General features: G+C 33.4%; 8 protein-coding genes and 2 long non-coding RNA genes across 15 annotated transcripts; 8 read left to right on the top strand and 2 right to left on the bottom strand.

Annotated features, from left to right (window-relative positions):
- The first annotated feature begins 3,502 nt into the window (after positions 1-3,502).
- Positions 3,503-12,788, top strand: LOC132061626 (uncharacterized). The gene is made up of 10 exons (XM_059454399.1): positions 3,503-3,871; positions 6,705-6,802; positions 6,884-6,929; positions 7,108-7,190; positions 7,313-7,377; positions 9,529-9,590; positions 10,893-10,952; positions 11,152-11,184; positions 12,385-12,450; positions 12,527-12,788. The coding sequence occupies exons 1-10, from the start codon at positions 3,503-3,505 to the stop codon at positions 12,572-12,574; spliced, it is 930 nt and encodes a 309-aa protein (XP_059310382.1). The 3' UTR covers positions 12,575-12,788.
- Positions 7,384-8,132, top strand: LOC132060325 (uncharacterized). The gene is made up of 2 exons (XR_009415918.1): positions 7,384-7,591; positions 7,718-8,132. It is a non-coding gene; the product is annotated as an uncharacterized LOC132060325 (long non-coding RNA).
- A 2,910-nt stretch (positions 12,789-15,698) lies between the features above and the next one.
- Positions 15,699-26,495, top strand: LOC132060324 (magnesium-chelatase subunit ChlD, chloroplastic). Its single transcript, XM_059453318.1, has 15 exons — positions 15,699-16,059; positions 18,726-18,904; positions 19,450-19,534; positions 19,615-19,931; positions 20,204-20,327; positions 20,680-20,772; positions 21,212-21,307; positions 22,428-22,589; positions 22,754-22,951; positions 23,114-23,269; positions 23,973-24,080; positions 24,971-25,105; positions 25,204-25,362; positions 26,087-26,207; positions 26,290-26,495. The coding sequence occupies exons 1-15, from the start codon at positions 15,790-15,792 to the stop codon at positions 26,373-26,375; spliced, it is 2,289 nt and encodes a 762-aa protein (XP_059309301.1). The 5' UTR covers positions 15,699-15,789; the 3' UTR covers positions 26,376-26,495.
- Positions 26,496-34,723: 8,228 nt separating this feature from the next.
- LOC132060323 (serine/threonine-protein kinase Aurora-3) lies at positions 34,724-39,952 on the bottom strand. 2 transcript variants are annotated; one of them, XM_059453316.1, is made up of 6 exons: positions 39,737-39,951; positions 38,884-39,126; positions 37,532-37,627; positions 35,394-35,608; positions 35,247-35,319; positions 34,724-35,052 (listed from the first exon to the last, which is right to left on the bottom strand). In XM_059453316.1, exons 1-6 carry the CDS (start codon positions 39,884-39,886, stop codon positions 34,972-34,974), a joined length of 858 nt encoding a protein of 285 aa, XP_059309299.1. In that variant the 5' UTR covers positions 39,887-39,951; the 3' UTR covers positions 34,724-34,971. The 2 variants fall into 2 exon arrangements, with proteins under 2 accessions (XP_059309299.1, XP_059309300.1); XM_059453317.1 differs by lacking the exon at positions 35,247-35,319 and having other exon boundaries at positions 34,724-35,040; positions 39,737-39,952.
- Positions 39,953-44,463: 4,511 nt separating this feature from the next.
- On the top strand, positions 44,464-50,306 carry LOC132060322 (beta-xylosidase/alpha-L-arabinofuranosidase 1-like). Its single transcript, XM_059453315.1, has 7 exons — positions 44,464-44,965; positions 45,847-46,158; positions 46,306-46,475; positions 46,570-46,670; positions 47,352-47,693; positions 48,418-48,831; positions 49,545-50,306. Exons 1-7 carry the CDS (start codon positions 44,486-44,488, stop codon positions 50,159-50,161), a joined length of 2,436 nt encoding a protein of 811 aa, XP_059309298.1. The 5' UTR covers positions 44,464-44,485; the 3' UTR covers positions 50,162-50,306.
- Positions 50,307-54,204: 3,898 nt separating this feature from the next.
- Positions 54,205-60,336, top strand: LOC132060321 (B3 domain-containing protein At1g49475-like). 4 transcript variants are annotated; one of them, XM_059453314.1, is made up of 3 exons: positions 54,205-54,282; positions 56,916-57,168; positions 59,686-60,336. In XM_059453314.1, the coding sequence occupies exons 2-3, from the start codon at positions 56,929-56,931 to the stop codon at positions 60,169-60,171; spliced, it is 726 nt and encodes a 241-aa protein (XP_059309297.1). In that variant the 5' UTR covers positions 54,205-54,282; positions 56,916-56,928; the 3' UTR covers positions 60,172-60,336. The 4 variants fall into 4 exon arrangements, with proteins under 4 accessions (XP_059309297.1, XP_059309296.1, XP_059309293.1 ...); XM_059453313.1 differs by having other exon boundaries at positions 56,881-57,168; XM_059453310.1 differs by having other exon boundaries at positions 54,211-54,412.
- A 4,346-nt stretch (positions 60,337-64,682) lies between these two features.
- LOC132060320 (remorin 4.2-like) lies at positions 64,683-68,009 on the top strand. Of its 2 annotated transcripts, none has more exons than XM_059453309.1 (2): positions 64,683-65,744; positions 66,430-66,511. In XM_059453309.1, exons 1-2 carry the CDS (start codon positions 64,977-64,979, stop codon positions 66,436-66,438), a joined length of 777 nt encoding a protein of 258 aa, XP_059309292.1. In that variant the 5' UTR covers positions 64,683-64,976; the 3' UTR covers positions 66,439-66,511. The 2 variants fall into 2 exon arrangements, with proteins under 2 accessions (XP_059309292.1, XP_059309291.1); XM_059453308.1 differs by lacking the exon at positions 66,430-66,511 and adding an exon at positions 67,530-68,009 and having other exon boundaries at positions 64,690-65,744.
- A 2,661-nt stretch (positions 68,010-70,670) lies between these two features.
- LOC132061625 (zeatin O-xylosyltransferase-like) lies at positions 70,671-72,188 on the top strand. Its single transcript, XM_059454398.1, has one exon. It carries the CDS (start codon positions 70,671-70,673, stop codon positions 72,186-72,188), a length of 1,518 nt encoding a protein of 505 aa, XP_059310381.1.
- Positions 72,189-85,937: 13,749 nt separating this feature from the next.
- On the top strand, positions 85,938-91,381 carry LOC132061004 (polygalacturonase-like). The gene is made up of 9 exons (XM_059453888.1): positions 85,938-86,401; positions 87,101-87,232; positions 87,722-87,886; positions 88,037-88,057; positions 88,559-88,766; positions 89,636-89,717; positions 89,862-89,970; positions 90,082-90,198; positions 90,869-91,381. Exons 1-9 carry the CDS (start codon positions 86,054-86,056, stop codon positions 91,088-91,090), a joined length of 1,404 nt encoding a protein of 467 aa, XP_059309871.1. The 5' UTR covers positions 85,938-86,053; the 3' UTR covers positions 91,091-91,381.
- Positions 91,382-94,815: 3,434 nt separating this feature from the next.
- On the bottom strand, positions 94,816-97,376 carry LOC132061002 (uncharacterized). The gene is made up of 3 exons (XR_009416081.1): positions 96,345-97,376; positions 96,032-96,206; positions 94,816-95,935 (listed from the first exon to the last, which is right to left on the bottom strand). It is a non-coding gene; the product is annotated as an uncharacterized LOC132061002 (long non-coding RNA).
- Between the last annotated feature and the right edge of the window lie 7,857 nt (positions 97,377-105,233).

The raw sequence follows: 105,233 nt of genomic DNA, 5'->3' as shown, positions 1-105,233 counted from the left end.
ATATTGACATACATGGTTTGTGTTTCCAAAGTAGTATTTTGATACCCTGGATATTGTACGCATTTTCTGTACTTCTTACTTTAGTTATACCCTTCATCGTGTTTCATGCTTACATACTCGCAGACATATTCCGTACCGACCCCTTTCTTCGTGGGCGCGTTTCATGCCCGCAGTACGGATACACGTTTTGGTGATCCGCCTTAGATACCTTCACCGTTGGAGCGCTCCTTTGTTCCGAGCCCATATTTTGGTACAGACTCTTTGTTGTATATATGTATGTCTATTCAGGGGTACGGCGGGGCCCTGTCCCGTCATATGATTCTGTTGTTACTCTTAGAGGTCTGTAGACATATATGTGGGTTGTGAGTAGTTCTGTTCAGTTGTGTTTGTATGATTTGTGCTTTGGGCGGTCCCACCCGCCATGGCAGCCTTATCGGCTTGCGTTTGTATATATATATATTTTGAGATGTTGTGATTTATGATAGCCTTGCCGGCTTCTGTGCGACATATGTGTTTGTATGCGACAGTTCGAGACGATGTCTGGTCTTTGTATATGCATAAGTTATCTATATGCCGATTCGAGTTATGGGTGCGTACGAGTGTCCAGTTCGGGCACTAGTCATGGCCTACGGGGTTGGGTCGTGACATAACCATCGCCAGATTACCCAGTCAAGTCGTCGCAACGATTAAGAAGGTCACCACCTTATCAACTTAACTCTTTATGAAAGCACTCACCGGGTCCCAATGACAAATCATCATATAAGTAATGTACCCCATCCGTCGAATAGCCGCTTAAATACTAAATAAGTAACCCAAAGGCTTGTCGGGATGAGTACATGGAATATATGTATCAGATTATTAGGATAGTGCCTTTTAGAAGGAAGAGCTATATCATTGAAAATTAAGCTAACCCCCATAAGTAGCAATGATAAAAATACATCTGAATGAAAGGTGAAATTGGAGTTTTGTAAGTCAAGATGTAGTAATGACCAGCAAAAAGAATAAAGTGAAAAATGTATTTAACGCGATAAATTAGGTATGGTTATGTCGATAAGAGTCAAAATGACACAAAGACCATGACTCTATGAGTAACTGTCCCAAAAAAATTAAGAAATCGCAAAAGTCAAAGGCTTTTTCTAATTGTGTACCCTAGTAACATAATTTTTTGTTAACGTCGTCGTTTATTGAGTAACCAATACTCATTAGTCCTATAACCAATACTCATTAGTCCTTTGTTTGCAAAGTACAATCAATCTACAAGCATGAAAGTTACAATTTATGTCTGTTGTCTTAATATTATCCTTTCTTTGGACTTGTGTCTTTCTATTAGTGTAAGAAATTTTTGCAGTGCACACGTCATTTTTTGTTATTATAACAAATAACCAAAACTCTTCCGATTCTAAATCTGGAATCAAGTGGGGTATGAAGACGGAGTGAGATATTTTCTAACATTAGACGGAGAAGAAAAGCATAAGCTGATGAAGTATGAATAGATAAAGACAATAAATATGATAGTAAACGTATTACTGGAACACTTGCCACGTGGTGATGATGTGAATGTACGTATATTAAAAGCTCATGTGCTAAACGATAACACAAAATGCTAAAAAGGAATACAATAAAGAAAAAAGAAAACAACGGAGTTGAATTCTATTTGGTTAAAGAAAGAGTTGAAGTTAGAATTGATTCAGCGAGTTAGAAAGAAAAAAAGAGTACAGGGAGAGGTTGGTGTAAAGATTTAAAAGCAAAAAAGAGCGCAGGGTAGAGGTTGATGTAAGGATTTGAAAGCAAAAAGAGTGCAACGCTTATTTTAAGAACGAAATAGGCATGACTATTTGGATTTTTGTTCACCAAGTTTCGTCCTTGTACTACATGAAATGAAGAATAAAACAACAATAGTTAGTCCCGTAATCTAGACAACATTTTTTCCAAGGCCGTGCCAATAAAGTTAGTGGCCTACAATCAAATTTTAATCCGAGCCCTTAGATACACACACATAAAAAAATTAGTGTTGTTATTATTTTCATACTTATTGCCTTTTACTTCACATAATAGCACTAATATTTGTAATAGTGAGCGTTAATTTAAGTTAATAAGATGTTAGCACGTGTTTTAAATACATTACCTTGGATGTTGTTGTAAAACTTTATTTAATAATATGGAAATTTTAGTAGTTTATTTTAAAGTTCTAAAATATTTCTCTTAAAAAGTAAATAGTTTTTCTTTATTGATTTTATTATATAAATTTTATACACTTCTTTTTACAATTTCAATATTGTCTAAGAGAAAATAAAATCATAATAAAAGTTTGCTATATTAGACAAAACAAAAAAGTGTAAGGGAGGACAAAATGCTTAATTTCCATAGTTAGGGACCAAATTTGACAATTCTCAATTAGACCAGAATTACCTTTAGCCCTCCTAACTCTTAACAAAAGAAATAAAATATCCGAGTCTTTTTTTTCCCATGCACAAAACAATGGCTGCTTCTTCATCGCCTTCAAATCTCTTTGCAATTTTTCCAAATTCCCAAATTACCCCTCTATTTCCAATTTTATCTTTTTGTTTCGACAACAATTACAGAAAAAATGCATTTAGATTATCATTAACTTGTTCCTCAGCAAAGCAACAAACTGGACCAGTGAAAAACGTACATTTCCAAATACTAAAAAGAAAAAGAAGAATGTTTCTAATTTCAAAGGCGAAATAGAAGTTGGAAGAAAAAAGGAGTACAGTGGCTCTTTTTTGTTAAAAAAAGAAAAAAAAAAAAAACCCGAAAGGGCCAATTGGGTCTTTATAAAACGTGACATATGCCATCTAAATAATTGATTATATCATTTATTTTTGGAAAATGGACAAATATTGCCCTGGAAGACCGAAAATAATTCAAATACACCCCTATATCATCAAAAATAATTTAAACATATTCCTCATTATACTTTCGGTCTAAATATACCCTTCCGGTATATATCGAAAAGAAAAGCCGAATCACCCAATTGGGTTTTCTCGTCGAGAAAAGAAAGCAAGATCCAGGAAAATAAGAAAGGGGAAGGGTATATTTGGATCAAAAGGAAGGGGTATATTTGGATGCAAAATATAACAGAAGCACATATTTGGACCGAAAGTATAATGATCTAGGGAAAAAAAGAAAGGGGATGTGTATATTTGGATCGAAAGTATAACAGGAGGGTATATTTGGACGGAAGATATAACAGAAGGATATATTTAGACCGTAAGTATAATAATCTGGGGAAAATATGAAAGGAGAGGGGTATATTTGGATCGAAAGTATAATGGGAGGGATATATTTGAGCTGAAAATATAACAGAAATGATATATTTGAACCGAAAGTATAACGACGGGTATATTTAAACTATTTTCAATAGAATGGGGTTGTATTTGGCACTTTCACAGTTTATTTTTTATGCTGCCCTTTATCCCTAGACTAGAAATGCACTCTACATACTTTTGGTATCCCATTCTCACCTATCTTAAGAACAAAAATGGCTTCTTCTTCATCTCCTTCAAATATCTCTGCAATTTTCCCAAATTCCTCACCCTTCAATTCCCAAATTACCCCTCTATTTTCAATTCCAATTTCTTACAGAAAAAATACACTCAGATTATCATTATCTTGTTTCGCTGCAAAACAACAAACTGGACCAGTGAAAAAACGTACATCACCAAATACTAAAAAGAAAAAGAAACCTTCGAATTTTGAAGGTGAAATAGAAGTTGAAGTTGAAGAAAAAGGGATACAACAGTCATCTGAAAGTTACCATCCTTTACCGTTACCTAAACCACCAGCTGGATTTGTTTTAGATGAGCAGGGTAGAGTTCTTATGGCTTCCAATAAACGTATTGCTACAATTGTAAGTTCTTTTTTACTGCTAATACTTTTTTCGGTCATCTAGTTTACAATATATGTACACACTGTATAAAATATACTCCCTCTGTTTCAATTTGTTTGAACCTATTTCTTTTTTAGTCCGTGCCAAAATGAATGACCTCTTTCCTAATTTGGAAACAAATTCGCTTTACGAATAATTTACAGCCACACAAATTTTCAAGGCTTATTTTGAACCACAAGTTTCAAAAGTTTTCCCTCTTTCTTAAATGTCGTGCCCAGTCAAATGGGTTCATATAAATTGAAACGGAGGGAACGGAGGGAGTACTAAATATACATATGCTATACATATCCATACACTATCTATAGAGAAGAAGTGTACATTTAAGTAAGTTTCCCTTTGTTTATGTGTATGCTAAGCTGCTAAAAAATTTAATTAACATTATAGAGTCAAACCTCTCTATAACAGCATCGTTGGGTCCAAAAATTTTCAGCCTATAAGAGCATTGACATTTAAATAATATTTTGCTGTTATAAGTAAAAAAGATGCATAAAATCTAATTTTCATTTTTTATTGCCAAATTCTAAGCTTAATCACACCTTGTATAACGAAGGAAAATCGTTTAATGATCAAAATAGATATATTCATATAATAATTTTTTTATTGTAATAGTGTATTAAATGATCAAATATTTGGTCAAAATATCTACACTTATTATTGGTAGTCATAGATATTCTATTTTTATAAAAATGGTTAATTGTTATATTACTAAAAAAAAAAGATAGCTGTTATATGGGGGATAATTTTACAAAGAGCGTACTATTATAAAGTTGGTTGTTGTTGTTATAGGTGAAATGCTGGTATAGAGAAGTAAAATATTACATAAAAAATCGGTTCCGGAAAAAGTTGGTTGTCATAGAGAGGTGCTGTTATATGCGGGTGCCGTTATAGAGAGGTGTTGTTATATGCGGGCACCGCTATAGAGAGGTCTGACTGTATAATAGTATAAAATATGTGGAGTTTAAGTTTTATGCACGACAGTTAGGTCGCTTAGAAGCAAATTTCAGGTAAATATATTTTTTGACTGCTAATATTGTTTTTTATGTGTATGCTAAGCTGCTAAACTGTTGAGCTGGAAAAGGTAGATGAGGTGCTAATCTGATATTGATATTATAGTATATGTGGATTGGTGATTTCAAGTTTTATGGGCTGAGAGTCGGGTCAATTAAAAGTAAATTTCAGGTAAACGTGTGCACTATCATGGGTTGGTAACTACTATTTAGGGGTGTGGTGGGATGGATGAGATTGCTCCACCCTTAACTCGAGGTCTCAGGTTCAAGCCCTAAGAATGCAGTCTGTTAGGGAGCTAATGGGCTTTATTCAAAGGCAATCTGGATTAGTCAAGCCAATAGGTGGCGGATATCAGATGATTATACCAAAAAAAAATTGGTTGGTAACTAGGAAAAGAGAAAGGATATCCTGTTGGAGCAGTTTGAAAACGTTGATGTAAAAATTATTTACATTGTTGAGTATATATAACTAAATATATAATTGGGATGCGGAAGTACTTGACACTGTATCTGATAGAGACAAAATCTGCAGAAATGGTGCTATATGTTTATGTTGTGTGATGAAAAGGTAAAACAACCTGCTAGCAGTATGAACAGTCTGTGCTTTTATGCTTTTAAGTGATGGGAAGAATTAAAGTACAAATTTTAGGACTTAAAAACCTGCAATCAAGTAGTGAGTGACTTTGAAGATTATTTGTATCACTTACACTGCCTTACTGCCTTGGAGAATGAACCAAAACCTTGAAGTTTCCACGCTAATTGAGTGACAAGTAATTGGCCTTATTTGGGAAATGATCTGCTACAGTTGTCAATCTGATAAAACTATTCACTAATCATGAATAGAAGAGATTCGTTAAATAATCAGTTACTAGTTTGTTAACCGATGCAATACTGGGCCTTTCTGATAAACATAAACCTCCTCAAAAGTTAGTTTAACCGCAAAACATTTCATATATGGATTATCTATATAACTGCAAAACATCTCATAGATGGATTATCTATTATTGAATGATTTAAAATGGTGTCGAGAAGACAAAAAATATAAACTAGGTTACAAGAAGGCAATTCCCCTGTAAATGCCAGCATCGAGAATTTGGGATTTTTTTTTTAGTTCTATTTCCCACATCTTTTACTTATAAATTTTGGGATCCTGGAATTAGCATTCTGGCCTTTTCAAGAAGTAATTATTACACACAATATAGAGAAAAAAAAGGAACACATTTCTATGTCAGTCTGAGGAATGCAAGAGTTCATTGAGAAAAAAGACCTGATGACAGGGAGCAAAAAGATAGTTCTATAATTCTTTCTTTTTTGTCTTACTTCCTTCCATTTTTTCTTCTGAAGTAAGAAAAGAAATGGTTTAAGAAAAGAAATGGTTTGGACAGGCCATTTTCAATCTAACAAAGGTTTAGTGGAGTGCTCTAGCTAGGACAGTATTACATTTAAAACAACTCATCTCTTCTGAGGTCCAGGTTCAGTTGCTGACAGAATGTAGTAGCTTCTTACAAAAGGAGGAGAAAATGCATGTGTACCAGTACTTGGTTTTTAATTTCCCGGAAGTTGAAAGAGTTTTTGTGGACACATAACAACGCCTATTATCTCCTAATTCACTATATGCAACCACCTAAGATGACTTTTTATAGGTGCAAATAATCTTCTTAAATTTGACTTCTAGGAGCAACTTCCTTAGTCACCTCACAATTAGTGCATGTGCTAGTGTATTTTCTTCTGCAGTAATCTTTCTCTTTATCTCCGACAATTTAGTTATCTAACGGGCTTAGCAACAGGTTGATTCTACCAACAATTTCCCACTGGAATGTGTAATCAGGAGGGTTTTTAGAAGTACACGAGGAGAAGAATGTCTATTACTCTGTCCTGTTGATATGTAAGTGAGGTTTGTAGTTATCATTTGATATCTTTTCCTTTTTTCTGGCGGTACATTAAAGAGAAATTTTTGTCTCTGCAGGCCTGTTCAGATCTTAAAGAGCACAAATGTTGAGGGGTGGGCTGCTGTATGTCTGAACTAAACTTGAATTTCTGTTGTGTTTTTGGTGACATGCTAGAGAGAATCTTGATTGTCTATCTCATTTCACTTTCTTGACAAATGATCAGTATTTAAATGGATTTAATATATACTAATCTTGCACCTAACCTGCTTCCTTCCATTTGATTTTATATGCTGTTTTGTAGGTAAGTGATGAAGAAGTTGAAGCTATCCTACCCACTGCAGCCTATGCTTTAGCTAAGATACACATGCATCTGGTGTACAGCGGGTACAATCTCTAGAACTTCTTCTCAAGTCTGGTTGTTCTTTTATTTCAATTATCTTCCTGGCATGTATCAAATTCTGATTATACTTTTATGTGTTCTGATGTCATCTAGCTATTTTTATCAGATTCTGTTACACAGCACGAGGAGGATGTTGCTACACAGAGGATGACATATTTGAATTTAAAACAGGCAATGTTCTTGTCTTCATAAAGCTGCGTGTTACTGCACTCAATATTGTTACTATCTCCGGTCCAATTTAAATTTGTTTTAAACTTTAAAATTTGGTCCACAGTGTCGTTTTAGGAAACCAAGAAGGCATTAATTTTTCCCCAAATCTTCAGCTACTCTACAACAACAACATACCCAATGTAATCCCACGAATGGGGTCTGGGAAAGGTAGAGTGTACGCAGTCGCAGAAGGTGGAGAGGCTGTTTCCGATAGACCCTCAGCTCAAAGAAAAGCATATTAAAACAGATCGAAATAGGAAATAGGCAAAAAACTATAAAAGCAAGACAAAGCATTCGGTAGAAAAAAAAGTCAGTAAGATAATCAAAGTAGGAGAAACAACAGATAGTACATGTAATCAAAGGACATGAAACTATAAGAGAAAGACTACGACTACTACTATGGAAGGACAACTGAGACAACGCTCTAATACCTACTAGCCTTCTAAGCTGCAATTGTGCCATGTCATGTCTAATCACCTCTCCGCGATACTTCTTCGGCCTACCTCTACCTCTCCTGAAACCATACACCGCCAACCTCTCACACTTCCGTACTGTGGCGTCCGTGCATCTTCTCTTGACATGCCCGAACCATCTCAGTCTCGCTTCCCGCATCTTGTCCTCCACTGAGGCCACTCCCACCTTGTCCCTGATATCTTCATTTCTAATCCTATCACTCCTAGTCTGCCCACACATCCATCGCAGCATCCTCATTTCCACGACTCTCATCTTTTATGACATGAGAGTTCTTGACAGGCCAACACTCCGCCCGATACAACATAGTTGGTCACCACTCTGTAGAACTAATAAATGATTTTAAAGGCCTTAGGATAGATAAAGAGTAATTTGATGGGTACTTGGTCAAGTCATCCTATAGTTAATGCTATTAAATGGTTTTCTTAATGGGTGTGTCAAAACTGTAAACAATATTGAAATGGACCGGAGGTAGTATTGCTGAAGCTGTTCCGACCTTTTCTCTATGTTAAATATTAGAATAAAATGTATTTATATTCATGCCAGATACTTTTTTATTTTGGCTAAATCAATCCAAAATTCATAGTTGTGCGTTAGTTGTTAAACTTCGGATTGAAGATGAAGCACGGCTTAACAACTCAATGACATAACATAGATGTCGTTGTTAGTTGCTGGTGCATCTTCAACGTGCACTCATGACGATTATTATTCTTAGTTGTTGGCTTTGCACTATAATCTAGTGATTTAGATGCTAATGTTAACCTTCAGCCGTGTGATGCTCCTACAAGATAAAATCTGATAAAGGGAACAAAAAGAGTGTTGCTGCTCATGGACAATTCACATGTTACTGTAGCTTAAAGAACAGTTAATACAGTGATTATTAAAATTCGGATCTGATTCATTAGCTATGTTTCCTAGTTGGTTTAGAACTTAGGCCATTATATTCTCTTTGTTTGTTATCGTTTTGTAACAATGCTTTGTAGTCTAACTTAGACGAGGATTTATATTTTTGTTTTTATACAAGATGAGATGTTTGCAATGACTTCTTGTCACTTATGAAGTTTTGCCATTGGCTTTTAAGATCCAGTGGAGGACTTTTGGTTCTATGTTGGATCAACAATACTCTATAGGTGTTTCTTGAAATAGTTCATTATATGCTGTATAGGTGGCCCAATAATGTATTTCAGGATGTGATGCAGAACCAACCAAATGTGCGGAACTATGAATTTTTACAGCTAAAGTTTACGTCTTCAGAATTCAAAGGACCATAGTTCAAGGCTTGAGTTCTTTGTGGCCTTTTCCCCCCTACCAATTTGTGGGGTTTACCAGTTCTTTTTGGGGGTGGCAGATTGTGCGGAAGGCAGTAGGGATTTAAACTTGACTTTGATCCTTAAAAAGAAGAGTCTATGCTAAGTGCGCTAATATCTTGTCCATGTGAATTTTTGTTTTTTGTCATTGTTGAATTGTGGACTTTCACCTGATCAATTCTTTTGTATTCTTATCTGGATCTGTCATGATGGTGTATGGTTCATTTATGTTAGAAGGAAGCTTGTTTATTTATGACCTAATGTATCTTTTGTAGTTCAAATCTTTGTTCTGGATAATATCCAATTGTTACTAAAGGTTGTCGCACTTTTACAGATGATGGTGAGGATGTAGATGGCTTGCCCAGTGAAGGCATAGAAATTACATGCTTCCACATGGTAAATTATCAATTGTCCATTGTATTAAATGTTCATTATTAAGCTGGGATAATAATTGAACAAAACGTGTTCTCTTGGTCTAAATTATGCACTTCAACTTGTGTCTAGACAACTACTGCTCCTTTTTATTCCCATTTTAATCCCTTTGCTATATGTTATCTTCAATTTTGTTCTCTATTAACTGATTGCATAAGAACCTTCAAAATTTTTGAAGTTTCTCTTTTGTTCAAATTGATAATGGGAACTTTAAACCATGTTAAGGGCGTTAAAGATTAAAATACGTTTTTTGTTTTTTATTTTCTGGTGTTTTCAGAAAAACTGATACAACTGACTAATTTTTGAGAAACTGAGCCTTAATGAACATAGAAAAAGCAGAACAGTATAACCACACATGCCCCTACAACCTGTGCTACCTCACTCTACTTGTAGCTTAAGGAAGAAAGGGGCTGGCCAGATAGGGTTGGGGGTGGTACCGAGAGGGTGGGGCAGTTGAGTCGAGAGGGTGGGGCAGTTGAGTCAAGAGGGAAGGCAGAAAGGGACTTGGGGGCGACAGTCAATGGTGTATAGAGGGAAGGCAGGTTGTGCAATAGAGAGATTGGGGGTGGTCGATTGATAATGTCGCAGGGGTGAGAGGGATGGTTGGTTAGAGAGGGGAGAAAGAGGGTGGGGGCAAGAGGGAGAGGAGGCAAGGTGTAGAGCTCCATTTTGTCTTCTTTTATTCTTTTGATAGCAATGGTGTTTAGGTCAACATGCATGCACATTGATTATCCCAACTAGTACTTGCTACCTTCCACCAGTATAAGACCCGAGTAACTTTGTGCACTGAGGCTTAATTTAGATGGAAAGAAACCACATAACTTTTTTTGTCTCTACTAGGATTTGAACCCCCGGTGTCTCATGATTTTCACCCTAAAGTAGAGAATGCATATAACAGAGGGACCAAAGAAGCATTTACCTCTGTTTTTTTTTTCTTCTCTTTCAATAAGAAGATACATTGAAATGGATAAAGGCAGTATCTGTCTCTCCGTACTCTTTCCAAGATTGATCTTTAGGCCTGACACAACCATAAGATATCTCTGTTGTTAATATTTATTTTGCATTAAATTTTTGATTTTTTTGTTTGCATTTTGTAAATTCCCATGTTCTAGCTTTTCCCCTCCAAGTCAGTTCTGATTCTTAATGTCAATGTTCATGATTTTTAATGAATTCCTCAGCAGCTCAAAAGTTATCTTTTGTCCCTCATTTTAAGTTCATTGCCAAAATGTCATGTCATGTATATTGATATTGATTTTCTCTTCGCAGGATGGTTCCCACTATATGATTTATACACCTTCGGACCCACTTCTCTTTGTCGCAGTGAAGGTAGAGAGTCATCTCTCAGTTGTATATAGAGGCTATTCATCTCTCATTCAAAAAGCAAATTCATCTTTTATTATGTCCAATATGCTTTGCTGGTTTCATCTTTTGTTATTTCCTCTTGTTTTAATTTGATAACTTGCATATTATTTCACATTGTTTTTGAAATTTTATAAAAAAACCTTTGCGTTACTTAATATTGCAGGACAAAGATGGTCAATTGCAGATTGCTGATGATGTAAGCATTCCCCTCATGGCCTGTTTATATCTTTTCAATAGCAATTTGTTGCTACAATACAAATATGAGTTATTTTATGTTCACACTTATTTTGAGCTTCATCACACACTGATAAAGAGCCCCCTTAGCTCCAACAAAAAGTTCTATCAACAAGCAGTTGCGAATTGAAGGAGAAACTTTGTTAAAACAATAGAAATGTAGGGAAGACGTTGGTGGCATTGTGACTGGGGTGTCAGTTAGAGAGGTTCTTACAATGTCTATTCAATCGAGCAGCATTCTGTTTTCTTAACTTCTTAAGGAGAGGAAGAGAGAAGCTAAGACGGTGTGTGTGTGTTTTGGGGGGGGTGGGGGGGAAGGTTACCAACAGTGAGTTTCTATTTAACAATTGTACAAAGAAGAGGTAGTGAAGACCACCACTCACGGAGTAGAATTTAACCCAATAGAGAGAGGAAAGGTGAAAGAATGGTTGTAAAGGACAATAGCCAAAAAGGAACAGTGGGAAGAAGAGGTAGTGAAGACCACCACTCGCGGAGTAGAATTTAACCCAATAGAGAGAGGAAAGGTGAAAGAATGGTTGTAAAGGACAATATCCAAAAAGGAACAGTGGGAAATAGTTGAAAGTGTTCTGCAGAAGCACCGGAACAATGTGAATTCCAAACCGTCTCCTTGTGTAGCAATCAAGTCCGAAGAAGGGTGAAACAGAAAACATCAAAGGTTACAGACTTATTTAGTCTCGTAAGAAATATATATAAGATTATTATTGCTAATGTGCTCTTAATAGATTAAGAAGGTACTATACAAGCTGTCTCAACCTCTCAGAATACATTTGTTGAAGGTAGAGAAATCTTAGATAAGACACATGCTTTACTGAAAGAAAGGTGCCATGAAGCAAAGTGTTCAATAGCAGATATATGAGATCAACAGTCTCGGTTTTATCTCACCTGAGCGATATGGAATATAGTTGGGTACTTGGCTGAACAGCATGGTGGTAAAAGTGGCAGATCAAACTCCTGCTTATGATATATATATATATATATATATATATATATAAGTGTATATAAAAATATCCTTGTTTCTTGGGGCAACTTATTTCTGTCCCCTAATCGCTGCCACTGTTTCTTGATCGAACACTTTTCTCTTAGCTTGAACTTTTTCCAGTTAGCATGTATGTTACAATGTCTATATACTTTCCTGCAACAGGAACTCTTGGAAGACCCGGCCATCATCAGCGCCATAGACGAGGAGACCGAATTTAATGCTTTAGTGGTATGTACATTATACTTTAGTTAACTTATGAAATTTATCAACTATTGAATGTTCTAATTGATGTCTCATTTCGCAGGAAGAAGAGGCTGCTCTTCTTGAATCTTTGTTGGGGGAAAGAGATTAATTATATGACTTGCTTTAGGTTTTGACATTTTTGGAAATTCTTTTTGTATTGTATTTTCATTTGTGTATAGTTAATGCCTAGATCATTAATATGTTAAACAGCCTATTTTTGCCCCTTGATATACCCAATGGCAGATGTAGCTTATTATCAACGGGTTCAACCGGACCCAATATTTCTACATGGAGCATGGATATATAGTCTTCTGTTCTTTTTTTGTTTCATGTGAGAGACAAAATGTACGTAAAAAACAATGATATTACTTGCACTTTCATGTGAAAGATCATAGATACTGATAAGAGCGGATACATTAATGTTTAAATGTATAGTTGACAATTATGGACAAGTTAGAGGTGCTAATTATGTATTATTCATGTTCCTGTTACTTAGGGGTCATTTGATTGATGATTTGGAATAATTAATCCTAATATATATTCTTGAATAAGCTAATTCAACAGCTGATCAATTGCTAATTGGCGATGCTATATGATAGTCGCATTAAGTTGTGCCTAAATTTCTATATAATTTTATATATTATTTTATTGGGATAGAATGCGTTATAATACCACCTGTGTTAGCAATACGGTGATCAAACTATTTAAAGACAATGTCCTTTTAATGTAAATAATTCATATATTACGACAGTGTCCTTTTAAAGTAAATAATTCATATATTATGATTTCTTTCATTACTAATCACCTTATAACAATTCTTTCATTATTAATTATCATATAAATAATTCACTCATTTGTCCAACTTTTAGTCACCAATGCTTTGTAATTAACTTCCTTTTTGGTAACAAAATCTTTTATTTACCCCAAAAAAATAATAATTCCATCATTATAATCTCCACAAGTGAAACCAAAGGAACCCTTGCAACTTGAAAACGTGGCACATTTATGGCCACTCTTGACCTCCTTACAATTACCGGGTCCCATATTCGTATTGGGCCGTATAGCCTGCTTCACGCTTCGACCCGACCCGGTCCAATCCGCTTACCGGAGAGCAAACAAAAGCCACAACTTGACGAGAGAAAAAAATAGTCAAAAATATATACTCTCGGTAAAAAAAAAAAAAAAAAAAAAAAAAGGAAGTGGGGGGACCTTTTTATATTGCGAAGAGGGTCAAATATATTCCTTTTTACTTTCATTATTAATTTTCCTCATAAAAAATAATTAAATATATTGTAATTGCATAGTGTTGTTTATACTTTGGATGGAAATTTCCAATTCAATCAAAATTATCCGTTTCATTAAAAATACCTTTTCCCCATATTATAACCCGCCCCGACCCAAAAAATAATTTGACCCCACTCAATTCTTTTTTGGGTTGGGGCTAATTATAATATGGGGCATGAGTATTTTTAATTAAATGAGTAATTTTTGGGTGAATTGAGAATTTTCATCCACTTAAGGGTATAAGTGAATACTTTGACTAACTTAGAGGGGTATATTTGATTACTTTAGCTAATGGAGGACAAAATTAGCCAATAAACTAAAATAAAAGGGGTATATTTGACTGTTTTCCCTTTTTTATATTTTTTTAATCCTTAACGAAATGATATCTATCCATACAAATTTTCTATGTTCCTCTATTTTTTAAATTTTGTGTCCAGTTAAATAACCTGTTTAATGAGATAGAGGGAGTATATAAAAAAAGAAAAAAAGAAAAAAGAAAATCAAAGAATATAGGAAAAAAGATAACAGAAACTCAAAAGTAGAGAACACTATCACTCACTTTTCTTCTTCATTTCTTGAAAACTTCAAATGCTATAAAAAATGGGATTTTCTTCTTCTACTTCAACTCTAACATACACAACTTTGAGCCCGTTTGGATTGACTTATAAAAATTGAAGACCATGTTCGTTTTCGGCTTTTTTGAGTGTTTTAACCACTTTAAATTTCTCATTTTGTCTAAAATAAAAAAAAAAATAATTGACCCATTTAACTTAGTAGATCTGAAAATAAAATATAGAAAAAAAATAGAAAATCCAACAAAAAAAAATAAGAAGTACAGAACACTACCCCAACTTTTTTTTTTTAAATTTAAAGAAAATTCTTCAAAGCTAAAAAAATTTTTGCTTCTTATGTTCAATCCAAACGGGCTATTTATCTATTTCACAATCCTCAACATTCTTTACATATTTGAAACCATGTCCAATTCTATCTTCAACTTGTTTCACAAGGAGAAATAAACTAAGAATTGGCCTTAGAATAAATGCAACTGCTACTATTGGTTCACCTAATATATCAAACTCTTCACTATTAGAAACCACATAACAACTTTTTCACCAGAAAAGGGTCAAATATACCCTTTTACTATTATAAATAATTTAAATATACTCCTCGTTATATTTTCGATCTAAAACTCTAAATATACTTCTTCCGTTATACTTTCAGTCCGAATATACTCTTCTCATTATACTTTGATACAAATTTGTTTTTATTTTTAACGAGGAGGACACATGATGAAATATGTTAAGAGGGTAGTACCAAATGATTCACCCAATTTTAAATACCCGATTCTTTTAGAATTCCACCCATTTAACCCGAACCCACCCATTTTCATTTTCTTTTCATCATCTTTTAGCTGGCCCCAGAGGAAATTAGTTAAAAGGGCCTTTACAAAAATAATAAATCTATATGACCCTCTGTATACATGGGCATTTATGACATAACACATAGATGATCTGTTATATTTTGTAGGACAATTTATACTTCGCTAGGGGTGATTTTTAATTTTTACCCTCTGTCTTTACAGTTTGGGCCTTAAGGCAGAATTTTCATAGACAGATTTGCATAAAGGCAAAATTTGCAAAGGTAGATGACAAAAATTCAAGACCACCAATTTGAGGGGCAAAACTTAAAGACCACCAATTTGAAGGGCAAAAATTAAAGACCACCCCAAATGAGGGACAATCCGCGGAAAAAAAAAGTATTTTGTAGAGGGTTATTTAACCAATTCACCGGCCCCATATGTTCTTATTATTGGACTTCTTAACCCGCAATGGCTCGACCCGACCCGACCCTATCCAATCCGCTTACGTGTCAACAGCTAGAAAAATTAGACTGAAAAATAAAATAATAGAAAAAGAATAGAAAATCCAACAAGATAGAAAAATAGATAACAGAAACTCAAAAGTACAGAACAAACACTATCACTCAACTCTTCTTCTTCTTCAAAATTCAGTTAAAGAAAATTCTTCAAAGCTATAAAAAATGGGATTTTCTTCTTCAACTTCAACTCTAACATACACATCTTTATCTAGTTCACAATCTTCAACATTCTTTACATATTTAAAACCATGTCCAATTCTTTCTTCAACTTGTTTCACAAGGAGAAATAAACTAAGATTTGGCCTTAGAATAAATGCAACAGCTACTATTGATTCACCTAATGGAGCTGTTGCAGTAGAAGTTCAAGAAAAGAAACAAAAGAATGTTTCTTTTGGTAGACAGTATTTTCCTTTGGCTGCTGTTGTTGGACAGGTATACTTACATTTCCTCTAATCTTTAACTGTTTGATACTTAATTGTATTACTCCCCCCATCCCAAAATAAGTGTCGCTTTAGCTCCCCTTTCTACAAACAGTAGGTGATTTGCCTTCTGGGTCGGGCTTGCCTAGTGCTCGTTATCTCTCCTGTGTGGTTTGCGGGCCAGGAGCGGGGTTTACGCTGTACGGACTCATAAAAAAAAGTGTTGCTTTAGCTCATTTCACGCCCATTAAGAAATCAATAAATACAATATGTAGTTTATTAAATTACCCCTATTTATTATTCCCTCCGTCTCAATTTAGGAAAATAGTAGAACTTTTGAAACTCGTGGTCTAAAAAAGCCAGTAGTATATTTAAAAGCATAAAAGTAAATCATTTTATTAAGGGTAAATGGGGAAGTTTTAAGTTAAATTATTTCTAAATATAGAAACGTATCATTTTTTTTTGGACAAACTAAAAAGAAAAGTGTGTCACATAAAGTGGGACAGAGGGAGTAGATATTTGTTGAGAATTGAGGACTATTGAGAAGAAGTAGTTCTTTAATATAAGGGTGTAGTTGGAAACAATTACTATTTTTTTTTTTTTGTTGAATTCCTAAAGCGACTGTTATTTTTTGCTAAAACGACACTTATTTTGGGACAAAGGGAGTAATAGTTTGCTGTGACTTAGGCATGTTAATAGAATAAATTTAGTGCAAGATGATATGAAATGAGCGTAAATGAAGAAGTAGGGATTCATATAGCTGATCCACCTTGTTTGGGACTGAGGTGTAGCAGTAGTACTATTTGTTGTTGTAGACTTGTAGTGTATTAGCTACGGGTTCAACCGAATACTTGAAAACTACTAAAGTTTCACCAAATATTGAGTTCTGAGCCATAATATTAAAAGTACAATTAGTGAACTGTTAGGTTGAACTATCAAGTTTAAATCTTGGGTTCACTTTTGGTGTTATCTGTGTAAATAGTAAGCAAATGTGTTATTCCATATGCTTCTAATGCTTTTTAGTGACTGCTAGTACTAATTGTTTATCTAAATCTTCCATCACAACTAACTGGTGCAAATGTTGCTTAATGAACGTCAAAGATTAACATCTAGGTTCCCTCGACGTATTAATAGAATAAGCTTAATGCAAGATGTAGTTATTGGCTACAGGCTTTAACAGAATAGGTGAAAAACTACTAAAATTTCAACAAATATTGAATTCTGTACCGACAATCTTAGAAGTACAATGGGTTCAGCTAAGAATCTTAAGGTTGAACCTGTCAAGTATAAGTTTTGGATTCGCCTTTGGTGTTATCCGTGTAAATACTAATCGAATGCGCTATTCCATAAGCTTCTAATGCTTTGTAGTGACTTTGAGTAATTGTTTATCTACATCTCCCATCAAACTTGCTAGTGCAAAACCTACTTCAAGAACCATAAATCTTAATGTTGTAGAGAAATTTACCAGTGTGGGGCTTGTTTTGAAGCCACATAAATACCAATTTGCCACAATGGATCTCTCTAAAGGATCAATCCTTGTTTGTAAGTTGTAACCTTCCTAAAGTTATTGATTTAACGCTTAAAGCTCTTGTAACTTCAGTCAAAGTGATTTTTGCCTCAGTGAATTTTGTGACCGAGTTGGTTCATTATTTGAGTTTGTCTAAATTTATGAAATGACGCATGGTGAATTTTTGGGAATTGAACATTCAAGTAGTAGGTAGGAAGGTATGGAGGTCGAAGATTAGGATAGAAGAGTAGTAGGTAGCCGAGTAGTGTCATAATCTTGGTTGTATTTTTTATACTGGAGTAGCAGGTAGCCGAGTAGTGTCTTAATCTCAGTAGCTTAGTACTATATCTTTAGTATTCACGTAGTATCGTACGTATTCTCCATTTCTTACTACTACTGTTGCTTTATTTGCTTTGTGTGTCTGCCTTTTGCTGTTATTATTTTCCTTTCATTACCGTTTGGATTGCTTCCTTTGAGCCGAGGGTCTATCGGAAACAGCCTCTCTACCCCACAAAGGTAGAGATAAGGTCTGCGCACATCTTACCCTCCCTAGACCCCACTTGTGGGATTACACTGGGTATGTTGTTGTTGTTGAACATTCAAGTGACACTGGAGTAACTTTTGTTTTCATTAGTGCGGTAAGAGATTTGTGTATCAATATGAGGAGTAATGTGAATCTAGAGAAACTCTGAATTTGTTAAAGGAAAAACTATATAGTATTGGGAAGGAAATGTGTCTAGAGAGGAATCAATATAGAGGATTCATGTAGCCGGCTCAACTAGTTTGGGATTGAGGCATAGTTGATTGACTGATTAATGAGTTTCTTGGTACTGGCAAGGGTGAGATATGGCAGGGTTTGTCAGTTTTGTTCGAAATGGCAAAATGTAGGGGGAGAATGATGTTTGCTTATGCAGAAGTGGGGAGGAAGCAGTTGAATGGAACAGTTCTGATGCTAAGAACTGATTTTGATCACGGCTCTCAACCAAAATTCGCTTTTGTTCAGTCAACTTTTATGCTGTCCCTACATGTTATAGTCTATGGAAGGCGTACACTTTTAATGCTTTGCACTATGCAATATTTGTTGACTTTGTATTCAATGCTCTTTTTGATGTTTAAATGCATAATAGTTAGTTTTTCATCAACATGTCTATTTTGGGACCAACATTGTGCAGGATGCTATTAAAACGGCTCTTTTACTTGGGGCCATTGACCGTGAGATCGGAGGAATTGCAATATCTGGGAAGCGTGGAACAGCGAAAACTGTGATGGCACGTGGGTTGCATGCTATTCTGCCACCAATTGAAGTAGTTGTTGGATCAATGGCCAATGCTGATCCTAACTGTCCCGAAGAGTAAGCTTACTGAATTTTAATTAATTATGTATTGTAGATAGCTTTTGAAATGGAATGACATAGAACTCTTGAAATGACATTGGAAGTAAAAGAGATACTAAGAGAACTTCAAGACATGGCTCTTGAAAGTTAGTTTATTTCAAATTTATGTTCAACTAGTTCGCTCTGAAGTTTTATCGCATATTCTATTAGCTTATATACCAAGCTGCTTTGCTTTCTCAAAAGTTGTTGTTGAAGGAATGTTCTTACATGAAGAGGTGGTGAGTTTATGTGTTTTGGAGCAGGATTGCATTTGCCGTTCTGGCTTGCATCTATACTCAACTTTAACATTGGAATCAAATTTCTTTTTGTTTGATATCATATAAGTTGAAACCTACTGTTTAATAGTAGCTAGTTCTTGCACCCTAGCTCATTTAACGTTTCTCTACAAATCACAATTCCTATGGGAAAACTTCAGATGTCAGATTATTTCTAGCTTTTTTGGCTTAGAATTGTCTTTGGTTTTATTTACTTGGCGAACAGTAAACATAGTTGATAGCCTTCAGGTGGGAAGACGGGCTTGCTAAAAGGGTAGAATATGACTCTGACGGAAATATCAAGACCCAAATAGTTAAATCTCCATTTGTTCAGGTAATTGTGCACTAGATACTTTTCCAAGGTAGAGATGGTTCTTTTCTCGTTTACATTTTCCTACATACATGTGTATGTAGATTCCGCTTGGTGTCACAGAAGATAGATTGATTGGATCTGTTGATGTTGAGGAGTCCGTGAAATCTGGAACCACCGTCTTTCAACCAGGCCTCCTTGCAGAAGCTCATCGAGGAGTTCTATATGTTGATGAGATCAATCTACTAGATGAAGGTATAAGTAACCTACTTCTTAATGTATTGACTGAGGGAGTCAATACTGTAGAAAGAGAAGGAATCAGCTTTCGCCATCCATGCAAACCACTACTAATTGCTACATATAATCCCGAAGAAGGTGCAGTTCGTGAACATCTGCTGGACCGTATAGCCATTAATTTAAGGTACAAAATAGCCTTTCAAATAACTATGCAAAAACCTTTTCAGGATACTTCTATGTTTGGTGAATAATCCAATGGCTACTGGCTAGGTATAAATATACCTGAACCTGATCTTTTTAGCTTTTACCATTTTGTTTCAATCTCAATGAACTCTTAATTCTGGGTTCCTGCATTTGCTAAGGTGCATATGATCCTTATGCTTCATGTCCTATTTTAACCTGCCGTTAGAGGTACAGTTGTCTTCTTCAATTAATAATCATAGAATTGTACTGCAGTGCAGATCTCCCAATGAGCTTTGAAGATCGTGTTGCAGCTGTTGACATAGCAACGCGTTTTCAGGAGTGTAGCAACGAAGTTTTTAAAATGGTGGATGAAGAAACAGACAGTGGAAAAACACAGGTATTGTGTGCTGAATAGAAAACATATACTCTAGGTCATTGATCATTAAGTGGCTTCAGAAGATTATCATGATATGCTCACTTCGTAGAAACCAAGTAAAAGATAGATGTCTGTTGAATGAATACTGGTATTTAATTATTTATGCTTTATTGAGGGAATTGTTTCATTACACTGTCCAGCCTTTTGGGGTAGAGCAGTTTATGTATGCATAAATTCCTATAAGCGTTTAGAAAACTTCTATTACCTGTCATTTTTCTTAATTCATGAATTAATATTACTGCTCACATGATTTTGTTACTTTAACTTGCTCTGTTTCTATTAGTCAACCAATGATCTGATAGCTCTTCTGCAGATAATTTTGGCAAGGGAGTATCTAAAGGATGTCACAATCAGTAGAGATCAACTAAAATACCTGGTCATGGAAGCCATCCGTGGTGGCTGTCAGGTATTTAATATTGAAATCCTCCTCAATTGCTGTTGAAGTGATCTACGCTGAAGCTTAAGTCTTGGGAATAGCTTTCATTAGATCAAAGTAATCCATCCTACACAGAAAGACTCCTATTATTGACATCCTAAGTTGAGAGGGTTCTTCAAAGTCCTTGCAGAATAGAGCATAAAATGTAATATTAAAGAAAAACCATAGTATGCAACGAATTTGAGTTTTCCATGTAGAAGTCTTTCAAGTGCAACCTGATCTTGATCCACACTATCTCAAGATCGACTAAAGATGCCACCTTATATTTGACAAAAAACTTTATTGACTTGAAGTTAGAAAAGAAGATGATAGGGCTATTTCATTCAATATTGCTGCTGATGGAATGCTTTCTTTACGTTGATCTAACGTAAAGGCATACTTTTCTATTATCATTTTATTTAAATAACAGGGGCACCGAGCTGAGCTATATGCTGCTCGTGTAGCCAAATGCTTAGCTGCCATCGATGGACGTGAAAGAGTATCTGTTGATGACCTGAAAAAAGCTGTACGTATTTGCTGGTTTGGTGTTTCATTAACTGAATTCTCAAACTGTTACATAATTAAATAACCGTTCTTTATTTTATTCATTGAATGCTGTATTATGGTACAGTATTGCTTCGGTCAATTCTTTGTTGTCTGAATTGTGATATCGTATATCTGGCTTCGCACACCAATCCTTGGCAGAAAATTCACACAGACATGCTTGTTCCATTCTCTGCCTCTCTCTTGGTGTTTCTTGTTCTTAAATCGATGCTATTTGGAGAGCATAACATAATGTTTATCATCAACTTGAGGCATTATTATTAATTAATTTTCTTTTTTTGAAATTAAGAAAAGAGTAGCAGTTGACCTTGTTGATTTCTCCATTCCTTCTGGATATCTTGGTTTCGTTATTTTGATTTTGAGGGCTTCAGTTGATGATATTACTATCTGTTGGATAAATCATCCATATCCTTATTATCAAGGGCTGAGCCCTTATTGTTGCTGAACTATTTAGTCGATGGGGCTCATAGCATTGATTCTGGTAGAGATACAAGATTCTTTTGGAAAAAGAAGTTCCTTGCTGCATTTAAATTTCTGCATATAAAATTATGAGGAGGTTAGAAAGATGATTTTCCTTGAACTCGCTATGACCTTTTTGTATTTTTAAAAGGGTTCTAAGTATAAAGCTCTGTGCTACATTGTCTTCATCAACAGTGCATGATTTGATACAGTGTGTTTTCAGTATTTGGAAAGGAGTTGGATTGTTGTAATAATATTTTTTGTTACTTGATTTATTTCATAACCTTGTGTCATCTGGGACCACCGGTGTTAAATACCAGATTGGATGAGACCCTCTCCCTTATATTAATTGGTTGTGGAATTAAGGTAGCTGAAGGCACAACATAGTGGAATCAAATTTCTAACATGTTTCTTGGATGATGTCTGATATTGGTAATAAGCATCCCATCTCATTTCAATATGTATACTAATAATCCTTACCCTTAGGCAGCTTTGCTTCCACATCATGCATCTCAGTAAGGTTGCATCTGTTAGTCTGTTTTTGCGCTTTGCTCATCAATCCAGAAGTCTTTTTCCTTGGCAAGCGATTCGGCATATATATGCTAATAAATCCAGTGATGCAGGTAGAGTTAGTCATCCTCCCACGTTCGATTATAATGGAAAACCCACCAGACCAGCAAAACCAGCAGCCACCTCCTCCCCCTCCGCCTCCCCAAAATCAAGATTCTTCAGAAGATCAGAATGAAGAAGAAGAAAAAGAAGAAGAAGAAGAAGAAAGTCAAGAGGTTTGTTGACAAGGAATTTTTTTCTCTTGGCTCTCTCTCTCTTTTGGAGGGTTGGGGTTGGGTGGTTCATTCTTGCTCCTTTCTGCCCCAACCAACAAGATGCTGGGAGGGGGAGGTAAGGAAATGATTGATCTCTTTGACCAGACTTTTTAATTTGTTAACAGGATGAGAAAGATGAAGAAAATGAGCAGCAACCGCAAGTGCCTGACGAGTTTATTTTCGATGCGGAAGGTGGTTTAGTGGACGAAAAACTTCTCTTCTTTGCACAACAAGCACAAAGGCGCAAAGGAAAAGCTGGACGAGCAAAGAATGTCATCTTCTCTGAAGATAGAGGTCGATATATAAAGCCAATGCTTCCAAAGGTTACTGGTTCTTTCCTTTGATTATTCCATTAGTCTCGTTTGGTTATTGATTTCCCTTGCAGAATTGATCAAATCAATGGTTACCGTAAACACCAAACAATTTATCATATATCAAACTAGTGTTTGATTGTCTTTTCTAACAAGGATGTTTGACCTAGACAGGGTCCAGTGAAGAGATTGGCAGTTGATGCAACTCTAAGAGCAGCTGCGCCATATCAGAAGTTACGAAGAGCAAAGGACCTCCAAAAAACTCGGAAGGTTTATGTAGAGAAAACTGACATGAGAGCCAAAAGAATGGCACGCAAAGCAGGAGCTCTGGTAAAGTTAATTTTTTAAAATTTTTTTTTTTTTACCTCCTTGAAGTTTACATCTGTTCTTTTGAAGCTATGTTCTTGTTAAGGTATTTATATGTCAACATTCTTTATAATTATTTTTTGATAAAGAACGAATAAAATAAACATTCTTTATAATTCTTATTATTTCTTAATGCACAAAACTAGGTCTTTCATCTGATAGGCTGATACCATGAAAAAGAAGCAAGAGATTGGCATAATGAAACATATAGTAAATTCGCACTTGATATTGTTCATTGAAACTTGCAGATCTTGGAAACTTCAATCACAATATGGATAGAAGCTTCTATTCAAACTAGCTTCTTAAATCTGGCCTATGCTATCGTAATTGATATCTTAAGTTTATTATTTGATTTAAACTTGTGGTAAATGAGCAAATGATATACGTTGAGAATCATGGTTATGAATTTGATATTGTTCACTCAAACTAGCAGATCTTGAAATTGATCAGAGTATGGATAGAAGCTTCAATTCTAACTAGACTACTTAAAGCTAGCCTTTGTTACCTTAGCTGTTATATAAATTTGAATATTTGATAGCAATTTGGTTAATTAGAAAATGGTATATCGAGAACCACGGTTATGATATTTGAGATTTCTACTGAAGGACATAACACAAGTAGACAAGTATTGACTTAATCCCGCTCTCTATGAATTTGTGCCTTTCAGGTGATATTCGTAGTTGACGCTAGTGGGAGTATGGCATTGAATAGAATGCAGAATGCCAAAGGAGCAGCACTTAAACTACTTGCAGAGAGTTATACAAGCAGAGATCAGGTCAACTTTCAGTCATAGAAGCATTTGTTTGCTGTTGTCACTGAATGTGATATTTGGCCCAAATTTGCTACTATATTCCTTTCTAAAATTAAGTCTTTCTCAGTCCTTCGGCAGCCTTGGGTCCTAATATATGTTAAATTGTTAACTTATATTGAGGTGAGAGTGGGTCCTAATATATAAAATTTAATTATTAAGAAAAAAAGGAACCACAAGATAGAAAAACTAACAATACATTGAGATAGAGAGAGAGAGGATCTTAGTTGGAACAGGTTAGAATTATCATGTAGGTGTTTATTATAAAAACATGAACCATTCTGGATGAACCATGAATCAGTTGGAATTGCTTAACATAGAATTCATGTTTTGTTTTTGAATTATCCTGTAGGAATTTGTAGATAAAATTTTAGAAGATCATTAAGCATTTCTTTCTACTTCATAACAGGTCTGAGCCCTGAATAGTTTAGTCAGTAATAAGTCCTTGGTGTTATATTTCACTTGCAAATCAAGAGAGGAAAAGAATGTTCTGAAGATGGAAAATAGTTAGTGAGTGATCTGAAACAGCCAGTTTTAAAAGACTAAAGTAGTAAAGTAAATCTCATGCTCTTTCCATTCAGTGATTTTTTCAGATATGCACTTGCTGCATATACCTGGAGCAGTTGCTTTAGTTTTCTAATAAAAGTTCCTTAAGTCAACTACTTATCAGATATTCTCCTTTTCAGATTCTTTATGATTAGAGTTCATTGATTTCATCCTTTTCTCAATCTCTTTCTTTTCCTATTGGTTAATTTCTACTGATGGTATCTAACTATGAGCTTGTCTCCTCGGCACGGATTATCTGGGGAGACCATATGAAATTTCTTAACTTTTTTCAATGATAAACTTTGAAACAGGTCTGTATCATTCCCTTCCGAGGAGATGCTGCTGAAGTTTTGTTGCCACCTTCTAGGTCAATATCGATGGCAAGAAATCGTCTTGAAAAACTTCCCTGTGGCGGGGGTTCTCCCCTTGCTCATGGGCTTACAACAGTATGTGAATTGGATCAATTTCTAGTGCTGCGGATGATATTGGACTTTTTCTTCAATTTTTTTTCTGTTATGTGATTGTTTGAGCCAACTTTTTTCAGGCAGTTAGAGTTGGGATGAATGCAGAAAAGAGTGGTGATGTTGGACGTATCATGATTGTTGCAATTACGGATGGTAGAGCTAATATATCTCTTAAAAGATCCAATGATCCTGAAGCTGATACTTCTGATGTACCCAGGCCTTCTGCTCAAGAGCTGAAGGTAAATAACCAAATTGACTTTCTTTAAATTCAGTGGTACCCTACTTGAAATAAAATTGCTCATTTTGACTTGAAATTAGAAACACCTACTTCAAGTTACCCTGTACCTCAGAGTTGCCACACAAGATAAATGGCTTTTCATGGTTCTAAAGGCGTCAGGACTTGCCTCATGTTTACGTCAAGGTGACGTGCTGCAGAAACAGATTGCCTTGGCTATGGTGTCTTTTTACATACTTGAATTTTCATGTTAATGAACTAAGAACCATTTCCTCCAAATTTATATTAAATGGACATAAAGTATCATCTTTACCTGTGTAAAAAGGAGCATCTTCAGAAAACTCACCTTAGCATAATCACTGCATATAGCGGAACAGAGGCGGATCTGGAATTTAAGCTTTGATCAGTTCAACGTTTATGATTCATATCACTGAACTCATTGTGCTTTTAGAATTACGGGTTTAGAATATAATATTTGTTAAATTTTAGTGATTTTTCACATATATATGAAATGCTTCGTAATATCAAATGGCCAGTGGGGATTCATATAACCGACCCCATCCAACTTGTTTGGTTCTGAGACGCAGTTGTGATATTGATGCTTTGTAATGTTGGGTTCAGTTAAACCCATTGAACTTATGTTCCATCCGCCTTTCTTTAAGAGGAACATGTCGTCATGCTTTCTTGAGCATCAATATTTTTTAAGATCTATCGCAATGCTTTTGTAGGATGAAATTCTCGAGGTGGCTGGTAAAATATACAAAGCAGGAATGTCTCTCCTCGTTATAGATACAGAAAATAAGTTTGTTTCTACAGGTTTTGCCAAAGAAATCGCAAGAGTAGCTCAAGGTTTGTCGTTACTCATTTTGTTTCATATACTTCTTCCAAGTGCTACTATATCTGATAAATTTCTGAATTGTTGTTTCCCCAGGGAAGTACTATTATTTGCCAAATGCTTCAGATGCTGTGATATCTGCAGCAACAAAGGATGCTTTATCAACATTAAAAGAATCTTGACTTGAATCTTGATTAAAATTAATTGTAAATGTTGTTTTTGAGAATAGAGTATTGAGAGGAATATATGAGCATGCTTGAAAATTCTCATATTTTGTTGTACTAATTGATTTTTTTTTTTTTTTTTCAAATGTGCAAATCATGATAAAGAAGATTTTTTTTTTTTTTTTTTTTTTTTTTTTTGGCATCAATTTTGGTTTCTAAGGAACAACTTGTCCGCAATTTAAGTTTTTGGGAATAACTCGTCACTTTGGGTGTCTAACTGACAAATTGTGCCAGCTTTAAGGGGTTGTCTAGGTATATGATCAAAGTTAAACCCCACTTTGGAAATAATCTAATGAACAACTAGACCACTTTCATGTGTTGTAGCCGGTCACTTACCCTATATTTAAAATTACAAATTTCACATGTTTTATAAGATTAAAATTTCACATGTTAAGGAAGTTTACCTGTATAAATTACTTAAATTCAATCATTAAACTACTACGCAGGAGAAATCACCACTAAAAACACACCTTAATTAATTATATGAACTAGAGTTTATAAGTAGGACTAGAAACTCTAAGCACCTCTCAGGAGTTGAAATATTCAATCATCCAAACTAAGGATAATTGCAAAATAAGTGGAAGTATTCATAGGGATCCTAGAAAGTAATTCATTTGGGACTTGCTTGGTGGTATTATAATATTAAATGGTTTTTTTTTATCAAAACTGGAATGTTTGTGTTTAGGTAGATTTAGAATTTTAGAAAGAAAACGTTTGAAGTGCTAACAAACAATAGCATCATTTTGTGCATCCAATTTTTCAGAAGGCAGCCTCAAATCAACATTGTTTTGAGGTTGCATTTCGGAGAAGAAAATAAAAGAAAAAAAGTGGGGAAAACCCTTCTAGTTTAATTAGTAGCGAAGCTAAGAATTTCGTTAAGGATACTATTGGTTTAATATATATAGAAAGGTGTAATTTTCCGATGAAGGATGTTCAACTGATCATCCTTCACTCGATGTGATTGTGTCACTGGGTGCGACCCAATTCACCTTACTACAAAAAAAGATCAATGTCGAAACTTATTCTCAATCTCTATTCGAATCAGCATATGAAATCTTGCGTACGACATTGATCAAGGGTCTCGAAAAGACGAATGAAGGGTCATGATCAATTCTCCTTGTGTCTTTCCTTATTTACATGAGTTTAAATAACAACTTGAGACTAACATCTTGGTGTACATTCTTTTATTAATATGATATATCTTGAGGCTCATACTTAACTTATACCTTGCCTATAAGATAGTAAATGCAATAAATGAGTAATTGAAAAACAGTCTTAAAAGTACTTTATACAAATCTGTTTAGGTTGAAACGAAAATGATAAACTTAGACATGATGTAATAAGTCGCTTGAGAAATAAGAACGATTTATTGGAAGAGCAATTTTCTCTTAATAAACGAAATTTCAAGAAAGACAAGTTAATTTATAACAATCATTTAAACTATCTACTGCTTAATAAGGCCTTCAGCAATTTTTGCCATTAAGACAAGATCAAACTGTCTCCTACTCCTTCCTAACATATCAGGCGTTGTCTTGCTACCAAGTGCATTCTGACAATCGCTCACAAATTTGGGACACTTGAAAAGTGCATTTTCCAAGGAAGTATAATCTTTCTTAGCTAATGATTGTATGGAATCTTGGAGCTCGGTTACCAAGAATCCATAGCCGACATCACAAATAGCGTACAAGTCTTGGGTTTCTTTGTCTTTTGCTTTTGCTTTAGAATCCTCTATGAAGACACGATTGTTGTTAGCAAAGTGTAATGCTTGGTTGATAGCAACTAGCGTTACATCAGTAGGGATATATGGATGATTATGTAAATTTTGTCTAAAAACGGTTAAGCAAAATGTGGGATCTTGTACTTGTCTACATATACCTTTTATTAATGCCTCGTCCTCAGCGACGGTACACAAAGAGGTTTGGAAATTGTAAATGTTTGCAACAAGTACTAAAAGAAGGACGTATGAAGGAAAAAAAGAAGTCATTTTAATTTCTCCAATAATTGTTGTTCTGATTTTTGAAGTGAATGCAAGTGGATATATATAGGAATGACATTCAAGCAAAATAGGAATAAACACAATTTTGTTATACCTTATTATCTACCCAAGTATCTCTAGCATGTGTAGAAATAATGTTAAGTTGTTTCCTTCTTTAGTTGTAAATTTTAGTAATGGTTCTTCCAAGATTAGTCAAGTAAAAAGGAATGCAATCTACATATATCATAATATTTATGACAAGTAATTAATATGTAATAAATACTTTAGGGGTCGTTTGGTTTGAAGACAAGTTATGATGAGATTAGTTATATATGGATTATTTATGTTGAGTTTAGTTATTCTGATATTATTTCTTATTGATTGCTTGATTTGTTGTATTAAAAGTAACATGCATTACATAATTTTAAAAAAAAAATAGTTTGTTTACAAAAATACCCTCCACCTTAATTAGTAAAAAAAGGGTTTGAGAGACCTCAGGGCTATTTTTGTCCTTTTTATTATTTTATCTTAGGATAACTAGTCCTGGGATCGTTATTCCACCCTTTGCAAGGTATAACTTATCTCAATACTATTTTTAATCATGGGACAACTTATCCTAGGGATTAGTAACCAAACAAGAAATATGGTGGTACTAATTTTTTTTATCGCGGGACTATTTTTTCTTATCCATCATACCAAATGGCCCCTTAATATTTTAGGCAATGATCAATGCATGACGTGTTAGATTCTCTTATCACCAAACTTTAATTACACTATTACCTTATGTATAGTGAAACAAAATTTATAAATGCATAACAACTAACATCAAGGAGGAAGAGCAAGTAGTGCTTGAGATACCATTGGAGGAACCATTATCCCCTATGAACCAACCAGAGGAGAATCCCTTCAACAACAACCAAGAACGGCGGGTTCCAAACATCCTCGAGCATGTATTGCAGAATGTACTCAAGGCCTCTGGTTGCAGCATTACACTGACATGACTGTTACTCACCTACCTACAACTGAATCACTTGAGCCTTTTTGTATTTATTCAGGGTGTTCAAAAGTTAATATATGTACATAAACACAGAAAATTTACTCTAAATATACACTGTCATTTCCGCCCCTAACTCTAACCATTGTCCAATACTTTTAAATACTGACAAACCTATTGGAAAACCTTCTAATAGATTCAGATTTAAGATCATGTGTTAAGTCATCCGAATTTTAAAAATATTGTTAACCAACACTGGGCAAACAATTGCAATTACCATGCTGCCCTTAGAACCTTCACAGAACACATCACCCATTGGAATTGGGATATTTTTAAAACATCTTCTACAAGAAAAAAAAAACCTCACTGCTAGGATTGCTGGTCTGACACAAAAAGTAGCATATGCAAGCTATGCTTTAACAACTTACATCCTGAACTAAACAAGATCATAGTCACCCCAATCCCAAGATCAAAAACCCTACTAGCATAACCCACTTCAAACCTATCAATCTATGCAACAGCGGGGTACAAAACTATTACTAAGATCCATAATAGGATTTGACCCCACCTTGACAAAATCATCAACCCAAACCAATGCACCTTCATTCCTAAAAGAAGATCAGCAGATAATGTTATTATAGTACTCTTCCAAAGACATCACCCTGCCAAAGGCTAGGGCAAAATTACTCTTAAAAATTGATTTGGAATTTTTTTTTTTGACATACTTGAGTGGTCCTTCATCCATAGCTCCTTAAAAATCTGAACTTTCCCCCAAGCCTCATTCTTAATCAGGAGCTGCATCACTACTACCAGAACTACTATTATTATTATTAGTGGCACCCTTACTGAATACTTTGAACCAACTAGATGCATAAGACAGTGAGACTCTCTCTCCTCATACATCTTTATCATTTGCATGCAAGTTCTCTCTAAAACTATAGAGCCTGAGGTTGATATCTACAACTGGCAATCCATCCAAATCAACCAACAAGAACCATTTTTCTCCCACCTAATATTTGCTGATGACCTTGTCCTATTTGCCTAGGCAAGCATTAAAAGTTCTATATCTATCATTAACACCTTCAACAGCTTAGCAGTACATCCTGGTAAAAAAATTAACTTCAATAAGTCCAAAATCATCTTCTCTAAAAATGTCCCTTCTGATACCATTAATAGTATCACCAGCTTACTTAAACGTTGGGCCTCTAACCAATTTTGGGAAATACCTTGAATTCCCCATAATCAAAAAGCACTCCAAAACTTCTATTTACTAATACATCATAGATAGAATGAACAATAGATTAAAATGATGGAAAGCTAGAATCTTTTCTTTAGCTGGAAGACACACTTTAGCCCAAACTGTCCTTAATGCCATTCCAGTTCACTCTATGCAGCTAAATCTCCTCCCAGCACCAACTAGAAACCAAATAGATAGAATCCAAAGAAATTCCATATGAGGAACAACTGCTGGAAAAAAAAAAAAAAATCCACCCAATCAACAAGGACCAGATCACCCTTTCAAAAAATAAGGGGGTATGGGTTGTACCAGTGCTGCTGGTAAAAACCACTTCCTCCTAACTAGTCTTATTTAGAGAGCCCACAATAACAGAGAAAGCCTCTGAGCCAAACTACTTATGTCCAAATACCAAAAATAGAAGAAATAATTCAGGATAAACTGCTAATCCAGCTGATTCCTATATCTAAAAAAAACACTGCAAAAGCTATGAAAACTTACAGAAAAGGGATAGCCTGGAACATTGGCACTAGGGAACACATCGACTTCTGGCATGATAAGTGGCTTAGCAGCAACAAAATCATTAATGAACAAATTCAGGAGCCTCTTGATAACAAACTTCCAAACTATAAATTAAGTGAGATCATCAAAGACTGCAACTGAGATTTCTCAAACCTCCATTTTGATCTCCCTGCTACTATAATCAACCAAATAAAAAACACTTACATCCCCTTGAATTCTCATAGTGAAGACTCTCCTACTGACTTCAGAGGAACAAGGGATATTCCACACTAAAGAAACTTATACCATCTACCAGGAATAACGATCTACTACTACCTACCCCTCAGAATTTGATCATTGTTAGATATGGAAGCAGCTATGTCTCAATAAAATAAGATTCTTCCTCTACCAACTAGTTAATCAAATGTTGTCTACTGCAGAATACCTTACAAAGATAAAAATCTTAAACTCCAACCAATGTCCTCATTGCCATTCAACAGACAACCTGGAACACATTATTTATTATACTAAAAGTGGGAAGCTCCTAACTTCAAAGTTAGATTATCATTTTGCCCGCTTATAAATTAAAATGTAATAAAACATATAATTAATTAAATCTTAAATAGAAATATTAAACTGCTTAATGCCTAATAAAATATCACACATTAATGAAACAAATAGTCCCAATACGTTCCATCCTCTTAAGTCTTACCGTACGTTTCATCCATTTTCTTATGCTTTCACCATTTCTTTATCTTCTTTCATTCTCCTATTCAATTTCCTCTCCTCCTTTAAATCCTCTGTTACATTAAATTTCATTTATACTTCTTTCCTATTCTTTAGGTTACAATTTCATGCATTCATCACTTATCATATCTATAATATTCTAATAATAATATGCTAAAAGTGGAAAACCCCATAGTTAAAAATTGGTTTACAAAATTACCATTTAAAAGTTATGTTACCATTTTGCCATTCGATTAGACACTACTTTTTTGATACTATAAAGTAACTTTACCTTTCAATTACTAATAATGTTCCATTAAATGAAATAAGATAAACAAATCAATCCTTGGACGGATGCATTTCTCAGTTACTACAACACTAGAAAATTGGTTCGCGCTTTGCGTGATTTATTGAATTTATGAAATATTTTTTTTAATATTGAATAATTTAACTTTAAAAATCTTTTTTAGTCTCAAATTCAAATGGATTAGAGTTTATGTTCTAAAGCATTTTATTATTCTCACTTTGTTTTATTTTTTTCTCTAATATATTAACAATACAAGGTTTTAATCTTCTAGAATTACTCAAATTCTATATAATAATATAAACTATACAGGTGGACATAGTTTAAACATATTTTTCATTGTTCATTTTATTTTGCGGATTTTAATCTCCTAATGTCGATATATGTATAAATTTTAAACATAGATTTTCTTTGTTCATATCTAATATATTAGTATTCAACTTTCTAACTTCTCTTCACTACCTTTCAAGAGTTACATTTTAATTCTTTGTCCTTTTTAAAATTCTTTGAAAAGGAAAATGCATCAACAACAGCGTCTACTACAGAAATAATAAAAGGGAAGAAACACAAACGAAATCTCTTTGATTAATTTTTACCTTATCTTTTCCCTTTTTCTTTTCTCTTTTTCTTTCTTTCTTGCATCCTCGCTCATTCAATTTAGGAAAGACTATTTACCTTTTCTTCTTCTTCTTCTTCTTTCACTGGAACATCATATTCTTTATAGCCAACAACTCCACTCTAAAGCTACTCTTTTCCATCCTCAAAATCATCAAAACTATACTAAAATTTCATAAATAAATAAAAACTTGCTTTTTCTTTTAAAACATTTTCCGATAAATTAACATACGATATCGTTGAAAAAGGAAAGAGAATTCAAAATAGAATGGAATTTTCAAGCTTCAATTTCATTAAGAATTCTTTTGACGATTGAGAAATTTATCATTTATTAATTTCTTTTTACCGAAATGATGTAAGCAATAAAAGCATATTTACTCATCTATAGCAATACGGAATAGAGAAATGAGAAGTACAAATTATTATTTTTTTTTAAAAAAATTGCTATAAAAAATTTTAGTACCTGAAAAATCAAAACTTGCTTCGATAAAGTTCATATCCATTAGAGATCAAAATAGGAAGAAGAAGTGAGTTACACAAATCGATATCACAATAATCCACAAAAAATAATAGTATCATAAAATCACCAAAAAAATAAAATAGGGATACACGTGCAACACACGTGTCCAGATACTAGTTTTTCTAAAATGTCCAAAGGGAGCCCAAACTTGATATCAGCTAGACATGATTAACGCTCTGGCCACAAGATCTGCACTTCAAGATGAAATACACGGTCTATTAAATGGTCTAGAACTTGCTTTTACCAAAAATCTAACACCACTCATTGTGGAATTAGAATCGCATGTATTAATTGATCTCCTCTCTACTATACCTCCACCACATCCACCTTATAGAAATATTTTGAATGACTGAGTGACACATGAACTGGCTGCATTTGGAAGAATTGGAAAAACAACAATCACAAAAGAAATAATATTTTGGAATGTTCCTCCTGCATTTACTTTCTCAATTTTAAACAATGACTATTTAGAGGTTGCATCGTTAAGATCTACCTCCGCTTTATAAGGACTCTTTAAGTTTCTATAAGTTATGCAAGTTTTTCGATTCAGCCAAAAGAAAAAAAAACATAGCTTACTTTCACAATTCACACATGCAATAGAATCAAGACAACAACTATGTATAATGATCTGTGATAAAACTCCACGAAGTCTAATGAATATCAACTGAAATCATTTGAGCTTTCTCCCAAAATATACTTCTATCTTAGGTATATAATCAAACATATAGAGAATTAATATTGTAATCGTTGCAATTTAGTTTCCATCAGCTCAAACATTTTGACATTTGGTCTGGTCTTTAATTTTTGTCATTCAAAATTAAACTTATGTCTAGCGAGGCATAATTTCTTTAAGGGAGTGGGGAATACTTGTGGATGTTATGATGCGAAAATATAAACTTATGCCCCGCAAAAAAATTATTTGTCTTGAGGGACAAAAATTAAAGCCCAGCACAAAATAGGTACAAAAGTGCAAATGACCCTTTATTTGATCTTGCTTTTTCGTTTTTGGGTAGTTTGGATTTGTATTAATGGCTGAAAATATATACAACCTCTTAGACTTGTCAAAAAATTCATTTAGACACGTTATGACCTATTGTCCAACAAACAAATATCTAATGCAAATTAGGCAATCATCTTTAAAACAGTTCAAACCTTCACCGATTTTTCAAGACTATCCCTCTCTAAACCGTTAATTCTGTTAAAATCAATGTCAATTCAGATTTTAACATGTTCGTGTGATCAAGATGTGTGAGTCTCAGGTCATGGCCTGAGTTTAAGTGTCTATGACTTTTTTTTTACTAAGTTTAGGAGATCTACGTGTTCAGCCTATATTAATTTATTGTTTTCATGTTTTGATGCTTCTAAATTCTAATTGATAGGCTATCAATTTGATGTACCCATTTACTTTAGTTTCGAAGTTAATAGAAAATCCAAAAGAAAGTCATATGTAAATGATATACAACTATTTCTAGGAAACTATATCAATGTCCACCAACATAGCTTCACACTCCATCTGATACAAACTATTGAAATCAAGATGATTACATTTACATATCATATGTGATGGCAAAAAGAGTTGAAACACCAGCAGGTGAAAAAACAAACATCATGTTATCGGTTACTTTCACAGTTTCACGATACAGGGCGCTTTAACTAAACGATGCAAGTTGGGGAAGTGACTCAGATTATGTGACATTCTTAATTATCCAAGGGTGCTCCATGATCTTTTGAAGAGAAAGCCTTTTTGAAGAGTCCTTCACAAGAAGCTGCAAAGAGAAAGGAAACAATCAGAAAGAAGGTGTGCAACCAGAAATTTTGCAAGTGTTTTAAAACGTAATTTTTGACCTATATACACCAGTATTATTTTCTATATGCACTGTATGTGTTTAACTAACCACCCTTCAGTTTATGTAGTTTCTTCTTACAGAACTAAAGCATAGACAAGTACTAATCAATTTACCTGGCTAATGAGATTCTTAGCTTCAGCAGATACATCAGGTGTTGAAGGGAAGCTGAGGTCTACCTTCATAATTCTATAATACTCAAGTTAGTTTATCTTGATTTTCCAGTAACAGTTAAAAGATGACAGAAGCAGAGGAATAGTTACCTTTTGAATGTGTCGGTCTGTCTCTCGGCCTCAAATGGAGGCACACTGTATAAAAACTCGTAGCAGAGGATCCCTAGAGTCCAATTGTCAACTGCATAATCATGAGCTTTGTTCTCCACCATTTCTGGTGCTAGATAGTCCAGAGTTCCGCACATTGTATGTCTCTTGCTTCTTGATTGGACAGACCACCCAAAGTCTGCAATCTTCAAGCGGCCCTGCATTTCATGTGATAATCTACTTAATGTTTTACTCTTTTGCCATGCAGTGTGTCAATAATTCCTGGATTGGTTTTAGCTGCAGTTGTTGGATAATCGAATCCAGTTCTAATAGGGACGCCCATAAAACTACTTTTCAACATGTTGGCAAGGCCATCCTAAGTGCTACATTATATACATAATCTTATTAGGACCGTCCTAAGTGCTCCATTTTATATGGTTTTATTAGAATACACCTACAGATATACTCCCGGTTTATTATCCTAGATGACTTCTCATAGGAAAAAGAACATTTGAATCAGCTATATCATATTAGAGCTCAATGACCATGCTATGAAATAATGGTCGAAGACATGCAAATGATGCAATGATGTCACATCAAATTTAAAACTACTTAAATATATTAGCTATCTTTTGAAGATGGTGAATTTTACCATCTAGACAATTTTTTCTTGAACAGGATAATTTATGTTAAACAAGTGAGATAGATGGCGCACACTCTGGTGATCATCAAAATGACGAATCACACGTAGAACCTAAGGTCACACATTCACAACTTTAGCCGAAAATCAATAAAGAATCAGAGGCTCGCTATTTTACTTGAGACTAGTTATACAGTGATTGAAGTGCAAGAGAAAGAATTCCATATAACGGTAGCCAGAAAAAGAAGATTCTTTCTTTTGGCATGAGGTCCTACAAAGCGGCATTGCCTGCCTTGTCAATTAGCGGAAAATGCAATCACAGAAAGCTAGGAAATGACATTCGAAACGAGACTGTACGGAGGAAGAGGTTCTGACATGTCCTATAGGCTGTTCGATCATCAAGAAAGAACGAAAGACGCCTAGGCAACTATAGTGTGAAAACTTTTCACCAAACTAAAAGTGTCAAAGCTCCAAGAAGCTCTACTGCTTTTACCTTTTCTGTAAAAGACAGAAGCTGACTGAATTTTACTCAAAAGCTATCGACGAAGGATAATACCTATATCTGGATAGGTGGTCAATGGTCTCTCAAGGTTCGATTGTCAGGACTAAAGAGAAAGAGGAAACCTAGGTTCCAAAGCATAGTTAACCCTCAAGTTTGATCTATAGAGATATGGACCTTCCCCACCACATTGGTTCCTTAATTTAATGGCCATGATTTGATAACTTGGTTGTATAAAGTGAACAGGAAAGTGATATGGTAAGGACATAACCAGTTCAAATCCTGCGTGATTCACATGTAAGCTGAACAGGATAAGTCACATTGTCTCAAACCTAACTCTGTCTCATTTGAAATAAATGCTTCAAAAACACTTATCTTGTATCAATTCAAACCAAAAATTCATGTAATTTGAAAGCTTAATGCAGTACATGTTAATGCAAGAAGATGATGCCGGCTTTACAGTTTTACATGCCGATCTTGAGCTCTAGAGAGCATAATGAATGGTAGACTAAGCGTAATTGTATGTGCATCTCTAGCAAAGTGTTTAGGCTCTTAACCATAGGAAAACGACAGGGAGTCTAATTATTTTGTTAACTGCAGTTGCAAGAAAGAATTCAACAAAATGAAAGTAAAATATTTACATGTCAATTTGCAGCTTTAAAATTCAAACTTCAATGACTAAAGGCATTTTGAGCTGTTAAAAAAGACCTTAGGCCGTCAACAGGAGGGAACAGTGAGAACTTCCTTGTGTTCACTGTTATCTCTAAACAAAAGTAGGAAATTAAAGTCGATTTCTATTTTGCTCCTCAGAAACTAATTTGTATTTTACTGTTGCCAAATGAAATGGTGGGATTGTTCACAAACTGTTTTCTCCAGTAAAAACACAAATATAACTTTCAAATTAGCCATATATATAGTGCTTTCTTTTTCTTCTTCCAGGAAATGGTGCTAACAAAACTTGGCACACGCGGCAAAGAAAGACCGTTAGTATCAAAATATTACCTCATGATCAAGTAACAGATTTTCCGGCTTTATGTCCCTGTGAATGACATGCTTCTCATGACAATACGCCAGTGCTTGTGTGAGACTTGCAATATACTACACAAGAACCAACCAAAGTATCAAAAGTCAAAGAACAAAACCTAAAGCGGCAGGAAAGAAGTTGAACACTAACAATAATGTTTTCTACACGTAATTATGCGTCGATTATTATATAAATGATTTTCAGATGAATTCTGGAGTCACAAAAACAAGAATACAAAAAAAAAAGAAAAAAAAAAAAAGAATCACTGTTCAACATTAACCACAGAAGAAATAACATAAGCAAGGCACTATCAATATGAAAATAGAATTGAAATGGTGTCACTGGAATGGATCACACAAATAACATCTTTCTAGCTGCCTAAAGGAAGTATTCAAAGATAAGATAACGCTGCACAATAGAAACTGATTAAAATTCAACTCAAAATTGTGCCATCTTTCAAGGAAACTACTTGAGGATCATACCTTGCATTACATGGCATAAAGTAGATAACTTAAGCACTGAATCTCTATCCTTTTTTTTTGGGTCCGGGGGGAGAGGGAATCAGTTCTTATTGAAGCAATTTATAGATCACAACTAAATAACAAAACTACGCCTCAATCCCAAACCGGTTGAGTCGGCAATGAGAATCTTATAATCCATTTCGCTCCATTTGGACCCGTCTCATTCCAATATTCAATAATCTAGAATTCTCTAACACTAAAATTTACGAATATATGCTTACGACAAATTACATAAAGTACAGAACAAATCATGAGACTATCCGAAAGCTCACAACTAAACAACAAAATTACGCCTCAATCCTATACTAGTTGAGTCGGGAATGTAAATCCTCAGTATCCATTTGGATCCATCTCATTCCAATATTCAGTAATCTGGAGTTCTCTAAAACTAGAATTTACGAATATATGCTTATAACAAATTACATACAGTACAGAAATAAAACATAAAGTCTGCAATTAAAATATGTGCTTTTGTTTCAAATTCTTTTCATCTTATATGCGGAGAGCAAGCAATAGGATATGAAGCAATTTATAGCTCACAACTAAACAACTAAACCACGCCTCAAACGCAAGCTAGTTGAGTCGGCAATGAGAATCTCACAATCCATTTCGCTCCATTTAGACCTGTCTCGTTCCAATTTTCACTAATCTATAATTCTCTACCACTAGAATTTACGAATATATCCTTATAAAAAACTACATAAAATACAGGAGCAAATCATAAGACTATAAACGAAATATCTACTTTTGTTTCAAATTCTTTTCAACTTTATATATGAGGAGAGCAAGCAATAGGATATATGACATACTATGGCGGCTTGTTCCTCGGGCAGGCGACCAGTCTTTCTAAGCTCCCTGTACAGCTCACCGCGATGAGCATACTCCAGAATCAAGTAAATCCGCTCCTCATCATGGAACCAACCGTACAGCCTCAGTACATTCGGATGGCGAAGACTCGTTTGAATCTCCATTTCCCTCCTCAGTTGGTGATGCAGCCTGTATTTCTCTATTTGCTCCTTGAATATCACCTTCAACGCCACTATAAATCCACTCTGCTCCACCAATAGTCCAAAAAAAAAAAAAACAAATAATTTAATTAGAGGCTAATCCAGGATTTCAACTTTATGAGTTCTGAGGATGATTTACTTCAATTGATAATAACTAGGTTCTAAAGACGTGGTGGGTATGATGGAAAATGTTTTCTTATTTTCCCTTGTTTGGTTGCATTAAATATCTTGGAAATGTTTTCCTCAAAACAGGAGAAAATGTTTTCTTAAAATTGTAAGGGAAAACATTTTCCGGATCAATAAAAACACACCAATGCAACGCCAACTTACCCCACCCCCTACCCCCACCCACCCCCCAACCCAACCACCCCACTCCATCCTCAACTCCCACCTACCCATACCCCCTGCCTACCCCGCCTACCTCCAACACCAGAAGTTGCACTCCGAATTCAAAAAAGACATAGTGTTTTACTTTGAATATATGCAAATGATCTTAAAATGACATTTTTCAACTTGTGTACCAAACACAAGAAAATCACTTAATTTCCGAAATATTTTCCTGGAAAACATTGTCCATCATACCAAACACACCCTAAATATCTAATGTGCATATGCGTAAACGAGAATACCGAAAATATACTGATTTTTGAATTACCTTAACTTCACGGGCGAGATATACACGGCCAAATTTGCCTTTTCCGAGTGGTTTTCCGATCTCGAAATCGTTAAGTGACCATTGTTTTTTAGGGTTTTTTGGTGGTTGTTTTGGAGGTTTTAATGGGTGAATTTGAGTTTTTGAAGCCATTTCTACAAATTGATTTGGAGAAAATTTGGGGATTTGTAATTCAATTTGGGTTTTTTGGAGGGAATTTGGGGATTTTGAAATTTGTAACCGTTGATGGAATCGGGTCTGAAGTTTGATCCGTTTCTATTTTGGGCTGGGCTGAGTTATATGCCTACTCAATCCATTTTCTTTTCTTTTTTTGGAATCTTTATGCAAATAGCCGGATTCATTGTTTACTTTTTTTTTAGCTGACATATATAGATTATATACTCCCTCCGTTCATTTTTACTTGTCCTGTATACTAAAAATGGTTTTCCAATTTTACCTATCCAGTTTGAAAAATCAAGAGATAATTTATTATTTCATCCCTATTTTACCCTTGGTATTAATTTTTAGGTTGACAAGTTCAAGGAATTCTTGACGGATTTAGGTTACTTAGCAGTAATAAGGGGTGATATAGTGAAATTGTCATTATATTTTTGTCTCCTTAACAGATTTGTCAAGTCAATACATGACAAGTAAAAATGGATGGAGGAAGTATTAATTATTACGGTCATTTCTGCAAAGTGATTTGGAGAGAAAACAAGGGATCTGTAATTCAATTTTTATTTTTTGGAGGGAATTTAGGGATTTTGAAATTTGTAACCGTTGATGCGTTGGTGAAAGCGGATCGGATCAGAACCACTTTTTACTTCGGGTTGGGCTGAGTTATATGCTTACTCCATGTAAAAGTTTTGAGGATGCTCTTATTTGAATATCGCTATTTAATTTGTACTGAATTTTTCAGAACAACTTTAAATAAGCGGTGTCTAAAATCAAGCCTTTCAACATTTTTTTATGTGAACCTCATACAGAGATACCTGAAATTCAATGTGTGCATGAACTTCAGACATTTGAAACTTTAGATACCGTATATTTGAATTCGAAGCGTATAGACTTGCAAAATTTTAAACACTGCTAGTATGACTTAAATGGTGGTCTAGAAATCGATTATTATTTGTGCACTTCAGCCCCATGTAAAAAATTTGGGAACCATTTTAAATTTCTACACATCTATCCTCTTCGGAATAACTTCAGAGAACAGTATTTGAAGTCTGAAGTTAGACTTTTTAATCATTTTTGCATGAACTTCAAACAAAAATGTCTAAAATCCACTCATAGATACATAAACTATTTTGGGGAAATCTCAGTAATTTACAATCCAACATACAAAATTACATTTGCGTAGCCATATTTTTAAATTACACCCGCATAGCCACTTTTTCATGGTATACAACATTATACAACAATATACAACTTTATACACCTACTGTAGACAATGTATCAACCTTGTATAAAAGTGTATAAGAGGTGTTAATACACACTTTTACACTAGTATACAAACTTATACAAGAGGTGTTTATATGGGTTTATACATAATGTATAAGAGGTGTTTATACACACTTCTACCGTATAAAAATGTATAATAGTGTATAAGAGGTGTTTATAAACACTTTACCGAAACCCTAGATCTGGCGATGGCAACGGTGCAACCACCGGCGACGGCGACGGTGCAGCCACCGGTGACGGCGACAACAAGATTCCTTTATCAATAAGCAGAAAGTGCACAGTCACCGGCGACGGCGAAGGCAACGTGTTCAAACCAGCAACGGCTATGGCAACATGTTCAAACCGGCGACGGCGTACCCAATTACCTCGTCGCTTCCTTCTTCTCCATCGCTGCCCCGTCGTCTCCATCGTTGTCGCCGATGGCTAGCTCGGGTAAAAAAATAAACATGGGCTAATTTGGGTAAATATTTTTCTCAAATTATCATACAGTGTTATTTTTTCTAAACTCTAGTCATATGAAACTTCAGACACCACATGTCTGAAGTTATTTCGATGTGTGGATAGCCTTGCGAACTTTTACGCATTACAAATATGGCTTAGATGAAGGTCCAAAAATAGGATATTTATGCACTTTGATCTCACTCAATCCATTTTTCTTTTCTTTTTCCCAAAATCATTTTTTTTTCTTTTCAAAAAGTAGTAACTGAACTAACTTTTGAGTTGGAAAAGTAAACATTTTTTCTTTGGTGGAATTTGCTTGAATAATGAATTGATTGATCCTCTAAATTTCGTGACAAGCACTTTATGTGGATATGATAAATTTCTTGATATTATGCTTACTAACTAATGACAATAGTTTCAATATTTGTGAGCATTAACTGATTACACACAGGGACAAGGAAAGCAAGCATCAGATTGATTTTGCTTCATGCTCATGTCTCTCTTATTTAGTTCGTTCGGAAAACTATAATTATTAAAACGCGTGCAATTAAAAAGAATATGAAGAAAGTGATTCACATTGATTGGAGGAAAATAAAATTATTACTCCCTGCAGTTCATAAGGAGTGTCCACTTAGCCATTTGCATACCCTTAAGAAAATATTAACTCCTAAGTAAAAATAGGTAATTTAACTAAACTACTGCTGATTAAATAGGTATTGAGATTTAGTCACTTAGTACTTAATAAGAGCAAATCTGAAAAAATATGATTATTTCTTTCTTGATTAGGTAAGTGAAAACTCTTTTTCAACCAAAAAATAAAGGTTAAGTGGATACTCTTTTTGAACCGGAAGAGTAACTTGGGCATGATGGACATGTTGAAGAAAAATGTAATAGCCCCGTGGAGAGTGGATGTTACAAGTGAAGATTTATGACATTTGTCTTCTACTTTAGATCATGTTGATTTTTACCTATTTTCAAGATTTTTAATATTGCTGCTCATAACTTAGCTAAAATTTCTATTTATTGGTTTACGAAGCCCCTTGAGAACCATCTTCCCAAACTTGATTATAAATAATGCGGCTCGCTCTTCTATTAATCCTTTCGTTGAAAAAAAAAAAAAACAGCTTTAAAATTCTGGAAAAGATTTGTTGCAAGAAATTAAAAATGAATTTTTTAAAAATATTTGCTCTTAGTGTCTTTGAAATATTTTTAAATTCAAAAACAATGTTGCACCCAACCTATTTTATGTGCTAGGAACACGAAGTTAATACATGTTAATTCGATTTAGAATTATATTAATGATAGAAGATTAAATATTAAAGTAGTGTTTGAAAAGTTGTTTTGAACTTTTGAAAGAGACAAACTGACGTTCACACTTGAAAACGTTTAATAAATTTACATTGTTAAAATTCATACAAAGATGAAATGGTGTCAAATATTTTAAACCAAAAAATGGAGTAAATATTTATTCAGCATCGTGTATTTATACCAGACCAACAAAAGCATAACATGTGTTTGTATATCCATTATTTTATTTAATCAAGATTAATTATTATATTTTTATAGAACTTAATTAATCTCTTAATCATGATAAATTAATATAATTTGATTTGAACATTCAATGCGCTTTAAATTTTTACCTGAAAGAAATGGAGGCAATGGGAGTAAGTAGTAACATTTGAAGTGAGATAAAATAGGAAGTTGAACTCTTCGAGAAAAGAAAGTGTCACATAGAAGATTATCTACACAAATTTAAAATGCATGAAATTTTTTAACAGAACCAGATTTGGAAGTGTTAATTTTGATATAGTTTTGTTTGAAAATGAGTAAAAAGAAATTTAAAAAAAGGGTACAGGAAATTGGACTTTTCCACTTTTGACAACTTTTCCACCTTTGACAACTATACGCTGCTCAATAATTGCAATATGACAATAAAGCATATATTAAGAAGTTTGAGAAAAATAGATCCTGCAATTCAAATCAATATTACATACTTAGAAGAGCCATAATTTAATAGATATTGTCTATCAAATCAATTAAATTATACCCCTAGCATGCTTGTATAATTTAATAGATCTTGCATATCAAATTAAGCATGTTAGGCGTATAACTTTCTGTTTTGATTCAGATTGAATTGTACACAACGAATAATTAAATTGAAAAAATCGAACCAAAAATCAAAATTGAACAATGTACGATCGCCGAAAAACCAAATGCACACTTCTATGCAACAGGTATGTTCCTCAACTTCTTAATATATTCTTTATTATTATATTGCAGTTGTTGAACAATATATGTATATCAGGTTAATTTAACCGGGTAATATCGTATATTCTTCTTTTACCTTTTAATTATTATATTAGGTTTGCTTTGAAGATTTACTTATAATCGAGAAATGAATCTGATGATATAAAAAATCTATACGTCGATAATGTACAAAACTTAGACTCTAATTTAGTTAACTCGACCACATAACATGTTCATTCAAGATCACAACTTCAAAGCACATACTGAGTTTCATTAATTAAACCTAGTATAATAAAATAAAGCAAACGTGGCAAAAATGTTAGACTTATAATAATAACCGTTGTTTTTAATTAGACTTTAGCACTGCATCCCAGCTAGCATTAACCCAAAAAAATTGAAAAATATGCAGCATTTCCGTGTGAGCGATTTTCCAAACTAAACGTTATCTTGATTTTGAAAAAAGAATAATGTTATCTTCATATAACAATCGTTATCTTATATATAACAGAGTTCAAAATTTGAAATGTACATTATCATTTGTCTTATTTATCATCTATATAAACTACTTCATAAATCACAATCTTTTCAAACCAATTAAGAAAAATGGCAAAGTTTATTAGCTTTCTTCTTTTCTCCACCATTTTATGTTCATTTCTCATTTCAAGCATGTATGCTAGAAATATTCCTTACAATTCGTCCATCACGTACCTCAATGATCTAACGTACAATCAAACTCGACGTGTCTGTGACAAGTCGAGGTTTGCCAAGCTTGGGTTGGACATGAACGATTTCACGTACTGTGACAAGTCACTCCCATACGCAGTTCGGGTTAAGGATCTGATCGATAGGATGACATTGTCAGAAAAAGCTCGACAAATTGGAGATACTGCTTATGGAGTGGCTAGAATTGGCCTTCCTAAATATGAGTGGTGGTCAGAGGCATTACATGGAATTTCTAACGTTGGACAATCAAATAGTTTAGCCTCATTTTTTGACCATATTGTCCCTGGGGCTACAAGTTTTCCAACTGTTATTACTACTGCTGCCTCTTTCGATGAGTCATTGTGGAAAGCAATAGGACAAGTAAGTGATAATATTGAATTAAATCAACTTTTCCTTTTGTATGTTTTTGGAAAGATCTGGAAATAGACAAAGTAGGAACTCTTTTTAAAATAAAAAAAATGAAGCTTTGTAGTATGTGTTGATGATCGCAACGGAGTCAAGATTTTTATTAATGGGAGTCAAAATATGCTTTACACTTTTTAGGGGATGCAATTATTATTATATATGTATACACATACATTTTTGTTGTTGTTGATATGCCTATACAATTTAATGTCCGAGCAAAACGGGTGTTAATTAACTCTTTGGACAAGGGTAGCTACGTTATTGGACGGAGCTATAGCTGGATAAGGGTTGTCGGTTTAACATCTTTTTTGGATATTTATATTGTGTGTTTAGGTCAAATATTACTTTATAAACACAGATATTAAATTTTGGACACCTTTAGCGAAATTTTTGACTTTACCACTTTGATGATAATGATGCTAACTTGATCTAGTGTGTTAAATAGTAGTACTTCTTGTTTTTAATTAGTTTGTTACTCTTTAATCTACTTGTGTTCTACTATATTTGTTTTAATTAGTAAAATCTGATTTAGTGACTGTTAAGTTCTGATTTTGAACGGATTAGATTCTGAAAATCCTTGTTATTTCGATATATATCAAATGAGATAAAATGTTTGGACTTTTATTTTCAAAAAATATACTCCCTCCAATCCTTCTTAGTTGTCACTCTAGCCCCAAAAAATAGGAGAAAGAAAAACTTGATCCAAAATATTTGTCACTTTAGAGAATCAAAAAGGTATTAATTAAATTTTTCTCAATCCTACAATTTAGTCATATATCCATTATTGCTATTATATCTTGATGTACATATAACAAATACTTTAATTTAATTTGTAGGCTGTTTCAACAGAAGCAAGGGCCATGTTTAACCTAGGACATGCTGGTCTAACATTTTGGAGTCCAAATATTAATGTAGTAAGAGATCCTAGATGGGGTAGAGCTTTAGAAACACCTGGTGAAGATCCATTTGTTGTTGGAAAATATGCCTCTAATTATGTTAGAGGCTTACAAGATGTCGAGGGTACGGAAACCAAGTATGCCACAGACTTGAACTCAAGACCTCTAAAAGTCGCAGCGTGCTGCAAGCACTACGCGGCTTATGACGTTGACAACTGGCTTGGCGTTGACCGCTACCATTTTGATGCACGGGTAATTAATTATTAATTAATTAGTTGTCTTAAACTTCTAATTTATTGATATTTGATGCACTGAGCTCCTGCTATGCGTAGCCGGTTGGTCGGTCCGATGTAATTACTAAGATAATTTGGCTTCTTTTTTTTTTCGTAATTTGTGAAGGTGACTGAGCAAGATATGATGGAGACTTTTCTTAAACCATTTGAAATGTGTGTTAAAGAAGGTGATGTTACAAGTGTTATGTGCTCATATAATAAGATTAATGGCATCCCAGCGTGTGCTGATCCAAAGCTTCTAAAAGGCAAAATTAGAGGAGATTGGGATCTTCATGGGTAATTAATAATTTAATTATCAAGTTTGATTTGTTTAAAGAAGAATCTTTATTTATAACTTGTCATAATGTTTTCTTCTTTTACTATTTATCAGGTATATAGTTTCAGATTGTGATTCTATTGAGGTTATGCTTAATGACCAAAAATGGTTAGGAGATTCACCTGAAGATGCAGTTGCACAAGGTCTAAAAGCAGGTAAATCTACCACACCTCTCCACAGAGTCCGATTGAACTGAACTCATTGTTTTGGACTCGAACAATGGATACGTATAAAGAAAAAAATTAATATTTGTACACTTAATAAGACCACACTATTATGAACCTAAATCCTTTACTATGTATACATATGAAGAAAAAAAAAATTGTACATAAGACCACAGTCATTCAGAATTTGGATTCTTTGGATTCAACTGATCTAGTTTTTTTTTCTTCCCACGAACTACATATATACATAGGAAGGAAAAAAAAATTGTATAATAGACCACACTAATTCTGACCTAAATTCTTTGAATTTAATTGAACTCAATGTTTTTGGCTCAAAGTATATGTAATCCGATGAAAACAAATTAGATTTTGTACATATATAATAAGATTACACTTATTCTGAACCCACTGACTCTATATCATTGGTTCTCGTCTGCTTCTTTTAATTATATTCTCTAATTATAACTTGTTCTCGTGAATACATGATGAAAAAAATGAAAATTTGTACATATATAATAAAATTACACTCGTTCTGGACCTACCGACTCTACCTCCTGGATTTATCTCTGCCTCATTTATTTCTATTCTCTAATTATATAACTCGTTCTCCTCTAACATAACCATATGTTATATACCATTGCTTAAGTTTGCTTTTTTGTGGATGATTTTTAGGTTTGGATTTGGATTGTGGCAGCTATTACACCAATTATGCTGGCAATGCAGTGACACAAGGGAAAGTAAAAGAATCAGAAATTGATGAATCTCTCACAAACTTGTATTTTGTGCTAATGAGGTTAGGGTTTTTTGATGGTAGTCCAAAATTTGAAAAGCTTGGCAAGGAACAAATTTGTTCTGAAGAACACATTGAGTTAGCAACACAAGCTGCAAGAGAAGGAATTGTTCTTCTCAAGAATGAAGATCAAGTTTTGCCTTTGACTTCCAAAAAGGTTAAAACTCTTGCTGTTGTTGGACCTCATGCAAATGCCACCAAAGCCATGTTAGGCAATTATGCAGGTACAAATCATCACTAAAATTACATTAAAATTTTAATATTTGATCTCATTCAAATTTTAACTTATGTATACTTACAGTACAAAGTATTTTTACATACAACAGGTTACTCGCCTTATTTTCCAGCTCACTGCTCCTATTCTTCTGTGGTGACCTAACAGCTAGTGTGAAAATACTTTTATAAACTCTTTCAATGCATACATACACACACACATATATATATATATGGTTATTCTAGACTTAGGGGGGAGCTCAGTGTTGCCGAGGGTTTCAATTGAATCCCACTCGCTGAGAAATTATATTGCATGTATAGGGAAAAAATGAATGATTTTGGTTACATATGAACTGTTGAATAATATTCCCCTTAAGGAAATAGTATTAGATGTAGTATAGTTACAAATTAGGTAGTTCAAATAATACTTCAAGGCGTCACATATGATCAGATCCTTATATTTTCTCAAAGCCCCTTGTAAGTATATATTCTTAAACCTCTTTCACGCTCATGTCACGTGGTGGTACTGTAGAAAAAAATCACCAAATTCCGATCCAACTTATCGTAATCGATTAGTTAACATGTTGATTAACCATATCTTGAAATACAAAAAAAAAAAAATCATTATATGTTGAAGGTTGGGTGTTGATTTTAATACTTTCTTATTATTTTAGGACGTATATATTCCTGGTTTCGCTACTGTTCAAGATTGATGTTATTAAATTCATATTGTAGGTATTCCTTGCAAGTTTACAACACCAATACATGGATTATCATTGTACACCAAAGTGGACTATCAAGCAGGATGTGGAGAAGTTTTGTGCAAGAATGAAAGCTTAATATTCCCAGCCATGAGGGCAGCTAAAAAAGCAGATGCAACAATTATAGTTGTGGGATTGGATTTAGATGTTGAAGCTGAGAGTTTGGATAGAGAAAATCTAAAACTTCCTGGCTATCAAACACAACTCATAAATCAAGTTGCTACTGTATCAAAAGGACCAGTAATTTTGGTGATTATGTCTGCTGGTGGTGTTGATGTTACATTTGCAAAAAAGAATCATAAGATTAAAAGTATAATTTGGGCTGGATATCCTGGAGAAGAAGGTGGTAGGGCCATTGCTGATGTTGTTTTTGGAGGTCATAACCCTGGTACGTCATATCCCAACGGTCTTTTTGATCCTTTTTATCTGTCAAAGAAACTTTAGGTCAAAACTATTTGTCATCTCCACAGAAAATCAAGAAGACGTTAATTCTTTTTTCCTATTTAAGGAAGAGATGAAATTTAATTTATATAAAATTAATATCCTTTATGATTGATGCAATTTTGATGATTTTCTTAATAGATGTTCCAAAAAACGGATGTGGAGTAACAAAGTATTTTGATGATTTTCTTAATAGGTGTTCCAAAAAACGGATGTGGGGAGTAACAAATTACTAATTTGTCTACCTTTTGGCTCAAAAGCTGTTTAGCCTCATGGTATTAGTTTCCAGTATTGCTGTTAGCTCACATTTCCTTTTTGCCTAAGACTTATTCAAGAATTGATTAATTGTAACAAGTCATTTATAATGCAAGTTTACCAGTTCTAATACGTCATTTGCGAAATTTTAAAGGTTGTAATAGTGCATGCATGATTTCTATAAAAAGTTATACATATACTAGGATTGATTTAAGTGACTTGATCGTGTTTAATTTCTTTATTTTCAAGTTAAAATTATCTCTCTTTCTATCAGACTTATATTGTGTTAGTTTCCGGTTTTATGCTTCTACTAATCTTTTTTAATGCTAAATCTTTTATTCAAGGGCTGAATTGAATACTACTAATACTTATCCCTTTTATTATGTTTGTTATATGTGTTCACAGGAGGAAAATTACCCTTAACATGGTTTGAAAATAGTTATGTGGACATGTTACCAATGACATCCATGCCATTAAGGCCAATTGACAACTTAGGTTATCCCGGAAGAACTTACAAATTTTACAATGGATCCACTGTTTATCCATTTGGCTATGGCCTTAGCTACACAAATTTCACCTACAGCTTATCGTCAGCACATCAACAAGTTCACATAAAACTCAACAAGTTTCAGCACTGTCGCGATCTGAACTACACTGCAGGCACTCACATGCCATCGTGCCCTGCTGTGTTAATCGACGACTTGGAATGTGGGGATGATTTGAATGTTGAATTCTCTATTGAAGTAGAAAACATTGGAAATAGAGATGGAAGCGATGTTGTGATGGTTTATTGGGTTCCACCTGAAGATATTGCTGAGGCTGCACTTAAACAATTGGTTGGTTTTAAGAAGGTTTTTGTGAAAATTGGAGAAAAAAAGAAAGTTGATTTTGTGTTGAATGCTTGCAAGAATTTGGGATTGGTGAACTATAGAGCTTATAATCTTTTGGCTTCTGGTGGACATAACTTTGTGATTGGTGATGGGAAGGTTTCTTTTCCGGTTCAAGTTAAAATTCACCATTGATTGTAATTCATTTTTAATTTAGGTAAGAAAAAACAAAATGTTTAGCTTGATTAGAAATAGAATTGTGTTTTTAGTTTAGTGTGGTGGTGTTGATATTTAGTGTTCTTGAATCAGTATCAAGAGATATTGTTTAGTTTGTGGATTGGTATTTAAGGAATAAAAATTGTGTTATATTATTTTTCCTTTCAAATTTTAATTTATCCCAGCATCTCCAACTAATTCTTCTATTAAGTTCTATGTTTTGCTTTCCTCTAAAATATTAATTTCATTTCAACAAAATCATATTTTTGTCACCTCCTTGGTTTCAATTTATGTGGCGTAGTTTTAACTTAGCGTGAAATTTAATAAGGAAAGAATGATTTTTAAAACTTGTAATTTTTAAATATGTAATGTACTATTCATAAAATGAAACGGGACGAATAATTATATCTTTATCATTCAATCTCTATGACCAAAAGAAGAATGACAGTTCAAAAAGAAAAAAAGAGTAATTAAAAATTCCAGATTATCAATATATGGTGGCTTTGGTTTTGCTTAATTAAAAATTCCAGGAAGGGAAAAAAAGAGGAGAAAAGGGTTTAAGGCATAGTGAAATTATTTACTCCACTAAACGAGTTGAAATAATTCAAAAATTTGAATATTTTCCACTAAGATGAAACTTTTAGCTTGCACTTGATTAGACTTTCCCCCCTTTCTTCAAAGGTTAAGTAGCAAATTTTAATTCCAATTTCCTATGTTTAGATCATGTCATATTTTTATAAAATTTATACTATATATATGTATGTATGTGTATGTATGTATGTATGTATGTATACATACATACGTACGTACAAAAAATCTATTAAGCAAATTAAATATTTAATATATAAAAATGTTAAAAGAGATTAATGTATGAAATTTTAAATGGAGATCAAATAAGTTACTAGGAACGTTAGAACACACACCTGAGAAGATAAGTTATTATCTATGCTTTCGAATACGTCACCCAAACTCATTTGAGTGTATGCACGCGCTTTAAAATATTTAGCGACCACTTTTTAACGACCGGTCGTTATAAGTGCGTGACCAAATTTTTCATATTTTTTTCATTCAATTATCGTGCCTTTTGCTTCATGCCTTTTGTGTTGTCTGTTCAAGCCCTTTTTGCTTTCCTTTGTGTTGACTTAATATAAGTTGGGATTTTTTCCAAAATTTCAGCTTGGTCGTCCTCACATGGCTCAATTTGATAATTTTCTTCGACATTGTTTTAATTTTTTTCAAATTCTATTATGCTTTCACACTTGTGATTGTTTGAAGACGAACTCGAGCTATAATATGCCTTTTTTTAAGTGGGTGCATATCCCGTCATTAATTTCTAAAGACAAATTTCAGACCTATGAAGAAGATGATAGACCTTTGTAATTGGTTCATTTATTGCTCTTGCCTTCCATCCATTTTTTATGTATTATTTACGGAATCTTCTGTGACTCGAAGAGAGTAGATTTTCATTATCAGGGGGTTCAAAATTCTAAAAGTGTTTGAACCCTACGAAGAAGTCGTAAATTAGTCAATTATAATTCTAATTGACGTTTCCTTAAAAAATGTGCAAAGGACAACACGACTATATATACAAAATAAAATAATTTTAAAATTTTCTTCGAAAAATACACTTATAATTTTTTCGTTTTAAACATGTAGAACTAGGTTCGGATATTGTTTAACCCCCATTAATAATAGATATTTTACACCTTTAAATTAATCGAATTAAAATGTAAAGTATCGGCTCCGCCCCCGCTTTTTTTTTGTACATCGTATTATTTCAATTGTCTTGTAATCTCACCGTCTCAAATTATTTTTTATTTTTATTTTAATAAAGTTTTGGATACGAAGCTTGTTATTAAAAATTATTATATATACATACACACGCACACACACACACGTAGTATATGCGTAAAAATAGTGCGAGAAACATGTGTGAAGGGATATTTATATATAATTTTACCCTTATTTATATGATCATATCTACTACTCAATATAAGTTGGGATAGCTAGGTTTGGTCGTTTCTCCATTAAATGTTTACTTTTTTTCATATTAGCTATAACTTCCATTTCCTTGCATTGCCCTCTTTAATTTCTAAAGACCAGACCCTCATAGAAAAATTTATTCTATTAAGGAAAAAAAGGGGGAAAATTATTAATGATCATATGTAATTTCAAAATGTTTCTTCTAAATAATAAAAAAATTGAGATATCAATTTTTAATAATCATGACAAATAATTTGAGACGTAGAAACTATATCTGTGTAAGTAAGACCATCTTTGCATGTCTTTATATGAGGCTTAATTGGCCATTTTCCATGTATGAGATAACATGCAATCACAGCCACAGAATGACACTCGGGGATTTCAAAGTCGTATTTTCTTTTAAATTGTTTGACAGTAGAAACAATCCAACAAGCTTAATTTTTTATTTCTAAAGTATTCTTGATCTAAATGTAGAATTTTTTATAATCAACATTTAGAACTACATTTAAAAGCTTAAAAATAATTCTAATCTATCACAAATTTGTTGAAGTCTTAATTTTCATTTACTCAAGAATAAGCATACTCCAAGTATGTGGTAACTTTAACTATTATATTTGGTTCAAAATAAATGATTTTTTTACATAATTAAGATTGTATTAATTATTTTTTCTAAATTATCCGTATTTAGATAAGCAAATTTTTACACAACCAATAAAGCATATTAAATTAGTTCTATTTAATTAAGATTGTATGTGTGTGTGTGTATATAATTTAGTTCTCCAAGTAGTAATAATACTAAATAATTTCAAACGAGAGTGATTTTTTGGATATTGAAATATTTTACAAAAGATGAGATAATCAACATTTTATATAATTAGGGACAAATGGTTGATTAAACATGAAATACTCAAACTATATGCATGTTTAAGAAATTACAATATAAATTTCTTTAAGAAATAAATTAAATTAAGAACAATAAAAATACATCATTTATTAACATGCTTTTATTAAGGAAAAGGAAATATTAAAATAAAATAAAATAAAAATTTCATTAACTTTTCAATTCTCTTTATATGATTTAATTTGAAGGATCATCTAGAAAATTATTACGTCATATCAAGACTTTTAATTATTTAATTTTAAATTCTATATTTATTTATAAGTTAACTTCATTAATGTCATCATACAATTCGTAACATCAAATATTTTTTATGTTATTTTAATACCATAACATTTTTTTTCTTCCCAAAAAATGGGTTAGCCAATATAAGTTTAATCGAGAAAAAAATAATTAAGTTAATCCAACATAAGTAAAGCTCAATTTGAATCATTAAAGACTTTAATCTCAAAAATTTCAATAAAATATAAAGGAGAAGAACTTTAGTGTATGCATTTGTTTGAAAATAAAAATGGAGTCCAAATATACTCTAAGAAAAATGTTTTTCTAAATACAAAAACTTTTATATGATATAGTATTTTAGAAATACTGAGAAATTATCGAACGACCTTTACAACTCATATAGTGTTATAAAAACAAAACAAAAAGCAAGAGTAGCAAAGAAACACACAAAAATCGCAAATATAAAGTTTAATGTAATTTGGGCCCCAGCTTAGCACGGATCAAAATACACTAATTTATGTATAAACACCTTTTTACACTTTCATACAATGGTGATACATTATGTATAATTCTTCCCCAAAGGTATAATATTGTATAATATTGTCTAATAGGAAAAGGGTTAAATTTACTCCTCTACTATGTGCAAAGGATTAATTTTATCTTTCCCTTCGTTATATTTTGAGTGTAAAAATATTCCGACCCTTAATAAAGTAGCTCAAATATACTTCTTCTTCTTTTAAAGTAGTTATCCAACATAGACGCCTAATCCCATGTGAACTGACATTTTGATGACATGGACATACGAGACATGCCACCTCACCGTGCTCAACCCATTTAATCCCTCCCTTCTGCGTGACTGTGTGTGTGTGTGTGTGTGTGTGTGTGTGTGTGTGTGTGTGTGTGTGTGTGTGTGTGTGTGGGACAACCCAGCCAAAATCGGATCCTAAAACGGGTCCCTGCACACAAATTCTCCAGTTTAAAAAAGCGACTGATACATGTAAGCTGTGATTCGGGTATTTAATTTGACCCGTTTATGGAACAGTAAGTCTTGTCCACTCTAATCAAATTGGAGTATCAGTTAGCTGATTGTTAAGTGTTTTAGTCACAGTTTGATTTCGACCAATGAGGTATTACTGAATTAGATGATTTTTTGTATTTTGGGTTTGGAAAAAATCAAATACTATATATTTTCTTGCATTCCAAGTGTTTGATAAAAGTCCTAGTTTAATGTTATTCAAATTTTAGTAGTTATTGTGGAAGTAATTGTTCAATCACTCTTTTGTTTGAAGATTACTTTAGGGAAATTCACAAATTCTCACACCTTTTGACATCTTGACACACACTTACTCCTGTTATGCTTATGTTGATTGCATTGAGGACAATGCATATTTATGGGTTTTGTGGGGAGGGGGGGGGGGGCATATGATTTTTTTTTTTTAATGACATGGAAACCCGCAGAGCCGCTAGCTAGAAGCGTACACACGGAAACTCAGCTCTGTGTAATAGCAAACCACACAGAGAAATAAACGGCACTAGGCAAGCCCGCGCGACGAGCCTCGACCCACAAAAGACAAATCCCCTGCTTTGTAGGTAGGGGTTCATTTCGAACCCGAGACCTCCATTATAGAAAAAATGTTTGAAACGCTCAACCAACTGAGCCACCCTTGGTGACATATGATAATTACTTCTAGATAATTTAGTTAATGAACAAAACCGCACAACTCCACGTACAAAAAGTCAAGAAAGGAGTAACAAGATTGGATTTTGGACCCCATCCAAGCTCTGATTAGAGTTTCTGCTTTGACCCATTTGTTGAGTATTTTAGTCACAGTTTGATTGCGAGCAATGGGGTTGCTTTAAATCTATGTATTGCTGAATTGGAGGAACTTTTGTGTTTAGCATGGTAGGAATTGCTGTGTTTGTATCATCGGTGTATGAAAACTACTTCTAGATAATTAGTTAATGAACAAAACCATACAGTTACGCGCACAAAGAGAAATAAAGGAGGAACAAGATGAAAAAAAGGAAGACGGGTGGACAGAGTCACTCGGTATCTATGCTGGTGGGAGGTAGCAGGTGCCCCGTGGAATTAGTTGATAGGGTAGGAATTGTTGTGTTTATAGTGTCAACCTACGGAAATTACTTTTATATAAAATTTAGTTAATAAATAAAACCACACAACAACAACGCACAAAAAGAAACTAAAGGAGGAACAAGATTGGATTTTGGACCCTATACAAGCTCTGATTTGGGTACTTAATTTGATCCATTGATGGAACAGTGATTCTTTCTCTACTATATTCAATTGGAGTATCAGTTAGCAGAGGAGCTGATTGTTGAGTATTTTAGTAGTCACACTTTGATTTCGGCCAATGAGGTAAACGCTAGATTTTTGGTTTGAATCTATGTAATGCTGAATTAGAGGAATTTTGTGTTTCATAGGGTAAGAATTGTTGTCTATATAGTGTCAGCCTTTGAAAATTATTTTTAGATTATTTAGTTAAGATGCAAATAAAGGAAATTGGGTAGATAGAGTTGCCGGGTATCTGTGCTGGTGGTAGCAGGTACCCTGCGGAATTAGTTGATAGTTAAGGTGTGAGGTGTGCACAAGTTGGGCCCAACACCATGATTGAAAAGAAGAAAAAAAAAAGAAAAAAGGAATATGTCCGAGGGCTTTGGTCTAGTGCTAGGAGAACAATGCGTGATGTGTAGGGTATGAGCACGTCACCGGTGTAATAGACACCTGATATTTAAATGGAGAGGGACAGTCCATTACCTGTTGGAATTTCGAAGTGTGCGCCACTCGTCCTTGGAGATTTCTTGGTTATTTAAGAAAAAGATGAAGAAAATCAATAGTGGAATAAAGTGGAGTGAACTAAAAAGAATATATATTTTCAGGTGGATTGTATATTCATTGTTTTAGTTTTTTGTAGCAAAAACAAAAGACTCCACTCCACTTACGATTGAGTTCTAAATCATCTGTTAAAAGTTTCAAAGTATAATGTTGGAGTTAATAGCCTGAAAAAAGGAGGCACAAGCTGAAAAATAAAAGGAATATGCCTCAGTGCTTTGGTTTAGTGGTAAGAGCGCAGATTTTTATGTGTTTGCTAGGTGCATGTCACAAATTCAAACACTTTGTAGCAGTCTGGTTTATAAGTCGAGAATGGTAGAGGGATGAACTCATTATTCACCAACTTGGTATTTATCTGTCATAACCCTGGTAGAGGGAATTAACATTTTCGCATCCAATGGAGTGACCTAGTGGTCAATGAAGTGGAAGGAGAACCTCGAAGTCTCAGGTTCAAATTCCAGCGGAGGCAAAAAATGCTAGGTGATTTTTATCACATCTGGTTAAGCCTTGCAGGGTAGAGTTACCCGGTATCGGTTACGTGGGAGGTAGCAGATATCCTGGTGCCAGAACACCACCTGTCATTAAAAAAAAAAAGGAATAAACTTTTCAGGTGAGTTATGTATTGACTGTTTTAGTTTTTCCTAGCAAAAATAGAAAACTACACTTAGGCTTGAGCTTTATTATCATTGGTTAAAAGTTTCAAAGATTAATGCTGATAATTCGGTTGTCACATATTTAATGCAGTGTTAGGTGAGGGAATTTGATTTTTCTCACTGCAGTTTGCAAAAGCAAATGCAAGACAGTGACACTACTTTACCACAAGAAGAACAGCCGGCAGAGATGGTGGTAGATAGATGGAAAGAGCTGCTAACAAAGATGGTAGAGAGACGGGAAGAGCAACCGGCAGATAGACGGGAAGAGCAGCCGGAAGAGATGGTAGACAGACGGGGGCAAGAGGAACCAAAACCAGTGAATATCCCGGAACCCCCTCACTTCTACAAGATTATCCTATCTCCCCATGCCTCTAAATTAGTAAGTTCTGCAAGTAGGTTTATGATGAGGCATTTTCATTTTATATCATTCTTTTCTGTTTCTAGTTGTATGGCTGCTGCTCTTTCATTTTATATCATTCTTTTGTGTTTCCACTTGTATGGGTTCTTTGCTATTCATTTGTGCTGTAGTAGTGCTTTCTCTTTAAGTTTGTGAAGATATGTAAGTTTTTCAATTCCCTTTTTGGTTTGTAAAAAATTGTTTCTTGTCATAAATAGAAGCATTTCGTCTAAAACAATGTTGACAATAGGGAAGGTGGTGGGGATCGTGTGCAGTTAGTCCTGGCCTATGTCTTGTGTTGATGATGCTAATTGATTCTAACACTTTTTTTTTTTTGATAACCGTGGTGTTCGGGCCAGCTTGTGCACCTCGCTAATTCCACGGGATACCTGCCACCTCCCACTAGCAACAGGTACCAGGTAACTATGTCCACCAAGGCTAGAATAGATGGGAAGAAATCACCTAGTGTTTTGCCTCTGGTGGGAATTGAACCTGAAACCTCATGGTGCTCAACCCACTTCATTGACCACTAGGCCACACCCTTGGGTACAATTCTAATACATTTTCGGAAACTATAATCGGACCACGACCAAGACATTGATTAACAAATGCACTACTGGAATGTGTCTGTTTTTCTGGTGATGTCGTTTACTGTAATGAAATGACACCAAACGTGGGTAGTGAAAAATGCAATTTCAAATAGCACAGGAGAGAGATGTAGTAGGGAGCTTTTTTGATTATGAGTTTGTTATGGCAATTAGAGGGGTTAGGCCAAGCCCATGTCTTGTTTTGAAAGGTAAAGCTAAATAATTAGCCACCTTTCAATATTAGCGGAACTCCTCTCAAACAAATATAGTTCGAAAACTTAGCTGATTTTAAAAGTTCCTCTTCGTGCAAGATCACTTTCAGAAACTGATAATATTTGTGGTCTACATAGTTATCAAAGGAGACCAGGGCGTCTAGTCGAATATGTTGCAAAAGGAATGGTATCAAACTTCCAAAACTCCAAACTCATGGTTGATGCCGCAATAGTTAAAATCAAATCATGTAATGCATCTATGGTTGCCATGCCTTTCAAATAGGATTTTAAATGTGCCGAGCACTTAAGTACAATGAAATCGTCTTTATAGGATTTATGTACTGTAATGTGTCAAATTAGATGGGATTAAATACAAGACGGTTCTGGAGGATATGGTAAGCTTGAGGATCAGAAGGTATATGGCAAACCTTAATTTAAATATATACCAGTCTCAACCAAGTTCCCTGTTTTTGAGCAGTAACAGAAATGAAGTACAGAATACTTTGAATTGAAGAAATTAGGAATTAGGAAGGTTTCTGCTCTTGTTAGCATTTTGATTATATAAAACCTCTGATCAGCTGTAGTTTCTCAAAAAAAAAAACCTCTGATCAGCTGTATTAGGAAACGGATATGGACAAAAAGGAGGCTTACTGACAATGGAAGCCTTTTTGGCTTTCGTTCTTTCTTTTGGTTGACCAAAACTAGTTTTGGCTTTCATATTTGATCAGGTCTGATTGACCAAAATATTTTCCATAAGCAAAGAAAAAGGAAACAGAAAAGAAAGAAGTCTAATATAAATCTTTATATTCTTGTCATCAAAAAAATATAAATCTTTATATTCTCATTCATAGTTCTTACGGAATTTGTACACTCATTCGTATAGAACTCATACAAGGTAGGGGTAAGGTCTGCATATACTCTACTCTCCCCATACCCCACCTCATACCCCACCTGGTGGGATTATACGCGTTTGTTGTTGTTGTTATATTCGTATAGAATTCATTAAGTTGAATCAACACTGGGCAATGCAGCACTGCTGCAAATATTTATTTGCTGAGGAAACTTAAGTGTTTGTAACTTTATTATTTCGATATTACTAATAAACACTCATCACTCGCATCATAACGCACCAACATATGTGATAAGAAGCCAGCGCCAAGATTAGCAGCCTACAATGGAAAACAAATACCCAGCTTTAAATGAAATGGAAGCTTCAGTCTTGCAAATTTGACTGATAGTTACTAGACCCTAATTTACTGGTCACCTTCAGTATTTGTTGTTTCTCTGTATTAGGGATTTTCCTACTTAGTATCTTGCTACCAGTTTTTCTTTCTCCCTTTTCCAGTAGCAATATGCGATTGGAAGCCCTTGGGGTTCTAGTCCAGTGGTAAGAGCGCAATGCGTGATATGTGTGTTAGGCGCTTGTCACAGGTTCGGACCCTTCCACAGACAAAAGTCTAGTATTTAAGTGGAGAAGGATAGAGGGGTGGACCCATTATCCACCGAGTTTCAAACTGTGCCTGCTGGCGCTCAAGGATTTCTCGGTTATCCCAAAAAAAAAAAAAAAAGAAAAAGGAAGCAATGTGATTAGAAACTTGTCCTACACCAACTTGTCTGAAAGTTCTCTTTTCCTTCCATTTTTTTCTCACTTCTCTTTCTTATATTTTGTTTGTCTCTTTCATAATTTTGGTATTCTACAGAGCATCCCTCATGAATTTGTAACAGAGTATGGGCCCAATCTGGGGGATCTCGTGTTGCTTGAGGTCCCTAATGGCGCAATATGGAAAGTAAAACTACAAAACACTAGTGGCATGACATGGTTAAAGGAGGGCTGGAACAAATTCAAGGAGTACTATTCAATTGGTTGTGGTTATTTCTTACTCTTCAGGTATAATGGGAATTCTCATTTCTCTGTGTTTATATTTGATTTAAGTGCTTCCGAGATTGAATATCCTCCGGGCCCAAATGAAGATATCAACAAGAAGAAGGACATACCTGGTGTGATCCCACAAGTAGGGTCTAGGGAGGGTGGAGTGTATGCAGACCTTACCCCAAATGAAGATATCACATCAGAGAATCGATGTGTCGTGTATGAGCCACCTGAGGAAACGGTTATAAACTTACCCCCACCCGGTATTTACACCATGGAGGAGTTAACATCCATTCCATCAGGGCCAAATGTATAGATTATATTCAAGGCTCATTTTTCTCTTACTTTTAGAGCTGCACAATGCAACAGTTACTTTTATTTTTTAGGACTTAAGTTACGTACACTGACAGTATTAATATTTTTTTTGTACAATCAGTGAATTCTAATCTACTAGATTACTAATTGTTACTTATTAAAGAGATTTACTTGTGGTTATTCTAAATTGGACCTGGTTGTGTAAATATTTGTTACATCATCAGTGCATAAAACTTAAAAGCTCATATTTTTATAGAGATTCTTTATATCATGTTTTTTCGCTAAAAAAATTGTGTATCGATATCTTCATGGTGTTTGCTTGAGTTTATGTTCTTTTATACTGAAGTTACTTGTGAGTGATTTATTGTTTTAATCATCAAGATTCAAGGTTAGTGAATATTTTTATTAAGTATGCAAAGATCTTTAAAAAGCAAAAAATATGAATTGGAAATTATGTAATCTATACTTCTAATATTGCAGTTCGATTTGTAATTTTTAAGTATCGAACTGTTCCTATTGAGATATAATACAATGAACCAAATAAAGACTTGAAAATCTCATTTATTTATTACAAAATGACAAAAGTGACAAAAGTATCAAATTTAATAAAAGAGAACGACAAAATGAACTAATCACTACATCTTTTTCAAAACTCATTTGGTTCCAATACCATTGCAAACACCTGTATCTAATTTTCTATTAAAAAAACAAAAACAATAACACAATGGAGACATGTCATATTCCAACTCCTCATTTCCCACTCACATTTGCATCACTAATTTTGCCTGTAAAAGGAAAAAAAAATACAGTTTAGAATAAGAAAAGTAAAAGTAAGCTTCTTTAGTTTTTCGTCATGAATGTCTCTATCTTCTTTTCTTTTTTGTTTGTTTTGCTTTCTTCTGAAATTCTTCATGATTTTTTGTTTTGTTTTATTTTTATAGAGTCCGTTTAGCTTAGCTGATTTTAAATAGCTGATATACATTAAGTGTTGATAAGCATTTTTTAAGTGCTGAAATTGATTTAACAAATAAGCAATTACGTGTTTGGATAAAAGTGTTGAAACTAATAATAACCAGTTGAAGTGTTTGACAAAAAAGTGTTGATAAGCAATTTTTTGTGTTAACATGACTTAAATGCCCCTGAAGCTATTTAAACTAATAGGACATGATTATTACAAAATTTCAATTTCCAGATTGATAGTTGTCCTATTCGAATAATTCATTAAAAAAAATTGTTTGATTCTAATACAAAATGATTTATGTCTCAATTTAGGTTTAGTGCAAAATTGATTAGATAATATTATTCAACAACAACAACAACATACCCTAGAATGTAGAGGAATAGGATTGAGTTCCATGCTTTATAAAACCTACAAATTAGCAATCATTGACGTCCAGTTGGTAGAAGGGAATTGTTAGCAAGCTGGAGATCCAAAAAAATTAAAAAGTTAGAAAATACATTGTAACGTAGCTTTATGTAATATGCAAATTAACCAAGTAAAAGATCCAAATAATACCAAGAAGAATTTGTAAAATAAAGTTGTTGATGTTGAAGACGTTACAGAAGTCATCGATTCGAAGAACTGGTGAAGGAGTAAAATCATGGGGAGGGTTCGGATTTTGTTTTTAAAAAAGTATTTTAGGAATTACATAAAATAATTAGGAATAGAATAGTAAAATCATTGGTCTAACTAAAAGTGCTTATACGCTAAAATATTATAAGTTGAGGGGGGGGGGGACCAACTTATGGCTTATGACTTATTTATAAGCACTTTTAATATTTACCAAATGCGTAGGAGGCTATGGAGGACTCAGATTAGGGTAGAAGGCTAGTAGGTAGTCCCACGTATCCCGTCGTACTAGTAAGAATCGCGGCTTTGATCTTCATTTTCTTGTCCTTTGATTCGTGCAACTATATGTTGGTCCGTGTACCACAATTATCGTATTTATACGTGGTAATTCTTTGTTTTGTTTTCATCTTACTTTTTCATCATGTTTTCACTTTCGTTAGTTTATTTTCGTATTAACTTCCGCTTATTTGACCTTTTAGATCATGTTTTTTTCTCTCTTGTGGAAAGCTTGACCCTCTGTCTTATCTTCCGAGATGGAGGTAAGGTTTGTGTACATTTTACCCTCCCCAGACCCCACACTGTGGGATTTCAATGGGTATGTTGTTGTTGTTGTTGTAGATAAGCTAAAAATTGCTTATAAGCTAGTTTGACCAGCTTATAAGCTTAACCAAACACGCTCATAATCATTCGGTATCCAATATATATTGGGTGTGACTAATTGAAAAATCGCACCATGTAAAACTTATTAGAGGAAGATGCGCTCCTTATCAGGAGTTTTTCAATTCAGCTATAGCTTGAGATCGAGAGACCAAGACATCTGATTAGGAGTGAAGAGGTCTCATCCTTTATACCACAACCCTCATGGGAGAAGCTAACATTCTAATTACGAGTTCGGAAAACCCAATAGCTTTGACGCAGATCCCACATTTTTTTTTTTAGAAAAAAAATTCTTGTTTTTGACAATCTAGAACCCATAAATCCTGGCTCCGCCTTTGACAACCATTAATGGTGGTACATTAGGCCCGACTAATCTGAATTCACGCCACGTAAAACCTATTAGAGGGAGATGTTCTAGTAGTTTCTAAAATTCACAGGGCTCGAACCCAAAAATTAAGACATCTAATTAAGAATTAAAAAATCTCATCCATAACACAACCACACCTAGTTGATGTCTTAATCATTAGATTAGCAATATTTTTCTACTCTAAATATAGAGCTTTATAATGTTGATAATTATTACGTGAGACGTGGGCAACGAGTTAACCTTAACATTATTAATCGTGATTTTGCCGTACACGTGTCAATGATCTGTCGGTTGCCAGGTCATCATGCATGAGCGATAATGACTAAATAATTAAGTTTATTTGTAACCAATGAGATGTGTCCACGTGGCATTTTCAATTAAGGGATTTACTGTTAACATGTGACGCGTGTGTAGATTTTTCTATCGTCCACACTAATTACATAATCTTTGTGGGTCCCACAAATAAATAGAGTCTTCTTTGGCCGACAGTCCGACACTACTTTGAGACAAAAATCGAAAGTGAGTTCTTGCAATTAAGTGCCCATGGCTTAGAGTATCTATAGATTTGGTCCTTGTACTTGTTATATAATATACATAACACCCATGCTTCACATATGTGTCTTTTCTTTTGAGCCGAGGGTCTATCAAAAACCTCTCTACTCAGGGGCGGAGGGAGGAAGGGCCAAAGGGGTTCTTTGGCGGAAAATTACACCGTTTATATATTGTTAAAATTATTTTTTATATATATATAGTAGACGTTGAACCCACCTGGCTTCTTCGTGTGTTTACTTTTTCATATTTTGAACCCCCTTGGTGAATATCCTGGCTCCGCGTCTCTACCCCATAAAGATAGAGGTAAGACCTGCATACATCCGACCCTTTTTAGACCACACTTGTAAGATTACACTGGGTATACTGTCGTTGTTGTTACTGATGCAATAAAAGAAATTTACACTACTAATCCAATTAAATAGTTATATAAGTTATTACTTTATTTTTATAATTATTTTTAAAACTATATCAATTTACTATGATAAGATATCTGCCGTTGTAGATCGTTTTAATCTAATGATTTAAAAACCTATATTCAATCGCTGTCTAGAGGCAGATTCTGGAATTTAGAAAGGTAGCTTATTGAGTTCTAGATAAATATTTATACATGTTAAGTAAACTTTTGACACAAGTACAAAATTTTGGTCAAAACTATTTAGTTCTGCAGGACCTTTAATCAGAACCCTAGCTCTCGCCTTGTCGATGTCTAACTACAACTTAAACTCATCGGAATAAACCTAAGGTCATGCTCTAGTTGATGATTCCATCCTAGCCCGTCTTAGTTACGAGTTCACAATTAAGTATTATACATATTTAATGAAGTTTTTAAATACGTACAAATAAAAGGTTAAAGCAAAAGATATGCGGTCGTTTGAACCTGTAAGAAATATTCTACGAGAGGGCGACTATATGCGGTTGTGTGTGTGTGGGGGGGGGTTTAAGATATATGGATATACTCTCTTACAAGGGCGAAGCTAATTTGAAGGATTGTGAATCTCCTTCGCCGGAAAATTATATTGATGCAAATAGGGTAAAAACAAATAATTTTTGTATGTTACGTTATTGAATTCCCATAATGAAAAGGCAAAATTATATTAAGGTGTAAAAGAGGTTTAAAAGAAATTTTAAGTCATAATTAAGTAAAATCCAAGCTGTGATATTTATTATTTTCTTGAATCTTTTGTATTACTTTCTGGTTCACCAGTACATCCAAGGAGAATTATAATTACAAAGAGATGAGGGAGTCAAATAGAAAATTCGAGCAAAGAAGAAAAAATCAAAACTCATCACAATCAGCACTGATACAATATTTTCTTTTTCTAGCTGTATATTGCTTACTTTATTTACCTGTAAATTATGGGAACCATGTATCACTTCAGATCCAAGAAGTACCACTAATTTCTTGAACTCTCCCCTAATAATTCCTCAATTAGTAAAATCCAAAGTACATGTGTGGTTCATATCACTTTGACCATTCTTTGATGAACTATAGCCCAAAAAACTAAAAAGATCTATGTTACTCTCTTTACTCCCTTTTCTTCTTCACCCTTCTATTCTCCTTTTCTCCCATCTTCTTCTTCATCCACTAGTATTATTCAACCAAATATACACTAAAAACTAGCAAAATCCCTATAGAAAAGAATTTAACAAGAATCTTGACATGTCGAATGATGAAAGAGCTCTAGTCTTATCAAGCACGAGCAACAACAACAACAATACTAACAATAATAGAGAACATGATCACGAAGATTATCAGCATGACGATCAGGATCAGGATCAAGATCAAGAATATCGAGATGATCATATAAGAGACATCCATGCTATGACACCACCACAACCACCACCACCATTCACGACGAATATTAATCGTGCAGGCCGGAGAAGGGAGGCTTGGGAAACGAGTAGCCATAGATCATCATCTTTGTCCTCAGAGTTAGCTCCAAGTGAGAATTTCTCAACCATGAGTAGAGAGTTCAATGCTTTGTTACTAGCCGGATCTTCAAGTACTCCTACTAACAACAACAACAACAACAACAACAATTATGGTACAAGTCATGAAGCTGAAGTTACAACCAATAATAGCTTGGGAAGGATTTTCGAAGAGGAAACTATAGTCGAGGAAAATAATCCTTTAGCTATTGTAGCAGATAATAGTAATAATAATAATAATAATAATAATAATAATCATTTGGATCCTAGTCCTTCTCCTAGTGGGAGTTCTAATAATAATAATATGAGTGGAATTAGTCAACAAGGAGAGGTGATGGTACATAGAGTGAAGAAAGAGGAAGTTGAAACAAAGATTAGTGCATGGCAAACTGCAAAAATTGCAAAGATTAATAATAGGTTTAAACGAGAAGATGCTGTTATTAATGGCTGGGAAAATGAAGAGGTCCAAAAGGCTAGCTCCTGGATGAAGAAAATTGAGGTATGTACTTCGCCCGTTCATATTATCCGCCTTTTAAGATTTTGCATACGTGTTCATTAACAAAGGTGGATTTAGATTTGAAGTTTCATTTATAGTTCGAGATTTTAATTTTTTTGAGTTGCGTTCTAATATTAATAATATGTATATACTAAATGATAGTATTTTTTAAGACATATACAATATTTAGGCAAAATCTACTGGGGTTTGTGGAACTCATACCTCGAACTGTACATCTGCCTTGCTTCTTAAGAGTGTTTGTCTGAATGTTCATTAGTTTCTTTCTTAAACGTCTCACTTAATTAACACTCCACTAATTTAAATAGAAAGAGTATATTCGAAATAAAAAATCAATAAATGAATTCTTACTTTTCAAATATTTTGAACCAAAGTTAGTTGGACAAAAAACGAGTAATATTAGGAATCAGAGGTCGGGGAGTATATCATTAGCTCAGTTGTTTTTGTGAAGTATCTGCATATATGCTTGTACAAAATTTTAGTAACTTTTATCTATGGTTTATCATATCCCCAATCTTCTTTGTTATTATATTATATGTCGTTTCTCAAGTAATATTGAATTATCCCGTTGTTTTGATGTTTTTTACAAAGGGTTGATGCAACTCTATTTAATATATTGAAATGATGAATATTTCAAGTTTTTTCTTCTAATCACAATTTGTCTTGTTAGATAACATGATTGGCACTGCTTAATTGACACTACTATTTGGAGGGTCTTTACCAAATAGTTATTGGGAAGGAATTTGCTTGAACAGTAAGTCCAATAATAGTCTTCCTTCTTCTCACACAAGTAAAAAAGAGCAAAAAAGAAGTCATAAATAGTACTGCCTATCCGATAGTATTTTTCATTTCTTTGAGTGGTTTTAATGTGAATTGTGACAATACCATTAGGGGACAAACATAGTGGGATAAGTTCACTTCAAAAAGTGAATTTTCTTTAGTGAGTTAGTTATGCAACTATAAATCATTTAATTTCTCAAGTAATCACCCAAAGTGGGAAAAGTAGTGAATGAAATCCTTCAATGGATCATCAATGCATAACTTCAAATTGCACTTTGCTTTTTCCTTTTCCCCCATCCCCAAACCAACCCTACCCCAAACCCCACTTGCCCATTAAAAAAAAAAAAAAAGGTAAAGAGAAGAAAAAGATCTTTTTGGTTCCCTTGCCCCTATTCTGAGGCTAGTGTTTGGGACCAGAATGTTATTATTATTTTTTTCCTATAATAATGCGTGGTGTCTAGATCGGTTTGTGCGTATCTCGATTTTTTCGCCAAATACTTGCTAAGTTGCTATGTTTCATCAGCATATGTATTTAATAATTCTATCCACTTCAAAACTTAGGCATTTTCATTTCTGCTGTGATTGAACCCTAAACTTCAAAATTTGCAAACACTTCATTTATCACTATGCCACATGAGTCATTTTAAGGGTTCATCGGGGTGGATCTATATGCATTGGAGTGGTGAGATGAGGTGTAGGGCATCTATTTTGGGTAAAAGAGCAATATTTTCAAATCCTTCCACCTTGATGTAGTACCTACCGATTAGATCCGAGCTCTCGAAATTGGAATAACTTCGGCAGGGCTAATACTCTTATAGTCGTTGAAATGTCATGACATATTTAAGACCACAAGTTCTAAAGATCATTTCAAAATGCATCAGAAGTCTTTTTGTCTATCTTTAAACTCGATGTTTATCAAACATCGTCGTATAAAATGAAACAAATAATAGCACTATTTTTACTTTGTAGTAACATTTTCTTCTTCTTCAGAGGAAGCTAGAGGAGAAAAGAGCAAAAGCACTAGAAAAGATGCAGAATGATGTAGCAACTGCGAAAAGAAAAGCAGAGGAGAAAAGAGCATCAGCAGAAGCAAAGAGAGGAACAAAAGTAGCTAGAGTTCTTGAATTAGCCAACTTGATGAGAGCTGTTGGCAGAGCTCCAGCAAAACGTTCCTTCTTTTAAATAAAAAGACAACAAAAGTGAGTGCTAGATGATTGCTACTTTGTGCTTGTTATATCTAGCTTGATAGATTCAGAATTTAAACATTGTGCGTTTTGAGTTGAGAGAGTGTTTTAAAATGTATATATAACTCTCCTGCCAGTTTATTGTTCTGTCGGTAAATCGCCTTCCTTATAGGAGGTAGAGGACCCTGAAACACTAGGTATTGCCGAACTCACAAGTCCTATGGTTGAAACACTCCGTACAGTTTTTTGGATGTTACATAAATATATAGTTCTATGAGCTTATGAATATTTTGGTATTGGGACATTTAAATCTACTACTACTATAACTTCTCCCAAAAACACTTGTGTTCAATCTTTGGCGACGTAAGAAAACTACAAATGATTTAAATTAATTATTTATACTGATAGTATAAAGATTTTTCAAACTATCAATAGATTTTTTTATTTTTTTATTTTTTTATACCTATTACAACCAGTTTGTTTTACTGTTTTTAGGTTAGAGCATTAGACTTGCTATGATTATTAACCTGTTGATGTAGTTAACTTAGCCTGATGTTGTAAAATAACTATATATTGTGCTCACATAAGATCAGCTCAACTATATAATATATAAATTCCATAACTCCACTTGACTTCAACTCCGATCTTATTAAATGTCAATATCGCTTATAAAAAAATCTGCATACGCTACTGCTTATCATAAATTTATAATTAGAAAGAAACAGCCAAAGGAAGTGTGTAAAATAACAAAAAGTATTTTGGAAATTTAAATTAGTCCCACTAATGGTTTACTCCATTTGTTAGTACATAATGAGTTGTCGGTGTTGATAACTAACAGAGAAGCAAGGGTGCCAATTAACATAATGTGAATTTTGGAAATATTATATCAGTCCCACCAATGCTTTACTTAATCTGTTACTAATACATAATGAGAGAACTCAGAACAAACAAGAAAACAAAGTGCGTAAGATAACACAAAGGGGATTTTGTAAATTTTAATTAATCCCACTAATGCTTTACTTAATTTGTTAATGAAAAGATAATGCAAGAAAAAAGATGATGTTGAGGATGCACTAGTACCTAGAACAAGAATACGAAACAGTAGTAGTAGCATGCAACATATAATACGTGTTAAACTGTGTTAAGCATAATATCGTCAATCATACGCTGCATTTAGTTTTCCGGATTATCTTTAATTGAGATTGTTAGTGTTCTTAATTAACCTGCGAGACTTTTTTTTTTCCAACACCAAACATGTCCATCCAAAACTTTAATTCTCTTCCTGAATATCCTTTTTCAACTTCAACGAATTCATCATGTCTCAAACCAAATGAATATTGTACATGATCCTGCAAATTGCAATGGATACATATATACAGAAATGGATCCAGAATTTCAAGATGATGCTTTCTGGACTCTAAAAAAGGTAGTTTATTGGGTTCTGGACAAATTATTTATACATATGAAGTGTATTTCTCAACACAAATACAAAATTTTGACCATAATTATTGGATTCTGTCGAACTCGTAGTTAGATGTCTAACTCCAATCCTGAATATATGCAGTTCATCATTAGGTCATTTTCAATTGCTCAAAGGTAATTAGTCATTTATGAAATCATTACAATATTGAAGGAAGAAAGAAAATTCATTGAACAATTTCTTACAATATTGAAGGAAGAAAGAAAATTCATTGAACAATTTCTCTAGAATGGCCATGTAGATACATACTGTTTTTTTAAGTCCATATTTGCAACTTCTTAGGCATTTTGATCAATGTATAACATGGTCATATTAGAGGGAGTATAATGAACAAGGCAATATCGATTGGTTTGCAAGAATGAAAAAGCTTAACGTCGAGCCTTGAGAAACGTTTCACCCATGATTGCAGTACCAAAAAAAGCCAATCGTCTTATCCGACGTGATTTCGAATTAGTCAAGCTATTGGTTTGCAAATACTGAATGGTTAAAAAAAATAAGTCAACGTCGAGCCTTGAGAATGAAAAGCTTCTTAGTAGAAAGCGCTTATCAATGATTTGCGAGTACCAAAAAAAAAAGCCAATGATTTATATTGGTAACTGACACAAGTTAAACTGTATATTGCGCATAAACAATAGAAACTGAGGATAGTAACGGAACAGCCCAAAATGGCCCAACTGAAGTGAAATAAATGGGCTGGAGTCATGGTATGACCCAATTTAGGTCCACTCGCAAATCAAATACTTTGCATACAACTATAGCCAACTAATCCATCATTTGTAAAATATAGATATAGAAATATTCGTCAAGATATTAAAAGAAAACATAGAAATATTCGTCAAGATACTTATAAGAGAACATAGAAATATTCCTCAAGATACTTATAAAAGAACATAAAAATTCCTCAAGAAATATCATGTACTTAGTTTGATCAGATTTCTTGATTCCCTTGTTCTTTTAGTTTGATGGTGAGTCTTGTTAATTACTAATTTATTATTTAGTATTTATTTCTATTGTACGTGTGGTTGGGGTTGTGGAAAGAATAATCTTATGAGATATTCTTTCCTTTTTGGTTTATTTCAAATAAGTGACATTTTTGTATTAAGAGCTATTTCAACTTTAAACTTCTCAATTTACACTTAATGATGTGACAATCAAACAAGTTCGCATAAGTTTAAACGAATACAGTGATAATGACCATAAGATTCTTGACATATTCAGACTCAAATAAAATATCAAACAAATAAAATCAAAAAAGAGATCATTAGTTTTTCGTTTTACTATCATTTCGATTAAAATGCCATAAAGGCCTTTTTATGGCAAAGAGACAATCACTTCTGTTTACATGAGCTTAGCTTCTTCAATGTTTCTTTTTCTTTTTCCTTATTTTATATTTCATCATCAAATAACCGTATTTATAGGGGCTGGCTGCTACATCAAGAATTAATATACCCAAGTACTTTCTTGAATATGGCTAACGTTAATGTTGTTTCTTCATTAAACCATAGCCAAACTGGCATTGAAGAAGGTGGAGATGTTGTTGTGGTCATGGTACCTTTTCTAGCACAAGGACATCTCAATCCGCTCCTCCATCTCTCTCGCCTCGTTTCTTCCTACAATTTACCGATCTATTATCTTGGCTATAGTGACAAAATTAGTCTGGTCAAACGTCGTGTTCATGGATGGAATCCTTTCACCACTTGTAATATTCATTTCCAAGAATTCCCAAATCCACCATCTCACGAACTTTCTCATGATCAATTATATGGTTCAAATAAATCGTCTCATCAAATCGCGTCACGCTTCATACTACCCATACTTGATGAGTCCCTTATGTTGCGCGAGCCAGTAGGTGCATTCTTACTAGAAATTGCTAAAAAAACACGCAGAGTTGTGGTCATATATGACTCTCTAATGGCTAGTGTTGTGCAAGACATAGTTTCTATACCAAACGCTGAGGCCTTTTGTTTTAACGTCTCTTCTGCTTTTATGATTTGTTCCATGTATTTGGAAGAGGCGGTGAGACGATTCCATCTCCCTACATTTGTTGGGAAATTTATTGGGAGAATTCTACTCCCTAATGGATTTCAATTTCCCAATAATATCCCATCTTTTCAAAATTGTTTCATACCAAAGTTTATGGATTTCATTCTAATGCAAGATAGGGTCAACACCTTTTGCTCTGGAAACCTATACTCAACATGCAAGGCAGTTGAAGGACCTTATCTCAATGTTCTTTCAAAGTTCAATAAGTTACTAAGAAAAGGAAAGCAATGGGCTATTGGTCCATTACATCCAATTGCGCCTTTACCATCTGCATTGCCATTAAAAGAGGATGATGATCAAAACATTAATCGTCGTCACAAGTGTTTGAAATGGCTGGACAAACAAGAACCAAACTCAGTAATATTGGTTTCATTTGGAACAACAAGTTCATTATCTAGTGAGCAAATCAAAGAGCTAGCTATAGGGTTGGAAAAGAGTCAACAAAAGTTCATTTGGATAGTGAGGGATGCTTTGTTATTAAGAGAAGATGATCAACAAGTCCAAATTCCTCAAGATTATGAAGAGAGAGTAGAAGGAACAGGAGTTGTGGTGAAAGATTGGGCGCCTCAATTAGAAATCCTGGAACACTCATCAACGGGAGGATTCTTGAGTCATTGTGGATGGAATTCTGTCTTAGAGAGCATTACCTCGGGAGTTCCATTAGCTACATGGCCTATGCTTTTTGACCATCCAAGGATCGCAGTGCTTGTGACAAAGGTGCTGAAAATTGGCATCGTTGTGAAGGATTGGGAAAAACGCGATGAGTTAATTACATCGACAACTGTTGAGACTGTTGTAAGAAAATTGATGGCTTCGGCAGAAGGAAATGAGATGAGGATGAGGGTGATAGAACTAAGTAAAAAAGTTAGACAATCCATGATAGATGGAGGGGATTATACTACGGAGATGGATTCTTTCATAGCTCATATCACTAGGTGCTAAGTTATTTTTATGACCAATAATAATATGTGCTTTTTTTTTTTTTTTTCTAACATCAACTTTGTTCGTATTTGGTATTTACATCAAACTACTATTTTATCATGATTAAGTAAAAAATTAATGTGATAATATGCATTAACTTAATTACTAGGATTTAGAGATAAGAGTGTGTATGTGAATACAATATATAAGTATTATGTATTCGTTGAATTGATGTAAACATGATGTATAGAATTTTTTTAACCTTTTCATCAATCATCAATACCTTCTGAGTTTCCTTGCTTATTTAACAAAGTACTTTGTTTTAAAGACATAAACATGTGTTTTAAAGACATAAAAATATGCTACTTTGTTTCATAGTTTTTGTAACGCCAGCTATGTTTATTATTGCCATAGATTCTAATTTGCTGATTTTTTAAAATAGAATTGAACAAGATTTGACGGAATCAAATTACAGGTTACTGGATTAATTACGTGAAACGTCGACAAAATGCTATGTTATTGATGGCTAAACATTGAAAAATTCAACATCAAATTTCCAGGACGATACTGTGAAGTTGAAGGATGAAATTTTTATTGAAGAACTCTTGATTGAGCCGATAGAAGAGTCAAGTAGAATCTCTAGAATGGCCAAGTAGGCACATATTGTTTTTTAAAGTTTATATTTGCATCCTCCAAGGCATTTTGATGAATGTAACGGGGGTCATGTTAGAGGGGTATAATGAACAAGTCAATGTCAGAGTTCTAAGAATGAAAAACTTCTTGATTGGAAGGTTCACCCTATAATCATTTTATCTGACGCGAATTCGAATTAGTCGAGCCAGTCACCCTATAATCGTATCCGACGCGAATTCGAATTAATTGAGCCAGTAATATGCGAATAACGAATGATTAAAATAAACAAGTCATATCGAGCCTTGAGAATGAAAAACTTCTTAATAGGGAGTGCTTCACCGTCTGAGTCTTCGTAGCTGATACGAGTTGGAATTAGTGGGATCACTAAGTTGCGTGTACCAAAAATGGTTTTAGGAAAAAGAAAAAAAAAAAAAAAGAGGTCAACGGACAAGTTGAATTGTGTGTTGCACATACACAATAGGAAATGAGGACAGTAACGGTCCAGCCCAAAATGGCCCAACTAGCCCAAATCCAAGTGAAATACATTTTTTTGCGCGGATTGTTCTTCTTTTAAAAAGTCTTTAATTTTTGATAAAGCCACACAAATACAACTTTTTCAAATGGTAATTAAAAAAACTAAAACTACTTTCAAAAAATTACATAAATACAACTTATTCAAAATTTTAACTTCTTAATTATAAAAATACAACATTTTACATTCTTAAAATATTAATAATACTTAATTTTAGGAGTTACTACCATTAATACCTATTCACTTTTACTTTCTCTTTCTTTCAAAATCATTAGAATGTAATTTTCCAAATAAACACGAGAAAATCAACTTCAAATCTCATATTCCATTTACTATTTTAAAAAGACTTTTTTTCTTTCGTTTCCTCCTTTTTTTTTTTTTTTTTTTTTTAATTTCACTTGATGATGATTCAATTATTTTTTGTGACTAAAAGAAATTATTTGAATATATTAATATTAAGAAAAGTACATGAAAAGATATGGTATATAGAAATATGGTATAAGAAATGTACATGAAAATATACCTTAAAAAGTATATGGTATATTCAAATTGGTATATTTAATTGAAAAGATGATTACAAAATATTTGTTAATATAATAGTAAAAATTAGTATATTTAAGTTTGTATATATATATATATATATATATATATATATATATATATATATATATATATATATATATATATATATATTTGTGTATATAGTATACAATATTATGATATACCTAATATATAAATATATTACTCTATTTGCCAACCAATTGTACTCTACAATAACATATCAAGTATACAATATACAATATATAGATAGAATTATATAATTACTTATGGATTATCACTAAAATAGGATCTTAATTAATAATTGATATCCCATCCCATTAAACTTGACTTTCTTTCTGCCGTCGCATATTTACCATTCAATTTTTTTCTCTCCCTTCCATGAAATAGGAAAATTAACTCAATTAAATTTATATTTGTATATATTTAATATAATAAACAATATATGCCTAATATATACGATAATGTATGTGGTCAAAGATATATATATATATATAATACTTTTTGTTTACTATACATAAGAAATTATTTTATATATATTATATACTAGTTAATATACATAAAAAATAATATCATATATAGTATATAATAATGAAATATACATAATATATAAGTACAAGAATATATATATATATATATATATATATATATATATATATATATACACACACTTGTTCAAGGAATTGTATAATACATATATAATATATATTTTATACATATATATATCATATATAATACTATTTTATGGATTAATATATAGCTATATAAGTATATATACATAGATAATTTATATAGATATAAGTAATATATTATATAATATTATGATATGTATTTAATATATATATATATATATATATATATATATATATATATATATATATATATATATATATATATATATATATACTTGTATAAAATCAAACATATCATATAATATAGTAGTATATATTTTAGATATATATATCATATATAATTTTTTTTGTTTACTTATTTACTTATATTTATGTTATTTACCTATATTTATATAATAACTTCCCCTTGAAATAAAGGTACACCCAACTACTGGCCCAGTAGGTCTACACGCAAATCCTACTTGTTTCATTCTCAAATTCTCTCACTATTTTTTGTTCAATATAAGAAAAAAAAGAAGCTATAATCATAGCTTAATACATACTTTAATTTATAATTTTATAGTTCCAACTTGCATGATTCCTTCTACACAATTTTTTTAACGGACATTCTTTTACCCACTTTTAGCTTTTAAAAAGTAGAACTATTAACCTCCATGCGTCCCGGAAACCAAAAAAAAAAAAAGTGGTAAACAAATTGCAATTAAAAGGCACTTGGTAATTGATAAATGATTTTGTTGGGAAATTTGAGTTATGACCCGTTGTGTAACTCAAATTGACACACACATTTTGACTCAAGCAAATTTTGAACGAACTATGACTCAACTCGTTTATTAGTTCAATGTATTGTACTCCTTCCAAATTTAACCTCCTTCCAAATTTAACCTGAGTCGCTCATTTAATACCTCTTCTCAAACAGCAAATCAATATTCAAATGCAAAAGAGGTGTTCCTTTAATTTGTTGAAGGTGACGACTGATGCAGAGTTCTGATTTTGTAAGTTAAAAATACATGCATTTTTCCTCTTCATCCCAATATTATGCAGATAAATGAACCGGTTGACTTGAAATACGTAAATAATTTAATAAATAGTTATGGCATATTCAGGATTTGAAAGTTTTTCGGGTCGTATAACGATCTCAAGTTAATATATATAATACTGTAGTAACGAATTTTTCGTTTCCACCACTAGTCTGTCACTATAATATATACCTTTTTTTATTTTCTTATTTCGCGACTTAGTTATTATTTTGTATTGAATTAATCCATTGCAATTTAGCACCAAAAAATGTTTTGTCGCTAAAATCCGTTGTTAACTCCTGGTTGTGATAGTGGAATATTCGCACACATTTAGTATATTTCTTTATATATATACAAGTTTCAGATAAAAGTTATTAAGTTTAACCTGCACAAGGCGACTACTGTTGAAAGATGTGTTTTTTCATAATGAACGTCCTGTGTTCGAAACCCCGCCTATGACAAAGAAAAATTTGCCTTTGAACGGGGTTTACCCCCGTGCGCACCTGGCAGATAGCGAACTCGCCCCTTGTCATTAAAAAATTATTAAATTTATGTACCCATAAATTACTATCTAGATCCGTGCTATGCATTTATCTACCACAAAAACCATCGTCCAATCAATATGACAAAATGTGATTAATATGCATTAAATCCCATGTTACATGGCTATAAATTATAATTGATGGAAGATAAATGCAAACTACTAATTTATCTTAAACAAAGTTACTTTCTACAAGTTATTAATTACTTTCACTTAATTAATTAACTAACTTGCCAAAGTCGAACAAGTTAAGGGTCGTTATATTCATTCGAATCTTTTTGCAGCTCCATAACTTGTTGTCTATCAATAAAATGAATATTTTTGGAAAAAACAAACCATGTGTTAATATATAGACTAAAAAAAACTCTATATCCCTCTTGATGCGTGTAGCCTCTAGATTGTGACATGATCTAATTAAGATTAATTAAGGAATTTATGTAGGACTAATTAATCAAATGTTCCTATCCACAAAATTTGATATGTCATTAATAGATTGATTGCTTTTCATTACAGCTTTTCACCTAAAACCTATAATTGCAACACGTGCAAAATTGTATCTCACTACAAGGAGAAAATAATATTTGTGATTGTGAGGAAAGCGTTACAAAGCTTTTGCGATGGAAGAATAAATTCGTAACAAATTTTGTCTGCACAGATGAATTTTGGGGTATCAAATGGACGAGTTGACCTGAAGTTGGTAGGTAAAATGAGCGGATCATGAACCTACCCAAAGGTTACTTTTAATGGGTCAAAACGGATTAACGAATGAGTCATAATCCAAGCCCCGCTCAACTCTTATCAAGTTTTAATTTTTTAATTTGTTTTCTTATAATTTATTTGTTTGTTGTTACCGAATAAAACTAATAGTATCTTTTTCTATATTATGGCTATATATAACATATCAAGAAAATAAAAAAATAAATATGTTGACAAAGTTTCTCATCGATCAATTTAGATAACATATTTAGCCCAAATCAGCTAACTTTTTAGATTAGTTGAATTTGGGCGGGTTACATTTCTTGAACTTTTAACCCCCATTTTCCCCATAGGCAAATCTTCAAGGTCAAAAGTCAAAAGTTTTCCCCATGAGGCAAACTTGTTAAACTTGAAGTTTCTCCACAAGCAGGTATAAAGTTTAATATTATTCACCTCCAAAGTCATTTTTGTAAATCACTTTCATGTAAAATGGTTGAACTTCAGTCATATGTGTCTCAAGTTTAGTTATATGCATGTAACTTCAAATATTTCTTCTGAAGTTAGACTTTATCAAATTTATCGATAAATTTATAAATTTTGACGCATTACGAGGATGACGGTCTCAATATATCGCGAAGAAAGAGATAAACGAACATATCCATGCAATTAGTAAAGGACAAAATAATATTGAATTTCAAATGGAATTTATAGGGTAAACATTGAAATCTAATCGCTTTACTCCAAAGCCCATCACTGTTTCTTAAAATAGATAACAGCCATTATTGATGGAAGCTTCATGCATCTTTTTTCACAAAACAAGCAATAGTCATTTCCAATTTAGATAAATTAATTAACATTGCTTATAATCTTGATGCGTGAAGCCTCTAGATTGTGACATGATATAATTAAGATTAATAAAGGAATTAATGATATAATTAAGATTAATAAAGGAATTAATGTAGGACTAATTAATCAAATGTTCCTATCCACAAAATTTGTTATGTCATTAATCGGTTGATTGATTTTTATTACACCTATTCACCTAAAACCTATAATTCCAACAAGTGCAAAATTGTATCTCACTACAAGGAGAAAATAATATTTGTGATTGTGAGGAAACGGTACAAAGCTTTTGATGGAAAAATAAACTCGTAATGAGTTTTGTCCCTTCAGATGAATTTTGGGGCATCAAATGGATGATTTGACCTGAATTTTGGTGGGTAAAAATGAGCGGATCATGAACTTGTCCAAAGGTTACTTAGAATGGCTCAAGATGGATTAACGAATGAGTCATAACTCAACACGCTCAACTCTTATCAAGTTTTAATTTTTTAATTTGTTTTCTTATAATTTATTTATTTATTTTTACCAAATAAAACTAATAATAATTTTTCCTATGTTATGGCTATATACATTACATATCAAGAAATAAAAGATTAAATATGTTGACAGCTAGAGTTTCTTACTGGTCAATTTTGATAACATATTTAGTCCAAATCAGCTATTCCCTCCAGCTAAAAAAAAGGTGTCTACTTAGCCTTTTTTTCTTGCTTAAAAAAAGTGTCCACTTATCAAATCAATAAAGAATTAACTGTTATAAAATAATAAAGCAATAGCAAGAATATAGTAGAGAAAGAGAGAAGAGAGGAGAATTCATTTATTTCTCTTGTTAGGGAGTCAATACAATGAATAGAACCTCTCTATTTATAAGGCAAAAGTAGCTTGGTCCCAAAGTCACAAACCCTAAATTTTCTCCTAAAGATAGGCATCCACAATAATAAATAATATTTATAAAACTCCCCTTTGGATGTCTATTTGATAGATAATGTGCCTCGTTAAAACCTTGTTAGAAAAAACCCAATGGGAAAAATTATAGTAAAAAAAAAAGAGTATACATTTCTAATAATATGCCATTTGGTTGCCTCATTAAAAGCCTTACCAGGAAAACCTAATTGGGACAAAACCTTGGCTAAGGAAAAAAGAGTACAATGCGTATTAACTCCACCTGATGAGAACGTCAATCCAAAACTTGAATCTTTGCATTTCAATCTTGTGCACCATCTTCTCAAAAGTTGCAGTTGGGAGAGACTTGGTGAACAAATCAACCATATTATCACTTGAACCCATCTGTTGCACATTGATATCACCATTATTTTGGAAATCGTGTGTGAAGAACAACTTTGGTGAATTATGCCTTGTCCTTTTATGAATCCTCTCTTTAGTTGGCCTATGTATGCTGCTATATCTTCAGTCTTTGTTTAGAGTTGCATCGACATATAATATTGTTGAAATCACCCCAAGTGCGTTCTTGACTTGCTTTATAAACATATGTTATCTTTACATGATTTGACTGTCATAGCAACATCGTATGACTGTAATCCCTCAGAGTCATAACAAGATATATAAATGCATCAATTGCATAAAGATATGACACTTCAGGACCAAAGAATTCAGCAAGTTTCTCATTTCAACAGATAATATACTGCTTTTGAGAACTCTTCAAGAGTTTCAATAATATTCAAGTCATCAACTTGCACCAACAATATGATAGATTTTGATTTTCGAAAAGACGTAAGGATAAATAGAGTCATTTGTGCCCTTAGTCAGTGAATATTCATTAAGGTGATACAATCGCGTTCACCTTGCTTAACTTAATTCATATAAGAATTATGAACAAATTTCTACAACTTGTATATGCTTCAAGCATTTAAAATTCTTCAAGAATTTTCATATAATTTTGTCAAGTAATTCATGTAGGCTGTGACAATATCTATTTCTATTTAAATGATGTGACATCTTCTGGTGTCTGGACAACGGGTCCAATAAGCTTTACGCTTACCAAGATGCGTCATTTCACTTGATAATAATTTCTACGTTAGCATGCTTTTAATAGACGTAGAATTTAGATCCTCACAATCTTTTACAATATTGCGCTATATTGTACCAAAGATATCGTCGACGATATATCATTTGTATCGGTTCGCAATGTGACATAACTTATTGAGATCTCATCACTTTCATTATTTTTAGGTACCTATACCTCTCATGAGGTTTCATGAAGTGTTATGTCCTAGGCTCTTCAAGAGCAAATTGCCTCCTTAATATGACCGTTTTGATCATTTGCCCCTCTTCCTTTTCAGGGATTATTTCATTTGCAACCGATTGATCTACCACGCTTCATGCATGTTGTAGTCTCTGTCCTTCAGGGACATGAATTTAATAGAAGCATTCTGCAGCTGTCATTAGAAATTAATTTTGGGTCAGTAAATGCTTCTAGCTTTTAACTTGAATTACCTTTTGAATGAAGATCATACTAATGATAATTCATAACATATTTCCTTGCTAATTATTATCTCCCCCTTATGTTAGAAAAACTGACATATATCCCATCTTCTTTGGGGGAATCCATCTTTATGTATCATGGTAGATTAATTAATCATACACCACACATAAAAAAATTATTAGATGGAAATATCTGGTTCCTAACCCTGAACCAATTGTGAGAAGAGAATTTATCATAATTTATTGGTCTGAAGCATACAAGTAATGTTGTATACACTATATCATATCTCAGACCAGCATATGAAGCTTTGTTCTCATAAGCAATGATTTAACTATTTATCGGAGGCATTCAACGCCAAACCAGCTTGGTATAAACCAGCATTAACAAGATTAATTATCTTTATTACATAATCTGAAAATTGTGCTCTCAACTCAGTTATTTTGAGCAAGTAACTTTGCATATGTCAAACTGTGGGTTGACAATAAACGCACATGTGACCGTCTTATCGATGCATCTAATTAAGACATCACATAACAAGTGAACGGGCCCATATTCAGCTTCTATATTTTTTCAGAATTTAGGGAATTCAATCCCTAACATTAGCCAGTATAATCAACTTATCATGAGAACAAGTAACCACAATAATTCCTTGAAGAATCTTCTAGTTCTTCAATATATATCAAATATTCAATCTGCACATCATATTTGAATCGGGATGGCCATACCGCTCATGTCGAATAATAAAATTATTTATACTAGTAAACTTCAAGTTTACCATGTCATGTGCTATTCGTTTTAGTAAACTTCTGGTTTACTACGGCATGAATTTTTTTTTACCAATAAACACGGTTTCATCGTGACATGTGATTTCATCATGCTTATATTTGTGTAGTACAATTTGGAGAATAAATAGGGTAACCATTCACATACATACTTCTTACCCACTATGATTTTGAAGATAATTAATCCTCCAATCATTTAGAGCTTCAATGTGATGATAGCCATTTACTTTAGTAAATTTCGGGTTTACTACAACTTGTGTTTCATTCATAACAACTTCATATATTACAATCTAGAACGAATTACAAAATAGTAAATAAGCTCTTCAGGAGCCTTTAATTTATTCTCAATAATCACATATTGTTTGGACACTACTAGTGCCACGATCTTGTAGATAAATAGTTAGCTCTTCTGGAGCCCTTAATTGATTTTGTATTATCAAATATTACATTGACATCGCTGGTGTCATGACAAAATACATTGCAACCAAATGAATATTTAAAGACATTATTAAATTCATACATGACAAAAAATAAACATTAAGTTATACAGTCTGATACTTCTATCATCAACGTCTATGGTAAATATTTCCTTCAGGGAGAATACCCATTATCGTATTTATATGATCCACCTCAACAACACTTTAAAGTTCAAGTGCGCCTCCACTTTGTACTCCTTTCTTTTGATGGAGGATTTATATAATTTATCAAATTGGGTCGCACGACAACCGCGTGCCCCACGACATTTCGTACCACATTGAGGCAAAAATTACCTTCACCTTTTGAAGGATCATTTTGAGAACTCATAGGGTTCTTTCTTTTATAATTACCACAATGATGCCTATTATTTGTCCCTTGTCACGTCCACGTTCATTCATACGGGCACAATAATTATTTTGTCATCTTTCAGACTTATCATATATAGCTACCACATTCACTTCAGGGAATGGAGCAAATTCAGTGGGACGAACTTCATAATTTTTTTCAAGAGCACATTAATTTGCTCAGTCATCATTACATCATCAATATAGTGCATCAGGACGTAAACCCAACGTCTTATTCATATAAAGGCATTTTAAGCCACAATGCAATGGGACTTGAACCCAATATCTTATATTATCATCATAGTGCACCGAGACTCCCCGGATGTCTTACCCTCTTGGTGAGGGGAACTTGAATACACCGTCTTATGTTCAACCAGTGGCATAATAGGCCAAAGGGCATAAGTGAATTAAATTTCAAGAAGATATATAAAATATAATCATTCCAGGAGACATTTTTTTTTTCCATATATTTATATAAACTCTATGAGAGTTCAAGCGAGCCAATCAATGTCCAACATCTTCAATGATAATTATATCAAGCCTATGAAAATATTAATAAATTCTTATAATCATAGGCAAAATCCATCCAAGTTATTACATCAAACTTTTGTGACATAAGATATAATGGGAGGAGCAGTCCTTGAAATAGCTCAAACTAATGTCAGTTTTATATTTCAGCATGCTAGTACAATATATTGGAGGGTCCCATTGGCATGCATTCAGTAGGAATTGAACCTACGAATTAGCCAATTATGAGTTGAGCCCAAAATTGCAAGACACTGTATTGTGACAGAAAATTAGTAATTATTAAGTTAAGGTAATAATTACACTTCATAAAGTAAGATCAATATGTCAACTCCAAAGTAGATTCTCTAGTCAAGTTTGTCATCTAGAAATACTCCCTTACAATCCATACTTAGTTTTAACAAATTGAGATACTTAACTTGAACCTCAAAATATCATTACTGTTGCTTTTTTTCTTCTTCTATGTTATCAAACAATACTCCCAACAAATAAAGCAAAGAACTATTCCATTTGTCCCATTTAATATTTTGTTTTGAAATCCAAACTTATAGTTGCTGTGATAGCAAATAAAAATATTTTTTCCGACTACATAGCCAAATCATCGGTTAGAATCATAATTTTACCCATAAATCTTAACACGCAAGGGAGAACAATTAATCAAAGTTCATAAACCAACAAGAGTCGTGATAACTTCACAATCAAACACGTGTCCGTCTATCTAAGCTTTATTACATACTGTCACATTTACTTCAAGGAATTGATCTGTATTTTTAACATTTATCAAAAGTTCTCATTCTTCAGGAATGGAACAGAATAATCTCTAAGTGTGCTGAGCATATTTTTCCGTTTTTGCCCCTATAAAGTGTTATATGATCAAATCTCAATGCCTATTATTAAGGGTAGTTTAGTCAAATTTTTTTCTAGGAGTTAGTATTTTCTTAAGGGGTGTGAAAAAGGCTAAGTAAACTCTTTTTTTGATCCGAAGGGAGTAACATTTAGATTAACTAAATTTGGGCGGGTTACACCCAATGGCCTTGGAAATGAGTGGCCTTCAACTTTTAACCCCATTTTCTCCAAAGGAAAATCTTCAAGGTGAAAAATCAAAAGTTTTCCCCATGAGGCAAACTTGTTAAACTGAAGTTTCTCCGCAAGTGGGATATAAAGTTTAAGATTATCTTATAAAGTTTAGGATTGTCCACCTCCAAAGCCATTCTTGTAAATCACCTTCATGCAAAAATGGTTGAACTTCAAGTCATATTTGCCTCAAGTTCAGTTATATACATGTAACTTCAAATATTTTGTCTCAAGTTAGGCTCTGTTAAATTTATCTTCAATTATTTCGAAATGGACAAATTTATAAATTTTGACGCATTACGAGCATGATGGTCTCAATATATCGAGAAGAAAGAGATAAACGAACATATCCATGCAATTAGTAAAGGACAAAATAATGTTGAATTTTAAATGGAATTTATAAGGTAAACATTGAAATCTAAACGGTTTACTCCAAAGCCCATCACTATTTCTTAAAATAAAGAGCAGCTATTATTGATGGAAGCTTCATGCAATCTTTTTTCAGAAAACAAAGATTGCTTATAATCTTTTTTCAGCCATGAAGCTTCATCCAATTTAGACAAATTAATCAACATTGCTTATAATCTTTTTTCAGCCATGAAGCTTCATCCAATTTAGACAAATTAATCAACATTGCTTATAATCTTTCTTTCCCCCGCCTTCTTTTTGCTTAAGTAATTACCTTAAAAAGGGCTTTTGACTTATCCTTTGACTTATTCTTTATTCTTTAATTCTTGAGATAATTTCTGTTTTGTAAATTCGAAGATAAAAACTATTATACATTTCAATATTGGATCCTGAGTTTAACTAATATATGATTATCTTCCCATAACATTTTAACCATTTTTTGGAAATAACAAATTGGACCATCTAGAACATTTGACCCCATTTTGAATAGTACATCAAGTAAGCGACACATCTGATTTTTTTTTTGCTATCCTTATAAGTAATGATTTATTCTAAAAGCAACATGAGTTATTTTTTTGGTCAATAAGCAACATGTGTGTAGTTATTTATTTTTTCTAGCCTGGACTTTTTTTCACCTATAAATATAGTGTAATGAGGGAATTAAAATTTATATGTATTAATTAAGAGAATTCGTTTTTCTAATGTTTCTTCCTTCTTTATTAATTCAAATCAAATAATTACAAAGGATACTTTTAATAATTACAAAGGATGCTTTTACTTTCCCCATAAGTTCTAGCCGTCCACCGTCGACATTGTACGTTGACCTGCTATTAATTTTCCTTCAACTTTTACGACATCTCTATCATATATTATTTATTTAAAACAAGACGGAATAAAGAAAATAAAAGAATTTAAAAGTATACGTAAATTACAAGCATAACATTAGGATTGAATGTGCAACTTAAGTTGTTAATGAATGTTGCACTGGTCTCTCGTCGATTATGTAAAAGTTTTCAAAGGAGTCTAAATGGTCATGCGTTATTTCATCTATTAATATTACCTTAAGATTTTAAATTAAATGTTCAGATTCTTTTGCACTGATTTAAACTGGGCAATTTGCAGGATTGCCCTTCGCTGGGGTGGTCTTTAATTTTTGTCCCTCAAATCAATGGTCTCTAATTTTTGCCTTTCGCTAAAAGCCTCTTGGTTTCGTGTTCTAATCCCCGCTCAATCAAAAATTAAAAAAAAATCCGCAAGGCATAAGTTGGGGTCCCTGGGTTTCAAACTCTGCCTTAAGGCCAAAAAAAAAAAAATTGCTGGAATTTTGCAAACCTCTCGCTAAGCCTAACTTTGGGGAAAAGCCAGGCTCTTGGGCCATGCGTATGTTTGTCTTAAGGCCTAATTTTGGATAAAAGTTTTCCAACTTATGCCTTGCGAATCTCAACTTCTGCCCTACGAATCCCAACTTATGTCTTACGATTTTTTTTTTTTTTTGACTGAGCTTGGGTTCGAACCTAGGACCTCTGGGTGTTAAGCGAAGGGAAAATATTAAAGACCACCAATTTGAGGGGCAAAAATTAAAGATCACCCCAAAAGAAGGGCAATCCGCACAAAAAAATGATTTAAACTTGTTTATGTTTCTTAAAGCCTTAATATATCGACAACCGCTTAAATTTGTAAGTAAATTTCATTTTCGCATTCTAATTTGTTCAAGCATCTGAACACATGATGAAGTGTTTCTATCAGACACCTTCAAAGTTTTGAAAAAAAATGTGCGTGTTTCAAGTGTATATATTAGGTAGTTTAGTTGACCAAGTGAAATATGTTACATCCTTTAATTATACACATCAACCTCAATTGAGACAAGCTTGATATTTTACGGCTTATTGACATGTGGTACACATGATTTTGAGCTCAATGATGGCGTAGCCGAATGCTTAGCCGAATGAACAAATACGTACCATCTGTTAAATCAAAGTAGATAATACGTGTCATAAACTTGAACCGTGACAATATAATCATGCACATAAAATAAAACGGAGAGAGTGAACAATGATTACACTTGTGAGTATATTATAATTTCATTTTTATTGAAGTTCTTGTTTCCTAACGAAGTATGGAGGCAAGAAGTCAGCAAATTGTCCAAGAAATGTACTTTCGTCTAAACCTATCTCTCTCATCCAAAAAACCATACCCCCAAATTCTATAAATAGACAATTCCCCCACCTCACTTTGTCATATCACTATTTCCGTACCCACTTTTTCTCTTAACTAAGTAACAAGTTATCCCCCCATACTTTCCTCCATAATTTTTATCACTTATTTTCAACAAAAAAGACAACATCATATTATTATACTATTACACAACAAACAAACGTACATACCATGACCCTTCTAAGGAATCTCTTCATTTTATTCACCATTTTTGTGATTATTACTATATCACTTTCATCTTGTAGGAGCATTAAATTCATTGATGGTGATGATCATATATTAAGAGAAAAAACTCATGATCATCACAACATGAATAATCTTGAAAGGGAATTTGGTTATGATTTTCAAGCTTACCCTTCAAATTATTTCAACACCATTCTTGAAGACAACAACAATCTTCAAATTAGCGGATTTGATAAATTCAAGAATTTGGAGGATGATGACGAAGAAGCTAAGGTTATAACAATCAATGTGGATAGCTTTGGAGCAAAAGGTGATGGAAGCACAGATGATACAAATGTAAGTTTTCTCAGAATTTCCAGGAAGAAATTGGATCTTTAATTTCTTTTAAGATTTACTCTTTCAAACAGTTAAAGTATATCTCTCTCCATTTCAATTTATATGAATGTGCTTTACTAGGCTCAAAAGTTAAGAAAGAAAGATTGAGTTAAGAAATTTATAGTTTTATAGATGCAATGATAATTTTTGCGGCTATAAACGCATGCCATTAAAGATAAAATTAGTTTAAAGCTAAATATATTGTATTCAAATACATCACTACAAATGAACAGGAATTAACTATAAAATTCATCGTTAAATAGCCTTAGCTGACAAGATTATTTTTAAAATCGATTTGCTAATTTATCGTTAATAGGATTAGCGACGATTTTTTATTATTTAGCCACACAAGTTATCCATCGCTATTTTTTATTTTATTTTAATGTATAGCAAACTGATCTTTTTGGAAACATACTAAAAAATTAAAGAGTGCTACATAAAATGAAATAGAAGAGTATTAGGTACCTCGTTCGCGGAGAAACATTATCTAAGAGTTCCACTTTTATAGATTGATATAAAAGAAATCGTGTACTGTCATGTCACGTCTAAAAAATAAATAAAGTACTGTGCACAATAAATGAAATTAATAACCTTAAAAATAAGATAATACAATTAGTTTTGGTTTTTTGTTCTTAATGAACGTATTAAATGATCTTTCAGGCATTTCAAAAAGCATGGAAAGAGGTCTGTTCATCTTCAACTATTGTGAACTATGTGGTGTCGCAAAACAAGAAATATCTTCTCAAACCAATCAAATTTTCTGGGCCATGCAAATCTTCCATTACAATGCAGGTTAGATTGGGTTAATTATAGTATTGTAGTTTGACTTATACTCCAATTTGTCACATTTAATGTGGTACGTTTTTTTAATTCCAAAATAAATGACACATCTAAATTTTGATAACAACTTAACGATAAACTTTCTATTTAATTTACCCTTACAACAAAAAGATTTATAGTCACAATACAAATGTTTATGACTTGTCTTATGTCACAAGTTTTAAACGACTTTCTTCTTTGTCAAATTTCATGCCTAGTACTCAAACACCGTCACATAAATCAGAGTGATGGGAGTTGAAATCCTTTACCGGTGGGAAACTTAGATCAAATATGACTTTTTATGCATATATATTAAATCTTGAATACTCCAATTAGCAAAATTAGTTCCTAGTTTCTCCAGTAAATTTTATATACTGGGTAATAAATATATTATAGGCTATATATATGTTTGAATTGTAATGTGAAACATTTTCCTTCTTTGGTTTTTGAAATATTATGCAGATTTATGGAACCCTATTAGCATCTGATGATACTTCGGATTACAGCAAGGATAGTAACCACTGGCTTCTTTTTGATAGTGTTGAAAATTTGGTTGTTGGAGGAGGGGTTATCAATGGCAATGGAAAAACCTGGTGGCAAAATTCTTGCAAGATTAATAAAACATTGGTATAACACATGCTTAATTTTGATTAGATTAATATAAAGCTTCACATCTAATTTAATTTCTTTTGTTTTGTTTTGATTATCTTTAACTTTTTGATGATATAACTAACGATGCTTCATTTTTTATATTTTTGTCTACTTTCTATTTTTCAGCCCTGCAAGCATGCACCTACGGTACGTTCATTTGATTTTTTCCAAAAACAAAATAAAATCAAAGAACATAACAATTAATTAAATAGAATTATTTTTATCTATGGCTTTATAACAATGTTGTTTACCATTTATTCAAGAGTTAAAATTATGTGTACTGTCACCGCACCGCATTAAATTCACTTATAATATTAATAGGTTAATCTTCGCGACAAGCCGGATATGATTACCTAGAAAGTAGAAGATTGACCTGCTACTACCGATTAAATTAACATGATAGCGTAAAAATTCTTTACATTACTATTAGTGGATATGACTTATATTCTTTATTTTTAAAGGTATCAATCACTATGTTATTAAATGGATGAAGTTACTTGTAATTGCCTTCTTAATGAAATGATTATATAGGTATTTCTACGCTGTCAATGCATAAAATTTAAAGACTCAATACCCATAATTGTTGATTCATTTTTTTTTTGGTGAGTATGAATTTTTAATTTATTGGTGAAACTAAATTGTTTGCAGGCCCTAACATTTTACAACTGTAGCAACTTGAAAGTGAGAGACCTTAAGATAGAAGATGCACAACAAATGCATTTGGCATTTGAGAGATGCTCTAGTGTTGCTGTTTCAAGTTTGGTAGTGAGTGCTCCAGAAAGTAGCCCTAACACTGATGGAATCCATATAACAAACACTCAAATCATCCAAATATCTAATTCTACCATTGGCACAGGTACATATTGACAGCGTAAAAGAAATTTTATATTATTAAATCACTTAAAAATAAATGTATTTCATAATAAGTGAGATTAATCCCCTGAAAACAAGATGGACGGAAATTTTCAATGGTTGGCAGTCGACTACTTAGTTTTGGTTGGACTTTTCCTAATTCATAATTGAACGCTGAAAGTCGTTTCGAGCAGAAATATCCGTCGAAATGAGCAACAATCACATGATAACTTAGGTAAATTCCACATCGATAAAACATGGGAGGGATGCTAGTTATTTAAGAAAACAAATTTTAGACTCTAGTGATGCATTTTTTATCTAAAAACTTGTGGGTATAGTTCAAAGTGGACACAGTATCACTAGTACTGGGCTGAATTATTACAGATGATATCTATTGTACATGCAACCTTGGGCAGTATGAGACAAATTTAAACAAGAACATTGATTCCCTAAGAAGGGTTGTATGTGACACCCTAGGCAAGACAAAATACGGGAGAAATTTAGACGCTAGTAACGTGTTTTAAAGTCATATGGCCTCATTCACAGCTTTGCTCCTTCATTCGTAGGCTAAAGCCTCAAGTGGACAATAAATCATTAATGAGTTAGGGCTGTTATAGGTCAGTCGTCAGAACGTTTTGTCGTCGGCGACTGATAGTTTCAGGCCGGTAGTAAGTCGTTAAACGATCCTTAGGATTCTCGACGGACTGCCAACAGGAGTGACCGTCAGAAAACCGAGCAATTCCAGTAATGATTACAAAGATTAAATTATAGTGATAGTGTAAAAAATTTCAGTGATACAGATAGATGCAAAAAGAAAATGGCACTAGATTTTTCTTATCTAGTAACTATCTTTGAAATTAATTTGGTGGACAGGTGATGATTGTATCTCAATTGTGAGTGGATCTCAAAAGGTCACAGCCACAGGCATTGCTTGTGGACCAGGTCATGGAATAAGGTACTAAAAAAACAAATGTAAAATTTCAGACTTCTTCAAAGTAGAATAATCACCTATTTTTTTTCTTTAATATTCAGATTATTTTCCAAAATTTAGAATTAAAATTTTGTGATTTCATTATTTTTCACCTTTTTTTGTGCTTAGTATTGGTAGCTTAGGAGCTGGAAATTCAGAAGCTCATGTGTCTGATATTACTGTTGATGGAGCTAAGCTTTCTGGAACTACAAATGGACTCAGGATTAAGACTTGGCAGGTTAATTATTTTTCCAGTACTATTTATCTTTTAAATATTTTTTAATAAAAAATAATTCTTTGGCTTATTTAAAAAGTATGTAATAATGTAGTTGAATTATTTTATATGCAGGGAGGATCTGGAAGTGCAAGCAATATCAACTTCCAAAATGTGGTTATGAATGGTGTCAAGAACCCCATAATTATAGACCAAAGTTATTGTGATCAAGATTCTCCATGCAAAGAACAGGTAAATGAAAACAATTTAACTTATATACACCTACGAGCCAAAAAATTTAGTAGGTTACGTTATTGATCTTATTTTTCAGTCTGGATTGTAAGTTGTATTTATCTTTTAGATAATATGTTAGCATAATAATTTTATTACACTATCGCTTATTAGTGTATAGAAAATAAACTCAACAGAAAACAAATTTAAGTTTTATATATCTCTCAAGGTAGGGAAAACATGACAATTTATATACTGGGTGGTGGTGTTGTTGTATTATATCTACTGAAGACATGACAATTTATACAGTGCAATTTACTATGTCATTGGGACAACATTGACCAAAGTCAAAATAGTGTTTCCAAATCTCTAACTATACCAAACTAATTTAACCCCTTCAATTTTCTAAAAATGAAATAGTAACCCACACAAACATTAAGATGGCCAAATTTAACCCAATATGAGTTTGTAGTATACAACAACATCAAATCACGATACAAGAAAAACACAGAGTTGTGATGGAATATATATACGAGAGAAAAATTGTGATGAATTTATGACCGGTTTATGATGTAATTCAGTGACAGATTTGTGAAGATTTTATTCTTCCGTCAAAAAGACTGGGTTTTTCTTATTGTTGGAGACAAGGTTAATTTAATAAATTATAATTATTTTGATTATCCTTTTACAGAGTTCAGCAGTTCAAGTGAAAAATGTGATTTATCAAAACATCAAAGGCACAAGTGCAACAAATGAAGCCATAAATTTCAATTGCAGCAAGAATTTTCCATGTCAAGGGATTTTGTTGGAGAATGTAAAATTGTTAGGGGAAAATGGTGAAACTCCAAAAGCTAATTGGAACAATATTGACAATTTGACATGCCACAATGTTTCACCAGAATGTCCCAAATAAGCTGATTTTAAAGTTGATGGTATTAATTTTTTAATAGCGTATTGGGTATTAATTATTAGTAGGTTATGTACATAGTTACAATTAAAAAAAAAAAAAAAAGGCTTGGAGTTAGGATACATTAAGTGTTAGAATACATTTAACAAATGATTTGTGATAAATGATATTCTTTATATACATGAAATAAAAAAAATTGGTGGTATGATAATGATATGATTTATTTTTTAGTTTTATGTTCGTCATGAATAGAATATTGTTGCAATTACACGAGTTGAGAATCATACAAATGAACTTGTTTTTTCAGTTTTTAATGACTCATCATTTAACTCATTTTGACTCAATCATCCCATTAACCTTTAGGCGAGTGGATGATCACCCGTTCAATAATTCAACCCCTTTTGATTCGTCAAATTCAGTTCAACCCGCTCATTTGATATGCCTAGTGGCACTCCATTCAAATTTCTCGGACAAATTTTTTTTATCACCGCTAATTAGCTAATATAATTGAATTTGTCTTAATCCTTGCTATGATACTATGTTAAAAAATAGATCATGGATCTGACTCAATCTCAAAATTAACTTGCCTAAGAGACTAGATTCTCACAAGCCAATATAATGAAATTTTAATCTATACATCGTATCAAATTTAAAGATATACTTGTAAATTTATTCTGTTATATACTTATATGTACTTAACCTGGTATACTTAATAAATAAGAGTGACTAGCATTTAATAAGAGAATCCACTATACAGGTTTTAGTGCTCCCTATCAAAATAAAGATTTAGTTCCCGGAACTTGAACCTGAGATCTTTGATTAAAAGTGGAGGAAACTTCACTATTTCACCACACACCTCTGGTTAAAAATGCTACCTTGCAGGAATCTTCACCTTCACCTTCACCATTCTACCATATTCCTGCCGTATAAAGCCCTCTATGGGGGGTTTCAACGCTCCCTATCAAAGAAGATTCCATTCACCGAACTTGAACCTGAAACCTCGAGTTAAAAGTGCAAGAACATTTTTCATTCCACCACCACCCCTCGGTGGTGAACATTATAAAGCTTATAAGCTAGCACTAAAGCATGGACATGTTGGATGACCTCAAAAAGTGCAACAATCATGGTAAAGGATTACACCAAGGCAGTCTACAAGTGTCCAGCAGAATAAGTCTCCATTCCAGAATCCCTTTTTTTTTAAAATCCAATTCCTCCACCAACGCGAACTCCGGTTAGAATTAGGCATGCTAAACTTTTTAGTTATTAGCAGAACTCAAGTACACTCTGTCGGATTCAAGAAACAACTCTCAGAGATCTTAGTAGAATGAAAAGAAGCACATCTTGGTTGCCTCCGAAGCTCGATAATCAGCACACCTTGCTCATCTAATATGAAAGCAAACGATAAACAATCCAACATCTCAATTTGGCAACAGTCATTCTATTTGCTTTTATGTTAAGACCCCTCCAGGTTTTCGATTTACTGCTATTTCCTTATTATAACACAAACATCACATGACACAAACACAAATGGATACCTGGAAGATAGTAAATGAAAGCCATGGAGTATAGCAAACTCAGTGGCAATCCCTGTTACATTGGCAATTAGAGGAAATCAGAAAGGGTAGCCCGATGTACAAAGCATCTCGCATTAGCGAGGGTCGGGACGCATTCCACCCTAATGCAAGCATTGTAGGTATCGAACCCGTGACCTATAGGTCACACGAGAGACAACTTTAATGTTGATCCAAGAAACACAACAACATACCCGGTGAAATCCACAATGTGGGATGGGGGAGGGTAAAGTGTGACCACCCACCCCAGCTCGGAAGATAGGGAGGCCGTTTAGAAAGACTCTCGGCTCGAAGAGAACACATGACGAGAAAAGGTCGGATAAGCCTGTTCAAAGCAAAATGAAAATGAAACTAAAGAAAGCGAAGAAATCATGATAGAGCGATGAGAAAAAAAGTAGTAGCTACCACAGATAAACAAGATAATCGAAGTACAAGAAACAATATATAGTAGCAAGAATCAAAGGACAATAGACTATAGATCAAAAGCACTACACTAGCCTTCTTAATGCGAGTCCTCCATGACCTCCTATCTAAGTCATGTCCTCGGTAGTGGAATCGCACCGTGCCTGTCTGCACACCTGTCCCCCGACAACCTACCTCTGCCTCTTCCATGTCCATAACTAACCTCTCACACCTCCATGGCATCTATGTCTCTCTTCTCATGCCTCCATCTTAGCCTCGCTTCCCGATCTTGTCTCTTCGGATGTCACTCCACAGCCTGAATATCTTCATTCCTAATCCCATCTACTTTGGTGTACCCACACATCCATCGCAAGATTCTCATTTCGCAACTTTCATTTTTTGGACGTGAGAGTTCTTGAGCCCAACACTGCGACAACAAAATCGGTCTCACAACCACTTTGTAGAACCAAGAACTGTTGCATCAAAAAGTTGAAGGCTTGTGTTAACTAGTACAGGAAATTGGATAAGCCATTGAAAGGCCAATAATGGGAGCAAAATGCGGGACAAGAGGATTTAATTGACAAATAGGAAGTGCAGAACGGATCTACACGACAAATCTGTGCAACAAGAGGATTTACTTGACAAATAGGAGAGTGCAGAGAGGGATCTACACGACAAATCTACACAATAAGAGGATTTACTTGACAAATAGGAAAGTGCAGAAGGGGATCTACACAACAAATCTGCGCAACGAGAAGATTTACTTGACAAATAGGAGAGTGCAGAAAGGGATCTACACGACAAATCTCCGCAATAAGAGGATTTACTTGACAAATAGGAAAGTGCAGAAGGGGATCTACACGACAAATCTGCCCAACAAGAGGATTTACTTGACAAATAGGAAAGCGCAGAAGGGATCTACATGACAAATCTGCGCAACTCTTACTGTTCACTACAGAATCTTATCGACAACGTTCTGGGAAAGAATTCCTCAACAACAATTATAGTTGAAAAGCCTACAGCTATTTTGTCTGCTTAACACGTTACAATTGCAACACTTCACAAAAATCTCATGACCTCGCAAGGGCACACTCGACATCTTAAGAGTTAAGATCATAATCAAATTGTAGTAGCAGAGACACCTTCATATTTTACGTTTGGCATTACCAGATTATTGAAACTTTTTAAAAGGTCTCCTGATAGCTTTTTACTAATTTCTGACTGCTTGATAACTCAAGTATATAAGCTTTCTAGCCACAACATGCTCAATTTTTACGTTCCATCTTGTTATACCAAGTTGCATTGAATGACTTCTTAGAGCGTTAAGTAGTTTGACTTCTTAGTATAGTAGTTTATTCTGCAAAGTGGTTCCAGTATGAGTTCGACAGTCAAGAAGTAACAGTCTTGAGTAAGGACATATCACCGAAGTTCCAATTCTAGCCTTTCAGCTTGCCTTCTAGTTGCATACTTATTGGTAAATGTACTAAAAAGGTACTTGCACTACACATAAGTAAAATAAAGGCCAATAAAATGTGAATAACTGAAGGAACTTAAGTTATTCCTATTCAAAGAGCATGGCTCATTTGGGAGATTCCTAATTATGAATCGACAAATCTTTAATTGTTCCCAGACATGTAATATCACAGTCAACAATGGAAGTACACACACACACACACACACACACACAAAAAAAAATCCAAGCTTTGAAAAACAACAAAGATTAGAGGTTATAGTGGTCAATATCAATAGAATAATTAGAATAGATGTAAAGGTATCAGACAAAAGAATTGTCAGCACGATATACCCAACCCAACAGGGAAACAATGGCATTTCAATCTCCAACGTGTCCGAGAAGCTACAGAAAATACATGTAGTAAGCACAAAGGTGAAATTACCTGTATCGTCTTTAAGAGTAATGCTCATTAATGCCATAATTCAGATAAACAATGCTTAATATAATACATAATCACCAGAGAAAATAAATAAAGGGCAGGGTAGTTCTAGGCTTTCCAATAAAAGCAAAACAGTTCAGCAAGTTTCTAAGGAAGTTAGGGACCTAACTTCATCTAAAATAGTCTAATATTAAGGTTTGAGTAGATATTGTCAGGGGATAGGTGCCGATGCCAAATTCCAGGTTCCCCGGAGAGGGTTTGTGGGGGTGGTGGCAATATCAATGTGATTCTGATATTTAGGTTCCGATGCATCAATGTTTATGTCTCTCATTTTCATCTGCACATCTTATTGTTATAATTAGATCAAACATAACTATGATCTAAAGTTACAATGAAGTCTTCTCCAAATGTCTATAGAAACTTTATAATTGTACAGTAGGTCAAGTTCATTCCGTTCTGATAGCTAACCATACGTCAGTATCCGAACTTCTACATATATTTAATAACAAAAGGAAGCCCAACAATAACCTTTCTTCAGGAACAAAGAAATAAACTAGTACTAGTACAATTTAGCACATAAAACTTCCCCTTAAGAGGACGCTACCTTATGCAACATAACAGGTAATTAACAAGTCAATTTCAGAAAACATGAAAGTAATCAGTAACTAAAGATCCTATCATAAAGCTTTAGAAGACTTTCCTTTTCCTGCAACTGAACTTGTTAATCAATTGGTATATCATAAATGATCTGAAAAATAAAAATAAAATCAAAACTTTAGGAAATGGATAGAAATAATGATTACAAGACTGAAGAAATCATCAATATGATATAACAAAAGAAGTAGAAATGTGAAAACTAAAAATTAAAAATGAGCACCACAGCAACTCTAGTTATATGCTTCACATAGCAGAAAGTTATTTACTTGTTATTTATATCAACATACCCAATCAAAATGGCTAAAAATCAGAAATCCTTGATGAAGTCACTGCACAAATAAAAATGTAAACTTCAGTTCTAATTTAAGAAAAAGTTAGTCCAATAATATCTAGGATTATTAAAAGAACACTTTTTAAAGCCTAACTCGTAGTTTAATGTGCTCATCGATTGACCCTGAGATGCAGATCATCCGAGGTACATTAGCATGGCATGCTCTTCCTGTTCGATCTGAGATTTGAAACCAAACTCATCCTCCCAAGGATAGATGGGGCGATTCGAGTGAGATCCAATGTAGATCGCAATTAACAAAATTTCACAATCTGCAAAAACCACTGATCCCATGTCATTACATAGATTTAAAACCACAGGTTTATCTTCAGTTGTTCAATCGTCATACTCTAGAAAGGTGCCCAAGAATACCAGAGAAAAAAGCATGACTTAAAATGCTTGTGACTTACCGCTTTAGACCAATGCCTTAAACTCTTCTTCATTCAGAAAGCAATGTTTCTCAAGGTAAAGTTTTCAAACTGATAAATTTCACAGTCTAGAAGAGCAATTCGGTGCTTCAGCTCTTACAATCCTCTTCTTGCAGAAAATGCTTCTGATGAAGGCACACAGTGATGGAGTTCATCACAACAATTCAATTGGTTAACGGATGTATTCCTTCTTCTGCCTCGAAGCTTGACGTTTAGAACAAATTTCATAAATCATCACAAACGCCATTATAGGAACAACATGTACGCAAACGTAGCCCATACATCGTCTCATCAGCAGAGCTTGTATGAACATGTTGTTCCGATAATGGCGTTTGTGATGATCTATGAAATTTGTTCTAAACGTCAAGCTCGAGGGAGAACAAGGTGTACATCTGTTAACAACTTGAATTTTTGTGATGAACTCCATTGTTACTGTGTGCCTCCATCAGAAGCTTTTGCCGCAGGAAGAAGATTGCATGAGGGAGGCTCCAAATTGCTCTTCTAAACCGTGAAATTTATGAGTTTGGTATGCATGAACCCACTTAAAACCCAAGGTTAAGGAAATAGAAAATGACCAGAACAAAAAATTAAGATTTAACTGCAAGGGGTAAATCAATCTAGGGTTTTGAGAAAAACACAAAAGAATAAGTTCACCTACTCAAAAACCTCAAAAATCGGTAAAGGACCAATCAATCACTCGTTCCATTATCCAACTCAAACACATGGAGATCCAATCACCAATTGACACTATTTTCACGCTTGATGGAGGACCATTAGTGGCAAATAACTCTCTAAATGCGGTAAAACATATTTTTTCCTCAAAAATGTTTATTTGCAACTTATAATCCACCATCAAGATAACACGAAAATAGTGTCAATCAATGAGAGAAACCACCATTTCAAGCGTCTGAGTAGATTGATTGATTCAAAAAATAAAGTTTTAATTTCAATTAATAAAAAAACAGAGCTTAAAACTGCTCTATTTATGAGCTGCATAACCTAAAAAGAAACTGAAAGTTCTTACATGTGTCGTGGAATATGTATACGTGTTTGAGAGTTATATTGGTCTATGCTCTTACATGTGTTTTGTGTTTTGAGAGTTATATTGGTCTATGCCCTTACATGTGTTGATCAATCAAAACGTGTCCGTTCTAAAACAACATAATTTGCTTGCATCCGGAGTTTTCTAGGATATTTCCTACTTCATTGAGATCTTTCTTTTACCTACTTACTAGAGGATAATATTATGGTAAAATTTATTTTCTTTATATCAATATAGATACATACAAGTTTAAATTTAATATAGTTTGGTCCAACTACTCTGTGCTAATAAATTTTTCACCAAATATATAATTTCTCATATCAGGTGTATCACTAAATAGTAGTATTAAATTGTCATAATTAAGTAATTTAAAATTTAATATATTGATTGACCATAAATAGGTGAGAATATATATAATACAAACTTATCGTTATTGAGCATTCTCACCAAAAGTTTCCACTAAATGATTTTCTTTTTTCAAACTACTTTTCTCATAATTTAAAGATTCACAAAATATCAACTTTAGATAATTTAACAAAAGTTTTGCTACATTAGATTACAATAAACCTCAAATGTTAGTCGATTACAGTAATCTTTTTATTTATAAACCGGATTATCATGGTTTTGCTAAAGCTACTGTTTAGGACATGTATATTGGAAGTAAGAAAAGGAATAAAATTGAAGGACTATGATAAAGGCAAGAAGCATATTCTTTTTGTTTTATCAAAACAGCACATAAGGTTGTGGTGAAAACCATATTTACAAGTGGCCAGAAGAAAAACTGCTCCAGGAACCTAACAAAAAAACAAGGGTGTCTATCATTGAAGCAGTATCTTCTATACTAAAAGAAGCAAAAAAGTCTAATGAAATTCAACTTAATCCCCTGAACTGAATTGCTAATATCGTCCAAAAGGAGATAAATAAGTTTCCAATTCATATTTTAAGTATTTCAAATGCTTCTTGAACATTAATTTTTTTTTAACCATCTGGTGTTTGGAACACGCTGAAAAGAGGAACAGATGGGCACCGGAGAAAATATAAAATCAAGTGTTATCATATTATAATAAAAGTGAAAAGCTTCTAAGGGTAAAAGTTGAATTACCAAAATGCTTATGAAATATTAAAGGACCATTTATCCTTTACTTAAAATTATTCATATAGTAATATTTCTGTACTAAAACGTAAATGCACTCTTCATTCAATGATAAAATAAATAGTAAATTGTAAAACATGAATTCAATCATTACTATTAAAATCTGAAGAATGTGAAGAGAACGTTGCATTAAAAACACAATAAAATTACAGTTTATTACCAAAAAAAACACACACACAAATTGCGTACAGAAGAAATAAAAAACTGCTTAAATTCTTTATACACTTAATTAGAAGGAGTTTCGTCTAGGCAACTTGATTAACCATTGCATACTATCTCATATTTATTGGCCAACTTAATTAACCGTTACACATTATCTCATATTTATTTTCCTTTCTTCTCAACTCGCATCCGTTAAATAACTCTTCATTGGATTGCTAGATACTATAAATTTAACATCACCTTCTTTCTTTCTCATTTTTCTGTCGCAAAAATCAAAAGAATTAATCTTTCCATTCACGGTAGAAAGGACGATCAAATAAAATATGCTTCTAATGCATATTGTTGAAGAGGGAAAAAGTCAAGAACCAACGCCTACTCCCATGTTTTCTATTTCAAATTATTCAACGTCAGATTCTTATTTAATCTCATTTTGAGGCTTAATCACATGTTTATAGTTTATGCTGTAACTATAGACTTCTCTTCAGTCCTTTGTTGGATCGAAACAAATTACCTATTGTAGTACTTAGAGCCCTGTCAGATATTTATATTGTTTGTTCTTTTTTGAGATCAAATGTTATAAGAACTGTTTGCTTCTTCTCTACTTAATCTTTACACAGTAGGTAGTATTGGCATTCCTCTGTACCTCTTTGACATTTTTATAGTACTTTCTTAGACATTTTTATAGTACTTTATCAGATGAATTTACATGGCTTTATAAAAATCATTATTAACCCTCGACGAAAATAACCTTCTATTACTCATTACACACACGTTTTAATATTATCTTTATCATTTTAAATAGTCTATATTAATTTGCATCAGACACACGTGCAACGCACGTGTTCAGGAACTAGTTTAGTAATACAATGGACAAAAATTTGCAATTTGCAATTGAAGACTAAATTATTTTTTGAAATATTTTCAATATTCTAAACCATCAAGTGTTAAAAAGTTACAGAAAATATAAAACCAAGTGTTAATACTAATAAAATGGATAAATTTGAAATTTAATCAATTTTTGGACTTGAAGACTAAATTTTCTTTTTTGAAATATTTTCAATATCCTGATATTGAAAAGAATTTTTTTGTAAATCTAAATGAGGATATTTTACAATCGCGCGGTGCACGGACAAATTAACTAGTGACTAAAAGATTAAGCATTCAAATACAATCCCAAAGCATTCATCCAACAAAGTCTAAACATTCAAGCATTTGGACTAAACTTTCCAAACGAACATCAAGTCAAAATAGTCTAAACATCACAAACACACAACCAAACTTTAAGTATAAATAGTCTAAACATAATAATCAACAACGAAAACCAACAACCATTATAATCTAATCCTCATCAGATGAGGATCTCTTACAACACTACAAGAAATATGATATTTAGCTACGAAAATACTAGCTACGACGCAAAACTCGTCACTAAATGTTCACTTTTCGTGACAAAAGTTCCATTTCGTCCTTAAATACATGTGGCACATATTTTTAGGGACGAATGATTGACGAAATTTTTTTCGTCACACAAGATTTTTGGTGACGAAATATGACTTATAAGTGACGAAATTATTTGTCCCTGATAATCGAATTTGTTGTAGTGCAAACTTCAAGTCTAAATAGTCTAAACGTAATAGTCAACAACGACAATCAACCTCATCAGATTCAATCTCTTACAAACTTCAATTCTAAATAGTTTAAACGTCATAATCAACAATAATTACCAACAACCACAAAAATCTAATCCTCGTTAGATTCAATCTCTTACAAATTTCAAGACAACCACTACGATCTAATCCTCATCAGATTCAGTCTCTTTCTTATCATCAGATTGAGGCATGTGTTATCTTCGTAAGCTTCTGCATTTAGCAAATTTAGCTTCGAACTTTTTCACTTTTGAGTCAGCTCTTCAATCTGTCATCGCATGGCTTCCATCTCTTCCATTTTTTGCGAAGTAGAAGCATTAGACAACAATGACGAAGGATGTGGATTTAGACTATTCTATGGGGGTACATTCCCACGGATACGGTATTTGTATTGAAAAATCCGGTATATATATATATATATATATATATATATATATATATATATATATATATATATATATATATATATATATATATATATATATATAAAATTGAAACCCATCAACTAAGTGTGTTGTCTAGTGGCAGAGAAGGAACTCTCTAAGCCCTTCTTCCTCTTGGTTCCCGTGTAGGCTTTGTTTTGTCTTTTTTTTTTTTTTTTCACTTTTTAATTTGGAATAGGTGGAACCCATAAACTTTAAATCCTAGATTCGCCTCTCACTACTTGAGGAGTGTTGAAGTCCAAGAATTCTTATACAGAAAAACCGCCGTCGAAAATCGATCTAACACAACACACACCAGCAATCAGCAACATCAAGTTTTATCACATCCTTATACTCAAACCAGAAGCTACGACATAAGAGAGCCATTAAAGGAAGGGATTGTGAAATTTGATTAAGGTGAAGTGGTGAGTTAGGAGGCAAAGATATAAAGAGTATATAAAGGTGTGGAGGAGCTAGGGTTGTTGACATATGAGGTTGTGAAATGACACCGTTGTACTCTCTTTGTGCATTCTAGATTCTTCTTTTTCCTAATAAAGTTTCTGTAGCTTTCCAAATATTACATAAGCACACCTATACTTGCATAATATGACATTTTTGTTTTGAAAAAATGCACAAAAAGCAAGTGCTCTGTTAACTATAAGAATTTGCTTCAAATATACAACACCTTGAAATTTCCATAATAGCTCTTTCAGTTTTACTAATCTATCAAAATATTACATAATCAGGTCATATACGATAATTATAAATATTTTTTATAATAAATATAAATTGATAATCTAATAAAAATAGTACATAACTAAGTTGCTATCACATGATAAACTACTTGATAGCTGATGTAGAAAGAATGTTTATACTTTTTCCTCTGATATTGCACTTAAAAAATGTTACTTTTCTTCTTTAACTAATTAAAGGAATAGATTCCAGGTGTTGGTAATAGGCTAATAGGGGTGTGAAAATTTCAGTTTAATTAGTAAATCGAATTGAAGATAATGTTATTGATTCATCGGTATAGGGTTATTAGCTTAATAGTTTTCAAACGGCTTTATATTTTTTATATTGGCCTATTGTTTTGATTATTTATTTACCATATTTATAAGTTTGTTTGTTCATGTTCATATTAGTTTAATGCAACCAATTAATTGATACACCTTAACTTTCACAACTAGATACTAGTAACTATTTTGGGTAACTTACACAAATAGCTATAGTTTAGGAGCTTCTAATAAATGAAGGAGCTGTGTGTTCCAATATATTTATATATTGATGTATCCTTTTGTTTTGGTTGTATTTGAATGTATTCAAGCTCCGATCATCAAGGTCGATGCCGGATGTCGCAAGGTTGAATGTATTCGATTGTATTTGAGCTATTGCCGGCTAGTATTTCACTACTATACAGTGTATTCGGGTGTATTAAAAAATGTAAATCGGCTATATCAAACAATGACTGGGGTAAATTTGTAAACAAACAACAAAATTTCAGCTGCAAAGTTTCAGATACACTGTATTTACTCCAATTTTTTTCTACAAGTATATATATATATATATAGATCATTCAAATAACACATACAGTCAAATACATTTAGTTTGACCAAAAATACAATCAGCAAACACATATAAATATTATTTCCACTAAAAAAATGACAAATACACTCAGATCTGAGATACAAGAAGGAGAAAAAGCCATTGATTTCGGCCAAACGAATACATCTGAACTGAGATACAAAAAGGAGAAGAAGTCATTGATTTTCGGCCAGAGATGTAAAAATTTCTCTAAAATTGAGAAAATACACTCAAATGGACGAATACAAACGATGATTGTAGTGGTAGCGCTGGCGGTGCGGATGGTATCTCCGTCCAGATCCGGTGATAAGTAGGTGTTACCGAGGGAGAAGAGAGAGAGATAGAGAGAGAGAGAGAGAGAGAGAGAGAGAGAGAGAGAGAGAGAGAGAGAGAGAGAGAGAGAGAGAGAGAGGTGAGGGAGAAGAGAGATCTGGAAGCGTGTAGTTTTCCCAAAACCTATAGCCACGAACAGTAAATTGAAAATTCAATATAGCAATCAAAAGTAATTAAATTAAATAGTAGTTACTAACCATAAATACCTCTCAGAGTTAGCTGTGCCATGTAAAATTTTCAACTATTTATAATTTCCTCATGACTTGTGGTTAATAGTCAGCCCTTGTGGAAACAACACTTATCAATATTTATATATAATATAAAGCTAAGCATTGACAAGGTGATGTGACATCTCTAGCATGGCCGCCGTTCCTATTTATATTTTTCTCATTTTTTTGACATTTCTCCTATTTTTCCTCACCTATGTGCTACTTAAAAAAAAAATGCAAAAGTCACTTCTTAAAACAATTCTTAACCTACGTTACTCACATTTTGCAATTACTCAATATTAACTATCATTATTGTGTTTCACTTTCTTTAGTAACCTTTAAGACCATTATTAACATTATGATTTGAGGAAAAGAAATGGCAGATTAAGACATAAGCTTTAAATGAAACTGAATTCTTTTCTATTATGGCCAAAATCATGGAGATAAAGAGTTTTACAAGTTATGGTTGTAGGCTATACAAAAAAAATTATATATCTTTTTCGTAGCTTTTGTTGAAGCATGTAGTGACCTTACTTTCAAGAATTGAAAGAGTCTTGGTTATCAGTTACATGATCAGTGGCTGCTGTTGCATGCTAGATTGAACTTGGTAAGTGCTGCAGTTTAATCTCAATTTAAAAATTTCATAACGGTTTTCGTCAAGTAGTTGAGTGAGTTTTTTTTGTTTTTCATGGTCACTCATTTGGATTTTTTATTTTTTTGCTTAAATGTTCAAAGACCCAGAATGATTTCATTGGATAATTTATTCAATGCTTTAGTGTAGTTAAATATCACAAAGATTTTTATGAAGTCTTGATAGCCCTCAAAATGGTGGCTTTATTCATTATGGGAATAGTACTACTTTTGTATTTGCCTTAATTTTTTTTCATTTTTTTTTCAATAAAGTCCACTAGGCTTTTGGCCTAGGGCTAATTTTATATATTTTCTCAAAATAAATCCTTAGTCTTTACAAATGTAGCCTAATGCTAATAAGTAATGCAAAATTAAACTAAAGATCAATTTAAGACTTGTGATGTGTCTTAAATTGATTCTAAAAATTGCTAATAGATGAACTGGGAAAGCAAAAGCAATGTAACATTGTTTAAAACTGTTTCCCCGACTATTGTGTTGCATGCATGGCTTACTTGTATTTGTCCATGATGATTTCAAGCACCAATGAACCAAACAAACCATGCATAACAAATTTTGTTGTCTCCTTCTGCTGCTATCTACCACAATCTCTTTGAGTGCAGCAGTCCATGTCTCCAAATTACAGAATCTTCCTCTTGTTGGATCCTCAATGTTGTAGCTTGTTAGCCATCTTCCTTTACAGAGGTTGAAACATTCTCCACATATTGACATATTTCCCTCAGAGTGAGCATAAAATGCTAATACCACTGAGTGAAAATAAGTCCCTACATGGATCATATTTGCCTTTGCATCAGTTATGTGCCAACTCCATGCTGCATCCAATGACCTGCATCTTCCAGCTTCTGCATATTCCTTTATAAAAGCTGTAATCTGCCTCCTGCTTCTTGCCAAATCCATATCCTGTCTAAATGCAGTAAGATCAATGGATGAATACCATATCCAAAACAATACCAAATCATGTCCTCTATGAGAAGGATCATTAATACAAATTATGGACAGGTCTGCAAATGTTATGTGAACCCTGTAATGCACTTTTTTGGCTGCTTTCATATCATCTCCTGTGCATGTAAGATCAATGAAACAGTAGTGAAAATATAAAGTGAACCATGTATACATCAAATCATATCCAACAGGACAATGACATATACATATATTTGAGCTTGCAAATCAAAAGTGGTCCTATTCCTCCATCTTGTATGAATTTCATCAATCACCAAAGTGACAATGTAACCTGCAAAACAGAAAAATAAGTTAGTAGAAAACACTATCACTATACTCTCCTCCCTAAGGACTTGAGTATAATGATAAAGGCCTCTCCACTTCACACCACCAGATCTCTCCTTCAGTATCTCCTCTGAGTCTTGATTCTCAAATAAGGACATTGTAGCTTATCACTATTGAGAATCCTCTTCCCTTTTGAATCCAGTTCTGTAAAGGATTTGGCTATCACTTCTCCATGATCAAGAGCATAATTTTCCAAGTGATCAGCCAGCTGATTGCCCTCTCTCAATATGTGCAGTACCTGTACATCAACATTGTCAATTATGTCAAGTGTTTCCTCCACCACAAAAGCAATATTCCAAGGATTCTTCCACAGTCTATCCAAGATATTCTTCATTAACAAAGAATCAGTTTCAAGTATGAAAGAATAAACATGTTGAGAAAGGTAGTATCT

The sequence above is a fragment of the Lycium ferocissimum genome, chromosome 6 (genome assembly GCF_029784015.1).
Source record: "Lycium ferocissimum isolate CSIRO_LF1 chromosome 6, AGI_CSIRO_Lferr_CH_V1, whole genome shotgun sequence".
NCBI lineage: Eukaryota > Viridiplantae > Streptophyta > Magnoliopsida > Solanales > Solanaceae > Lycium > Lycium ferocissimum.
Note: the sequence above shows the minus strand (reverse complement) of the source record. Positions and strands in the feature narration are given on the sequence as shown.

Coding starts and splice junctions, on each gene's coding strand:
- LOC132061626 (XM_059454399.1), top strand. CDS start 3,503: ATGGCTTCTTCTTCATCTCCTTCAAATATCTCTGCAATTTTCCCAAAT. Junction 9,591..10,892: donor AAATTACATGCTTCCACATG/GTAAATTATCAA, acceptor TTCTCTTCGCAG/GATGGTTCCCACTATATGAT. Junction 12,451..12,526: donor CCGAATTTAATGCTTTAGTG/GTATGTACATTA, acceptor CTCATTTCGCAG/GAAGAAGAGGCTGCTCTTCT.
- LOC132060324 (XM_059453318.1), top strand. CDS start 15,790: ATGGGATTTTCTTCTTCAACTTCAACTCTAACATACACATCTTTATCT. Junction 19,535..19,614: donor TTAAATCTCCATTTGTTCAG/GTAATTGTGCAC, acceptor ATGTGTATGTAG/ATTCCGCTTGGTGTCACAGA. Junction 25,106..25,203: donor TTGCTCATGGGCTTACAACA/GTATGTGAATTG, acceptor AACTTTTTTCAG/GCAGTTAGAGTTGGGATGAA.
- LOC132060323 (XM_059453316.1), bottom strand. CDS start 39,886: ATGGCTTCAAAAACTCAAATTCACCCATTAAAACCTCCAAAACAACCA. Junction 39,127..39,736: donor ATCTCGCCCGTGAAGTTAAG/GTAATTCAAAAA, acceptor TTGGTGGAGCAG/AGTGGATTTATAGTGGCGTT. Junction 35,320..35,393: donor CAGACCGACACATTCAAAAG/GTAACTATTCCT, acceptor TGAGTATTATAG/AATTATGAAGGTAGACCTCA.
- LOC132060322 (XM_059453315.1), top strand. CDS start 44,486: ATGGCAAAGTTTATTAGCTTTCTTCTTTTCTCCACCATTTTATGTTCA. Junction 44,966..45,846: donor TGTGGAAAGCAATAGGACAA/GTAAGTGATAAT, acceptor TTTAATTTGTAG/GCTGTTTCAACAGAAGCAAG. Junction 46,159..46,305: donor GCTACCATTTTGATGCACGG/GTAATTAATTAT, acceptor TAATTTGTGAAG/GTGACTGAGCAAGATATGAT.
- LOC132060321 (XM_059453310.1), top strand. Junction 57,169..59,685: donor CTCCCCATGCCTCTAAATTA/GTAAGTTCTGCA, acceptor GGTATTCTACAG/AGCATCCCTCATGAATTTGT.
- LOC132060320 (XM_059453308.1), top strand. CDS start 64,977: ATGTCGAATGATGAAAGAGCTCTAGTCTTATCAAGCACGAGCAACAAC. Junction 65,745..67,529: donor CCTGGATGAAGAAAATTGAG/GTATGTACTTCG, acceptor CTTCTTCTTCAG/AGGAAGCTAGAGGAGAAAAG.
- LOC132061625 (XM_059454398.1), top strand. CDS start 70,671: ATGGCTAACGTTAATGTTGTTTCTTCATTAAACCATAGCCAAACTGGC.
- LOC132061004 (XM_059453888.1), top strand. CDS start 86,054: ATGACCCTTCTAAGGAATCTCTTCATTTTATTCACCATTTTTGTGATT. Junction 86,402..87,100: donor GAAGCACAGATGATACAAAT/GTAAGTTTTCTC, acceptor ATGATCTTTCAG/GCATTTCAAAAAGCATGGAA. Junction 88,767..89,635: donor TAATTCTACCATTGGCACAG/GTACATATTGAC, acceptor TTTGGTGGACAG/GTGATGATTGTATCTCAATT.